We start from the raw sequence: 144179 nt of genomic DNA on the forward strand, positions 1-144179 counted from the left end.
GGGTCTTTTAGAGGTAAGTACTCTCTAGGACTGTATTTGAAACCTTGAATTGCTGATTGGCAGGAGAATCACAGGAGCCACTCCCTAGTCCAGCAAAAGTATTGGGTGCTTTTGCTAACACAGTACAAGGTAATCATCCCAATAACACCAACAGATATCTGCACACAAATCTTGAAGAGATGCGAGTGTAACCCAAATCTTGTTTGCAAGCTTTGCCTTTCTGGAGAACACCAAGTTTGCCTGTGCACCAGTACTGATCATGTACAACTGCCAAACCTATCCCAGACAGGTTCTGCTACAAGTGGCCTGTCTCCCATAGCTGCCATAGCACAGTGTGCTGCTGGGTTTGGCAGCTGGACTAGTGAAAAAAGGGACCTCTATGCCCTTTCTTATTGTCCAGTTGGAGTTACTTTCAGACTTTGCTACCTGCTTATTGGAGCATTTGCTTTTTCTGCCTAGTCCTCTGAGTCAGAACAGTGCCTTTTGTGCCTTTAGCTCATTTCCCCGCCTAGGTCTGTTCCAGAAAAACATGCATGGGCCCTTGTGTAATGCTGGCAGTACCTTCCAGAAACAGTTTCCACATGGCAGACAAATTCCTCCAAAGACATATATCATCCATTTTGCTGTGCGACAAGGTGAGAAAGTGACCCAGTCCTGCTCATCTCTCTACAGATAAGCTGAGTTTTGCAAAGAGGTTTCTCCCTCCCTCTGTGGACATACACTGCAGGTGAAGTGAGTAGTCACTACTGGGTTTGCATGGCTTCTGGACACCACAAACCCACCACAAACAACTGTAGTATTGTCAAGTCATCCTGTGTCAATAGCTACATATTTACTTGCATGGTGAGTTCCAGTTTTGCCATTTGAACAATAGTGAATTTGATAAATTCTTGGAAATATGTCAAAGCTATTCAGATATGTAAATTTCCATATAAACTCAGCTATCTCAAATAAAAGTATTAAAACCATTAGTTCCATAAAACAATTGCTTTACTGTTATGCATCTGAGACTGATTCTATGCAGGAGTAAAGGAAGAAGCTGTCCCAAAAGTAGAGTGAAAAATGACTACTGCAAAATAGAAGCAATAATCTGAAGCATATGAAAGATGTCATTAAAGGGGAGGTTTAACAGAAGGAGTGTCATGGTGTCATATATATGATATACATGTGTGATATATATACTTTCTATTATGCATGTATATATTTTAAAGTTTCTGTGTAATGCCTATAGTATATAGATATGCAGAATATACTGTGTTTCCAAATAGAATGCATAGACACACACATGATATAATACACTTTATTATAAACACAGCATGGTTCTCAAATGAAAATTGCTAGTGACTCACCTCTTCGCAGCGTATTGCTTGAACGTAGGCTGATTACAACTCAGTATATAACAGGAAGGAGAATTAAATCATCTGCAAATAGTGCATTGCAGTCAGCCAAAGAAGCCTTACGAGAAAACCAAAGCCAGCACACGTGGCCAGTTTATTCTCAAAAATCATAATCTTGCATCACCAGACTTTTCATTTTAGTCTGTCCCATGTCTGAAAAAAATATATGAAAAAAAGAGCCAGACAGTGGCTACTCTGGAGCCCATATCTTACAGCTTTTCACAGCTGAGAACTCTAATTCAGGTGCTATCTACCAACTGTTTTGTTATACAAAATTTCTAGCTAAGTCTTTCATAAGTCAAATTTTAGCTGTGTATGTTACTGTCAGTGGTGGGAACAAATGCTTTATTCTGTAGGAGTGTACAAAGACAAAGCTAAAAGAGGTAGGAATTTTTTCAGGGTGCCAGAGGGTTGTGAGGTCTATTTGTTGTAGCTGGGCTGCAACAGTATGTCATGATCACAGCCTAATCCATGAGCTGGACACATAAACATGTCTCAGAAAATCAATTCCTTTTAAGGAACAGTGTTCCATGACTCCAAAAGGATTCTAACATGTCATTAAAAAAAAAAAGTCAACAAAAAAGTGAATGCTAACTTTAAGAATATCTGCACTGTGCTGGAGAGGCTTTAGTTGGCCAAGGTGGCAGGTGCATGCCATGATGCAATACACCAGAAGGACAGAGAGCTTTAGAAAGATCAAGAACAATAAACTGCTATTACACCATATCATGAGGATTTTTCCTTGATTCAAAGTTTGGTTTGTGTTTGTAGAAACAGGTGAGTTAATAAGGCAAACAAAGACAATCCAGTATAGCCTATAGAAACTCTTTAGTGCTAGTAAAGACTTGGCTGTCTGTGTCATCACCACATTCCATGTGCTGCACAACATCTGCAAGGGTAAGAGTAAGATCTTAGGTACAGGCTTAAGTAGCTACTGATTTGCACTTTGAACACAAAAGGAACAGACTCTTTATCCAAGCAGCATGTGATGACACAAAGATGTATAAATAGCTGTATCGCTAATTTTCCTATTTCCTATAATTTTTCCACATAATTTTCCTATTTCCTCTGTAGTGAAAAACCCCAGTATGTGAGCGCATGGGCTGCCATGTTTCCATGAACAGAAGGACAGGGAGGCCTGTCAAAGAGTTTGCTCTGCTATGTTGAGTGTCCATGCAAAAGCTCCAACTAATTTTGCCAGATTCCAGATATTTTGCTGTGAAAATGCATTACAAGGATGTTACCCCTGGATTAAAGAATGAGAAGAGGCCTCCAAATATGAGCACTCAAATTGTTTCATTTGTTTCATATTCAGGCCACTAAGGCTCAGGAGATAACTTGTCAGGCAACTGAGTATCACTGTGAGAAACAGACAGCTACAAAATTTCTGAGAAAGCTATAGAAAGCTCTCCTCTCCCTGTTCAAAAGCCAACCAGCTACTTTTTTCTCCTGTCTCTTCTCATATGTCAACATTCATAATGACTCCCATGAAGGTTACTAAACTGCAGAATCTTGCTAACAGCAAAACAACACCTCTTCTCTTTCTCTGCCAATCTCTGAGATACAAACAAAACCAAAAAGCCAGAAAAGGGAGTTTTACCATTAAATATAACAAATCCACAGTCCATTCTGCCTTGACAGATATGACAGTACTCAAAGAGTGCAAAATTACAGTAAAATCATACCAAGAAGTTATTTTCTAAAATTGATTCTTGGTCATATTACATGTGCTTAACAATACATTGTGGAAACCTAAACCTTTAATGGATTTCCACTTATTTATTTATCTATTTTTATACAACATTCTGCAGATGGGGTTAGGAAGAAAAGCAGGGGGAAAAAAAAGTAAAGAAATGAATAATCAAGGCAAAGAGGTATTCAGCACCATTTATGTTATGCCTGGTTGGAGTTTCCATCTGATTTCAGACAAGTAAGGTTATATTTGTCCCCATTATCCCCATGACAGTTATGTCACCTGTGCTTGGTACACAGGCCAGAGATTAAAAGTAGCTTTGAAACTGATACTCATGCTCAAGGAAAGGTAAACCACGGAAAAAAAGCTGTGTGGCAGACATGCTGTTCAAGACATTCAGAAAGGGAGCCATGGGCAAGATATATTTCAAATGGATTAAAGTACTGCCTCTTTCTTTATAGGAGCTCCAATAAATTTAAAGCAACCAAATGATAAAGTGTAAGAACTTGGTAATTTAGATTAATTTTTAGATAAGATGCTAAGAAGAATAGGCTAGGAATTTCAACAAAATTTTGATTGTGTGGCATGATAGAGGAGTCTTTGTAGTTTGTACTGTATTGTCATAGCTAGGTGACACACATAAACAGTTGGTTTTGAAACTGAGACTCTTCATTGGCAATCTGCCTGTGAGACAACAATTCCTGAAAAAGAAATCCCATAAGCTAATTACTAATCAATCAAACACAAATCTGTATTACATTTCATAACCAGTTACAAATCTGTGGCCTCCCACATGTATAATACTACCACAGATCAGGTATTTTAAATTAGGATTTTGAAAATAAGGAAAAAGAACAAATGAAAAAAAAGAAAAACACACAAACAAACCAAAAGAATATTAAAAATGCTCCCAGACAAAGAAGAACAAAATTCTTCACTCATATATTTTTCTAGAAATATTTGCAAAAGGCATGAAGAAATTCTTCACTTATGATGCTTCTACATCTATACATGTGGATACCCAATGGCTTTCCTTCATGAAAGGATTCACTGTGCAGGTCTTCAGTTATGTCTGCAACCTATTAGAGTCACAAAAGCCCATCTCACTCACCATCCTGCAGTGCACGTTCAGATGGCACAAGCGTGTTGCAAAGTAGCAGTGGCAGTCATGAAGAAAATGCTGGAGGTGTTGCAGATTTGTTTTAATCTGGATAATGAGAGAGCATCATATGCCACCCTCCATAGAAAGGGCATTTATGCTTCTCTTTGGAGTGAGGTAGACACTGATTAGAACATTTAAGTCAACTAGATGTATGGCAAAATCTTACAAGGACTAACCTGCAGCATTCTAAAGACAGTTTTTCCTAGGACAGGCTGCAGTCTTCCATTCCCTACAAAAAACAAGCTAAAACTGTGCAGGAAAAATAGCAAGTAGGGCAAATGTGTACAACAAAACTTTTGGAGTAAGGTAAGAAACAATTTCTCATAGAAACACTATCCTTGCAGAAACCAGACTTTTATTCCTGAAGAAGTAGGCTGTCAGCTTGATCTGTTTTCCCTATTCTTTTGGGAAAACATAATTTTTAAGGAAACAGGATTCCACAGGACAATATACCAATCATCTCAAAAGTTTCTATCTAAAGAAACTCAAAATGTTCAAGATGCTATGTGCTGGGTATATGTTGCACCATGAAGAAGAAGGGAGGAAAGCAGCTGAACAAGCTTTAGTTTCTGCTTATTGACAGTATGGCAGATCTAGATCCACATATTAGTTACACCAGTGAGAATTTGGAACAAGTTTCATTGGTTCAGACAATTTTCATAAACTCTGTAATAATAGTCAGCAAAAATTTCCAAGAGTTGGAATTACTGTATAGTTTGATCCAGAAGGACAATGAAAATAATATTGATACACTAGCATCTTGCATATGTGTGAGAAAAGCAGTAAGAGTTAAATGAATAACTCATTCTGGTATTTCTTAATTTAATCACCTAACCCTGAACCTGCAGCAAATCACACTTTCCCAGTCCAGAAAGCAGCAGTTGATGAGCCTCTCATTCAGTTATCCATCTGTTCAGTGTAAAAGCCTGGGAAGTTCACAACTTTGCTGCACCAGGCTGGTTCTCTCAGCACTCTGGATGGAAGGAATGACAAAGATTTCACCTCACAGTGTTGTTACCCAAAAAGCTACCCTGAAACACTTTCATGTTCAGTTCTGCCCATAGTCTTCCCCTTCCTCTTGGGCAACAAGCTCATGCCATGGAAATAGGCATCAAGAATATACTCCTTTCTTGCATCTTCTTTCTCTCTGTGGTTCCTTTTACACACTCTCCAAAGGTAGCACAGAGTTTTAAGACTTCAACAAAACAAAGTGAAAATAAAATCACATGCTCAAACACCTCAGATGTGCTCAACATTGACTTACATGAAACTATTTCTAGTTCTTTCAAAAATTTCTGATCCTGTCTACACAGTCCTGATGAACCAGCACATTCACACATCTCACTAGTTTTGCCTCCATGAGGAAGAAGACAGAGAGTTTTCATAACAGAAACTTTTATTCAAAGCATTTCTTGTTGTATCCCTCTTTTCTTTAGCCTTTACAATCAAAACCTGACATTTTCACAGGAAAAAACTGAGCCACCACAATGCCCCAGCAAATCAACATATGCCTTCTCATTGTGATTAAAGTTCTCATTCTAGAGGATACACATTTACATTTTGCTATCACAGGAGTTCACAAAAACATACCTGAACTCCTTTTATTCTTCCCAGTTCAAGTGTCTGTAACTACAGCAACAGCAAACTCAGAGCATGGAACTAAAGCCTTCCTCAAGGGCTGAGTAAACACTCTTCAGTCTGCCTAGCCTGACAGAGCTGAGCTGTACATAATTAGCACCATGGCACGAGGAGAGGTGACAGGAGAGGAGTCAACCCCATGAGATTATCTAACAGTTGCTTGGGCTGTTATTTGTCTGGGCACCACCTCCCTTTGGGGATTTTGCCGGCCTGCCTTTGTTAGTGCCTCATGGAAAAAAACCCTGCACATCCCTTTGCAGGCCAATACAGATTCATTTGCATTGCCACATCATCCTTGATCTTTCAGACAGCCATGGTAATATCTTTTAAGCAGACACTACTAGCAAGCAACACTACTGCTGATACAGATGTGCAATGCTTTCAGAGATATTTTAAATCATCTGATTTTTTTACAAAGTGCCTCAAAATCCTTTATTCCATTCCACTCACCATAAACAGCACTTGCAACTGTTTAGAACAATGAGTATTGCACATAAAGATGTCTTATCTTTCTAAAGGAGGGCAGCAGATTTATTTCAGCGAGGCTGAAGGCTAGGCTTAAATATGTGAATAGTAACATGACTGGGAAAAATTATTTCATCTTGGAGAATCTGTTGGGAAATCTGAAGTCTTCCCTGAAGGATTCTAAGGCCAGTACTGAAGGAAGATGGGGAAAAAGCACCAAAGAAACTAGTGGAACATGTAGTCTGAACTCAGTGAACCAAAAGGTTTCTTCCAATAAAAAAAATCACTATCTGTCTATTCTAGCTGAGAAATTAGATTTGTCAGCAAGAGACTTTAAATGCAAAAGAGCATGTTTTTGACACAGGGTATATCCCCGGCCTATATTCATGCTGAGGACCTTTTCCCGGGTGGGCTTCTGTCATCTTCCATAGCTGCAACTGGGCAACAGCATGAGGCAACATTATGTCTTACAGTGCTCTTCAGAGTGGTGCTGTATTTCTTTCTCTCCTCCAACTCCTTCTTTAGTGTTCGGGCTGAGAATTTAAATAAATCTGGACGTGGAAGTGGGAATGTTGCTTCATATCAGATGGGAGAGCATTATTTCACTCTGAGGTGCAGGTGGAAGCTCAGAAAAAAATCATAGATTGGTTTGGGTTGGAAGGGACCTTAAAGGTTATCTAGTTCCAACCCCTCTGCCATGGGCAGGGAAACCTTCCACTAGACCAGGTTGTTCAAAGCTCTGTCCAACCTGGCCTTCAACAGTTCCAGGGAGGGGGCTTCCACAACTTCTCTGGGCAACCTGTTCCAGTGCCTCAGCCCCTTCACAGTAATGAATTTCTTCTGTAAAAGTCCTTTTAAGGGTGCTTGTTTTCATATCTCCACCCATTCTGACACGACTTTACACTCACTCTAGAGTAGCCACAGGCAAAGCAATAAGTGGTAAGAACAGTTCAGAGATTGGCTGAGTTTAATGCAGTACACTGAATTTTATTTTAAAACCTCCCTATCAAAAAAAAAGTGCACTTGATTATTGCCATTGAATTAATTGTTACCTCTGCATCAGTCTGCGGCCTGTTATTATGGAGTAATACATAATACATAGTCTGATGTATATTATGTTCATATGGACAAATTTTGAAGGCTAAATCTTCAAGAAAGTTTGCAAGACCTACATTCATAGACCAGTTCTGCACCTGAGGTACTGTTTTCTCTGTGCATGTGACACCCACAAACACATAAAATTATGATATCTAGAAAGAGTATAGGAAAAATTTTTTATTTTTAGAAGTCAAAAATTTCTCTTAAAATCTTAACCACTGAATAGGAGAAATCTAAAAACTGATGCTACTGGTCTTTTTCAGTGATTCTGACATGGTTTCTCAAGTATTTCTAAAGAATACTCTGCAGCTTTCTCCCTACTCTTTTCCTGTCCTGACAAATAATGTTACTGACACTTACCATGGCTGAGTTAAATCATTATTATATTTATCATGCTTAATTTTCTACTGAGATGTAGTAAGAGAACAAAATAGAAATTTGAAACGTAGGTAAAGGTTTTCAGAGACATTCTTGAATGCAGCTGAAAAGTCTCTTGGTAGATATAATGTAATTGTAACCAAAAAAGGACTACATTACTTGTTCTGGCTTACTATTCTCTCTTTCCATTTTTAAGGTAGCTTGTCTCTTTGTCATGTACTGAAGATGAGAAAAAGAAATAACCTCCAAGCCCCTTTGTTTTTTCTGGTGGCAGTACTTTCATATGTGAAGCCATACTGGAATTAGTGCTCTTTGTCAGGACATGCCCCCTAATCCTCTGGTATAAAAGTCTGCAGATAAAAGAGAATACTGAAAGAAATCATCCTGTCTACTGTGAATTAATCGAACAACAACCACAACATAAAACAAATTAAAAAAAATGAATTAGAAATACCAACATCATTTCCTTTCTCCCGTTCTCCTTTTGGTTGTCAGTTGAGTTAGTTCTTGTCCTAGGATGCTTGGTCTTTGCTCCTGCTAGAAGATCCCCATGCTTCCAGATCACAAATTAATATACAATAAAACTAATTACTTCTATTTATGTCAGAAATTGAATAGCCACTTGAAATTTCACTGAAATACCTAAAAACCTGAGACATTTCAGTCCAGTTTAATTCAATTTAAATGGTAAAATAGTTTCTACCATCATTTTATGATGATATATAAATAAATATTTCAATATCACTAAAAAGGGACTAAGCAAAATGCCGTATAGGAAATTTCTCACTGACATTTGAAACAGCTTCTCGTAACTTTGCATACAGGGAAGGTCAAAATCCTTCTTAAACCAGGTAAATCCAGGTAAAATTGTATAGTTCTGAATATCTGGACCATGTTTTGTCCAAATTCAACATGCATAGATATGTTTTGGAAAACTCCTATCAGTGCCAGGGCATTGAGTTTTCTTGTCTGAAGCAATGTTGTGTGATCTAAAATATTAATTTCAGAGCTTTGCTTTTTCAGCTGCACATGTTCGTAATTGTATTGGTTTTGAATGGCTTCTGTAAGAAGCTGCTGGAAGTTTCCCCCATATCTGATAGAGCCAATGACAACTGGCTCCAGGATGGACCTGCCACTGGCTAAGGCCAAGCCCATCAGCGATGGTAGTAGCACCTCTGTGGTAATATATTGAAGAGGGTAAAAAAAAGGTATTGTGCAGATGTAATTGCACTCAGAGAAGAGAGGAGTGAGAATATGTGAGAGGAACAGCTCTGCAGACATCAAAGTAAGTGAAGGAGGGGGAGGACATGCTCCAGGAGCCAGAGCTGAGGTTCCTGTGGTGCAGACATGGTGAGGCAAGTGTGCCCCTACAGCCTATGGAGGTCCACAGGTATGCAGAGATCCACTTGCGGCTCAGGAAGGAGACTCATGGCAGAGCAGGTGAGTGCCTGAAAGAGGGCTGTGAACCTGTGGGAAGCCCATACTGGAGTCATCTGTTCTTGAAGGACTGCACCCTGTGGAAAGGGACCCTGTTGGAGCAGTTTGTGAAGAACTGTAGGCTGTGGAAACGACTCATGCCAGAGAAGTTCATGGAGAACTGTCACCCGTGGGAGGAAACCCACACTGGAGAAGGAAAAGGACTCCTTTCTCTGAGAAGCAGCAGAAACAACCTGTGAAGAACTGACTGTAACTCCCATTCCCTGTCTCCCTCCACTGCCTGGGGGGAGGAGGTAGAGCCTGGGAAGAAGGGAGGAATGCAGGGAAGGTGTTTTTAAGATTTATTTTCTCATTATCCTGCTCTGATTTTATTGGTAATAAATTCAATTAATATCCCCCAGTCCAATCTGTTTTGTAATCAATGTAATCTCTTCTGGTCCTTATCTCAATCCACGAGACTTTTATTTTCTCTCCTCTGTCCTGCAGCTTTGGTAGGCATCCGGCATTCAGCCAGGGTTAAACAACCGCAATCACCCTTTCTAAAAAGCCCTTTTTCTTTTATGTCCCCCACCTGAACCTGATTTCCTGCATTCATCCCTTCTCCTCTGTACACAGGCATGCATGCAAGCTCTTCTCTTCCACTGTGAAAGTGCACAAGCCGCTCTCAGAAAACTCACTAGCAAGCTTCATCAAAATCAAAATCTCCAACAAATTGTGCCACTGAAAGACAGGTTCTTACACTGGAAGTTGGAGGCATTTGTGGTTCCCCACATTATGTGGCATGACATTAGCCTGTTTTTGTGCCTTCACATCCACCCGGTAAGTGTGAACAATTTATTGAATTGTTACAATAGCAGAGTTTCTGAATTTGCCAGGCTGGAGTCAAGCGTCAGGGAAGTGTGTGCTTTTTCATACATGGTTAGTCGTTAATATTTAAAAGGTTTTTAGATTAGAGTTTCTGTGGAAAAAAACCCCTTATTTTTCCAAACAGGCTGCAAAGAAAGGTGGGAAGGAGGAGAACAGTTTAAATAATATAAAAAAGGGAGATGGATGAAGCAGGGAAAGGAATGAAATAACCAGAGCAAAGTAGAAGACCTTCCCTATAAACTTCTTCCATTATGCTGGGTTAGTTTTAGACATTACCAAGACATAGGAGGATTTTCATGCATAGAGAGTTAAGAAGTAATCCAGTACTGCACCAGAGGTTGCTTCCTTTCCAGCTGAGGAGAGATTAGGCAAAGTAAATTTTAATAATTTTGAACTCTCCCACCCAATTGCCAAGGACATCCCTTTGCCTGAGTGATCTGTCTTTAAATTAACAGCCCTGAGGGCTTCAAAAACTTCAGACACTGGTGGCTGCTGTGGGGTAGCCAAGGCAGGCAGAGATGGTGGAGACATAAACGGGGCTGACTGTCCCTGATTTTGTCATCTCTGATAACATCTTTGTCTTCTTGAATAGGTAGCAGCTCTGAGTGTGATAACATTTGGTGGATTTGGAATAATATAGAACATCTACTTACTTGCAGATTTCTGCAGAATCTAATCAAAGAACTCTTCTCTGCTTTGTGCAGCATGAGCTCAAGTTTTATAAGATTTGGGAGAACTGTTATTTTCCTCAAAGCATTTTTGCCAATAGCTTTTAACAAAATCAAGTGTCTCTGTCAAAGCACTGTAATGCCATGTTACTTACAATTCCCCTGTATTTCTTGGCTAATTACCTTGTAGTAATTTAGTACATCTGTGGATGCAACAAAATGCTGTTTTGTATTTCTGCTAATGTCAGATGATATTAAATCACTCATACGTTTAATATACCTATTAATAGTATTGAGTGGTATGAAACATGACACAATGAAGGGGTTAAAGCTTTAGGACAGTAGAAAGGAAGGGGAGTGGATGGTGTGATCATGCAAAACAAGAAAGGTGTAATGTTTGTCAGCTAAGGTTAGTTGTTAATTTTCCTTGTTAAAAATGGCCTGCAGCTGAAAGCACAATGTGGAAACATAAAGTGACAAAATCTTAATTGCAAGGAGCAAGGCTTGCAGCTCTGAACCATGGAAACTTCTCTCAGACATGGTGACAGGAGACAAGGTAGTGAGAATATTTTAAGAGAACTTATTTCAGTTTGGACTGATGAAATGGCACTTAAGAAAGTGAAAGGCAGAAATGTTAATTTGGGTAAAGAAAGATCATGGAGAAGTAGCATCTACAAATGAGGATAAACAACTAAGGTGGCAGCTGGTTTACATTGCAAAAAATTATAAAACTGAGAAATACTTAAATATAGCAATTAGTAGTAGTGCTGATGATTCTCAAAGATTTCTGTAGTACTTAAGTTATACTTTAATTTAACTAAGTCTCTTTAGATAAACCAAACCTTGAACATTTATGTAATCACTTTTTTTAATGACTGTAAGATTTTAAGAAGCTGCTGCTGACTGGGAAAATAATGAACATAGATCAATTATAAAATGAAAATAATACTTAAATGCCAGGTTTTCAAGATAACACCTTTCTACTGACTTTATTGAAGAAATGCTTCAAATGTGAGAATTAATGAGCTGTTATTCCATAGAAAAATATTGCACTGGGTCCAAGCAATTTAACAAGCAGCCAATGTTATTCCAGAAACTGCATGTGTTGGTTGATATAGGGTTATAAAAAAGTCGATGAAACCTCCCTCCCATTTTCTGTACTCTGTGGGTACATTTCTGCTCAAACACCGTCAAATGGCTTTCAGATCAAAGATCTCATGTTCTTGTGCTCAAAGACTATTTGAACTAGTAAACCACTATATGCATGCAAGCACGTAGCCAAATGGAAATGGAGAAGAAAGGAGAGGACAGGCCCAAGGACTGCCAGAGAGGTTGGGTGATATTTCAAAAGCAAACAGAACTACCAATTCTAAGAAGAGCTTGATGAATAATATTGGATGAGTAAAGGGTTGAGGACTTTGGTATACAGACAGGCCAAGATTAAGTCCTCGTTTGGAGAGCTGTGTGGGCATGGCTGTGTGCAGCAGAGAAAGGAGATGCAAATTAACAGTAAAGATTATGAACAGCATGCTGGGGAGACATGGAGAGGAGGCAGAAGCTGCGGTCCATGAAGGACCTATACTTAGTTCCCCCTAGGTAAAGTAATGGAGATAGAGGGGAGATGGAGAAGTGTGAAAGGCACTGCTTTCACAGCGCCCACGACCTGGGCCACATGGAGCAGGGCTTTCACTTCGATGTTTGGAAGCTCAGGGCACTACTAAAGTGAGCACTGTCCTTGGTGATACATCAGTGTAGCATGGAGGATTGCTGAATTTGCACCTGTGTGTCTTGTGGCCCAAGCAGGGCTCTCTCTACTTTTCCACCTATAAACCAGAATGGCTCTTTTGTTTCCTTCCTCTGTGTGCTGGTTCTGCCTGGGGTAGAGCTCATTTTCTCCATAGCAGCTCGTATGGAGCTATGTTTTGGATTTGGACTGGAAACAGGGTTGATAATACAGGGAGGTTTTAGCTGTTGCTGAGCAGTGCTTATACAGGGTCAGGGCCTTTTCTGCTTCTCACCCCCTCCCACCAGCAAGGAGTCTGGGGGGCACAAGGAGTTGGGAGGGGACACAATGTGGACAGCTGACCCCAAGAGACCACAGGGATAATTCCCTTTCATATAAGCACTGTGCTCAACAATAAAAGTAGAGGGAAAGTGAGGGGAGGAAGGGGGAGCATTGGTCAGGTGGGGGTAAGCAGTTGTTTTTATTTGCAGCAATTATCTTTTTTGGATTTTATTTCTCCCTCTTTGTGGTTTGATAGGTTTTTGGTTGGTGTTTGTTTTGGTTTTTTTGGTATGTGTTATTTTTTCTTTTTCTTTTCCATTACAACTTAAAATTATATTTTATTTAAATTATTAAACCATTCTTACCTCAACCCACGAGTTTTCTCACTTTTACCCTTCTATTATCTTCCCCCTGTCATTCTCCTGGGGTGGGAGGGACTGAGTAAGCAGTGGTGTGATGCTTACTTGCTGGCTGGGATTAAGCCACAACACTCTTATTTTTCCTGTGCCTGTCAAGCTTAGCCCTTGAGCACTCTTTTCTGACTTGCATTATTTTTCCTCTTTCTGGCAGAGAAAAAGCTTTGCCAGCACAGTTTTCAAGGCCACTATATAATAAACTTCTTTACTGATATGAGATGTACCAGTATGACCTTATACCTATTTAGGGCACACAAAGCAAGCCTCCTAAAGTATTGAAACCTATAGCCCAACACAGGATTTCTGCTAATCAGAAATATAATTCTTATACCACAGAGCTCTGCACTTCTCACAGGTATCCACATTTAATATAGTAGCACATTGCTGAGTGTTATTTAAATTACTTTGATATACTTCATTAGTCAACCTAAACTTCAGTAGTTAGCCAGAGTGGTAGAACAGGATGAAGCAGTTGTTTCAAATATTCATTTAGGCCTTCAGGTATATTAGCTGTCTGCAAAACAATTAAGTGTTCTGAAAACTTTCTTTATAAACAATGATGAATACTGTTCAGATGGCAAAGTTCCATGCAACTCTAGAGTTTTTTTTTCATTGGGAAATAATTTATGTGCTAGCCTGAGAAGTGCAATACCTTCCAAGCACATACCAAATGTGACCATTTCCCACAGGAGATGTGCAGAACTGCTCAATCCAAGGCTCCTGTTACACTAGTGATACTGAAAAATTACAGAACAGCATCAGACCATTTGGATAGTTAACTTAGCTTCAACTCTAATAGACCATAATGCATGGTTCAGGTACAAAAATATATTCTCTGGGGCCATATACTCCACCTGGAAGAACTAGAGATGGGCAAAATCTAATATTTTATAAAGTCCCAAAACTTTTTTTTCATCTTTGCTAGCATGAGAATCATCATCAGCTGATTTCTTGTGGTGTTAGAGAACAGTGTAGGAGGTGATAGCAACTGCAATTAAGTGTTGAGCAACACAAGACACTCCCTCCTGACTGCCACAAAACATGAGAACTCGATATTCTTAACATACACCTACTCTCTGGTGTATCTTTTATCACAGCAAACATGGGCTCCCAAAATGGCTGTATTCATTGTGTCCTTTGACACAGTGTACCTACAGAAATAGGAAAGAAGCACATCAGCAAAGTTCCATCAAGGTGAATCAATACAGCATTCCCAGCCAGGTACATTGGCATGTGGTGGGGCCCTTACAGAAGCTGGAGTTAACAGCTCTGTACCACACTGCTGCCTGCAAAACAGATGCACCCTAAGTTCGACAAAAGGATTAACTTTTTTTCTCTCTTTTTGTTCTCTCTTTTCCCTTCTTCACAGGCTCTCCCCTTCCTTAAAATGGCAATGACATGTTCAAGATCCACTATACAGACCCAGATCTACTTGTGTGGATGAAATTAAAACACTGCAGGCAGGCATTAATAGCTACAGTTCCTTCAGAGGCCATCCTGAACTAATAACAGAGAGAAGAATCAGCTTTAAATTTTAAATACAAATGGAACTGGCTGGCTGCCAAATTTAAGTTTATTCTTGCTAATGATCTCCAGTAAAAACATATTTCTTTTTCTGTTATGAATATTTTTGAGCTAACTTTTCTAAAAATATGATTCCAAGTTTTATTAGAATATTTTATTAATTATTTTGGAGGCTAAGACATTTTACTAATATAAAGTATCCTGTTAAATAATTGCCTTGCGTCAATAGAAAAGGACAATGTAGCTCCTGATAACAGCAAAAAATATTTTAATAAACCCCTTTTCTCTGCCCTCTATGTTAATCTATTTTGTATTAAACAAAGGCATATAGCTATCATTTTTGTTGCTGAACACATTATCCTGTTCTTGCTTAAGCATGCTACTCTAGATTACAAACATATGGTTGTAAAAATAACTGGTTGGACTGATTAAAACTGCTGATTATTATCTCCAATCTGGCATGAGGAAATTTACTACAAAACCTGTTCAGGACTGCAGATACATCTCTGTCCCACAACTGTAAGAAAAGGGTGGATTTTCAGTCTTCCAAGTGTACAGACCTCAGTGACTGACTGAAAGACTCCTTCTTAGCACAAAGCTAAAATGTGTAGCTAAAAATATATTCATTTCTTTCTGCCTTAATTTGAAGGCAAATGGTGATAAAATGAAAAATTAGAACAAAGCTTTGTACCTATGCAAATAAAACATTTTTTCATGTGTAGATAGAAAGCTGCCTTCATAGTCCCAAATATTTTTTTCCAGTCTCCGGGGCTTGGTGGAATTTTGCAGGACTGGGTGTGGAGAAGGGTTCCCAGTGTGTTGGATGACATTGGTTAGTTGTCATCTGGGCAGAGCCCGTGGGCTGGTGGGTAAGGCTGACTACACACACACACAGATATGATTAGAAGGGATGAAGCTGCAGGGAGTAGTTATGCACCTGCCTGAATTCCTGGCCACTCGGTCATCCCTTTTTATCCATTCCCATTGTTTTTATAAAATATACTAAAAGAAAACAAAGACAGGGTAGGACGGAAGAAGGTATGTCCATTTCATAACTCAGCCTTACCCACACAGAAGTACTTTATTGGTATGTTTAACATACTTCTGTTTCTTGGGTATTACAAGCACTAACTCCTGACCACTGAAACTAATATACTTCCTTCAAGAAATCTCTCAAGTGTCAAAACCTTCAGTACATGTGTACTAAGCTAGCACTAGGCTTACCCATTCTCAGTGGCAGATCCCAGGTCAGTGAGCACTAAAGAGGGTATAATTCTCCCCTACATGCACCAGACTATTACCTGCATGTGAAAATGAGGTAGGAAGAAAACCAAGAACTATCCTCCAGTGGTGCCAAAGCAGTGGTGTTTTAAATGTTTTTATATCTTGTGTGCATAGATATACGTGTGTGTGTACGTTCAAGGTAGGATAAGGACTATAATACAAGGATAAATAAAAGGGGGAAAACCCCATAACTAATTCTATTGATGCTCCCAAATCTAAGATTTTTTAAGGTTTACAATGAGAGGGGTCTTAAATTCTGCACCTTAAGCTGACTGAGGAAATCATTCTTGATTCAAAAAAACAAGATGTCTTGTGCAGTGAGAAACCTGGACTGACTACAAACCCAAACAATGCAAAAAAAGGTGGCAAACAAATGCCTACGTTTTTAGACTTGTCAGGCTGTGTGTAAGAGTGAGTATACCAGGGACAGAAAAAAGGGCAAAGGGAGGTAAGCTTATGGTGTTAACTTGTTCTTCCCAGTACTTGAGAGTTAGCTATATTTAAACTCACATGTGCTAATGCTTCCTTCCAGATCTGTGTACAGGAGGAAAAAAAGAACAAGGCTTTTCTTGGCTGTCTCAGTATCAGATTCTTTCTGAGCATCATAACCTAGACATAAATAATCAGAGTCCTATCATACTATCTCCACAGAACTCAACTTCCACTTAAGCTGAGGGAGGCTTGTCTTAGGCTCTTCATATTTCTTCAGTTGGACTAGCTCAGTCTGACTCCACCTTCGTTGTTTCCTTAGGCTAGAAGGGAAAGGAAACTCTTTGATCTCTTGTAAGAACAAATAAATTCTTTTCCATCTTTTGCTACTTGCTGTATAAAGCTCAAATAAAAATCTCTGCCTTGGCAGACAAAGAAAGTCTCCTAAGCAATATTCAATTCCTGGAACAGCCTGAGAAGATTAAATTCTCTAGAATCTAAAAGATTAGATTCTCTGTGCTGTCTGACAGAGTATGACGACTAAATCCCAGTACCACTACCGCGATAAGAATGCAGTTCATTACAGCCTAAGCTCTCTCCTTAAACTCTTAACTTTCTTACTGTTTTTAAACAGTAAGAATACAGGTATCAGCTGGCTCTCAAGTGAATAACTTTATTCAGTATGAACACAGCACCCATTTCGATATCTGACTGGATTTTCAGATGTGGGGTTTTTTTCTGACTGACATAAGGATGGGAAATGCAATTAAAGTCTATTCTATTCTACTTGATCCATTTCTGGTTCTGAAAGAGCTCTGATACTACAAAAACACAAGCGATAAGAATTGAAACAGAATAAGTATAAACAAATGAGAAGACTCAGATTTAATTACCACATCTGACTTACACATAAACAAGAGCTTGCTCAGTTGCAACTGACACTGTTGGCTTAGTACTTAATTCTTGGCTGTGAAAAACAATATACAGGATACCTTCACTGTCCTTTAAAAATTTTCGTTTTGAATATACTAACACTTCAATTAGAAATTAACTACAGACATCATAAGATTGCATCAGACATAAAATACTTCTTTTTTACTAGAAAAACCTTGAATAATAAATTTACCACATCTACAGAAAACTAGAAATACTGAAGGAAATCATAATATAAATGCCATTCTTCAAAGTATAGTTTTCCCAGAAATTGGTGTTTGAGATGCTGGTTAGTACCAAGAGGTTTCAAGTCTTGCAAACTATACACCACTTATCAGCTACTGCCATTATATGGAAGGTTTGCAGGTGCTGGGTTGTAGAATAGGCCTGGATTATTGTTCAGATGAGACACAGATATTTCTCATTTCCCTATCCAGAAACACCTCCCTTTCCAGCATAGGAAAACAAGAGGGAGAATAATGCCATCAACACCTGATACGAGAAGAACATTTGGAAGGAGTCCTATGTACAAGATACTAGCTACTAGTAGGAACAAAAAGTCCATAAGGCAACCAATTTCTATTTTCAACTGTTTGGGACACTGAACCTAAAGGTATCTGGGTGGGCAGATGCCTGGGCTAATAATTCTCAGCCCACCTCTTCTTGAGCTGAATTCCACATTGCATTTGTGGTGCTACTTAGGCAAACCTGACATGTAAAAAGTTATTCAGCAACAGTATGAAAATGAGCCCCATAAAAGTTTAGAGGAAAACTTTCACATTTTCAGCTAGATCGCTGTTCAGGGTTCTGTCTGGAAAGGTTCCATGGGACATGGTCTTGATGAGAAGGAGTGTCCAGGAGAGGTGGTTAGTCCAGGGTAGTCCAAGCTCACATGGATGAGGAAATTAAGCAAAGGACGTCTGCATGCATGAAAAAGGAACCCCTGACAAAAATCAGTATGCAAAAATGAACCCATCTGGAGAACTGAATCCAACTTTGTGCTCCTCAGCACAGGAAAGAGGTGGACCTTTTGTAATGGGTCTAGGCGAGGACCACAAAAATGATTGGAGGGATAGAACAGCTCTTTTATGATGAAAGACTGAGCAAGTTGGGGCTATTCAGCCTGGAGAAGAGAAGGTTCCAGGGAGACCTTACAGCATCCTCCATTAAATAGAAGAGGCTTATAAGGAAGATGAGGACAAATCTGTTCCCTCATTTTTCCAATTTTAGAGGGGAGCTACCACTCTTGGTAATAAAAACTAACACTGGGGAAAAAAATAGAAAATGCTCTCCTCTATTCCTGTAAAGTGACAGTGTCAGGTGAGTCCTTAATTTCAGTATAAACTTCTGGAATTCTTCCACCCTACAGATATACAGTCAATGGTGGATCTGTCTCAGCAAATATGCAGTAAATACGAAGCTTGTTTAATTACAACATTCTCTTAATATGCCCAGTCAGCTGTTATCATTTTACAATGCTAGGCATATAGAAACTGACAGCTTCTATCTTGTACAGATATCACAGTGAATTATTCTATGATACAGAAACATCCACACACTATACAAAGATTAAATTATCACCTTTCACTTGTTTGTACAATGTTTTTTCCCTTTTTCTGAATTTGTGGTCTAAACCTCCGCTCTACTTGGGAAAGAATTTTTCCTCTGTAGAGCTGCATCTATATTTGACACTAACCTCTAACTCAGCTCTCAGCTTGGTGACTACATTATGTCTGAAGCACAAACTAGCGACTGAGACAAGTAACTCCACAAAATCCCTCCCTTTAAAATAGAGTGGGCATTAGGACCACAAAATGTTTTGGAACAGTTTTGAAGGATTACATTCAACATTTCTAACTTGAAATGTGATCCACTTTCTCTTAACTTGCTGGGGCAGATTTAGATACTACATGATGGTGTCACTATATAAATACTTGAACAGAGGATCCCTATATCTCTTTCTGAACTGAATACCGCCTTTATGGAAAAACATACAAAATGAAAATACTAAAGAACAGGCACAAAAACCTGTTGACTCTCACAGCACACAAGCACTTGAAAATGGATTCAATCTGCTCCAGCTAGACACTTAATAAAATAAGCCGGTCCCTGAGCTAGTCCTCCTTCAGGCAAAGTCGTCTGTATCATGAGTCTTGGAAATGAAGAGGTTATCTCCTCATGCACTAGTGATAATAAAAACAATGCAATATTGACCGGTCTGGAGGGATTTTATTTTTTCTTTATCAGCTGTTAAACACTGAATAAAGTACACCAATGTGTAAAGGTAAGTACAAAAGTCAATACGAAAAAGTAATCCTTTAGAATTAACTCCAACAGAGACAAAAAACCACAGAGAACAGTGGAAACTTATTTCTGGAAGACCTTGCTCTAACAGAACTGTACCAAAAATCCAGTCATGATAAATCCAACAATATCCAATTCTGTAGATAAAGTCTGTGAATGTGGTGCCTGAATGTCGATTTTATATCAGCATATAATTTAAATTCAGCCTTCATCGTCACTGCTGCTCCATGCATCTTCATATGCTGGATTTAAATGTTGTTGAGGCAGAGACTAAAGAAAATAAAAATTATCAGAGTTTTTCTTAACTAAAAATATGAAAATCTTAAAAGTGCAAAGCTAAAGGCATTTTTAAAAATTATTATATGTAGACAAACTATTCTGTCTCTCATGAGTACTGGTTTATTTTTAACTACTTCTTTGGCCATTCTGCTGATTAGAGACATGATAAATTATGAAAAGCAATAGTACTCTATTTAATTCCAATTTCGACAAAAAATAACTGGAGGACTGACTGGAAGTATTACAAATGTTTGGTATAAAACATAAACAAATGTTTCATATGTTTTACTATGTTTACTCTGTGCCATTGTTTTAATTTAGGTCTAAATTTCCTTGGCCCAGCATAACTGAGTTAATATTATGGTTTCAGGAAGCAGTCCTGGCCTTTATCCACATCCAAGACCTATTTCTTATATCCGCCCCACTAGGGTCCAAATAAATGGTTCGTGCAGCTATGCAGTACACTGAATCACAACGACTTAGGGTAATTTTTTTTAATTTACTTCTATTCTGGGTTCAGATTCTGGTTATGCAAGCACACAAGTGGCTGTTTTGGCACATGAGAGGGAGCAGGACCAGTCGATAGCAGAACTACTTCTTACAGAGGCAGTGCTCATCTACAACATTTGCAAACAGCAGCTGAAGCTTAAAAGATTTCAAAACAATGGCACATATTACATACTGCCACCATGTCAAATTTAAATGAGCAGTTCTAATTAGATCTAGGTAAATAATCCTGTTGCTGTGGGTTTGTTTTTATTTTTCAGACTAAGAAAAATACAGTTTACACACATATAAATTCTCATTTAGAGTAAAATGTTAATTTCAGGTCCAATGAACACATTTTGGGTTTAGGTACCTAACCTTTGAAACTATCTTTTTTTATTTTGCGTAATTGTAGGGTAGTTTTGAAGTAAGTTGTCTTATAAAGCAAAGCAAATGTTTCCCCATCCAAAATGGAACAATGCAGAAATTTTAAGAAGTGACATTTTGTATGCTATGGGGTAAAACATTAATTTATCCTCATTTGTCAACATTCGTAGAGTTTGCTAGACTCTGATTCTGTGAATGGTTTCAGTTCCTTAAATCTAGAATTTTTTCTGCTCAGACTGCTCACTGAAACTTTTACTGCCCAGCTTTAATACTGAGAGAAAGTACTCTCTTGGAAAGCAGTGTTACATACGATCTTCTTGCAACAGACCTGGATATCTTGCCTCAGACACGAAGATAACCTCACTTAGAATGTACTTTACTATATTTCCGCATCAAAAATATGATATGGTATGAAGTGTGATATCCCTAATATTACTGCTTAATGCACAGCATATTCTTAAACAATTTAAAATACAATTGTTGGTACCTTTACAATTCCAAAATAGCACAAGCTACAGAAAACAGTTTGGAAATGAAGGACACTAAAGCAAAAGTTGAAAGACCCATAGCCAAATTAACTACTTTTAACTAAGTAGGAAGGTAGAAGTCTGCAAGAGACTTTACTAGACTATGAAAGAAAATGTTCTCTCAAAACTGTATAACAATTAAAGGATTGCTCAGAAAAAATAGATGATTCTGCTTTCACAAATTTTGATGGTCTATCACATACTTCATATTTAAATTCCACACAACAAGCCATAAAAAATTACAGTTCAAACTCCAAAATTCATTACCTTTTCAGAAATATCATCAGGAACTGGCTCTCGTGGAGCTGGTATCCATGCAAGGATATTGCAGTCTTTGCTACCACTATAAAGTTCCTTTAAAAAAACAAGCAAAAATTACTTTTAAATAAATTTACAAAATAGTGATACAGGCACAACACCGGGGAGAAAAAAGATATGGAAAATTTATTTAAAAATGAATGCAAGTAGTCAATTTCTAATTTATATTATAATTCAGATAAACAGTATTTTAAATAATATACCAAAACAAAATTAATACTTTTTTTAATTTTCTTTCACAGACTGCTCACCAAAGCAGTACAATTCACATTTAAATGAGCTTTATTGCTTTTAAATACATTTTTCTTCTGCCCTCTCTCACACCTCCTGAAAATACACCTATTTTAACAGTTAATAAACTTAAAAGACTATTTATAGAGAAGTGAAAAAAAGGCAAAAAAGGAAAATACAGTATTAAATTTAAAAATAGGAACAAACTCAACAGAATCTAGCAATACATGTTAGAAAAGTGCATATGTATGGAACAAAGAAGTATTAAATAAATGTAGTTTCAGTATGCCTAGGGAAGGAAAAGAACAAATAAAGTAGAATTTGAAGCCTGTATCCTGTTGGATGGGCACAGATAAGGCGGACTAGTTTATTATTTTTAATATAAACAACTCTATTTATTATAGTGATGACTAAGGCCTGAGATTCCATTGTACAAGGCACCCTGCAAACACATGGAAGCAAACAGTCCCTACACCGAACAGCTGAAAGTCAGATATATCTTAGTTTTCTTAGCTCTGTATTAAAGGAAATAGATTTCTCTATCACTTTAATCTGAGGAAATTTGGTTAATGAGAGATACTACACCATCTTTGCCATAAATTTTGCTCTAATAACACTCACATTTTCCGAAGTGCTACTTAAATGAACAAACATAAAGATATTTTCATATGCCTTCAATCTTGAATCATCCTCTTGTATATTATAGGCAATGTCTGAAAACATTTGAGTACTGTCATACATCTAAACTGTCTGAGTGAAGCTTATAAAGTGTTTTCTTTGGTATTCAGGCTAACAGTATGAAACCCTTGCTTTAAGTACACTGGCTTTTACACTTAAACGAGCAATTCTCCGCATATGTGCTCATTATTAATACCTTGATTCAACATAAGTTCAAAATATTATAACAGGTCTATCTTTGCAGAAAGTCTCCTACATTATGTATAGTTAATTCCAAAACTGCATGAATTATGATGACATTTGGTGCAAAAACTTAATGCCCAATTCCTATAAATACTCATTTAGGTGGGTAATCTCACTCAGTAGAACTGACATACCATCTTTTCTAAAACTGGTCCTATGCATAAAGTTCTTCATGCATAAAACATATTCAAGATTAGAGTTTACAGTTTTAAGACAGAGAACAATCCTGCTTAATTTCCTTGAAAGAAGATATGTTACACCAAGGTATAGGTCAAATTCTACTAGGACAAAAATTCCATCAGCAGTACACTAGTCAGGCCTTCTGCCTTTGATAAAGAATATCACTAGAACTCCAAAAGATCTTTCCATGCCACAATATACCCTTGTGAGCAATGTCATAGTGACATCAGCATAAGTCCATTTAATCCTTTTCACCCCTTGGCTCACTTTCTGATCCTGGTATGGCAAGATATTCAGTTAATGTCCACTGCATTTAGCAATACTTATAATTAAATATTACAACCTGAAATGGTGACTCACACTCAAGTCAATCAAAAGAAGAGCTAGTCCCCTCCACGTAGGATTACGGTACAATACAAGATAGTCACAAACATTGCACTACAAACATGCTCCATGCATGTTTATGGCATATTATATGGAAAGACTGCAAATAAAACCTAATTTAACTTTCAATTAACTTCACTTAATAGTTTACTATTGGTTTTGCCAAATACCTTTGCGGATGTCATTAGCGTTTCTTAAACAGTATGAGAATCTATAATTTAAAGCAAAATTGCTTACTGTTGCATACCTAATATTTTATGACATGTTATTCCTGCCTAATGCTCTACTTGATTTCTTTTTCTGAAAGGGAAACATAGGTCTTGTTTGTTTACTTAAATTATTTTAAGCAGATAATATGGCACAATACTATCTAGCATATTACATCCAACAGTAAACATCATCTAAGATATTGCACAATGAAGATTCTCTTTCACACCACCCTTAAAATTACTGTCCTCCTATTACATTAATGCCTCTAATAAGAGGACCAAATTCTGCAGTTCTTATTACTCAAGCAGACTAACATCTTACTAACTTCACAGAGATATTTACATAAGAACAGTTTAGGCAAACAATAATATAGTGTATTTTATGGCTCTGTTCCCAAGATCAGAAAAGGCTAAACTCACAGCATTCTGTGCAGAGAGCTCCATACCATATCTCAAGCATAAGAGGTGTTACACGAACATGCTAATTAATTTGGATAAGAACAGATAAAGACTAGTATCTTTGGACTGCAAATAGCTAGCTGCTTGGGTATCAGTGATCATATTTGATTATATGATTCTGAGCAAACAGAAGACACTTCTCACCTCAAATACATAATGGGTGCAAAGTTTAAATTCTTCTTAGAGCCTATTCTGGTTATGAGGTGGAACAAAGATAGCAATTAAAATACAGTTAATGAACAGAAAAAATATCACGGACTGACAGCAATCAATATAAATAAGAAATTTTCAACATGGCAAAAAATAGTAAGAAAAAAAAGAAGGGTAGTTGTAGTAGGTGACTCCCTTTTGAGGGGAACTGAGGGCCCTATTTGTCGACCAGACCTGTCCCACAGGGAGGTTTGCTGCCTTCTTGGAGCCAGGGTGAGGGACATTGGTAAGAGACTTCCTGAGCTAATTTGAACCTCAGATTACTATCCACTGTTGGTAATCCAGGCTGGCAGTGATGATATTAATAGAAGAAGTGCCAGGGCAATCAAAAAGGATTTCAAGGCACTGGGTAGATCAGTTCATGGGACAGGCACACAGGTAGTATTTGCCTCAGTTCCTGTACTTGCTGGAATGATGAGAGATGAATTAGGAAAAGAGTAGGAAAGCCTACCTTATCAATAGGTGGCTAAAGGATTGGTGCCACTGTCAAAATTTTGGTTTTTTGACCATGGGGCAAATTCCACAGTACCCAGACTTCTTAAATCAGATGGGCTTTATGCATCTAGGAGGGGCAAAAGGACTGTAGCCCATAAGTTAGCGGGGCTCATCAGGAGCCTTTAAACTAGGTTTGAAGGGGGAAGGGGTTGAATCCAGGCTCTCCAAAGAGAAGCCCAGGGATGAAAAGCCTGAGTTAAGAGTAAAATCAGCAGCCCAGAAGAAGTGCATGTACACCAATGCACGCAGCATGGGCAACAAACAGGAGGAGCTGGAAGCCATCGTGCAGCAGGAAAGCTATGACGTAGTTGCCATCACAGAAACGTGGTGGGATGACTCGCATGACTGGAGTGCTGTCATGGATGGTTACAAGCTCTTCAGAAAGGATAGGAAAGGTAGGAGAGGTGGAGGTGTGGCTCTATATGTTAGAGAGTCCCTTGACTCTGTAGAACTTGAGGTCACCAACGATAAGGTTGAGTGCCTGTGGATCAGAATCAGGGGGAAGGACAACAAGGCTGACATCCTTCTCAGTACTGACAACAATACTAATGCACTTCACACTCTTTCTTACTGTGATTAGTTTTAGGTATCTCTGAGAAAGACAAATGCCTCCTCTTCAGTTTTACAGAAAACAGACAAAAGCCTTTATGCATATTTACTAGTATGCTGACAAATTACTAGAAGTATATTGAGAAGTTACATATGTGAGACAAATTGAATAGTGGAAGGAAGCTAAATCAGAAAAGGCCATACCAAGAATTTCAGCAACCTTTTCTTGCATGACATGCAAGCCACAGAACTCTCTCTTATGTCATGATCTTTGATTAAAGCACATTCCTGAAAAGTTAATGCTTTTATAGTGCAAATTGTACAGTAGCCTGCATAAATATTCCAGTTTGTCTACAATACTGGTTTTATTTTGCTTACCTGAAAATGAGGTTGAAATACACAGCAGTTGACAGTGCTATAATGCCCTCTAAGCATAGTTATCAATTCTCCTGTGAAAACTGTATAAACAGCAATGGTACTTCCATATGGTACAAAGGCAAATTCCAGATTACAGCCACAAGAGATGGCAAATTTGAGTCCTTTCCTACTTTCATTACAGACTTTCCCATAGTTCACCTGTAAAATGAAGGATTACACAGTTAGCCATTAAGTGAAATCACAGGAAATTATATTAAAAGGTCAATTTTATTTCATCCTTAATACTCAATAAAATTAATTTTGAGTTGTGTTAATATAACTCCTGATATTTCAAATTACAGATATCTATCAAGAGAATAATTTTTATGTTCACTCAAGATGACTTTTCTCAATATCAACTTTAAGAAAAGGAAAGAAAGTTACGTCTAAAAATCAACAGTTCCACGCTAAGAAATAGAATTTGCACGGGCTGTTGCAAGCCAAATCTACATCAAACACCTAAACTCTCACTGAAATTAGACATGGTTGAGGAATTACCACCTATCATCGTTTTGGAATGGTATTTTCCAATTTAGCAGTCCTGCTAAAACCATGCCATGGGTCGCTCCCCCTCACCCACTTCCAACTGAAAGCACAAAAGGCAGCCATCATGGTTTGAGATAAGAACACTTTACTGGAAACAGCAATAAGAAAACAAACAGTAACAGTAACAATATTAATAACACAAGGTATAGGACAAGGAAGCAATTTACCTGTAAAATAAAACAATACTGGACCGTTTCACCCTTCTTAGAAGACAGAAAGCTCCCTTCTCCTGTCTCTGCCAGTAATGTGAGGTGGTATTGAATAACATAGGGGTGTTGGCCACACCCCCTCCTACTGATCTGGGCTGAAACCAGGACTTTATCCACCCCTTATTCTATACCACCTATGATTCTATATATGCCTGGATTCTGTACTTTCCCACTACATACATATACTTTCATATATATATATATATATACACACATTCATATATAAATATACACAAACATAGGTATCATTTCTGTAGTCAATGGCCCTCCAACATGTCTGTTGAGTTCATTTAGACCACCACTGTGAGTTCCATCCATCCTAGCGGTCTTCCAGGGCAGGACGGCTGGTGTGCTGTCAACTGGTGGACTGGTGGAAAGTGGTATCAGGACCTCACAACTGGTGTATCTGGAGTAATCCATACTCATTGTCCATGGTAGTTTTGGCATACAGTGGCAGTATAATTCAGCAAAAAATATAAAATTCAACATTTCAGATCATTCTCACCCAAAAATCAAATCCTCTTGAGGTATACATCGTATTTTTCCAACTCTGTGAATTACCCACAAGTGCACGCCAGTCCTTGAGCAAAAACAAACCCATGCACAGGTCTGCCTTTGCTTGAGGCAGGACTAATCCAAACTGTCCTCCCTAACACATTTCTCATACGCAGCATGGGGACTTTATCTCCTTCTGCAGTATGTGGATATTTTGATTGGGCAGGGCTAGCTCAACTGATAGAGCCTCTAGTGTTAACTAACCACATGGCCTTTGCTAAATGCGGATCCCAATGCTTGAAGGTCCCCCACCCACTGCTTTCAACCTTTTTAACAATCCATTGTACTGTTCAACTTTGTCAGAGGTTGATGCATGATAGGGAATATGATATACCCACTCAATACTGTGCCCTCTGGCCCAGGTATCTAGAAGGCTATTTTTAATTGAGTCCAGTTGCCCAACTCAATTCTTTCTGGGGTGCCATGTCACACAGGACTTGCTTTTCAAAGCCCGGGATGGCATTCCAGGCAGTAGCAGGTGGCAATCAGGTTGGTCAAGTGTCACTTTTCCTTTGGTGAATCCATACTGACTACTCCTTATCACTTTCTTCCAAATGGCTGCCAGGATGATCTGTTCCATCACCTTTCCACAGACTGACATAAGGCTGACTGGCCTGTAGTTCCTGTCCTTTTTGAAGAGGAGGGTGACATTTGCTTTCTTCCAGTTCCTTCAAAAATGATTGAGACTGGTCTAGCAATGAACTTGGGGATGCCAAGTTTGAGTAATTGGTCTCTAACCCAATCTTCCTCAACCAACGAAAAGTCTTCCTTTCTCCGATCTTTCTTCCTGGTCTCCTGGGTCAGGAATTCTCAAGGGCTGGTAGTGAAGACTGAACCAAAGGTGTTCAGTATCTTGGCCTTCTCTGCAACGTCTGTTTGGAGGTACCCTGTTCCATCCAGTAGCCGGCCCACATATTGATGTATTTGAAGAAACCCTTCTTGTTATCCTTGACAACCTTGCCAGATTTTTTTCTAAATAGGCCTTGGCCTTCTTCATTGCACTTCTGCATACTCTGACAGCATCCCTTTATTCATTCCATGTTGCCTGCTCCTGATTCCATCTCATGTGCATCTCCTGCTTGTCTTGAGTTTTGACAGGATTTCCTTGTTCATCCATGAAGGCTACCTGCCCCTTTTACTCACTTTTTTGCCCACGGAGATAAACTGTTATTAACCTGGATGAAATGATCCTTGAGTATTATTGACTAGCTCTCTTGGTCTTCTCTCCCCTCTAGGGTACATTTCCATGGGGTTCTTCAGAGAAGTTCCCTGTGAAGGCCAAAGTTAGCTCTTCTAGGGTTCTTGCTCATTGGCCTGCTTCTTCCTCACAGGATACTGAACTCCATGATCTTGTGATTGCCCCCAACCTTCACATCTCCAAGAAGGCCTTGTTTGTTAGTTAGTGTAGGGTCCAACAGTACACCTTTCCTTGGTGGTTCCTCCACCACCCCTGTCAGAAAGTTATCATCAATGCTTTCCAACAGCCCCCTGGACTGTGCATGCCCTGCTGTGTTCTTTCAGCACTTCTTAGGGTGGCTAAACTCCCTCATGTGAACCAGCACCTGTGAACTTTGAGGCTGCTTCCAGCTGTCTGTAGAAGGTCTCATCCACTTCCTCCTCCTGATCAGGCAGCCTGTAGCAAAACACCCACAGCAGTCTCACCCTTGTTAGTGTGCCCTTTAAGCCTAACCTATAAATTCCCAACTTACTCATCGTTCTCCCTGAGACTGAGCTTCATACATTCCAGGTGTTCTCCTACATAAAGGGCAACTTTCCATCTCACCTTTCTGGCCTTCCTTTTCTAAAAAGTGTGTGGCCATTCACCATAAGATTCCAGTCATGTGAGCTATCCCACCACGTCTTTGTAATTACAGTGAGATCAAAGTCTGTGTGTGCAAACAGATCTCCAAATCTTCCTGTGTTTCCCAGGCTACATGCACTGGGATACAGGCACTTTGACAAGGTATTTGAGGTTGATATTTTTACATATTGAGAGAATATTTTCATGAGATGTGGTGCTTATGTCCTTTGCAGATAATACTGTTGGAGATGGCCATGATGGCCATTCTGGAAATTCATCATACAAACAATGGAAAGAAGAGTTTATTCCCAAACGGGCAACGGAATTACAGTGGTGTGAAAAGAATGTGTTATAAGTGACTTCTGGGCTAAAACCCATTGCTGGGTTGAGGCCCCATTTTAAAATGTTACAAGTGGTTGCTATGGGCTACGCTCCTAGGAGCAAGTGTCAGCTACCATTGGACAGTTCATGGGACTATATCTGTTCAACCAATCCCAGTTTTTACCCCGTTGCTATCCAACTCCCCAACGTTATTCATGTACCCTCCACCTATCCTATGCCCAAGTTTTGCATATCCCTCCTACCTTCTAGCACCTTCCCCAGCCAACCCTATAAAATCCCTCCATCTTGTTAATAAAGCAGATCAGCTTTGAGCACTGCTTGGGCAGGACCTGCAGCCCTGTTCAAGAACCTCGCTGGTCTTGTGTCTTTATTCCCTCATGTTCGTGACATAGTACTGCTCATTTTGTAAAGATATTGTTGGTAAATACTGACTGTGTTAAGTCTTGCTAATGCTAGCATTTTAGAGGTATTTCACTCTGCTGATAAAGAACAATTACAACTCCTTTACACAGCATATGAGCTGTAACATCAACAATTCCCAAGCCACAGCATTGCTCATAACAAAGGCATGTACAACAAAAAGGGGGAGCGAAGATGGGAAAAGTAAATTAAATGGAGATATATATTCAGTGTAAATATACCTGGTTGATAGAAGAACAACAGAAAGAAAAGGATGCTCCCCAAACAATAACTGAAGAAAAATCTTAAAAACTGGCTTTGTTTTTGAGCAGACAAAAAAAAATTTTTTTTCTTGTTTGATTCTTTCTATCCTTAGTGAATCAGGATTTTTTTTTTTTTTGCGATAAAAGATATACACAACATGTATACAACTTCAACATTCACTTCTCGTACTGAAACAATGCACTAGGCCCCGAATTTGGCTCATTGTTCAAAAAAAAAATCATATGCATGGCTTAATTTCTATATCTTTTGAAATATATAGAAAAAAATTAGGGAGACCAAAAAGACCAGCTAGCTGGGGAAATGAAAGGCCTATGCTGTGAACTTGTATTTATTTTTTTGCTGGTGCCTTTAAGTTATTTTAAGCAATACCTCTGGGTTTTGTTCTGTGAAAAGAGAGTACTCTGGACTTGAAAATGCAAGGGCAGGATCAAGCTATTCCATACCAAATCAGAAATGCGTAAAATAGCCTATGAAACAAGTCAGTGAACTAACAGTCACAGAAAAACGAAGACCAGTGATCCAGTTGGTGATAGGAACAAGCTGTATTATCTACTTTGGTGATGGTGACTTAAAGACAGAAACATGTCTGTATATGAGCTGCTGAGAACAAGCTGGCAAATATGGATAGCATGGAGAAAAGTCCTTTCATTTAAATATCTATAAGGAATTCTTCTTGCTGTGTTTTGAAGCTAAAGATTTCTGAGGTAGAGCAAAATTTCTTCCTTTCCTGATAGCAGTGACAGACCAAATTACAATTGCCTAAAATTCCATGGACACTGACTTAACGGAATATGTTCTTCTTTCAAAATAGACACAAACCCCAATTTTCTTTACTGAACAGAAAATCAAATAAGGAAGACAAGATCCTTCAGAACAAAACAAGCCATAGAAAGGACTGGAACAGCAGTAGAGACTTAAGATCTTTTCCATCCACAGTGCTCCATCCCTGATGCTGTTTGGTTAAAAATGTAATCTGGATGGATGGATGGATGGATAGATGCATGGATGCATAGCTGTTTTTAACACTGCCATACAACTCCACAGGACAGATTTCACAAAAACAGAGAGAAGGTTGCATTGATAACTAATAGTTAAAAATGCCCCCAAACTTTCTAACAACATTCACTGCATATTAAGGTTTTCATTACTGTACAAAGTGTTTTATAGCCTCCAAATTAATGAACTTCAGAGTTACCGTATTGAATTTTAAGCACATCCAAACTTCTTCATACTTTTTTTTTTAATAAGTAGAAGAAAAAAAATCTGGAAAAAGCATGTTCACTAAATCTTCTAATGATGAGATGAAGCAGTTACATCCTTTATGAAAATGAATAAATACCCAAAATTGTAATGACAGTTGCAGAAATTTTAAATCCCTAAAATTAAGTGCAAGTAAAAACATAACTGAGGTTCCTTGAAAACTTACTAACGTGTTTTCTCCAGTGGAGCTGTTCCAGAGTCTCATCCGATCATCTGTACCAATGGTTAACAGATGAAGACCATCACCGGTATAGCATAAACCATTAACTCTCCCATTGTGAGCAGTGTTTGCTGTCAGGAAAAAGAGATGGTTCAGATTTCTAGAGAAGAATTACTGCTTTGTATACATTTTTATTTCAATGCAGACCACTGGAATTGCTGTTTAAATGGTAACATTCAGTAAATTAATCATTTAACTTTTGGTTTATAAAAACATCTGGCTGGCAAACAGCCACCAGTGGTGTTCCTCCGGGTGCAATTCAAAACCAAGTTCTGTTCAATCTATCATCAAGTGGTTGAAGCTCCCAACCTGTCGCTCTTTAAAAAGCATTTGGACAATGCCCTTAACAACATGCTGTAGCTTTTTGTCAGCCCTAAAGCGGTCAGGCAGCTGATGATCATTGTAGGTCCTTTCCAACTGAATATCCTGTTCTATATTGTTCATAGAGTACTAGAAATTAATTTCATTGAGTTTACCCTGCAGTACTGCACATTAAGTATGCTAAAGGAGCTAAAATCCAACACTGCTATCACAGCAAATCTAAATATGGTGTCCATGAACTAACTCATTGAAAAAGAGAGGAAATATCTCTAAATTGTACTACACTACCTGATTTAGACATACTTCTTAGGTAAAAGGCTTTAAATTTTTTTTTAAAATACTATTAGCTGCATTTGGTTTAGTTCATACATATATGTTAATAAATCAGACATTCTAGTCTACGTGATTATTATTAGATGGCCAAAAATCATCTTGAATCTGTCAGACAGAAATAAAATTCGAAAGAAAGATGTTGTGTTTGAACAAGTCAACACATTATTCAAAGGAATGTATAAAATGGCACTCATTATTTTTGGAGCTACAAAGAATTTTGGTTTTCGTTAAACAAAATCTGTCCATTTTTAACAAAGTCTTAGCTTTCTTTAGACCATTTTCATCTCAGTAATTTCTTGAATTTCAACGAAATTTAAAATAGACAAAACCAGACATCTATATTACCATGCTACAAATGACATAATAGAGAGCATGGTTATTAAAACAGGTATTTATTGCTACTTCATATCCTTTAACCACACATTTTAGAAACTTAGTTTGACTTTACAGACATTTTCATGAATTTTTCTAAATGCAACTTAAGTTGCACACAAGTCAGACTGAGTGGTAGCTTTAATCACTGATTTATGCTACACAAATCCCTTTGTTCAGAAGTACAACACACAGTTTCTCCTTTGTGGTTCAATTCCAAATACTATGTATTTTTATGTCAGAGTAGCAACTGATTAAGTACTTTTTTGCACTGTCAAAATGAAATTTATTTTGTCCAGAACTGACCCACAATTCAGGAGATTTGGGGTTTTTTTTAGTTTCAGAAATGTGACTTAAAAATACATAAAAATGTTAATGCTGTGGTCAATTACAGCTAATACAAGGTATCATTATGCATTACTAAGATTTAATTCAACCTCTTGTAAAATGAAATATAATCATAACTTTACATTCTGCTGTAGTCTTTAGGTATAAAAGGAATAGAACTGATTTTACGACACCTCATATGAAAAAATATTCTAAAGACTTATACAGGAAGCAAGACTAATTTAAACAGGAAAAGGAATGCACTTTTGTGGGTTTGTTTGTCTTGTCTTTGTTTTCAAAGGAACTAACTACCGGAACAGCTTATGAAGTATGAAGTGATTGTTGTTTATATAAAACCTAATCTACAGCATGAATAAATTCTTTCACTGACAATACAGATAACAAAATTTCCCATTTTAGGGGAGAAACCGTTTAGAACAGATACACTGTTATTGTCAAGGAGATCCCTCTAAAACCGATCCCAGGCACAAACACTGTCTCTGTAACAGAAGTAACTGAATGGCCTATGTTATGTAGAAGGTAACAAATGGATTATCACTACTCACATTGCTTGTCTTAGTATCAATATATTTATGAAATATAAGAATGATTCTAGTTACATATGCACTGCCACCAGTTATATTCTGCATTACCTGCCTCAGAAGACGCCTTGGACTTTTCCCCATTGTGTTGATCAAGTGTACTCAGACATCCAGAAGCTCTCCTGACATCCCACAGTTTTACTCTACCATCAGCACTAAGAAAAACAGATTTGCAAACATAATGGTAATTAAGTGCACCCTGGTTCAATAACCGTCTTCCGTCAACTCACCTGGCCCAGCATGTGGGCACATTCAAGTCAAAAGAATTTCATTAAAATTTTTTTAAGATAAATTTCAGACATATATTTACATGTATTGATAAGTATAGCTGTTACACTGTCAGCACCTAAGAGTGAATGTTCAGCTGTAATACATTTGCCTCTTTGTCTACAACATAACATCCTTGCATATATACACAGACGAGGAATAAACTTGCTAATAATTCTTCTGTTGATTAAACTGCAGCTACAGACTCCAGCATTATCTGTAACGGTTGTCTGACAACTCAGAGCTCCTGCTATCACAGATCTATTGTGTGACTGGTACAGAAATTGTCTACAAGCAAATAATTTTTCATCTGCTAAAATAAAACAAACAACCAAACAAAAACTCCAAAGCCACAACATTCTGTTAAAACATTTTCCAACTTGTTGAGCCTTTCAGAAGCTTGGCTTTAGAAAAGGAAGGTTTGCAACTCTGGTATCAGCTTATCCAAATTTCACTCTAAACTTACAAAACAGTCACTTCTCTCTGCAATTCAAAAGAAAAAAGCATGGCAACTAAAAAAGTGAGAACTGTCACATTATAATCAAAAGATGACATTCACAAAAGCTATAGGAAAGTCAAGAGGATTTTTCACATTAAAAATAAAATTTTTAAGGGACAGACAATAAAAAAGGAAAATAAAAAAGGTCCAGGAATATCAATATACAATCCATATTCACTGAATTACTGCAGCTTGGAAAGTTACTACCCATCAGCTACGATACCCAAGTTAGGCCCTTTCACATGATTGAGCATGACTAACCAGGATTTTAATTTGAGCTAAACATGTTTTACTTTGTTATAAAACAGCTTAGCAATGCACACACTACTAAACAGTAAGAAGTGAGTATCTCAGTAATGCTCTATCATTTTCCTGTACCTTTAAATACAATTAGTGTTTCAAAATTTTGTACAAACTTCCTATAAAATAAGCTTAACTTATACAGCACTTCAGGTTTTGTGTTTCTATGGAAGAGCTACACAGGTAAAAGTCAGCAATGAAGATTAACTCCAAAAGGGCATTAGAATTCTAAAAAAATATTCATTAAGAATATATAAAATTTTACTGACAAACATTTCAGTTCTTTTAAGGGTTCAGCAACATCCCTACCTGCCTGTTGCCAAAACATATTCATGACGTGGGGACCAAGACACTGCCAATACTTCTTGCCTGTGACCTAAAAATTATATGACAAAGGTTATACATATCATTTTTTGTAAATAACTAAAAGTAAAAGTAAGTATTTAGTTCAATGTGACACACCAAGTCAGAACGGTAATTGAAGCAACACAAATTTGAACTTTGTGAAACTATATCATTTTGGGATAGAAGTTACTTCTCTTTGCTCTTCTTGCTTGAAGTAGAAGAATGCAGTGAGTTGAAAGTGACAGAGTCTTGAATTTATGGTGTGAAATATTAAGATACCCCTGAAGCTGGGGAAGGGTGTGGAGCACAGGTCTTATGAGGAGCAGCTGGGGGTGTTTATCCTGAAGAAAGGGAGGCTATGGGGAGATCTTATCACTCTCTACACTACCTGAAAGGAGGTTGTAGCCAGGTGGGGGTCAGTCTCCCAGGTAACATGCAACAGGCCAAGACAAAATGGCCCTACGTTGCACCAGTGGAGCTTTAGATTGGATAATAAAATTCCAGTAAAAGCACGTTTCCCAGGGCAGTGATTGAGTCATTACCCCAGGGATATGTAAAAGATGTGTAGATGTGGCACTTACAGACATGATCTAGGGGTGGATTTGACAGTGCTGGGTTAACGGTTGGACTCAATGATCTGAAAGGTTCTTTCCTATATATGTGTGTGTATATAGGTATATATATATATACACACACACACACATAACTTCAAAACTTGGAAAGGTTCAAAAGTGTTAAATAAATACAGACAACAGGAGGTGTAAATTGTGCTAAATGGAGAGACTGCAATCAGGCTTCATGTAGTAATAGAAACACATTTTTGAAAAATAAACTAATTCATACAAATACATTTCTGCTAGTGCAGTTCAGAGCTAAGTGAACCACCTTGCCCCTCCTACATCTTCTAGTAGGTGGTTTTCCGTTACCTAAATTAATCAAAGGGCTATGGTGACCAGGATCATACAAAAAATCTCCATGATACAGGTACTACAGGATACACTTGAAAGGGTCAAGGCAGACACATTTACTTGGATCCATTATTACAATACAGTCATGCATTTAGCTCCATTTCAGCTGCTAGGGTTAGCCTATGTGAAAATTCATACCTATCTTCAAGACAATACTGACTGCTTCAGGTTCTGTAAAGAATTATTAGATCATGCTAATAGGAGGACATATTCTCCCTCCACTTATTCATCCAATATTGCACTTGAGCTAACTGTACCAGGCTGTGTACAATGACACAGAGCTTGTGCCTAGAAAGCACTAACTTTTGTGTTAAATTATGAAGTCCTGATGAAACCCAACCGAAAGTCTAGAGAACTGTTTTTGTTGTTGCACTCTCTTGTGCTCTTGGTTCTAGAAACAGAACATGAGATGCCTATTGTGGCCAACCCAGTCCATAAGGGCTTAATGGCTTAAGCTCCACATCACATGAAACCACCTAGGCTGCTTTTAGACTTGAGCTAGCCAGTGAAGAAATAAAGCTGCACTGAAGAAATAAAGCTGCACTGAAGAAATAAAGCTGCATTTGCACATTGCTGTGTCTGACCTAATGTTTCCCTACAGCTTCTAGATCAGGTCTGGCTCTTACCTGGCTGGTTTGAAGCATGAAGATTTACCTTGTAATTGCCCTCATTTGAGCACACGTATACATACTCACACTCCAAAAAGTACACATTCGAAAAGAGACACGAAAGGCACATTCTCTTTAAGTGCCCAAAGTAAAGGATTATGGAACAATAAACCTCTATATTTAAATGAATTAGGAAAGTGCAAAGGAACATCCTTCTACAGAAAGTAGTATCTTGTCTCTTCTACAGAAACCAGAAACTTCTAAATAAATCCATTCAAGCGCCTCCATAGGATTTTTTTTGAGAGTTTTGTTGTTTTATTTGTTATTTGGGTCTCTTGTAAACAGCCCCCCATAAACCCCCAAACCAATGAATACACTTAACCACATAATAAATAATAATCACTATTAATTAGATTAGGAAAATGCCCAAACATCTGCAGTAACTGCTCATTGGTTAGTATTTGTATTGTCCAACTTGTTAGCATTAGAAAACACCCAGAAGAACCTTTTGCTACTGTGTAACTTTCAAAACTGGCTAGAAATAAATTAGTCACTCTACTGACAAAGAATACTTTGTATACAGTGTTTCTTTGCAGGACTTGTTTTACTCAAAGTAGTTATTGTTTAACATTTATGTTTCAGACTAAGAAGTACCCTGCAGTATGTGAGAACTGGATCCAGACTTCAAGTCACAGAGCTGTACTTTGGGGCTTTTGGTACCAACTGTAACAAGAGAAACAAAGACAGTTAAAAACCCCCCAGCATTTGAGAGAACAATAACAACAACAACAAAATCTTAGCAATGACAAAGAAATAGAAGAAAAATGCTAACTGCGTAAAAGTTCATTCAGTCAGAGTCAATGCATTCTATTAATACATTTACATTTTTAGTCCAAGTACATTTGCCATGTAACAAACAAAATTTAGAAACTGGAGGTAAACAGGGCACTATTTAGGAAACTTGAAAATGTGTCCTCAAACATTTTTTGTTGCTAAATATAGTTAAACTTTGTAAGTAATACACATCTATTTACACAATTTACTATGTTTGGATCTAAGAAACCTCAAATGCTAGCTTATGTAGCAAAAGGTAATCTAATTATAGCTAAGAGTTTTTATCAGGTAGGAAAATTGACTGATGCATTATTTCAGAAGAACAAACATGATATTCTCATTGACATCATCCAATTAATGGACAGCATTTTATTTTACCAATGAACCTACGTCTTATGAAGACTCAATTTATGTAAAAATAAAATAGGGCAGGTAAAAACCACTACTAAATGTTACTGGCTTGTTACTATAAACCCAAAATATGTAAGACAGTTCTTACAAACAGATACATACCTGCTATTAAACAATGCTTTGTAGCAACTGGAGACATGTGATGGCTATACACTGTTCCCTCAAAGTGAAATACATCTGCAGGCTGATAATAAAAAGATTAAACTAATGACAGTGCAAGTATGTTATCAGAATGTAAATGCTCATCATTATTTTTCAAGTAAAAATAAGCAACAAATAAGACTAATATAAATACTACTATTTACATAGTCATAATAATTCTCCAAGTTAGAAGCCAGATCACGTAAACATTGCAAGGCACGTGTTATGCAATGTTTGGAAATGTTTTCCAAAACTAAGATAACACCAGAACTCAGAGATGACCAAAAATAAAGACCAAGAAAATTAGCTAATGAGAAGCATGAACGAAAAACATTACAATTATTAAAAATTAAAGTTAGCAAGAAAACAAGAAGGTTATAACGTGGAGATGAGAGTCAACAGGAAGGAAGCACTTAAGACTTTCAGAAATATCACATACTGGGTCCAATTCCTAAAAAAATTAAAACATTATCATATAAAATTATTAGCTACCTTACAAGTGTTTAAAATTAATGAAATATAATATTTACTTCAATAAACTTTAATATTTACTTCAATAAGTACAATTGCTTTCAGGTAAACTGCTTTTGTTGTCTCATTCTAAAATACTGTATATGAAAAATCTCTTGAAACTAAGTTCTCTGTATTTTCAAAAACATCATTTGGTGGCAAAACAGGTCATTCAATAACCTTCACATGAACGTGGAGATGAGAGTCAACAGGAAGGAAGCACTTAAGACTTCCACAAATATCATATTCTGGGTTGCTCATACATTGCTCACAGAACTCTCTGGAAAGCAAATTGTTTATAAGAAGATTAAGCAACTGCAAATGTAGCTTCATATCTCACAAAAAAACCCCAAACAAACAAACAAAACCCCCAAAACAGGTAAAAATTTGTTTCCTATTGTGTCAGTAGGATGAGAAACCTCTAATTTTCTAAAAATTCTTTCATCATGTGTGAAACAACAGTCAAATAGTATCAGCGTAAATTCATTAATACATTCACACAGGAAACAGGAGCAGTCATGAATCCACAATTCAAAAAGAGATGAGAGGCAAAGTACCATAAATTCCTACATAATCTGTTTACTTTAATAATACCGGTTACATTGGTTAGCATTTTCTTAATGGCTTCTCTCATTCCCCAACAATATCTAGAAATGCTGTCTATACTGCTTACAGAAGCAGAATTCTGGACCTAGTGATCCTGAATGCCAAAACCACTACTCCTTCAAAACAAGTATTTAGATGCTGGTTATTAAAAACTCACCCTGCTGTACATTACCATTACACTTAACTAACAATCCCCAAGAGTGAACTTCAGACTATACCTTGGTGGACAAGTTTACATAGCAAAAATTCAACTAGCTGTATTCCTTATCACAACAAAAGCAGAAAGGATTGTCCCAAGGGTTCCAAGCTCTCATACAGTTTAGACATTCAGGTCTTCAGACAGGGAGAGGCACACACCAGGGTATATATGAATGCTGCTGCTGTACCCACAGTTCTAACAATAGGCTGGTTTTCATCCTTCTGGATACTTGCTCCTGCTCAACTCTGGGAAAACTGCAGATGTGGAATGAATAACACATACACAAAGAAGCTTGCAAGCCGCAGAAACTCTCTTACTTGCAAAGTGTTTGTATCCCATATTTTTAAGGTTTTATCAAATGAGCTGGATGTAAACATGCCAGTGTCATGAGGATACCACTGGACTGTCTCCACACTGAATTTATGTACATCAGGATGGCTCCTAAAATCAAAGAAAATATTCCAATTGGTCAGTCTTAATAAGCATCTTGGAATTGTCTTGGTATTCAATGGCAAGTAGAAAACATAGTTTAAATATGGGGTTTTTTTAATTTGTCCTGAAGTTTTCAAGAAGAACTAGTTTTTTGTTGGCTTGATTTTCAATCAACTAATACTAATTTCCTTGAAGAGTCCTGATTTCAAGAAACTAGAGATCATTATCTTTTGTAGCATATCTCAAGTTAAGACACTCAGAGTGCACAGTTAGAAGCACATAAGGCACTAACATCTTTTGAAATGTTTTAAGTTGCAATGTTTACCGTTCTAATGTTAAATATGATAGCCTAACACTACAAATCATTTATACTTCTGGAATTTCCCCGAGAAATGGATCTGAGAAATGGATCCAAGAAATGGATCCACTGAAAAATACAACCACAAATACAGTTCAAAAATTTCATTATTATTAGTGAATAATTATAGCTACATAGTTATTGGCAATTCATGTATGCTGATGTTACCAGATATCAGTAGACTAAATTACTGAGAATCACTTACGCTTGCATTCAGAAATGACAGAGAAAGAACAATAGGAAACTTTGAGCTAAACTCTGGATAGTTACAGAATGCAATATAGTTAATAATACATTAACTGTGGCAGAAAGAAAGGACAGCAGAGCAAATCTTGACAGCTCCAGGATACAGACAGAACTGATCAGGCTCTGAATAATATATGTAATTTCTATACCTGGTAGACCACTAATATCCAAGGTGGATTCACATGTATCCAGCTTCATGGCCCAAAATCATGCTTCCAGACCCAGAATTACCATTGCTGTGGGTTAACCCTAGGCACCTACACATCACCACAGCCCTGTTGCTGTGGGTTAACCCTAGGCACCTACACACCACTCTACCCCCCTGCAGCAGGATGAGGGAAAACATCCAAATGGTGAAGGTGACAAAAGTTGTGGATTGAGATAATCACATTTTAATACAGAACAGGAAACAAATAAAAACAAATGCCATCCCCCCAAAAAACAAAAGACCTCCACAAACCCCCAAACAAACAAGCGATGCAAGAGCAATCCCTCATCATAGGCTGACTGATGACCCTTCAAAGTCAGAGCAATGGCAACCCCTGGAAACGGAACCCCTTTTTCCCCACACAGTTTTATTACTGCACATGTTATAGTACAGTATGGAATGCCAATATCTCTCTGGTCAAGTTGGGTCAGGTGTCTCAGCTGTGTTTCCTCACAGACTCCTGTCCACCCCCAGTCTCCTCACTGAAGGGGTAGAGTGAAGAATGTTGAATGCCTTGACACTAGCAAGCGCTGTTTAGCAGTAGCTGAACCTCAGTGTGTTCTCAAGACTGGTTATAAGTCTGAAACATGGTAACGTACAAACTACTATGAAGAAAAAACCTCCATCCCAGCTAAATGCAGTACAATATGAGAAAACAGTTTAGCCAGCTCCAAGTGCAGCTAGTGAAGGGCTCACAAGATTTCCTCATTTCTGCTCTTATCTTTGCATTTTTCTCTCAAGTGTCCTGGCCTCCAAAGCAGTAACTATGGCAGGGGTATCATTGTGTAAACAGAGATGTGGATCTTTTGTATTTTGGAAAGATGGTTGGGATAAAATTATAATAAATAATGGCCAGTCTTCGCAAGCGAAGATCCGGGGAAGGTCTTTACACCTTCCAGCCTGCGCATTGGATTTTTTAGGTGAGACACAGTGTGCGCGGAACTGAGCCCACCCTTTAATCCTAAGGTTCATCTGCCGGGGCCAAGCGAGCTTGGACGGTGGCAGCGAGGTCCTTAGGACGTAGATGGATTGCCTATTAAGGGTTAACGAGCTCCACCTGCCCGGGAGTGGCCCTGACCGGGAATCGAACCCGGGTCTCCGCGGTGACAGCGCAGCGCCTTTACCACTAGACCACCAGGGGCTCCTATGATAAAATTAGAGGAATGTTATATTCACATCCTAACAGGAGTTATAACGGTACATGAATTCTAGGGTGAAATGCAGTTGCTCCTTTCTGTATGGAATGAGGCAAGCAGGCTCAAAACCTATTCCACGATGATTCTCATACTTGAAATATACAACCTCAAGCACCTGCTAAGAGGGGTGAAACAGAGAGTGGAGCAGAGTGAAGACATTGTGAATAGGGTCTGTTGAAATCCTAGAAGGGAGGGGAACGTGATGGTACTTTTTACCTGATAAAATGCATTGCACCTTTCAACCTCTCAAGGGAGACAAATGTCCTGCTGCTGAGTCAGCAACTGTGGAAACATAGCTCTTCTTGGATGAACTTGGTTCATTGTAATCTAATTGTAAAGCTAATGCACATCTACATCCCAAACTTGCCTATCTCCAACCACCCCTCACCGACTAGGCACTTATATTTTATTGGCTGCATCTTTAAAAGTGAGAGAATTTTACACCATTCAGTAACAAAGATATGTCAAGCTCTACCTAAACATAAAGAAATAGTATAAAAGTAGGTCAAGAATGGGGAAAAGTTAGGGAAGACTCCATTGTAGCTTCTGGAATCAGTGAACAGGTTGAACCTGTCTTCACCCTCAGAGGGACACCTGTTGGGTAAAAACTGTGCTCTATGTGCAGTGAGTATTTTTATTGGGATTAGAGCTTGTCTGTGTATTGCTTTGAATATGATTTTGCAGTCAGATACGATCACCGGCAATCCTTGAACCTTAATCTGTCGTCATTTTATATTATTAAGGGTGTTATTCCATCAACTGCTCATGAGTCCCTCACAGGCGCTAGCAGTTGTTGGCTGTGGATAACTTGGACAAAGTGGTCACTGCCCTTGGTATGTGACCTTGAACAAGTCAGTTGAACTCCCTTCAATCCAACAGGACTCTTCAGTGAAGGGTCCCCATAACAGGACACTGACAAACTGATCGGGCACAAGGGTCTCTATTTTCCTGGGACAATGACAGACTAATCAAATGCTGGGGTCAAGGAAATATCCCCTTTTCACATGACATTTATAGATTTGACTTCACCTCAACTAATAAACCTTCCTGCTCTCTTGGGTTGCATCTTAAAGTTAGACTGAAGCCAGAACTGACAATACTAAACAAGAGCTACTGAGTAACTGTTGAGCTTAGTTTCATGACATTGTTTATTTTTGAGGCATATCCTAGAATGGCCCATTGTCCTGGCACAGTGCTATAAATTTTGGGCATTTATTCTTCAGGGAAGTATACTGATTTTGGCTGGGGTAGAGGTAATTTTCTTCACAGTGGTTAGTTTGGGATATGTTTTGGATTTGTGTTGAACATAGTCCTGATATTATAGAGATGTTTTTGATTGCTGAGCAGGGATTACACAGAGCCAAGGCCTTTTCTGCTTTTCATACTGCCACGCTGGTGAGGGGGCTAAGAGTGCATGGGAGGTTGGAAAGGGATACAGCCAGGAAAGTGACCCAAACTGACCAAAGGGATATTCCAGACCATATAACATCATGCTCTGTATAGAAAGCTGGGGGGAAGAAGAGAATACCTTTAGAATGCTGGTATTTGTCTTCCTGAGTAACATGTGATGGGGCCCTGCTCTCCTGGAGACAGCTGAACACCTGCCAGCCCACAGGAAGTGGGGATTTAATTCCTTGTTTTGCTTTGCTGCATGTGCAGCTTTCACTTATCCTATTAAACTGTCTTCATTTCAACCCATGGGTCTTCTACCTACCTTCTACCCTTCCAATTCTCTTCCTGATCCCACCTGTTAGGGAAGCATGCAAGAAGCTGAGTGGTTCTTGGTTGCTGACTGGGATTGACATGACAGAGTCAAGCTAAATATCTTCAATATCTGCAGAGCCAGGAAACCAAGCATGATTCAGAGTGAACTTACTCCTAGAGAGGCATTTGTATGCACCATGCAGAAAAACCTAAACCCATGGAACTATTTATCCTGGTACAATAACTGGTAAGTGTACAACACTGGACTGTGTTCAACACCACACCTGAACAATCAATTTTTCCACAATCCACAGGACTGAGGAATGAACTAAAAAACTCTTGAGTAGCTCTGCAGGAATCTCCTTTGATCTGGCTAAGCTTAGTAGCGGCTACATGCCATTCAGCCTAGTTTCATGTGTCAGGGCTGTACGATATTCCCAGTTCATTCCACATGCAGTATTTTCACCCATTACTCAGAATATCCTTTTCTACCAAAGACAAATACAGAATTAATTTTATGTATAGTAAGGTCATTCCCATTCATTCTTCCTACTCAGGTTTTGAGTAGAAGAGACTACCTTAAAGATAGGCATTATCTTTATATCATCTAGAAGCTAGTACTGTTTGGGTATTCTCAAATGCCAGTTTTTGTCACAGGACAGCATGGATTACATGAAACCAGGTGAAGCTCTCAGTGCTGACTCCCAGAAGAGCAAGGAAAGCTCTATTTTTTATGGCTTTTTTTTAATAGTGGTCTTATAGTCTAGATGAGAAACACTGGGTAAGTTCCAGCCTACCACCAGGCATTATTACTTCTGATGTTCTGAACTATGGGACCCTCATCAAGCCCAGTTTGGAGACTATTCAGAAACAGCTTCAAAGAACCTCTAGCAAGCGCTTATTCTTTAAGTAGCTTTGAGACCAGAGTTGTGTTGTGCCCTGCAAACCATGTTTCTTACCAGTAATTAGAAATTCATTTATGATGTCAAGAACTCTGCTTCAACAACATTCCAAATATCTGAAGGTATATATAAACTGTAGCTATTTTAGTTAAAATAAGTATTTTCAAAACATATTAGGAAGCTATACAAATACTAGGAATCGATTAGGCAAGAAACCTACTAAGGTTATTTAAGCAATAATAATCATAAGTCTGTCATTTAGAACAGTGTCACACAAATCTGACTGTAAGTCATTAGTAAGATATATGCCTCAACTAATAGCAAATAAAAGATGCACCTATGCAAATTAACACCTACTCAGGAAACAGACTACCAACTAACCACGCTCATAAACAGAATATTCAAGAACAGAATATTTCTAGTGACCTAACTGAAGTCAGTGTTGGCACGATTTTAGCACAGATTTGACAGCTTTTACGTTGTGTCCTCTTAGCATGAATTTCTTTTGGTTTGCTGCATTTGTTCCAGAATTTGTTTCAGCTGTGAGATTTGGGGATGTATAGTCATTACATGTTCTTAATTACAATTTAAAATAATTTTGTGCAAGAAGTCCCAGCCACAAACACCACATTCAGCTGACTTGTGGTAGATTCTGTCCCTACTGATTTGTTTTGATGGACGCTTTATTGGCTTTTTTCCTTCTTATGGTCCAAAATACCATTACGGACTTTTGTTGTAACAAATCTATTCTTGTATACTGGGCTCATGAAGCTCTCAGAGCTCAAATAATTTGTAGACTGGGAAAAATAAGGGGAAAATGTAGCTACTAATCTTTAACACAGTAGGACATATCTTATTGTCTCAAATGAAGTTCCAACTTACTAGATAACCCTAAAATCCAAATACAAGGAAAAATGAGCTTTTGCTAAAAGACTTAATGGCCATAATGGAAAAATTTATACTGCCTGCAGAGAAAATCTGACAAATCAATAAAGGCTTTGACTCTTTACAAAGATTACACACAGTATGGCAGTTCTTTAGAAAATATGTCCCATTTTTTTAGTAACACATCTGCCTTCATTTGAATATGCTCTTAAGAAGTTCTGTATAAATTACTGCTGCACCTGGTGAACACCAAACTTAAAATAGCTGGAACCAGGGAGAGAGGAAATAAAACCAACAGCAGTAAATAGGTGTTTTTTCCAATAGATCTTTTTTCCAATCAGATGAACAGACTTATGCAGATAATTTTCCTTCTGCTCAAAAACATATTTATTCAAATATAAATATTATATATATTTGTGGGATAAAAAGAACATTTCTACAACAGTACCAAAACTTTTTTCGTCATGGTTACTGGCATAAAGTCACCGAATTTCAACATGAAATAACAATAAAACTCACAGGTGAGGAACTGTGAGTTAGAAGAGAGTTTGGCTGTGGTTTTTTTCCTCTCCTATCTTCTTCTACTATTAAAATGTGATTAGAGTACTAGCTCTGACTTCTTTTTGTGGGGTCTACAGAAATATAAAACTCTTACTTTAGTTTCCATGTTAGAACAATTGATATCCTCTATTTTAACTTTTGAACTGCTCTAGATGTGTTCAAACAATACCACAGAGTCATTGTACATATATTGTAACTATTAGAGTAGACAAATCAAGAAGAAACAATTAGTTCCTGCTACTTAGTAAATCACATAAATCACCACAAAGTTTCTTCTTTTTTTGCCTGTCAGAAAACATAAGGCATCACACTAGCCTTCAAAAATTTCTGGCACCATTTTCTATAGTCTTTTTATCCTAGAAATAATTTGAAAGTTCATTAATTTGAAAGTTCAATCCTAGCCACACAAAAGCTATCCTATGAACTTTTAATATAATTTTGGAGTACTTACCTTCCCACAGAGAAAAGTGCTTTACAGGTGTAACTTGGTTTTCTGCTATAGTTTTCAAGGTCATAAAGTACAATAACACCATCCGATCCACCAGATAACATGCTGAAAAGTGTTAATAAAGCACAAAATTACAACATTCATGATCTCAATATCTTCAGTATAACTGAGTGTTCAACAAGAAAATAAATCCTTAGTACCAAAACACAATGAAGTATTCATATACGTTTTTACCAACTAAAGAATATACTTACTATCTTCCCTCAATAGGCTCAATATCAAGTGTGTTGATACCACTCCCATGTATTCTTTCCACATCTCTATCTTTATTTAATTCCAAACTTAGAACCCTAAAACCAACAAAACAACAACAAAAAAGAAAAACAGAGACATGAACAAGAACAGAATTATTGAATGTAACTGTGCAGCTCTGAACAGCTAAAACCCTAATTCTGTGCTTCTTCAATGCATTTAAATCATCCTTGTAATATTTTTGCAGAACTACATGACACAGGGATGGAAGTAAGTCTTGTGAAGTTGGTAGAAAAAAATATTTTGTTGTTTGGAAGGTCATCATCATCATCATCATCATCATCATCATCATCATGCCTAGGCTTTGCAAACGAAGATTTGAGAAGGGCTCTACCCATGCTGTTTGGAAGGTAATAGAGAAATAAATATGTAAAATAAAAACTGCATTTGGGGTCAACATAGGAAACAAAACCGGATTGCAATTTGAAAACATTGGGCAACAGAAACATTCAGATGCCTTGTAGTCACACCAGATATTAGTTACTTTGAAGCTTCATTATGTAACATTCTTTCAAGCTTCATCCTACTTGGAACTACGGACACCTAGCGGACAAACTCATTTAGTTTATCAAGTTTATCAAGTTTTCCTTTAATGAACAAAGTTTGTGTGTTACATTTTCTAGAACACAATAAATAAAAACTAGGCTACCCACATGATGAAGCTTCTAAGACAAACTTTTCTGACCTGCAGTAACTTGTATTTTTAAATATGCTAATATGTCACATGGTCAAAAAAAGAGAGATTCTGCTTCCTTAAACCATACTATTTGATATAAAATTTAGCCTTATAAGATGATCAGAGCGTCATACAGCACCATTTTGTCAAAACCACTAATAAGAACAAAATAACTAAGTAGGTAACTGAAAAGCTGAGAGGCAGAGTCACCCTACTTAAGATCAAGTGGCAAAAATCCTGATGTGAGAACCTTAGGCTGTTATAGGCAGGTCCCCAAACAACACCTCTGTAAATATGCTTTAAAAGCAGCAAGTTATTTAAGTTCTTTTAACAGATGTGAAATATAATTACGGAAGAATTCACTTAGAATATACAAGATACCTAGTTTAAAACCTTTGAGCTCCAGATTGAATTTTAGTGAAGCACGAAAAGCCCCTGCAGAACTGTTTTAAAATATATAACTTTAAAATGCAGCTATAAATAAAATCCACTGAAGATTATAGATTTTTTTTTTAAGTCAAACATTCTTAATACTGAATGCTACATGAGAGCTGGAGGCATACAAAGGATGTAACCGTGTTGTCACAATGCTCACTGAAAGGAGTTTCCTGAACACCAAAATTAATTTCAATTTAAAACATTCTTTTTACAATGATACAGCTCCCAAAACCATAAATCACGACCACAAATCCTCACAGTGGACTCCCATGAGCGACTGAACCGAGGCAGGTCTTATTGGATTTACCTTGAAATACAGCTGCAAAACTTGAATAAATATGATCATCTTTTAGCACGAATATTAACAAGCCTGTCTACGCAGCCGCCACTTCCCACAGAAGCTGCTGGGAACCTAATAAAAGCCCTCCATCTGATTCTCCCGCAATGAACCAGCAGGCCGGGTTTCGGAAGAGGGCGGACGAGCCGGTGCGGGCACAGAGCAGCACAAACACCTCGTCTCTCCACAGGCGGAGCACAGCCGGGAGCGGACCGAGCCTCCGGTTCAGCTGTGCAGGAGGCGAACCGCGGTGCGGGGATGAGGCACCGGGCACCGCAGCGCTCACACGCCAGGACACCGCAAACCCACACCGAAACGCGACCGGCGGGGCGCGGGGAGCCTCTGCCGGAGCCGCTGCCGAGCCGAGGTGGCCCCCCGCGCAGCCTCGGCTGGGTCCGGGCGAGGCTTCCCGGCAAGGAGAATCCAGGCGCTGCCGCTCCGTAGCCCCCTCGGGCAGCGCTGCCCGCCCCGCCCCGCCGCGGTACCTGCGGGTGTGCTCGGCCCGGCGCAAACGCGCAGGATCCTCCAACCCGGCCTGGCGAGCGGACAGCAGCCCCAACATGGCGGAAGCACCGCCCCGCCCCCCGCCATCTTGGGCCGGGCTGCGCCAATGGCGAGCAGCGTTGCTGGAGCGCCCAGCGCCCGTAGGCGGGAGCCAGGGCAGGGCTGGAGGTGGAAGTACCGGGCAGGGACGGGGTGCGTGTCCCTGTGCTCCTGGCCGTGTATCCGACGCCGCAGCCTCGGCCGGAGGTATCCTGGCATGAGCCTCGCCTGGCGGGCACTCCGCGCCTTGCGGCTCCGGCTCTTGGGCCCCGCCAAGGAGCTGGTGGGCACCGACCAGTTCGGCAACAAGTACTACCGGGTGCCGAAGCACGAGACCCGCGCAGGTAAACACTGGCCCCGCGCCCGTGTCCCTCTCGCGCTGTGCGCAGCGGCCTCGCGGCGGCTGACGGGAAAAAAGGTGCTGAATGAAGGGAAGGAAAGTGAGGGAAGGAAAGTGAGGGAAGGGCGCACCCGTTCCGTGCTTCGGAAAACAGGTGCGGTTTCACAGTCTGGTGCCTTAAGATCAGAGAAACCCCTGAAGTCGGTCGTCTGAGGGTTTTAGAGCGCAGCCAGCGCTCTGTAGGAGTTAGGTAGGCAGCAATGATTTGTGGTAATTCGGGAGCGCTTTTGCATGTGCCTTGAAGGATAGGGTCCAAAGAAGGGCATTGAGGCTGGTGAAGAGTCTGAAGCACAAATCCTGTGAAGAGAAGCTGAGGGAGCTGGAGTTATTTAGCCTGTAGAAGAGGAGGCTCAGGGGAGAAATCGATCTCTACAACTACCTGAAAAGAGGTGGTAACCAGGTGGGGTTCGGTCTCTTCTCCCAGGCAACCAGCAGCAGGACGAGAAGGAATAGCCTTAAGGTTCTCCAGGGGAGGTTCAAGTTGGACATCGAGAAGAATTTATTCACTTAAAGGGTGATTAGAGATTGGAATGGGCTGCCCAGGGAGGTGGTGGAGTCACCGTCCATTCTGGTGCTAAAGGAAAGACTGGATGTGGCACTTAGTGGTGGTGGTGTAGTTCACATTGTTGTATTGAGTTGTAGGTTGGACTTGATGATCTCAGACGTGTTTTCCAGCCTAACTGATTCTGTGATTCTGTGAAATAAATTTTTAAATGTACATTCATCCCACTCCTGTTGAAAAATACTTTACTAGGTTTCTGCATGTGTTCCAGGAGTCCAGACGCACTTACAGATCACATCGGTCTCTATGGATACCCTCTTGTGTTCTGCGCTATGTACAATTTATGGAAGGCAGGTTTCCTAAGTTGTCCAGGTGCACATGCTCTAATGTTTTACAGTCCTCTTTTCTCTCCCTGCGAGACTTGTTTATCTGCTTGTTGTACTCCATATCTTTTGCATCAGCAAGTGTTCTGAGACTGTGGAGGCTTTTTACATTTTTCAGAATACAAGGAGAAGCAGAAAGTCTGAGATTGTGCAGCCACTTAAGTCGGTATCCTTCCATAAACGGAGAAAGGGAATGTGTGCACACCTTCCCTCCAGAAACGTGTAACATCTGCCGGAGTTATTTTGCCTTCAGAGCAGTTCCCCTGACATATTATGCTGTGCAACTTCATGAACAACTGGCAGTGATTTAGAGCAAGTCTACTCAAACAAGTGTCTGGGAAGATATTGTGAACACCATTTTGTCAGCAGTGTGTTTTTCCTCAGGGTTAATGCAGTACTGTGATGCTTACAGGTTTTCTTTATCTTGCTTTTAGATTTTGATCTTATCACTTCTGGAGTTTGTAGTGACTTTGAGGGAATGTACAAAAGCCTTTGTCTTTTGCATACAGGAAGCAGTAAAAACTACAGTCAGATTTCTTCTGCATGATTACTGCAGTGCTAGTCCTTATTAACAGTAAAAATTACTTCTTTTATCAGAAATCCTGGTAGTCTTTTTCTTGATAATTGAATTTATGGTGGTATACCTTTCACAGTGAAAGCTCAATGCTGCAACTTTAGGGTTTATCTCTGTGTTTGGAATGGTAATTGTGGTGCCATAGGAGGACAGGGCAGGTGGGACATAGCTACTGAACTATACAGGAGCACAGTATAAGAGGCTTTTAATTTAATTTAATAGTTGTATCTAAGACCACATTATGGCAGCCTTTGTGTTTCCCAGTTTTTCTTCAGTAATAATACTGGGTAGAATACACTCCAGAAGTTGCTCTGATTTTGCTTTGAGCAGGAGGGGATGGCTCTGAAATACTCTGCAGTTGCACCTCTGACTGAAGTCAGTGAGAGTAGCACTTACGTGAATCTTAAGGTTCTCACACATTGTATCTATCTTAGTGATACAAATGACATAATGCAGATCTGCTGAATTATCTGTTCTCCTCTGTTATTAGATGTTTCTCTCTCATTCTTCTGCTTGTTTAACTTTCTTTCACTTGATACATGGAAAGTTCTGCAACACCAGCTCACACTGGCAGTGTTTTACTGTCACCAAAAAGGAGAGATCTTCTCTTTCCTCTATTTTCTTTCTCACTGCCACTAACTTTTCATGGTCATTTATTTGATCTTGAAAATAGTTTTCTACTTCCTGTAGAAGACTTAATTAAAACAATAGCATAAAGTGACTTGAAGAATAAATTGCAAGCTAAAACTGGCACAAAAGTAGGAATGAAGAGGATGAGCTCTTAGATAGCATAAGGTATGCAAGATGTCTTGAAACATAGTGAAGAGCTAGAACTTTTGCAGAGTCTGTAATAATGCCTAGCCGTAGTTAGCTTTGTTTCTCTAACAGTTTACTGTAAAGATTTTTAATTCCTTTGATCGGACCCAGTCAAATACATATTATCTGGAGAAAACTGTATATTAAAAAAATATTAAAAAGCAGAATAAGAAATCTGGCAAAGAGCTAATGTTTGGTTCACTCTTCCCATGCTTTCTCTTCCAACTTTGGAATCAAACTAAGGGAAAAGTTTCTATAATTTAGCTTTACAAATTGAAATTTCAGATACTAGAAATTTCAGCACATCTTCCATAAATCTTTTCATTGACAGTTAATTGGTGTGGGGTTTTTTTTGTGTAACTAGAGAACAGGAGAATACATATGGAAAATACTACTGTGATTATGTGTGAAAATACTGCTTGTGAAAATTCTGCTTGTTTTCTGTATATTTGTCATTGTGCTCTAGCTTTGGCTTTAGATGATCTAAAAAAACCTTAACCCCTCAGCATCAGCAGAATGAAAAACTCTAAAAAGAGTAAGCAAGACTTCCTCTCACTAAGAAAAAAATGATGGTGGTCTTTTTTTTGTGAAAGTGTTCAAACTTTGCTTTTGATTCTGTTGATTTGTTCTGTGTTATAATAATTAATGGAACTCATTGTTAGATACTCTTGACCATGGGATGTGGGTTGTAACAGTCTTTAAAGAGGGATGAAAATAACTAACATGAGAACAGCATCAGGGGAATGGGCTTCAATAAATTCAGAAAACAGATAGGAAATATCCTGTGAATATCTTAAGAAGAATAAGTGCAAACTTATCTAGGACAACTCATAAATGTACCTTCTCCGGCTGTTAAAGGAACAAGTACAAATTACCCTCATGTGGATGAAGACAGGAAACATAGCAGTAAATTAACTGGGCTAAATAATGAGTTTTTAATAATGACAAAACAAAAAAAAAATGCTTCATGAATCAGGTTAACTGGTATGGCTGCTGGAAAAATAGAGAAACAACTAATAATTTTTAAGTATATTCACGAGAGAGTGAGTGAAAACTGATGTGAAATTACTGTTTTGAGAAGATAGGTTCTTGTAACATTTTTTTCTGAGTAGAGAGTACTGCAATGTTTAGACCTTTTGGTGTGCAAAATTTAAGAATATGGATTATGAATTTACTATGTGGGTGCATAACAGGTTGGCAACTGTTCTTGGAATAGCCTGAAATGTTACCCTGCCAGATGCAGGGCATCTACCAGCTGTCTGTCAAAGTTCAGAATTACTCAAAGTCTTTATGAGGCATTTGGATGAAGAACATTAAAGTATTTTTATTACATTTGCAGGTCAAACTGTGCAGGAGGAAAGTGGGAGTAGCTAGGAGCATGTCATGGCAGGTCACTGTCAAATTGTCATACTGTTCAACTAGGGGAGCTACTGGAATCAAGACATATTTATACTGGCTGTGGAATCAAGACATACACAGAGCATGGATCTACACAACTGACAGCATGTAGTACAGCATGTATTATATTAGTACTCTTATAAATTTTATTTTTGTGACCTCTTAATTTGGATACCCATTTTCTTCACCCATTACCAACTGACAGACCTTTATCTACTTTCTTTACAAAATGGATTGTCTTGTGAATGCTTATTATTAATACTATTTTAAGATACAGTTTTTTCTGAACCTAGCCAGCTTCTTGCTGCAGTTCCTTGTTATGTGGGGTTACTTGGATGTGGGAGATTCTATGTCCCCACCCACTGGAATCTCCACTGTAATTTATGCTTTTACTTTTGTGGATGGCAATCCCTGCAGTGTCAGTATAGAAAAGGTTCTAGGTTTCGCCTGTTCCAGAGCAGGGAAGTATGCCAGTCTTCCCTCAGGTTTGTATGATCTTGTCGCTGAGGAGAAATTAGTTCATTCTGACGCTAGGGAAGTGATTACAGATGGTAGCACCCACTGCCTTGCGTTTTGGTAACTAACTGGCTCTCACAACATTTTTGAACAGCATCCTGTGTTGGTCACAATTCTGTACAGCAGGGTCACACCGGCATTTGTGGGCTTTTATAACTTGTGAGGAAGTTTAAGGATATGGATGGGGAAGGTAATAGAAATTGAGGAAGATCTATAGAAAATAAAATGCAGAAAATTCTGAAGCTCAATTTTTAAAGAAACTAAGAATTTAAAAGTGCTGAGAGAGCAATGCTCTCTTTTTAAGTGTTGGAGAGTTTTATTTGTTGTACATTAGGAAAATCTGCAGATGTATCATTTGTATCTTACCCAGTGCCCTGATATATAGAGACCAGTTCAGGATGGAAATAGCACTGGAAAGAAAACTCACTTAGAAAGAAAATGAGATGTAGAGGAAGCCCTGTAGAGACAGTCAGCTGTTGTGTTCAAGTTCCACCGCAATGTCACTGCAGTGTGTCTGCAGCATGATTGCTGTCTGTCCTGTGGATTTGGGGAGGATTGAGTATCTCTAGTGTGGTGGTGGACCAAATGTGCTTGATCCCTTTGTAATGTATTTGATCAAATATTGCAGAAAGAGCATGCAGAAGAGACAGGTCCTGCTTTTTGTCCCTTGACTTAGGCGTGGTAGGTGTATAAGGACACGCTGGGCTTTGTTTCAGACCAGCAGGGAAATCCACCTTCAGCAGGAGGTGAGAGTGGATGGTACAAGTAGTGCCTACACTACCTTTTCCTTCAAGCAAAAGCTGTCTCACACCTGCCCTAGTCTTCAGTGTGGGTTTGGAATAGAAATACGTTAAGTGTATAATGCAAAGAATGTTTCTTTTCTGTCCATTGTGAATTGTGCTCTCCTACACTCAGTCCAGAGTACAGGACACTCTTGGAACCTGAGGCCTTTTCTGCAGGGAGTAGTAGATACAAGTGTTGATGTTGAGTTTCCTCACACCTCCATCACTTGTGATTCAGAGAGCTTTCTTCAGGTTAAATTTAGTGTGTTTTGCAGGGCTAAGTCTCCGAAATACTGAGTTTAGAGATCTCAAAAAAAGTAAAGAAGTGTTAGGTATGTGCTTCAGGTGTGGCTTTCACATTGCCTTGGCACCTAATATCCTGTTACTTTTTGAAATGTTTTATAAATGAGGATTTTTTTTTTTAAAAAGGGAAGTTTGCAAATAGAAAATGCTTTGAGATCTAAGTCATCCCGTGGTAAATAGAGGCATCACAGGATTCACTACAAAGCCTCACCTGTTTTGATTCAAGTCACTACAGAAGATGTAGTCTCACCAATATCCTAAGCTCTTGAATGCCCAAACTCAAGATAATAGCAACTGTACCCTGAGGCCACCTTTTATGTGTTTATTGTCAAACGACTTGTGTTCCTGGTTCTGACTGTCTCTAAGTAATTAAGTTATTAGGAGAAGAGCTAGCAATTTAAATAAGTGTTATATGAAATCACTGCAAGGATTAAAGAAGTGGTATCCATTGTCAATGGTATGCAAGTGCTGGTTTTAACATGTGTTTTACCTTAATTTCAAAAGTTCTAATGAGTAATGGCAAAAAGATACGAGTTTGCAAGAGTATTGTATTCTCCTGGGTGAATATAGAAAGGATTGGCATTTTGGAGAGGAAGGGAAGACAGATGTAAGACTGTGCTGTTTCAGTCTGGTTATTTCTCTTGAAAGAAAGTGAATGTTTTAAATCCCTAGACTGTAAGAATAAGAAGTCAGTAGATTCAGTAGAAGAAGTAATGGCTGGAAATAGAAAAGCAGTTGAGAAAAATTTTAGTGTCAATATGGAGGGAAAAGATCCTTAAAAATTAGCAGTTCTGGCCACAGGAATACAGGAGAATTCAAAACCAGAGTAGTTAATTTCCTGAAATCATGTTTAATGTTGATCAGAGACTTTTATTTTCAAGTGGGGAAAAAATTATCATCTTCTAACTCAGGTCAGACATTCAGTGCTAACTATAGTGAGATAGGCTTATTTGGAAGTAAAGATGATCCTGTACTTAATGACATTCTGTAAGGTAGATTTTTTTACAAGATTACCTTAAAGCGATGACAGTGATTAAATAGTACAACTACACTATGCTTGTCATTAGAGGAACATCCCGCATACCTCATTAACACTGAGATGACTATTCAGTTGCCAGTCTTAAACTGGATGTGATAAAAGATGGGAATAGACAATTGGGTAGTAGTAACTGATGACTCATTTCAGTATTTCGGACAAGTATTTCACTAAACAGACTAGATTTATCAGTATAATTAATTTGTATTTTCTTATTATATAACATACTGTCAGGGCACTGCCATGACTTTGGTAAATGATTAATTTTCTTCCTGCAGAACATGGAATGATACTTAGAGTGTTCATATTTTTTTAATTGCAAAACAAATTCCTCATACAGTTTATTACAACCAAATATATCTTGCTGGAAATAGCTGGTTCCATTTTCCATTGAAAATAATTTATAAAAACTTTTAGTAACTGGTTTATTTAAAAAATGCAGGAAGATGAGGCACTAAATGCTTAAGATGTGGTATATCATTTGTTTTTGAAAGGCTGATTAATGAGCAGCTTTTACTTAAACTTTTTCAATTTCTTCATTTGTTCTCTGATCTATTATAATGATTAAGAGTTAAAATGAGTACTGTGAAATACCAGCATATGCAAGGTTTTATAAGAACAATAGGTCATCATAAAGAGGGTAGTTTTGTGAGAAAAATCTCATTTATTAAATTTAGAAAAACGGCAAAAGTTTGCAAAACAAAAGGAATATAACAAGAAGGAAGAATTAATTACAACACGTGTCAGGTGTCCTAGTCACGCAGGATTTCTAGGAACACCCCTTCCAAATCAAAAGTCCCACTCTTTAAACATTCTTAACGTCCAACAACATGGCCGCCCCCAGGACCCACCATGTGGTATGAGGGGTTTCTTTACCATTATTCATTTTACAGTTTTCTTATTCCCATCCACGTGGTTCCCTGATATGAGCTCCAGACAGGATTAGCTCCACAATACACCTTATAGGTTCTTAAGTTAGTGACCTGTTTAACTCATTTGCTTGTAATAAAACCGGTTAACTTATTTCTCACAGTTTGTTTCAAAGATTATGTGTCAGTGTTAAAAACATTGTTCAAGTTTTAAGGTTCCCTTTGGGAGAACACAGACTCAGGTTTGACTTGATTTGGACCTGCAGCTTACCAGGAACAGCTGGGAAAAGCCCATAGCATTCTGTATTCCATAGGTCTTTACATGTTGCATACGGTCTGCCTTAGGGGGGCATACATGGCCTAAGCTTCTGATTCTGTGAGCTTTAACAAGGAGTCTGGTAAGCCAAAATTTCTCGGTACTCTTATAAATACCTTATAAGTATCTAGAAATGCAAGTGGCATTACCAAGTTTCAGGTGTACATTTTGTTGCTAATAATTGAATGCAAGCACTGAATGCAAGCACTGACTACTGTGGGAAACATTTTGTTCATGTGAAATGCCCACTCGCATTTGCATAAAAGGCTTGTATCTTGTGAATGAAATTCTCAACAAACTAGAAATGTACAAATAAAGAAGAATCTGTATGAGGAAAAAGTACTAAGCATTCAGTTGCATGATACATGTAAGATATCCTAAATCTGATTAAATGCAGACTTAAATAGAAGAGTATACACCTTTTTATGAAAGTTGGAAAGATTTATGGTTCTGTTGAGATTAAAGGAATCCTCTGTGATAGTTTTAGTAACTCCTAATTTTCTGTTTTAGGTAGTGGCCTGTTGCTTTCCTGTGCATCAGAAGTGTAGAGAATTTCTACTTTTCCTAAAAATTTGCTATAAAATGTAGTTTTGCATTGAAGACTAGACTAAAACATTCCTGTAATGTGATGATGTAATTTATCCCTGTAATTTATGATGATTAAGAGAGTGGAAGGAGTGACATCTCTCCAAAGCATATCTTCTGAGGTTAAAGCTATGGTTTTCTTTTGACTGTGAATGATAGCTCTCTGGATAACAGGAGTGACATCTGAGGAAGAGGCAGAAATTTATTATGATTTTGTATTAAGCATTTGTAAGCTGATTATTGGGTGTTGCAGGTAATTGTACAGAATATTATGGAACATAAAAAGTAGTTTTGCAAGCTATTGTCAAATATTGCTGGAAAGCTGATACATTTGTTTTAGTTTTACATGTCTAATGTTAAGATACTAATGAAACATATACTGTGGGGGAGCCCAGCTGGTTCTGGGCTCTCAGTTCTGAGATACCGAAGATGGAACTTCTTACACCTGGCAGAGGGTTAACCAGGGACAGTAGGACTGTGACACAGTGGGTTTCCTGTTAGGAATGCTAACCTATTGTGTTAAGACATGTGGCTATGTGTCCAATCATGAGTTGTTATGAAGTGGCAAACCAATGCTGTGTGTACAGGTGTCACCCAGAACTGTATAAAGGTAGCTGCACTGTTGCAATAAAAGAAGCTGGTATCCTGAAACCCATGTCGCCTCCCGTCTCGACCGCGACAATATACTTTTAATTTTGATCAACAAATAGAAAGCAAAATTTTAGAAGATTTAATTATCTTAGTTATCAGTGGCACTGAGTGCCATGACTAGTAATCACAGTGGGGTTGTATCAAGGGTTGGACTTGATGATCTCAGAGGTCTCTTCCAACTCAGTTAATTCTATGATTCTTTTCTATGATATCTTGGATATGAAAATAAGCCTATGGAAAAAGTGTTTGGTGGTTTGTTTTTTTTTTTCACATAAAAAGGTTTTTTCCAGATACACACGCTCACAGTCCAGCAATACCTGGCATTTAGAGGCTTGTCCAGGTGGTGGCAGTGTTGTTTCAGGAACAAATATTGACAGCTGAGTATTACTTTCTGGAGCAATTATGGAATAAAAAAACTCTAGCTCTAAAATAATTGTGTGTATCTGTGTTTGTACAGAAATAAAACTTGCCTGCAGATTGCTGGCTTCTAGGACGGTAATTGTGAAATGACAAAATAGCTTTTCAATCTGGGTGATGCATTATGCAGCAGAAGCAATTGCACTTTGAAGAGCTCACTGCAGATTACAAAAGCATTAACATATGAAGAATCAGTGTTTGTTTGCAGTGCTATAGAATCATGGGATCCCTAAGGTTGAAAAACACCTCAGAGTTCCTCAAGTCCAACCTTTGATCAACGAAATTTGACTGTGTCAGCTAAACCATAGCACTAAGTGCCATGTCCAGTTGTTTCTTGAACAATTCCAGGGATGGTGACTCCACCACCTCCCTGGGCAGCCAGTTCCCATGCTTAAGAACTCTTTCTGTGAAGAAACTCTTCCTGATGTCCACCCTGAATGTCCTCTGGTGCAGCTTAAGACTATGTCCTCTCATCCTGTCTCCAGCTGCCTGGGAGAAGAAACTGACCCCCACCTGGCCACGGCCTCACTTCACATAGTTGTGGAGTGATAATGTCACTCTTGAGCCTCGTTTTCTCCAATCTGAACAACTCCAGCTCACTCAGCTCCTTCTCATAAGACTGTGACTCTTACTCGGCTTCTTGCCTTTCTCTGGACATACTCGAGCACCTCGTTGTCTTTCTTGTCGTGAGAGGCCCAGAGCTTAACACAGTCAGTGAGGTTAAACCTCACCGGTGCCCAATACAGGAGCACAATGACCTCCCTGGTCCTGCTGGCCACACTGTTGCTGATAGAGGCCAGGATGGCATTGGCCTTCTTGACCACCTGAGCACATGCTGATTTATGTTCAGCTGTTGTCAATCAGCACCCCCAGGTCCTTTTCCACCAGGCAGATTTCCAGCCACTCTGCCCCAGCCTGTGGCATGTTGTTGTGGCCCAAGGGTAGGACCTGGCACTTGGCCTTGTTGAACCTCATACCACTGGATTTCAGCCCATCCAGCCAGTCTGTCCAGATCTATCTTCAGAACCCTCCTACCCTCCAGCAGATCAACACTCCCAACCAACTTAGTGTCATCTGTGAACTTACTGAGGGTCCCCTCATCCAGATTATCAGTAACAATATTGAACAGGACTAGGCCCAATACTGAGCCCGGGGGACCAGCACTTGTGACTGGCTGCCAACTGGGTGTAATTCCATTCATCACCACACTCTCGGCCTGGGCATCGTGACAGTTTTTAACCCAGTGAAGGATGTACCTGATCAAGCCATGGACTAATAGCTTTTCCAGTAGAATGCCATGGGAGACAGTATCAAAGGCTTTACTGAAGTCTGGGTAGAAAACATCCACAGCCTTTCTCTCATCCACCAGGTAGGTCACCTGGTCATAGAAGGAGATCAGGTTGATCAAGCAAGACCTGTCCCTCCTAAACTCTGCTGGCTGGGCCTGATCCCCTGGTTGTCCTGTACATGCTACGTGATGGCACTCATTATAATCTCTTCCATGTGTTTTTCCTTTAGCTACCAGAAGTGAACTGACAAGAGGCATGGTATGTTAATCTCTCTGACTTGCAAAACCAGGAATAGCAATAGGTAGTCATACAGACAGGCAGTAACTTGCATATTATCTGTTACTACAGCCAGGTTTGCTCTCCAGTGTGTATATTGGTATTAAACTGAGATGCTGATCTTGTTAAATTCTGCCTGCTGGTATTAAGGTTTATATGCTGTACATTTGTAACTTTTAATTATTGTGGTTTTGGCTTGAAAACCTGTTTTGATTCTTTCAGCAGAGGCGTGTGGAGACAGGATGGTTTGGTGAGGGTTTCTTTTTTTTTTTTGGTAGGTCTCTGATGGCCAGAAAATAGATAGTAAAAGAATACTTCTTAAAAAATTTCCTCATGCTAATAACTTTTTTCTGTATAGAAAAAGAAGCAATACAGTATTAGAAAGAGAGGTGTTTTTAATAGATGGAATAATCTTAGCAGAGTTTGTTAATCATGCTTATTTGAACAGCTGCCACCTGTAGAGCTGAGAGTAACAGAGCTGAGTGTGTTGCAAACACAGTCATTATATCTATCAGGATTGTTGGCATTATACCTGCTTTATGACTAAATTCTATGCCTTTTAGTGTCATTATTTTGAAATACAAGGAAAATTCAACTTACTTTTTTGGTACCAAAGGAGGAGAAAAATCTATCATTAATATGCATAGGAAAAACAAAACACCCGCTCTGTGTAAAGTTTTAGGGTTTGAAATTGTATTGAGAAATGAAAGAACAGATTTAACCTGGAAGAGAGTGTGTGTCAGTAGCCGGTACAGGAAACATTTTTTTTTCTAATATATCTGTATCATTAATTTCAGTGCATTACTTACATGAGTTAGGGTTAACAAGATTATAAATACTACCTACATACTTTGTGAATTGTGATCCTCATGTAAAAAATTTGAGTCCACTTTTGCTTGTACATAATTTGGTATATCTTTTTTTAGAAACTGTTATTGTAAAATAAGACTATTAAGAAAATTAAAACATTTAAATAAAAGTAGTGGGGATACACTCTCATTTTAAAAGGGAAGATAGAATAGAATAACAAAGAGCTGAACAAAAGAATGCATTTGAGAAACCATAGTAAAAGAGATTTAAACAGAGGAAGGTTGGCATGCTACCCTGTGGGCCACTGTAACCTTTTCAGTTTCTCCTAAAGAACAGAGAAGGTGGTAAAGAATTAGGTCTGACTTCTGCTTTGTACAATAACTTTCTTATGTTCTTTATAGATCTTTAGAATACCAAATAAAGTTTCTATCATCAGAGGCTTGATAGCTTTTAAGGTCAGATTTGCAAAGATAAGAACTGCTTTGCTTGGAGGAGAGTGAAGAATCAGTTTCATGCTCAGCCTCTGGGTACAGGGATAGCATAAAAAGGAAGAACACCAAGAAATGAGTGTGACAGGTTGAGGGAAAGGAAATTGTGAAATAGGGAGATTGATTTGTAAATGTCCCTTCTTTATGGCCATGTGCATATGAAATGCAACATGTTATCATTTAATCGTCCTTAAATGAAGGACTGATTTGACTATCCTCATTCATCTAGATGATCTGGAAGCACCATCGAGGGGAACTGGAGTCAGTATGAAATTTGCTTCTGATGAGAAGAGGTCAAAGAAAGGGTGGATTCTGGCAGACTTGTGCAGGCAGTGGTCAGCATCATGTGGTCAGAAATTGAAAATGTCAAGCTTTGGAAGTTACTAAGCTCACGTGGTGATTGACATTTTGTGTCTGTAAGAGAAATATCAAACTCAAGGATGAAGAAAAGTTGATCCAGAGAACTACAACCAGAAAGATGGATTGAAAAAATATATAGCACTATTCAATGGGATGTCCACTGCAAAGCCTGAGGAGCTGAACATAGTAGCCACAACAGACTTCAAGGGAACTGAAGTTCTTGAAATAGGGTTACATCCAATCACTGATATCCAGAGAGAAAGCACCACGGGCTGCAGGGGAATCTCCATTCTGGCACCTGGAACACCTCATCCTTCTTCTTCACTTCGCCTTGGTGTCTGCTGAGCTGTTCCTCTCACATATTCTCAAATTGAAATGAGACGCTGTGTAAGCAGCTTCTATACCAGAGCTGGAAGATGGGCAGCTTCTCGATTTGGGTGACCCAGATATGTAATAGCATGGGATAATGTCTTAAAAACCTGGAGCCAGAATCTCTTATGAACTTAAAGGTGAAATGAGGTTGACTCTCTTGATTAACAGAAGTTTGTCATTGATGAAAGGGAGAGATCTTGTTCTTCCTTTACCTTCTGTCCTTCCAGCTGGCAGTAGCATTCACGAGACCTGTTGCTGTGCCAGTTTAACTCAGCTGGAAAAGTTGAACATGTGGTCCCATAAGGTATGAAGCTGGGACAAAGGAAGAAGGTGGAACCTTTGAGCTAAAAGTGAGGTGGGAGATTGATGACTCTGGGTGGGGGAACCTAGGAGCACATCCCTTCTTGTGTAGCTTTATCTTTAGTGTTCCTATAGGATTACAGATGAGATTCTAATTTTTGTTTTGTGTTAGAACAAAACATGGATCTTTTATATTCTGAAATAAAAACTTTAGTATGATTTGTTACTATGATCACAGGTTTTTGGCAGGTATATTAAATACTTTAACCCTGTCACCAAAAGAGAGTATCAAATTGAGCATTTTAATAGACTTTATAGAAAGTTTCTACCAGTGGAATCTCTGCTAATCAGTCTATGTGAACTGTGCAGATGCAGTATGATGGTAAGGAGCTCTTTGTCCATTTTAGACCAAGACTTTCCTCTGAGAGCAGGAAGGAGTTTGGAAGCCCTGTCATATTAATTTTTAGACGTTTGCAACAGCCACAATATTCCCAAGAGTGATTAACTCTGTCCTCTGAAGTAGGAACATAGACGGACTCTAAAAGAGGATTAATTAACTTGTTTCTGGAGTAGTTAATTGGTTAACTGATTTCTGCTGTTCAGTGTGCACCAAGGCAGTTCCATACAGTTTGTAACTCTGATCTAGTCTCTTCCATGTCCTTTGGTTGTTCACATCTTCCCCTCAGTAAAAGGTGGCTGTCCAAATCAGAGAAGAGGCCTTGAAGGCCTAACCATGCAGCCTTCCAAAATAGTTTCGCTGTACCAGGAAACTGACAAGAAATGTGCTAGTTCTGTAAGTCACAAGTTAGTTGTTGTGTATTAGATTTGCTTTAATTATATAGAGGCTGCTGGTGAGCAGACAGTTGAAGTAAGGAATAAGTGTATGTCACCCAAGCACCTTGCAGCCAATTATAGTCGTATCTTAAAAACAAAGGGGGATTCAAGCAGTAACACACCCTAACCTCCCTCCTGAGTGACAGCTTGGCACTCTCTGGCTGTCTGTTTTTAACAATTTGTGGCCCAAAAAATAGTGCATTGAATTTTATCACATGGTTTAGTTTGCCATGGGAGGGAGTCATCACAACCAGTGAGATTCTGGGGGAGAGAGGGAGAAGAGGCAAACACTCATGTTTTACCACCCAAGGAGAGACAGAGATGTCTAAGATTCTGTGTGCTGGTTGTCCATACCTGAAGGATGATCTAAGTTTTCACCCTGGAGGCCTACTGCTATGAAAATCTTTTGTGGATTTTCAATGGATCGTAGACTTAACCATGAAGAACAGTAGGAAAACAGTGGTGCACTTTCCTGAATTTGCCATCTTACCTCCCTCTTGAATAAGAATTATTCCGATGATGGGTGAAGATGTAAACTGAGCATCAAGCATTTGTATTAGTTATTCCTTGCTAAAATGTATCTGTTCTGATGGAAAAAATGTTGTCCTGAATGGTTGGTGGTTTTTTGCCTCAAAAGGTTTTGTGCAGAAGTCTTCTGCAGCTTGAAAGAGTTGATTTGAATTGTCCTCAAAGATCTGAAATAGCAAGAAGTTAATACATAAACAGATTGTTTCAGACTGCTTACCAACATCCTCATACTTAGCATGCAAGTTGAATGCATTCAGTAATCTGGCTTGTGGCAAATTTTTACAGCATGGTTGCTACTCTTTAAAAGGGGTTGTAATGGAAATGCTAGTACAAAGCTACATTACCTCTGGTCACCAAGACAAAGGAAATGGTGGTTAAAATACATTAGCTTGCAGACTCTGGCCTCTTTTGAGTTGAAAGTGATTCTGTTCTCTTCCTCAAGTGTCTTTGGATCCCTGTAGATGTATTATCATTCTGCAGAGCCCATGAAGGAAATCTTTCTGTAGCAGGATGGTATGGCATAACATAAAGCAGGACTACAACTACCTAAATGTAAATGGGCAATTAAGTGGAAATAAATAGAAGAGACTGTAGTGGTTTTGAGTTCAGGCCTTCTTTGGTAACCAGGTTGTAACCAAGGAACCAAGGCCATGTTCCCAGTATTCCATGCGATTTTTACGTATGCAAGGGTATAAACAAGAAGGTAGAGGAAGCTCTCGCTCTCTTTCTGCTGGTGGACTGAAAGCAAAGGTTCTTTGCTGTCACTCTGCCTGGGTGAAGGAGTGAGGCCTAGTGCACCTGGTTGGCCTTGAGAAGCGGACAGTGCCAGTTGCTGTTGCAGTTCTTTGTTATCTCGAGAAAAGTATTGGGGTTTTGTCCCTTTTTCCTTTTTTTCCCCTTTTTCTTTCCCTTTGGAGGGGTTCCCTGTGGGCGATATAATCTTGTATATAATTCTAAATATATATATAAATATGTGTTACTTGGCATTCAGTTTGGTTTGGGTTCTTTTGATTTTGTATAGCCTTTTCGGTCTGTCCGAAGAGAGAGAGAGAGAGAGGGAAGGGGGAAGGTTTCTTCACTGTGGTCCAGGCACTTGGCTGGGAGCCAAGTCCAGCCTGGGACAGAGATTATTAATCTGTGTTAGTAGCACAGTGGAAACCAAAGACAGATTTGATGTGATGCTGTACTCTGTTCAGATGTGTCAAGTATAAATGCCAGCCTTCTTTACAGATGGGTGAGGGAAGGAAATACGTTTTACCTGCTGCTATGTGAAAATGCTCGTTTGTTTTGCTTCTGTTGGAAACATGTCCTGAGACCAGGGTTGGCTTCAATGTCTGGGTTCCTGGCTTGCTACGTGGAATAGTTGTATTAAACAGTCTAGATAAAATATGATAAGGCATTACTTAATGCTAAAATCCTGATTATAGAGGCAAGAGAGATTCAGTTCTAAATCAACACCAGAAAGAAAGGAGGATATTGATGGTATTCTTCATCATGATTGTGTGGAAAGGAAGGATAACAAGACCTAGTTTAGACATGCTGATTTTAATATCAAGATCATACATGTATTTAGAGGTGTCAGAGAGACACATTTAAGATAGAAGGAGGCAAATCTTTAAATTCTTAGAAGAGAAGAATGTGGTTTTGTGTATGAAATGGGTGAACCCTGATAGTAAGCTCCGAAGAACTGGGGACAATGGTAAGCAGTAACTTGTATCAAAAAGAAATAGTAAAAGTGATTGGCATTATGTTGTGGTATCTGTACAACAAATATTTGTCTGAAGGGTGTTTGTATTGCAAAGATTGCAGTGTCTCCAGAGGTGAAACACAGAAAGACAATAGAGGATGAAGGACAGCCAGTGCCATGAGGCACTTGCCTTGTAAGTACTGCAAGATAATTATTAGTTACATATTTCTGACAGCAGCTGTTAGAACAGTTGCTGCAAATGCTGTAGTGCAGTGGAGCTTTCTAGCTCATTTGATGGTACAACAGAAAAAGGTGGAAGTCAATGAAGTAATGTAGGGGCATAATATAACTATAGAAAAAAATGGTATGATAGAGTTTTTTTTGAAAGCAGTATTGTTCGCAGACAGAGAAAATGTTATGAAAGGCCAAATAAGTATGCCTTGGCAATAAGGTGAGAGGGGTAAAGGCTTGGATCAAATCAGAAATTTTCCTCATAATGAATATGGTTAGAAAGAAATGAAATTAGAGGGACTGAAAAGTTTAGAAAAGTGCTTTTCAGTGGGAGCTTTAATGTTGAACGATGATTGGTATTTAGAATTTGGTCCATATGTAACTGCTCTTGGAATCAGCAAAGCAATTCAGAGATGGGAAGAGAACAGAAATGCACAGGCATTTGATATTTAGGAGAGTCTTATGCTGCAGTGGTTTTTATTTTTTTTTCCCTCTACCAAGTAGGGAATGTGCATTTTTTTTTCTCAAATTAACCCACTGTTCATTAATGCCTATTTTTTATTTAACATTTGGTTTGAAGTGTGGTGGTTCTCCCCCAGCTGGCCTGGGGGATTTGGGAAGAGTTAAAGTTAGCAGGAACCTTTGTCCAGGGGAGAATTACTCCCTGACCCGGAAGTTGTAACAATATGGTTTTCCGGTAAAATGTGCTGAACACAGCAAAATGTGTTTTGTGACATGCGCAGGAAGCAGAGTTATATAACACCGTTAGTGGCCAATGGAAGAATATTTATGTATGTGGGAACCAGTGGAGAGTTGACATGTGTAGCCTAAAAAGTGTATAAAAGTAGCAGACATTGTGCAATAAAGTGTTCCAGCCTCTGGATCCACGAGGGTTTTGTGTCGTGTCCCACCTCAACCCACGACATTGAAGTATTGCATAAATGTATAATGTGATATAAAAATTTTAGCTTAATCTCTGCAGCACCTAATTAATTGGCTTTCGGATGTTGCACTTGCTCCTTAGAAGGCATAATATATAATAATTATAATATATAATATATAATATACTTAAGTATTGGTCCAATTAATATACAATGAGAAATTCAATTGTTCTGTACAAGCATGTTTTATCTCTGAAGTGTAATTTCTAAAATTTACAACATAATCTATTTTATAAATTGGAAACTTCTGCACTTTAATGTGTTAGATGGAAAATTTGATGGGCTCCGTTTGGAAGTGCTTCAACACTGCACATTAATAAAATGTCACGGCCTAGAACTTGGAGGATATGGATAAAATAGAAGTAATTGTTTTTGAGAAATAGTGGGGAGGTTTTGAAATAATGCAAAACAAAATTAAACCCTAAAACTGGTTAGAAACAAGAGGCCAATAATAGTGAATTAATACAATTAGGGTGGATTCTTGGTTCCTGCACTTTGCATATATTGCAGCAAGCTCTATCAGTGGTACTCTGGATATTTTGAGGAATAGAACCAGATTGTGTTGTTATGCCTACCTTCCTTTCTGGTATGCTCCACAGATAAAAATAACTAAATAATATTCAAGAATCTGTTACAATGAAAGCTGTTAAATACATTCAGTAATTACCATTGTTACATATACCCTAGCAGAAGCTGTAGCTAAAACTTTCGTGTGGAAACCATGTGTGTTACAGAACATCTGCCTCGCATGAAACAAAAGCAGAGTTCTGTTGAAATAACATTTTCAGAAAAGTTGAGGGGCATTTTTGTCATGATAAGCAGACAACATTCTAATAATAGCAAATTTATAAGGATCAGCTCAATAAGCACAGTTTAAAAGGGAGCCCGGTAATTTTTCTCTGAGTGACTTGACCTCCTTGTTTGCCAGAGCATAGGACTTCACCTAAGTAGTGCTAGTCCCTCTGCAGCTGCATGCCAGCATTCTTTCCATGGGCATTTTTTTGAGACTAACATGATTTTTGATATTGACTGGTGCTCCCACATAGTTACTGCCTTTTAAATCAGTAAGTTAAGTTTAAGAAAGAGGTCAGGGAAATAGTGTAGATCAGTTTTGAGAGTTTAGAATTATGATGAACTCTTTGGTCATTCCAGTTCCCATAAAACAGAAGGCAGGGCAGGTAACTGAGGGAGGTGCAGGCAAACAGGGGACAACTTGACCAAAGAAATAATATAGTGATATTAAGTGATAAAAGCTCAGCACACTGAAAGTCTTCTGCAAGGCAATTATTCTGTAGCTCACTTTGAGGTTTCTTCCCTCATTCTGACAATTAACTGAAAGATTGGTGTATACAAAAAGAAGATTCCCCTTTGAATTTTCTTTGAACTGAAAGACAGTTTTGTGTTTTGGAATGTGGTTTGTACTGAAACATCCAAAAGAGTGTCATTCTTTTCAGGGATGATAAAGTGCAGGTCAGTAAGCTCCCCACCCACCGCACTTACTGCTTTAATGTATTCAGAAAACAGCAAACTGTTCAAAACTCTACTAAAGTTTTGATTTTGGTAACTTATGTATCTATTTTCTATTTCCATCAACATTTAATATCAGTTGAAATTTAGAAAGAACTGTCCCTGTGAACCATTTTGACACTATAGAAAATTCTTTAAGTTGTATTGCAACTAATTTCTGAGGGTTTATCACTGCAAAATACTGTAAAACCAATAGTGTGTTTAAATGACTGATTTGAGAGCATTTGGAATGTTTTGAAGGCCTTTCTGTTATCTTCTGAAAAGAACATAAAATTATATCTAATTTTTTATGTAAAATAAAAAAGAAACAGGTAATTTTTTATGGATTATTTTTAACCCTTTCCATGGTAGAGTGAGATAATGAGAGAAAAGTTACTTGTCTCAAGCTGGCAGGCACTGCACTATTTTAGTGCAGCTCAAATTCTAACATGAGAAAATTGCAGAAATTTACAATTCAAAGTTGTTTCATCAGGGAGAAATCCACAGATTTTTTTGACACTGAGTTAGAATTTCAGCATGAAGATGGACTAGAATTTCAGCATGAAGATGGACATCTCATGACATTTGCAGCTGTTGATTGAATTTATATTTCCATAAAGACCATCAACAGTAGCAGGGGAAGTGGGGGGGAAAATGACAAAAATTGTGAGGCTAGCATTTTTTCCTCAGCCTTATAGTAGCAAATATATCTCAACCAAAGAGCAGGAGCTGGTAACCATCTTTTGCATCCTGATATTTTACTCATGTTTTTTATAAAACAGTTCTGAAGTTTCTATTTGAACATATTGATCTTTGTCATGGATTGAGCTTTAACCAATCCCAAAGAATTAATCTGGCCAACTGGCAATATAACCATAGGCCTGGCATACACATATACACCTTTTCTTATGTTCTTAAAATTTGCTATGTTGTGGTATAAGTGCAGCTTCAAAGACTGATTTTGTAATTCATATAATAAAATGAGTGGCATGTAAATTTTAGGATAAAGAGCAATTTTTTTAAGGATGTTCAAATGTCTGTAGGATATGCATATAGATGAAATAGGTAATACATCTCATGGACTTTAGCTGACTTTTCTGCAGAAGTTGCACTTTTGTGTTGACTGTGGATGAAATACATGAGCATTCTTCCCTAACCTCTGCAAAGGAAAGGAAACACAGTAAAATAACACTACCAGTATTCTTTAATCTTTCAAGTGCTATGCACATTATTAGCTGTAATTGTCTTAAGACCTTGTGTAAGACTGAATTTCCTTTGCAAATCTAACACCTGAAATCCTTTTGTAAAATTCTTTAAAATGTACTTAAGAACAAAAATAGCATTAGTAGTTTGAGAATATATGTGCAGTTAGTTGTAATGATTCCTTTTATTCTGAAAAGTGGAAATGGAAAAATGGTAAATGAGCATTTGCAGATGATTTATAATTAAAATATAATTAATCATCCAGACCAGTCTGTAACACTGCTGTGTTGGGTCATATTGCTTAATGAATGTTCTCCACAGCTGTGACTTTCTTTTAATTTTATTTACCATTCATACCGTTGCTGTCATTTGCTCATTTCTCTTCCCTGTGTGACTGCCTTTTTGTTCATCTTCCTGCAGTATGTTTTATTTATAAGAGTACAAGTTATAGTGCACTATCTGCTTGCTAAATTGTCTTTATATGGTCTAAGTTCCCATTTTAAGCTGGTTTTCATACATTTTAAAAAAAGTATTCATTACTTCATTCTTGGATTTATTCACATTTTGACAGTAATTGGTAGAAAACTGTGTCTTGAATCAGATAGACTAAAAGAAATTAAAAAAAAGCAGTTGGGAGAAAGCTTCTGGATGCCAGAGCACTGAGCATCCATCAGCTCTCCAAGGAACTGTCATTTGTACTAGTATCCTTTGCATTTTCATTCTGAAAAAAATGTAATGTTGCATAATTCTAGTAAGCTTATTGTAGATTCATTTACCAAACAGTGGTTCATTTTAAAGACATAGTATCTGTTTGGCTTCATAGATGAGGTAGAAGGCATAAGGCTTTCCAGTAAGCAAGGACAGGGAACTGGTGGTGATGAATCCTGCTGCCAGATTAAGAGAGTTTAGGGACTAGAATCACAATGGACATTTAGCAGAGGGATTTTGTCTGTCCATTGACGGAAATTGCTTCTTAGTAAAATAGTATTTAATTGAGTTAACAACCACAGTCACAGATGCAGCAGGTTTTCAAAACATAAGGTTTGTGTGAACATATATAAACACCATGGGCACTGATCTCTGGTCCTTACAGATTTTTGGGAATTGCTAATTCAACACTTAACAAATTTAATACTGCTTGATCCTACCTCACTGTAAAAGTGGAAATCACTGATCCTTATTATTCTGAGGTTAGTAATCAGAACCATTAAACAAAGCAGTCTGTGGCCTTGCTTGCTGGTCTTAAAAGTTGAAATGAGTTTTTGCTATGATTTTACAAAGCTTAAAGCATTTTAGATAACGTCGTGTATGAAATATTGGAGAAAATATAACTATGTCTGTGAGTGATAGATGTTAGGTGCAAATATTCAGCTTTTTCAATTTTTCGATACTGTATTGATTTATTGTATTGAATAAATATAATTAACTAATGGAAGTTATTAATTTGTCACTCAGTAAAAGCTAATTAACCTGATAGAAATCTAAATTTGGAAAAATAAAATCATAATTTTGAGGGGAAAATATATTATTTTAAAATATTTACAAATTTTCTAAGGTGAAAATAATTATTACAGAAACATTGGAATTCTGACCACAAGGTAATATGAAGACAGACTCCCTTCAACTGAAAGTCTATGCAAAGGAAGGATATCAGCTTTCACAAATTAATGTTCACCTTTAAAAGGGTAGTTTTTTCAGTTTCTTCACAGCTAACCTTTTTTCCTGCTCCTCCAAGGGAGGTGAGAACTTTATATCTTGCTCTGAAGATGATGGCTTCTCCTGCAGCTTATAGAAAACTAATTTTAAGTTTATTACCTTTAGAGAAATAGTTTTTCTCTTCTTTGCATGAAGAACTGCTCATAGTCCAGATGCTGTGCTAACTTAAGTACTGCTTCACATTTAGCAAAAAATAATTTGTTTGGTCGTTACTAAACAGGAAAGAAATGGGGGATCTGTTCCATGAGTGTTGTAAGATACAGCTGAAAAAAAACTTTAGAAACCTTTGTTTTGAGTAGGTGATGTTTATATTGTGTTGCTGACAATTGCTGTTAGTAAGTGAAGTACAATATAATCTCTTCAAAGTGTATACACTTCACTAAATAGGTATACTTTGAAAGTACTTGTTTCATTTTGAAGTTTACAGCAGTGCTGTGCAACTGAAATTTAGGCCATTTGTCTTAAACTCACAAAGGCTGCATATTCAATCTATGCATTTAACAAAACAAAATCTTTAATTAATAAAGTGTTTCTTCCATGGACTCTTACCATGCACACATTGCAAATCAGCAAGCTAAAGACTTCTCATGAACATCTGATATTCAGTTTAAGGTAGCTCCGTGCACACGTATGTGAGAGGAGAATCCTGTTTCCATTTTGCTGACTGCAAAACATGCTGATATTTTCTAGTCAGCGTGGGCTCTTGCTCAGTTTAGGTACCAAAAATATCCCATTCCCTGTTGATGCTCCCGTTTCTCCTTTCACTGATCATGTGTGCCACAGTCTTTTCTAGCTGTAGAACAGCTGTTAAACAAACTTGTTTGAAGATTAACAGGTTATTTTTCAAATAACAGTTTTGTAAGCAGTGAAAATCAATCTGGGGCTCCTGGAGATCTTTAAAATAGTATGTATATATATTTTTTATTTTTTTAAGAAGTCGATATCAGAACAATAATGATTTTGTTGTACAACAAAACAATTTTAGACTCATTATTTATTTTCATCTGGAAGGTTCTTAAATGGGTTCTTCTAAATGTAAATATGTATATATCAGATTTAGTGACTGCATAGGGAATACCCTGAATTTTTGTTTGTAGAAGAGAGGCTCTTCCTTAGAAGAGAGTGAAAAATAAAATATTAATTTTATAATACCTGTGCATATCTTTGATTAACCATGCTTTTTATTGTGAAAATATAACCTAGTTTCTAATCTTCTTAGGTTATAGATAAGGCCATAGAAATTTAGAAACGAATGCTACCCATTCACATTTCAATTAGTATTTCCTGGCTGGCTTTGACTACCCCTTTGTCATGCCAGCAGGCTGTGTAACTTCTCCTAAATGCTTTTATTTCCGGGCTTTTATACAAATTCACTTAAGTCATGACACATTGATTTTCAGATAGATTGTGACAGAAAGGTTTAGAGAAAATATGTGCAGTAAGAAAGTATATAAATCTAACATATGTAAATACTGTCTCCCTTGCTGAAAGATCTGTCAGTTACTTAAGACTTCTTGGCCATTTTGCCTGCTTGTAACTCCTGCAAAGGTGCAATTGGCTAGTTCAGTGTTTTGTGTAAATGATTTTGTATCTGAGTATTCTATGTGAAAATTCTGTACATCTGATAAATTATTTCTGAAGTAATCTGTTTGTTTTAGGAGTTACTGGCTGTTAGTCTTTGAATATATTGTGTTATATTTATAATCCCAATTTGAAGTATTAATGGTTCTTCAATGTTTCTAAGATCCAATGATCACATGAAAATGAGGTTAAACTGTTCTTACTTGTAACTGCTTCATATGTATGCTCTTAAAGTGATGTTTCTTGTGTTGCTGTAGCAAAGATCTCAGCACTTATCTGAAAACATGGGAACAAATTATTATGAAGCAAACCAATCAATATAGTCAATCTTTAGTAGGAAAAAACACTTCCTAAATAATAAGAGGTTTTAATTACATCTGGAGAGGCCTCAGTGTGATCTTCTGTAAGAAAAGTCTATGTAAATTATTTGACAGTGGTGGTCTGCCAAAAAAAAAACAACCTAGGGGACAAGGCAAATCAGACAGTTGAAGTTAATTAGTGTCATGTGTTCACCCAAATACAGGGGGGCTTAAAAGCTACCAGCACTATTCAAAATAACATTTTGGGAAATATTTTCTGAGTTTGGCTCTACTGTGTGATTTGACTGTTGGATCTGGAGAATGATTTTTTACATGTTTTATGAAAGCTTGCAGCACAATAAGAAGTGGAGTACTTTTGTTAAATAACATATTCAGACTCAAGTTATAGACAGTTTTTTAAAAGGTGCTGTTCTAACAGTAAAATCTAGTAACTTTCCAACATGGAGAAGTGTGATAATTCTGAGACTTGTATTGAATCAGACCTAATTAGATAGCTCTTCAGCTTTTCTAAAGATCTTCTGTATGAGAAGAAAGTAATTTTGTAGTTTGGTTTGGCTTTGTAGATAAATAGTTTATGAATGATAATATGATATTGTTGGAAAAATTATATTAAAGTATATATATGAAGCATAGTACCATCAGCATATAGGAGTTGTATACTTATAAAACAAGTAAGTATCAATCATATATCACTCAACACTGATTAAAAATATCTTATCTTGGGGATGTAGGTATGCTACACTATATTCTTTGCCTGATGGCATATCTTGAAGGAATAAAAATGTTGCATTGCTTAAAAATAAAATATAAAGGTAAAGAAGGTACTTAGAAAAGTATATAAGTTCTTATTTTACTGCATTAAATACTTAGTAATGAACAATAGTGTGAAGTTTAGCTATTAACCAGAGATGAGTGAGATCTAAGTCCTGACTGGTATCAGTTTTAAAATAACTTCAGTTGAAGTACTTATTGAAAGCATGTTGAAGGAATGAACTGTATTAATCACTTCATTATGAAATAAAATGTTTTATGCAGATATTTTGTGTTTCCTCAAAATTTCAAATTTCTCCGTATCAACTTCCCAGGAAGGGAAAAAGCTGGTAGAAAAAGCCTGGGGAATGTTGTAAGTTTTTTTTTCCCTATGAGGGGGATATCTTTCCAGTACCTACTAATTTAAAAAGCAAATTAAAATACTCTTCTTCTCCCCAGTAGCTTGATATCTGACAATTAGTCTGTTCTGTACTACCTTACAGTTTGAACTTTTTATTGTTTTTAACAGTAGTAGAACCAGAATGTGGGATGTAGATTCAGATTCCCCACAGTGGCTCCCCTTTCAATATACTGAGTATTCGTTATCAGACTGCTACCTACTGGTTTTTGGGTTTTAGCAGAGGAAATATTTAGTTTGCAGGCATATGTGGAAAAGCTCACATGCACAAGGCAGTTAGCAGTGCTTGGAGACAATGTGGCCTGACTATTTGCAAAGCTAAACTTTCAGTACTGTGTTTTTCATTAATAATCCAAGTCAACTGTAGAACTTTGGAAGCTTTTCTTAACATTACTGAAATAAAACATTTCATATTGACATCTAAATGGGAATAATTTTCTCATTTTTATTATTCATTTTTATCATTCATTTATCTTTCATTTTTATCCTGTATATATCATTGCACTAATTTAAATAAATACAGTCCTTTCAAAACTGTAATATGATCAGCAATTATAAATTTATATGGAAATTTATGTGGAAATATGTAACTGACTTTTTCTTTCTTTTTTTTACTATAGGGCAGATTATACCAGAAAGAAGATTTGTAGAAGCAGTAAATCGTGAAGCATATCAGTATCAAACGGGTGACTTTCCAACAGAATGGGAAGGTAAATCCTGAATATTTTGGGTTTATATCAAGATAATTTTGCCATTGAATATAGACAGTATTTTTAGTGGAATGCCTGACTATGTGAATAGGCTGGTTGTTATCCTTCATTTTAAGTAATGCAGGCTTTTATATAACTGCGTAAAATTTCGAATTCTTAAAGTAACCTCTTTATAAGCAGGATAAAATTTGTTTAGGAGGTCAGTACTTAGTAAAAGTAAAGCCTGTATGGTCATGATTTACTCCTATTAAATAGAAGATATTTGTGCCTGAGAGGGGTGTGATTGAATAATCATACAAAATGTGTTAAACTTCTGTATTATACCTTCACTGTAGTGTTTATTGTAGGACAGTTGAATTATTGGTGGCACAGTGATGGGGCTTGCTTTTTTTATGATGATTTTTGGTTTCCTATAGTTTTCCTTGCACAGTCTAGTAGGCACTTGTAGAAGCTGTTAATAATTAATCATTTTATCCCCCTGCTACTGATTAAAATCTGGTCTGAAAATTTGGGACATAATAAAAAAATCAAGGAAGTTCGAGGATTTCCTTAGGATTAGCTGATCAGTCTTACAAGAAATATGGAAAGGAAAGAGGGAGTATATTTTGGCTTTTGAGGTTTGTAAGAACTTGAGCCAAGTGTGAGGTTAAGTGTGGCTTGAAGGCCAGGACTCTGCAGCATAAGCAAGGAAGCCCTGAAATAGTTCATAGAGGCTACACATCAATAAACATGCTTTTTGGGGAGAAAAATATCTAAGCATCCCTCGGAATTTGGTAGTTTTAAAACAAACAAATTTTAAGCAGTATGTATTTAAACTATTGAATTCTGCTTCTGTAACTTTGCATGAATTCAAAAATTGGTTAAAAGTATTTGTGGAAGAAAAAATTGTTCTGATACACAGATGTTACTGTGGTTTAATTTGTTGGTGAGCTGCAAACCAATGGAGTCTACAACTAATTTTGAGGAAATATCTTGATATACTACTTGCTTTACCTCTTGGTAAAAATTCTCTTTCCTTTATGCTTAATTATTATCTCTGAAGGAGATGCTTCTGAGCTTAGAGAAAACTTCAGTCCCATTATATCCCTTCATGGAGTCAGTAGGGAAACATAAAATATTCTCATCTTGAATTTCATTGTCATTACATTGTCAATTCCTAGGATTTTTGTTGTGATCAGCTGTATGAACAGCTTGTATGAACAGCTGAAAGCTTCTCAAATGTGTTTCAACCCTATTAGCAGCATTTGCCAACTATGGTAAAAACACTGTATCAACAGTTTGTCTTCTACTTCTGCAGTACCTGGAGTTGGTTGGCAAGTCTTAGTCTAAATGCTCCTGGTTCTTAGTCAGTCCAAGATAGCCATCTTCTGAAGGAGAGCAGCAACCTGGTAGGCTTGTCCTTATTAAATCATCTGATACTGGAATGAGTATCTGCCTAATCCAACTTTCTGAAGGTTGTCTTCTTCCTCGTCCAAAAGTTCTTCAACCACCACTGCTCATCTTAGTTCTGTGTCACTGTCATGCAAACACTCTGCACCACAGACACCAGGAAGCATATTTAAAGTAACTGTTCTACTGTGAATCAACTCTGATCCAAGGCCTGCTGCTGCCTTTTAAAGTCAAAAAATGTCTGCATTTGGCTGGTATTAATAGGAAACAACATGGACAATCACACTGTCTCGGATGGGTGTGGGCTAGACCTCCTTTCACAAAGGGTCTGTGACTGTATCAACCAACTTGCTATGAAAACCTGTTGCTTCGAACTGCTGTGCTTTGTCTCTCTTCAGAAACTTAGCAAAAATCCTTATGATTTGACAGTGTGGTGCCTGGGAGAGTACAGCTTTTTGGAAGGTTGTTTGTGACAAGACAGGGACCTTAGAGTCAAATGTCAGGTACTCTACATATGGACTTGCCTAAACAACTGCAGCTGCCAGACCTGAAATACACTTTTCAAATCAAGGCATCCTGTTCTGGTTTGCTTTAGAGAAGGGAAGATGAACATTTACAGTTCTAATGCTAAACTTCCTCATCTTTATACCTTTGGGTTTTTTTAATTTGTGATTTTGTCATCAAATAGGATTCACAGGGGAAATAAAAATTTGCACTGTGCAGATTGGGTAATAGTCTTTTCCTCTTAAGTGCTTATCCTGGTTTCAGCCAAGGATGGGGTTAATTTTTTACAATAGCCAGGAGGGGATGTGGCTAAGGGGACATGGGCAGACCTTAGGTTATTCTCTACCACCTCACCTCGTTGCTGGGGCAGGGAAGAAGTGACTCTGGCTTCTGAGAAGAAGGGCATGGCTTCTGGTTGGGAAAAAAACTGGGCACATCTGTTGGGTTATTGAGCATTTTGCATGTAAATCACCCTCTATTTTGTACACTTTTGTTACTGATATTGTTACTGTTACTGTTCATTTTCTTGTCTCATTGCGGTTTCTAGTAAATCGTTATTTCAATCCATGATCTTTACTTTCTGGGCCTCCAGTTCATCTCTCTGGCCACCGAAGGGGCAAGGAGGAGGGCAGAGAGAGATGGGGAGAGGGAGCGAGCAGCAGTGTGATTTGGATAGTTTATCTGCGAGAACTAAATTGGAGAGTGCCATTCCTAAACCACCACAGTACTGCATTTCTCTAGGAAGAAGAGATATATGCACCTTTTTTTACCCTGTGCATTCATTAAGCACAGTGGGTGTGTACTGCACGCTTCAGACATATAAAGTATGGGAACTCCAGAAAGGTTAACCTATATTTTTTTTGTCCAGTGTCAATTTAAACATCACAAAGTTTTATGGACATATAATTTTAAAAAGCCAAAACTGGTACTTCTGCTGTGGGTATAGAAACTGCTCGAAGAACTGTTATGCCTTTGCTTCCTATTGGGGTGTGAGTTGGGGATGTAGAATGCTCTGAATTTCAGTTCATCACTACTTCTTTTCTGCCTCCTGTAAAAAGAAAAATTCTCAATGAGTAAAAAATGAGAAAAAAACAGAAAGTGTAAATAGTTCAAATAATGCTATGGAGGCTACTTATCTGAGCAGGAACAATTTAATTCAAGATTTTTAGACATGCTTTGCTGAAAGGCTCATACATTTCTATCCCTCTTTTTCCCTCTTTAAGACTGATCTAGGACTTTCCCAAGCCAATAGCACCTGTGCTGAACTTTCACTCTGTATCTTCTGTCAAGACTCTTGAAAATATCCCAGTGTATTCTTTCTGTGGGTGTTCACTTTATAATCCATCCAAGTCCTGGATGCTGATCATTCCAGCAAATAGCCTGAGACTTTGCAGAAGTTCTAAAATGCTTGATGTTTCCTCTGAACAGTAGAAGATGAATATAAGGTTAGGAGGTTGTATAATATTACTTACTTTTGTTTTCTGTTTACTCTTGGACTCTCTGCTGGGCATGTGCTTACATCTCCAGGGGCCTCCTCTCCAAACTGTGTGTATGTACTTTGACATCCATGGCCTCTCCACCTCACTTTTGGCTGGCCCAGCAACAGTAGTCTCTTTTCCTGTTCTTCTCAGGCTTTTCCTTTAAGGACTGTGCCGAAGTTTCTGTTGCTTTATCTTCTCTCCATTTTCTTGAGATCTGTGGGGTCACTTGTGATAATTCTTAATGGCCACCTGATTTAAAAGCACCCTTTCCCTCTCCTTGTTACCCTACATCACACAGTATGACTAGAAAAAGAAACCTCTTATGACCAAATTATTAAAATAACATCCTTGGAAATACTTAGAGGCATGAGTTGTCTGAGGAGAACTTGCACAGAACCAGGGAAAAGGGATAGTGTAAGGAGTGGGAACCAGCTGTAGTGACATTTGAAGAAGGTCTTATTAAATCTCATTGTATACCTAAGATATTCAACTTGGACAGCTGGTAAGCTAAGGGACTGATTTTGGTGGTGCATTTATAAAGTTATAAGCACATAATACAGTCAGAGAGATCAAGTAGAAAGCAATAAAACAAGTGGATAAACCAATCATCCAGATTACAGGATGTTTGTGTATTGTTTACTCCTGAAGAACTTGTCTAGAATTTTTCTCCTAAAGCTGTTAGTTTTAAGTGCTCTGCAGGATTAAATTTCCTGCATTCTCACCTGTGAATTTTACAGAAATTTTGAAATGTCCATTAAGGCTTTCATAAAACTGAAACACAATCCCTTGTGCTATCCTTAGTGTTAGCTCTTTGTACACATAAAATTCAGTTAATTTTAAAAATCTAAAAGTGTATTTCCCTTTGTACTATTATAGTTTTGAATTTAGAAAGCAATCCATATGTATGTAATACAAATACTGCCTGTTTTCATTCGGGTGAAGGCTCATACGTTTTACTACAAAGTGGGAGTGCCTCCTCTTCCCTAGGCAATATGGATGCACACAACAGATAACCATTCTGTATGCTAGTTCTGAATGTTCACCTATGGTAGTGTGGGTAATTTGCCTCCTCAGGACATGTCAGTAGTGCTTCTGAGAGGAGAGTTTCACATACCATTGAGATTCATAAGATTGCATGCTTCATGCAGCATTTTTTGCCCTCTAGTCCTAGTCACGTTTTTATTTTTTTTTATTTTTTATTTTCCTGGTAATATTTAGTGATTAATGGGCATCTTAATTTGCATGCTTACTTTTATGGTCATTACAGTGTGTTATCTGCCAGTAGGAGTCTTAAAGTTCAATGACAATCTCATACATACTAATAGGAATGCAAATTGCTGATGAAAGAATGCCAAGGTGTTGAGGTAGGAAATGTCCTGCAAAATTCCTGTCTTGCAAAATTCCTTTTAGACAAAGGTAGCATTAAAATGAGTACAGAATGCAGGAAGTGCCATCCAGATAAAATTAGAAGCAGCAGTTCTAAATGGAGTCAGTGATTCATTTTGCCAAAGCTTTGCAGTGCAGGGAAGCAGGTTTTGGTTGCACTCATACTTGTTACCTTCTCTACCAGGTTTAAAACATCTTGACTGCCAATGGTGAAGGCATTTTGTTTTGTTAGCTTGGGGAATGGGAGTGTTCATGTGGAAATTTTTTTGAGCTATAACTGTCACTGGACACTTGTCTATTAAGTATATGCATGTATGCATATTTTGTCCAAATAATACATAATAAAGCACCTACCTACCTACCTTGTTTCCATCAACAAATATTTGACTGTGATATAAATCGGTTCAGTAATTTAAACCTGCGTGGCCAAAAATGTAATGAAAGTTGTAAAAAAGGATGAGAGCTTTTTCATTACTCAAGTGCATACACTGACTATGGTTTCCAAAGAGAATGCAAAATGTCTTAATTTCAGTGTATCATTTACTTGAATTTTGTTAAAGCTAGTACAACCTCAGTAGTAAATGACTGCTTATATTTTTGTATACATTCATTCCTCCTTTGTTATCATGAATTTCTCTTATGGCTGAGCTGTGTGGTGTTGGTGAACCATGTGTTGAGTGCTCAAAATTTTATTGCTAACTTAAAAATTAAAAATTTGAATGGCTTTTTAAATTTCTTCTGTCTGAAAGAGAACCACCTGAAAACTGGTGGAGATTGAATATATTAAAGTCCTCCTATTCTGCTTCCCAAAGATCAAGGAATGGTCAGGTGAGTAGTAAAATGTGTTGCTTTTGAGAGACTGATAAAACTGTTAGATGCTAAAGTTCAGTACACTAAAATGTACTGAATTCAGATGATGTTTTCTTTGCTTTTAATCTTGTATCTTGAGCTGTGCTTTATGTAGAATATTTGTGTGATGGATTTGCACAAAGGAATATGATATATTAAAGCTAACTGGCTTGATTTTATGGATATAAAAAGATTTTAATAAGTTTTCTTACTGTATTTCTCCCTCAGCTATGTCACAGTGAAGAAATCTTTCATTAAATAATGACTTCTTAATGCAGTTCATTAAAGATGTTAAAATTAACTTACATGTAGTAATTTTGGGAATGGTATCAATGTTTGTGCCATCAAGTTTTATTTACACTTAGACTGAAAAAGATTTGTACTCCTGTCATTTATTAGAAAAAAGGAAGGTTGATAGCTTCTATAAAACTATGCATTCAAGTGTTTGTTATAACTGGAGGGAAAAAATAGCACAATGTTAAACTGTGTGTATTATTTATGTATTTAAATAGATATAGTCTGATTATGGAATGTTTGATACATTCCTAAATTGATAAATTCCTAAATTTAAGGTTTGTTTTGTTGCTTTTGAGTGTTGGTACTAACTGAGAACTATTAATGAATTAAGATGTGTTGTGTAATGCTCCTTGCTTCACAGGATGTGTCATTGTGTTACCCTTCACTGTTCTGTTTGCATCTTGTTTAACTGAGGTAGATGAGCAAATGATAAAATCTTTCGCTAGAGGTATTCCATTCATCTGAAAATCATTAGTCAAATAACTACTAAAAGTCACAGCTTCTATTGAAAGAAAATCTATTGTAATGGTTATATTTAGGCAATAGTTTCTAACTGCAGCTTAATTTTTGTAGGATTTTAAATTTTTTCTTTAACGATCAGTAATTGTAAGTGAAGTTAAAATGCAGCTGGTGTTTTAAGTAAATATTGTCAATTAAAAAAAAATTATGTTTCACAGCTGAGAGCTGTGGAACTGAAAACAGTGGTATTATCCTTCTGTAGGTCTTAGAATGGAAGCAAGGCATGGTAAGTTAGAAGATGATACTTGGTTAAAAGTAATCTGTTACATTTTGATGGTTTAAAACTTAATTTTTTATGAAACATTTTAAACTACAACTTTTCCTTTTTTTTCTTCCAGCTCTCTCTTTTCTTGATTGGTATCTGGTATACATATTTCATTATACTTGAAATCTCTATAACTTTCTTGCTTTTCTGGATGATCTTGTAACTATTGCTTAGTATGGACAAAGTGAAGTTCTGCCAGGAGGAAAGTCTTATGTGATAAGATTTTCTCCAATAGCATTGTTTGTTATTTTTACAAAGAGTGTCTGCAAGAGAATCTACTGAGAAGTGGCAGTCTCAGTTTAGTCTCTGATCTTGCCAGATTTTGCATTTTGAAATCCTTGAAGAATATAAATGTTTGAAAGTGCTACACATATGTGCAAAATGTCCTCTAATTCTATAGATTTAATAGAAGGGCACCTAGTTTTATTTTGGATTACCTTAATGGACTGTTTTTCATTCCTTGAACATAGAACTTTTGCAGAAAGGGTGATGTAGTCTGTTCAGAGCTGAGTCACTTCCTCACAATGGCAAATTTAGGTCTCTTTTTGTTAGGACCTCTGAGAGGAGCTGGCAGGGACTGCTTTAAAGGAAAGTTGTTTGAGAATGTTATTTACAAGTACACATCTTCAGAAAGTGTCAACTAATAGACAAGAACAAGAAATAGTACCTTGCTTCATATCATTACAGATATTTTAACATTAACCTTCACCATTAATCAAAGGTGTTGGCCTTGCCATCATGGCTAAATTCCAAGCTCTGTTATGCCATTTTGTCTCTCTTAATTTGTTCTTATGTTAATTGGAAGCTATTCCTCCCAAAACCAGTTTCATGCTGCTGCTGAAGCAAAGTAGTGTTAGTGTTTCGCCTTTTATGTAATTGCATTTTCAGTAGTGAGGTGATGTTATGGCTCTGTGCAAGTTTTAATGTTTTGGACTTGTTGTCTGACTCACTTACTGGTTCCCCTCAAAGTACAGCACAGCTGGTATTAGAAAATTAAAATTTGGAATAGTTCCCTCTTAAAGTGTTTCTGAAACTTTATAGGTGGCTACAGGTAAGGCCAGGAATTTGACTGGGTGATAACGAAGTGTCATTTTTGCTCTAATTTTCAAGCACAGTAACAAAAATCTTAATTATCCAAACAAACACATGAAATAACATTTTGCCGTATCTCAGCACTTGGAACTGGTTTTCCTTATGTTTATCATTCCGTTCATTACTGGCCACTTGCATTCTGCTACTCATTAATCTGAAAAATATGACCAGAAAAGACAAATGTCACTGAAATATCCCACCTAGAACCTACCAGTTGTGTAGATTGAAAAGGCATGAAAAAATGTGACGGCAGTGATACTTCTTAGGAGTGATGAATATTACCTTGTTCAAGTCAGATAATTTCTCTAAATAATGCCAGTAATAGTTGGAGCTATTTCTTATAGTCATGGACTTAATAAAGTGAGGCCTGACAGAGCCTGCAAGGGGGTGTCTGGTTTGCTGCCTACCATCAGTCTCAGCTGACATCAATGGTAACAGTGAGCATATGTCTATTGGTTTTGCTTCAGAAAGCCTGAGCCACAGGACAATTGTCATTGCCACTGATTCCATTCCTCTTCTGTTTTTGCCAGCATTAATTAAATGAGATGGAGAGATCCTTCCCTCAGTGACAGTACCTGCCCCTCTGTGCAGTGGGTAATCCCACAGCTGCAGGATGTACTGCAGTCCAGGTTCCGCAGACTCTCAGTCAGGGTTGGGGCTGTGCCTTTCATGCCTGTAAAGGGGTTATAGTTGGCACTAATATAAAAAAGTTTTTGGCTTTAAGAATGCCAGAAGCATATACAGGAGTCCATTTTCTCCAGAGTGGTTTAAGGCTGTTCATACTTCTCAGCAGTCAGCTTGTCATTTTGTTAGGGTGAAGCTCAACTCTGTATAGCAAGCTCAACAACAGGCCTGTGCCATGAGCCTTGCTTTTTAAGCCTTGTTTTGACAGCCAAGGTGATATGTAAACTGTGTCAAAGCTCTCCACACAGAGGTGACACCATTCCCCACACCCTCCTTCTCTGAATACTGAGAGTGTTGACACAGGAAATAACATCTTCTGTCTACATTTTGGGAAATGACATGGTTTGCCAGGTTGTGTCAAATTCTGTTGTAATTTTTTCATAACTGTTTACTTTTTGCTACAAATTTGTCATAAGTTTGAGTTTTAATATTCTGTGGTCTCTGAAATAATCCATTTGATTTTTTTTTTCAGCATGGATAAGAAGAAAAAGAAATGATCCACCCACCATTGAGGTGAGAAGAAATGTCTTTAAATTTTCAATTGCTATAATGACACTAAAATAATTAATTTATAGTGGACTCTTCTCTGCAGTAATTTGTCCCTTTTGGGGAAGAACTTAGTATGTTCCTTGCCTAATTGATGAAAGTATGCACAGACTAGATATCTAACACTTAGAAAAAATTAAAACAAATGGAAATACAAACTCCACTGTTCTTTAGTTGTCATCTGTGTGAATTCTTTTAAGATGGTCTGCATAGGTTCTTTTAAGATGATCATGGCAATTCAAGAGTCTCTTTAATTAAACATTCTGAAATTACTGCCATAAATTCTTAAATTCAGGTCCTCTATGCATTAATGGAAGAGTTTTTTCTTGATATTTGAAAATTAATTATTTTAATATTTATTTATTTAATGACATTAAAATGTAGATTCAAAATCCAGTGGATTCATCAAAACAGGAAAATTAATTTTACAATGCTAATGAGATGGGGGAGTTGCAACTATGTCTTTTTCTATAAGAGGAAACAGGGAAATGTCTCACAGTCTTTCATGCTGGTAAGTTTGTTAAGGGAGGAACAAGTTTGACTGCTGATCTATGTTATACAGATGCACACACACACATACACAACTTGCAAGGATTTCTATTACAAGTTGCTAAGCATCAGTTAGCATCTAGGAATGAGAAAGTAGGTGAGGGCATGTTTTGCTATGGAAGGTTCAAACTGATACCCACTGAGGAAGATACTTGACTTGCATCGGGAATAACTGTATCAAGTTCAGTGAAGCTATGTTGGCATCTCTAGCCAAAGATTTGGCCACTGAAATCTGGAATGTACTGGTTTGTGAAAAGTTGCCCTGACTGCCTGTGTGTTGAGATAACCTGGGGAAGGTTGTCAGCTGATGTTTACAAGATGTATGGCATTGAAATGCACTCCCACATAACATACAACTTTTCAACTAAATTTTTCTTCCCGTTTCACACTTGCCACTGAGGCTGTAGAGACAAAAATGGTTATGATACACCCATGAATGAAAGAAGTTTAATTTATCCTTAATGCTATTTGGGGAAGTACTGAGTGTGAGTTTGGTTTTTTTTAATTTTTTTTCTTTCCCTCCTCACCATAGTTACCTGTGCAGAATCATAGAACTGATCCTACAACAGTTGTTCCATCTAAGTGTGGACTGAACTCTTGAGCTTTGGCTCATACTAACTGCATGCATACAACTTTTATTGTTGAAATTACCACTTAATGTGATACTTGAAGATGAGAGGTGTTGTGAGTCTTTTTTTTTATTATTTCTGTGAGCCAGACTGTTGTGATAGTTGCACTGAGATAAACCTCTTCCAGTCCTGGGTCTGGAATTGGTGCAATAAAGCTCCTTCTGGCACTAGAGATGTTGGTTCATTTTTGAAATAGGGAGCAAAGAGTCTCCACAGGTGAGAGAACTATGGAACAATGGTGTTCAAAATATTTTGCCTTCCAGAAAAAGCAGTTTATGGGGAATGAAAGATTACTGGAGCTAATGGTGGATTCAAAGTTACAGGACTGCTTATACTTTCAGTTTCATGAGGTAAATAGATCTGAAAAATAATTTAGAAGCTAATTACTTCTCCTGCAGGGCTGTTCATAACTGAGCAGAAGTGATAGACTAGGAATTTAAAAATAGTTATCTTTTCAAGTAATCTCTAAATTGTTTTTTTCCTGTAGAAGAAAAAATAGTTCAAATATATGTACATTAAAAATTCTTGCTAATACTTTGAAAATAATGCTGCAGTCATATTTTAAATGCTAGTGCAGCCTAATTTTTTTCTCTGTATTACTGTAGAGCAATATGTATGATCTGCTTTTCTCCTAAATGGAAACTGCTATATTACAAACCCTTACACCACAATATCAATTATAAATATAGTTACAGTAGTAAACTGCATATAGAATATTGTTTGATCGCTATTTGTAGGACTGATTGGCTTTTGTGTTTTAGCCACATAAACCTTACTGGCTGCTATTCTGGATTATGTACCCTTTTCTGACTGTAAAGATGATACAGTAAACAGCTGTTTGACAGCTATGGAACAAGGGAATATTTTTGACCGTATTTCATGTTGAAACCCTATATAACAAATTTCCTTGTTCTTTCATGTATTTTTCATGAGACTAAACAATTTCTCAAAAAGGATGGAAGGCCAAAAATTTTGTATTGTTGCTTTAATGACATTTTGCTGTCATACTCTAACATCACAAAACATCATTATAGTTTCTAAAACATAAGTTCCTGGACCTGTGCCCATGTTCCTGCCTTTGCAGTCTGTAATACCACTTTTTTGGATAAGTTTCCTTTTTTTTTCCTGTCCTCTGCCCTTCTTTATTAAAATTTCTGTTCCACTTTTGTTAGCCTACCATCCCCCTTTTATATTGTATGTTTACTTTTTTTATATTTGCCAAATTTGTCTTTTATTCAATTCTTAGCTATTAATGTTAGAGATTGCCAAACAGCTTAGGCTATCAGGTCTCATAATGAGCTCTGTGATCAATTTTTAAATGAAAATATTGCAGCAATACGGCTTCACAAATCAGATGGATCTTACTGATCATACTGATGACCATATTTTGGGAACTAATAATTTGGTAAATACTTTAGGCTAACAAAATGTCATTCATTATCATCATTACATGTCAGTGATTTGAATGAGAATGAATGTGAGTTGTCCTTCCTTACCAATGGTCAGAGTAGTTGGGTCGTGACACCTGCTAAGGCTGTTGACAGTGTTCTTGAGACTTGATCATGTTTTATATTCAGGCCATTCTGTCTTCCACAAACACCTAACTGATCTTTTTTTGATTAGTTTGTTTCCATTATAAAGTTTTCATTTTCTATCAAAAGAAATTGCTTTACGTCTCTTTCTTTAATTTCTCTCTTTTTTATTAATGGAAGAATACTCCAGTGACTTCACAAGTCAACTTGTTCAGTGTTAAGTGTGCAACATCCCTAATGGTTTATTTCTGCCATGTGCCCCCATCCCTTTTTCCCAATTTTGGAAGAAGTCACTTGGACTTCTGTGACTGGCTAGACATAACCCAAGAATGATGCTTATCACCTTGGTTATTTCTAACCTGAACAGTTACATCATGCATGTTAGTACTGGAAGCCTTGGGCTTTAAAGCCAGCTTCTGGAATACTGGTTAGGAGTTGGTTGCCTTTTGATTCAATTATAGCTTGAAATACACCAGTCTCAACTCAGTTATGGTAAGGGTGATAACTTCACAAATTAACACAGATCAGGTTGTTTCTTATCTTCTGCTTTAAACATATTCTGTTCCTATGGTAATCAGGGAATCCATCTTGATATAGAATTTTGGATCATGCCCGCACCAAATGTAAATGTGTGTATGTATACACATACACATACTGCTTCATAACAGGTGAGAATCTAAGCTTGAATATGTATATTTTTGCATTACTGTAACATGTTGTCATCGATGCCTTTAAATATATTTTGAGTATGGGCATACATGATTGGCTGAGGAACACTGGTCACTACCTTTATTCCTTTGAAGCTGTAAATTATATTTTAACCAGGTTAACAAGGAATGAATAATGAAGTAGGCTAATGCATTTCTTTATTATGTGTATAGGAAACTAAATGTATGTAGCAAGATTTTTGGCAAATAGGAAGTGTAATATCTACTGGACCACTGTGGCTATGCCTCATATTTAGCACTATCACAGATAGCATTATGTAAATATAATTAAAAATAGTAATGAAAGAAATTCTTATTTTCTGTTGGTTGTGGCTGGATGCATAGGATACTTCTAAGTTCTGGTTATGGTACCCCCTTCAACAGTGTAGATACATCTCTGCCTGTCTCTCAACACACAGCCAGGTTTTGCCCACACAGATAGTAAGAGTCATGTCAAAATTGGTTTAGTTTAGGTGTCTTGTATCTAAGACTGAGTCTTCAGTTTCTAAACCTAGAAGGAACTAAGAGACACATTTTTAAGGAAGTAGCAAACATTAAAAATATTAGGTATATAATGAGTTTTTAAGACTTTCTCTGCCTAAACTCAATTTGATTTTTTTAGTATTTTCTGGTTTCAGAGGGCATCAGATTTGCAGCAGCTTTTAAAGAATCCTGCTGTCTGTAACACTAGGTACCTGACTGTATTTAGAAATATAACCCTTATTTTTATCTCTAAGAGAGCTTGTAACTACACACTACTTCTGATAATGTCCTGAGGTTCAAGGGTGTCCGAGTAACTTGGAATTGTTTAAGGCCTTGTCTGTAGAATAGAGATAGAGGTGAAATCATAGACTGTCTTGGGATGCGAGAAAAATAATGAGGAGACTTGCAGTTATGACAGTGCCAAGAGGAACTGGTATGGAGAGAAATGTGGTTTATCTCTGAACCCAACGTGGTATCCTGCAAGTGGTATATGTGAGCACAGGGCTGCACAGCCATGAAGCTTCTCATTTTGAATTGAAACCTTTCTGTTGCTTTGTATGCATGTGTATGTTATGCTAATATTTAGTGGGAAGTAAAATAGAATTGCATGTTCCTTTAATTAGTGTCAAGATCCTGAAAACAGTTAAGAAATAGAAAACCACAGTAAATGACTTTTTCTCATGCATTATGTACTTGTTACTCAGTTAATAAGTCTCAGTGGCTTCTGAATTGCAAAGTTGGGTAGAAGGTGAAATGTTAAAAAAAGAAACTTTTTGTGACAACGCCTGTCTTCTTTCAAACTATTTCTAGCATTTCCATAATTATCTCTTTTGACAAACTGCTTATCAAGGAAGGAAAAAACATACTTCAGTGAGTTGTGATAAACCTAAAGTTTCAGTGATTGTTTCTTCCTGTCATCCCACTGAATAATTACAGTGAAATTACATTCTGTTTGGTTCCCACAATGCATATACATTTTTCCCATTTGTTTGATCTTAAATATTATTTATTTGAGAGGTGGTATGATCAAAACTAGCTTCGATCATAGAGATCAGTTTACACATAATTCACATTCCTTTAAGGAGAATGAAATTCAGTTTAGAAAAATGCTTTGTTTGGCATTGTTGGGATTGCATGTTATAGTTTTGCCTCTGTCTGCTTTCAGATGCTTTAGTTGAGAAGTTTTAAAATGAGAACTCTGACATGGAGATTGTACATTCTTACATAAAGAATAGGACTTAGCAAGTGAGTATTTTATTCCTGAACTCACTAAAAGCTCCACAATGTGATTTACAGTTCTGGATAATATTTTAAAAACACAGGGATAAACATGTCTCTGAGCAAAATATTTCCCACCATTGTTGTCCAGGATCACAATCAGGATTTGGGCCTATTCAAATAACTTAGGTTGCACTAAATAGCATTTTATGTAGTAAATTGGACATGATTCCAGGACAGTAAAATTTGACAATATAAAGAGCTGAGCTACTAAGGTCTTAAATAGAAAGAAGTGGCCAGAGGTTTTTTACCTTTTGTTCCTTTTCAAGTTTGAAACACAGGTGCTTGTCAACCTCCACAGAGGAGTATTGAGGCACCAATTATTCCTGTTCCTTCCACTTTGCCTGTGCTGCAGATCCCAAGGCTGCAGAGGAGAGAACTGCTGCTGTTCTGCTGCTCCTATCCATGTGGGAGGGAGTGCATGGAGCATTGGCTCCATCTCCTAATTCACTGTCAGCATAACTGAATGGAGGTGGAGGGTGAAGTAAAGCATACCAGGAAAAGGGCTGGTAAAAACTATATCATAAGTAGACTAAGGGGAATGCAAGGACCAAACTGCAGCTGAGTCACAGCAACAGTTCCTTGTTTGCTTGTTAGCAAATCCAGATACGCCTTTCTAATCCAAACTGCTCCTCTGTTTCTGCCATGCACTGACAAGCCCTTCAGTGTGGTAGTTGTTTCTCATTCCCAACTTGGTACTGCTGAGCTCATGTTCAGTGGCTGAGTTATCAAGATCTGCCCTGGATTGGAACATTCCGTGCTTCCCAGAAATGAGGTCCTCTCTCTGCCTCCTACTCTTGAAATATGATGTAATAGCCAGTTATTTCATCTTGCCTATTTAACTTGTCAAACTGGAAAATGGAGTTTAGGTAACTAGTTTGGCGATACTGTAAAAAATGGTGATTCAGCTTAACTTTTAGCACTTTGCCATATTTTGTTGATTTGTTAATGAAGATAGTTAATTTGATAATGAAAAAAAGTTGTGTTAAACTGTCTTATAACAGTTCATTTTTTTAATACTGTGCCAAAGCAATTTTTCAATTCCATTTGTTATTTTTTATATTTTTACCAACTTCTATGTATGAGTTTTTAACAGGTAGAGTTCAAAGTTCAAGTTTATTAATGATTAAACCCTCTTTTGAATTTGTGACATTCTTCTACTAGGAGGAACTAATTTTATTTATTCTGTAAATCTCCTAGTTTATTCAGAAAAGTGGAAGAAGCGACAATATGAGATCCTTTAAGAGTGAAAGAACACTTAATTCCAAATGTTCACCCTACAAAGCAGGTTTTCCAGTACAGCCTGGTAGGCAGTGAAAATCCTTTTCACTAGAGACAAACTTCTAGATTTTTCTCTGTCTATGGAGTGAAGGTAAATACAGTTTCCAGGCAGCAGGGGATACTTGGTGATACATCTCAGCTGCCGTAATTAAACGAGAGTGCTAAATGAAAATCAAATTTTCAAGAAAAGTGGAAATTTCATCCCAGTGGCAGGAAATACAGCCTGATGCCTTTTGCAGCAATGCATTTGGAAGACAGCAATATGTCTTGGCCTATGTTGCCCCTATGAACAGACCATACTTCCTTCTTTTTTCATACAGCTGTTGTCAATGCTAACATGTCAGAATATGCAGAAGTTGTCAGTTTCTGGATGAAAAGCAGCTGCTTTGAACTCCACATAGTGCCACTTAGGTATCTCCTTAATTATAATGTACTTCAAGAAAACCTTAGACATCACTTTCTTACACTCTGCCTTCCTAAGGAGAGAAGACATGCAGCTCCAAACATTAGAAGGATTAAAAACCTCACCAGGTTAGTTACCTGCAGTGAGTCTTCTTTTACTTTCCATCTAAAATTAAATCTTAGAAGATGTAGTTGGACCCAACTGTTGGCACATGATGGCTGGATGTCTTAAGGCATTTTTCATTTTTTAGTTTTCAGTTTTCTCTTTTCATAAAAATTATGAAGGACATTTCTGATACTCTTTTTGATGCTGAGTGCTTCCTGAGAACTACTGGTTCAAAGGGCTTACATCGTTTATTTGTACAAAAAGAGAGTGTCAGAAGAAGAAGTAATCCTTAGAAAATTGCAGCTATCTGATAGATACTATGTTTTCTGGGGTGGATAGACTAATTCTGTATTTCCCATGAAGGTCAGAGCACATTATATGTTCATGTGCTTACATTTCAGAAGAAAATAAATTGCTATGTTTTGGGGAGCAGTTTTTAGTGAAACTAGCCATCTTATGAAATACTGTGATTCATCTTGGAGGAGAAGATAAATGTTCTGAACCTGATAGTATAACTTCAAAGAAAAAATTTTAAAAAACCCAACCAAACAGAAAATGCACAAACATTTAGCTGTTACTTTCCATAGTATATCAAACAGTAAAGGATTGGGTAGCAATGGAGGCTCAAAGTGAGTGTGTGGTGGTGTGCAGGTGAGTTGGAGGAACCTGTGGTGCCAAACATCTCTAGACTGCTTGTCATGGGGAGAAGAGCACCACAGATGTCAGTTCCTCTTCCACTGTCCAGGTAATAGGAGCGTGTCTGGGGAGGAACCTTTCTACCTCTCACTGTATTTAATTGCCATGCAGATAAACTGAAGGCAAATCTGGAAGATTAGTTATAAAGATCCTGCACATTTCTAGTGTGTTTTAAGGATAATTCCTTCTACAAATATGCATGCAATAGTTTCATTGAAATTTGCATTTTGAACAAAGTTAATTATCCTGTTCAGATCTGGAACTACTTTGATCTTTTATTTAAATACCTGTCTTGGCAGGTCATAACTGCTTCAGACTGCAGCAGATATGGTAACTGAACCAATAGTATTTAGAAACACAATCACAACATTTAAAAAAAAAAAAATATGTTCTAGTGAGAATTGAAAATTATATATCTTCTGGCGATAATTTTAGGAAAAGGAAAGGCTCAGTGTCTGTGAGAGAAGTCCACAAAATGAACTTGCCAGCATCAAAGGACAATGTGTTTATGATAAGAAAACTCATCTATTTGACTTGATTTTTCTAACATGCCTAATGACTCGATTTCCAATTCACATTTTCTTTATATTGAACCCAGGAACCCACTGAATTCAATGTACATATTAGTGGCATGAATTTAATGCCCAAAAAGGAGGTCTGCAGATACTTAAAACTTGAAAATTTTTTGTACTGGTATGGATTGTATAGAAAATTCTGAACAAGTCACCTCAGGGATTTTTTTTCCTACGTTTGCTAATAAGGATAATTTCTCATGCTTTTTTCAAGATTCACATGGTTATTTTCCTAGATCACAACTACACTTTGTCCAGTGAAAGCTGATTAAAAGAGCCTTACTGAAATTGGAAAACCAGAAGACAATTATATATCAACATTTAAAATGGACTTAGAGCATTTATAATTTAGTTACAACTCCTCTTACCTAAGATAACTTTATGTTAAAGTAATCAGTTGAAAATATTTTAAATGAGAAAGTAGCTGCTCAAAGAAAGGAAATTACATTTGTATTTTAGTAAGTAATTTCATGTTGTTTTAGCAGAGACTGTGATGCAGTCTTCAGATACCACAAAGGTATTTTGACCTTCTTTCTTGGTAGTGGGTTAATACAAGCATGACAGGAGTAATCCCCTTGAAATCAGTCAGGGGGAGGTAGATTTATATAGGCATGAGGTAAACAAGGATAGAACTGAGAGACATTACAATGAGCTTTTGCCATATTGACTGTTGAAAATTTGATCTTTCTATTTTTATTGGAGTATAGGAGAATTTTCTCCCCCCCTTCAGTTTGCAAAGTCGTTTGTGTGCTTGTATATTTCCATGCAGTATGGGTATGTGAGAGTTCTGCATCTGCTCTGTGCATGTATGAATTTATGTACAGAGGCAATTAAGAACTAATAAAAAGGGTTGCTTTCCATGATATCTCCAGGGTAAGTGTTTTTTAAATACTGCCTTTTAAAACATTCATAGGTGTTCAAAGTTGCTATGTCAACTCTTGGCAATATCACGTGTAATTTTCTAACACCATTCTTGAAATAATGTCATGGTCTTCTGCTCAGAGAGAAATGGTCTATTTTATATACTGGTCTATTTTGTCCTTAACTCTTCCATGTGCTTGTGATCTGAAGAAAGCATTCAGCCTTCTTCTTCATTCTGGAGGTCATCTCTATCCACATGGATGACAAAAAGGTGATCAGGAGTAGTCTGCATGGATTATGCTTGACCAACCCAATTGCCTTCTATGATGAAACAACTACCTGGGTGGATGAGGAAGAACAGTAGGTATTGTCTACCTCTTCAGCAAGGCTTTCAAAACTGACTGTCACAGCATCCTCATAGGCAAACTCAGGAATGCGGACTGGATGAGTGGACAGTGAGGTGGATTGAGAACTGGCTGAATGGCAGATCCCAGAGGGTTGTGATCAGTTGTACAGGATCTACCTTGGAGGCCTGTCACTAGTGATGTCCCCCAAGGTTCAATACTGGGCCCAGTATTTTTTAATTTGTTCATCTATGACTTGGATGAAGGGGCAGATGCCTCCACCGCAAGTTCACTGATGACACAAAGGTGGGAGGAGTGGCCGATATCCCAGAGAGCTGTGCAGCCCTTCAGAAAGACCTCGATAAGTTGGAGAGATGGGCAGAGAAGAAATGACTGAAATTCAACAAAGGCAAGTGCAGGGTCCTGCACCTGGGGAAGAATAATCCCAGGCACCAGTACAGGCTGGGAGCTGACCTGCTGGAAAACAGCTCTTTAGAGAAGGATTTGGGGGTCATGGTGGACCACAAGCTGTCCATGAGCCAGAAGTGTGTACTTGTGGCCAGGAAGGTCAATGGTATCCTGCCCCTCAACTCAGCTCTGGTGAGTCCTCACCAGTAGTGCTATGCCCAGTTCTGGGCTTCTCAGTGCAAGAGAGACATAGGGCTCCTGAACCCTGGAGTGGGTTCAGCAGAGAATGAAAAAGATGATTAAAGGACTGGAACTTCTCACAAGGAAAGGCTGAGGGAGCTGGGCCTGTTCAGCCTGCAGTAGAGACAACTCAGAAAAGACCTCCTTAGTGTATACAAGTAATCTGAAGGGAGGGTGCCAAGAGGATGGATCCAGGCTCTTCTTGGTGTTGCTGAGCTGTAGGGCCAGAGCCAATGGGCAGAAACTGATGCACAGGAAGTTCTACCTGAAGACAAGGAAGAAATTCTTTACTGTGCAAGTGACCATGCACGGAAGAGATTGCCCAGAGTGAGTGGGGAGTCTCCCTCACTGGAGATATTGAAGAACTGTCTGGATGCAATGCTGTGCAATGTGCTCTAGGATGACCCTGCATGGGCAGGGAGGTGGAACTGGATGATCCAGTGTGGTCCCTTCCAACTTGAGCCATTGTGTGATTCTGCGATTTTAGGTATTTATTTATTAATCTTGCGTGTGTTCCAGCTTATGCACTAGCAGAGTCAAGGTTGCATATTTGCTTCTCCCAAAGCTATGCCCTGTGGCACAGATAACTAATACCACAGGCATAGTGAATTACAGGAAGAGATGCAAGTGATAAATAGCTATAATAACAAGTCCTACATAGAAAACAATGCAAGAGGTAGCCTTATTTTATTTGTTGATGACTGTACCTAATTTCCTAATTTATTCTTTTTTCTTCAATAGAACAGTGAAATGGATACCACAATGCAGTTTTGCTTCAGCAGTATGATCAAAACATTAAGAACATTCTAAAAAAGGGTTGAATTTGCAGTTGGGGAAAACCAATTAATTTTGCCACATTTTATCTAAATACCTGAAAATGTGGATTATAAAATTAAGAAAAGCAACAACTGTTTAAATGTTTTATTACAACATTTAGTATTGGATTGGCTTCTGATTCATCCAGTTATCTTTCTATTCTGTTCTTAGGAGATTCTTAGGAATGAAAATTATAGAGAAGAAATGAAACAGAAAATAAAAGATGTATCTGAAAAGGATAAGCTGCTTCAGGCCAAGGAATACAAGGAGGGACTTGTTGCTGAACCAGGTCATACTCAGGTTAAAGGTCATGCATCTGCCCCTTACTATGGAAAGAAAGAGCCTTCGGAGGATCCCACAAGCACTGCAAATACCTTCCAGCCTGGTGCCTGGATGCCACCAGGCAGTGGTAGTAGTCAAAATAAATGAACAATTGTATTGTACAGATATTGCTCATGGATAAAATGCTTAAACAGATGATATAAAGAGCTTTACATACAAGTGTGCAATGAAGTGGTATTAAAGCAGTTTCATTTACTTTTGCAGAACTATTCAAATGGGCTTAATCATGACAAACTAATGTAAAATGTTTGGGTTTAGTGAAAAACAAGATGTGTTACTAAGTTAAGTTTGGTTTTGACATTTGCTGTTAATCAGTTACTCTCGAATTCAGTTAGAATGTTGTCTAACTTAATTTTCCTAAATAAGTCTAAATTGTTTTTTCCTTGAACACTAATTTATTTTTAAAATTGTTTTCAATGTAATAGTTGGTATGCTTACATTTTCCCAAACCTTGGCCAAGATATCTGTTCAGAATAACTCCCTTGTTGATGCCAGTCTGCTTTCCACTGGCAAGCAGATGGAAAAGTTGATTTCATTGAGAGGACTCACTATGACACTACACTGATTACACATCATAGAGATGTTCTTGTAACTTAAAACAGTCGCCATATCTGAATGTTTGATTTTCAGCCAGCAATTTGCAAGGATAAAATCAGTTAAACTACATAAAACTGCTATAATAGAGGCTAGAAGTACTTGATAAAGCTGCTGCAAAATAATACGAGGTTTGGGACAAGGGATTGTCATGAATATTTAAAGCAAAAAATTTAAAATTAGTTTTTATTTCTGGTGTATCCATGGACTTCCCTGAATGATTAGATCATTTTGGCCACAGTTTGGATACACAAAATGTATGGATTATGTGGTTAGAGAGGATGTTTGAGAACTTCAAATAAAAATAAAGACCACATAATTTTTTTTCAAAAAGTATCAAATTTATTTATGGAGTTTATCCCTCATCAGTTCTCCTCCATGTGTTTCAAGCCATGTAGGTATCAAAGGTGGAACACATACATATTTGACAACACTTCATACAAAACATGGAGACATATCTCACATATTTATAAAATGCCCAATAATGCATTGCTTTCTAATGCTAATAATGCTTGCTTTCACCAACAAAATTAAAAGGGGATCAACTTCACACTTAAAACTTTAAGTAAGTTCAGTTAGACTCCCCTCTTCTGATCCCCCTTGGTGTCAAGCTAGCTCTATAGGTGTCTTCATTTAAACAATGGTATTATTTTAAGGTTTTATTTTTAAACATAATCAAAGGTTATCTCCTAAAATGCACAACTCTGTGCTGGTGTTTAGAAATACGCAGAATAAAAAAACTTAATGACTGCCACAAGCTCTTTTGAACTAGATTGTGTAGAGGCCTTTGAAAATTTAATCTGTTTTGTTAGGAAACATAAATTGGAAATAAGGTGAAATAATTTTGGCGTATTTCCAAAACAAACCTTTTTTTTTTTTCTTCCAGTATACCAGCAATTTGCAACCCGTAAGGCAGTAGAGTATCAAGGGCCATGAGAAAAAAAATTCCACCTAAACTCAGAAGGTCCTAGATCACAGGTAGCCAGATTAGAAAGTAAAAAGAACTACTATCACCAGCATCTGCATTGACCTCGCACAGCGGTCTGCTATAGGTCACTAGGACACAGAACACTAGGCCAGCTGGGTCTTTGGTCTCACCCCATTTATGGCTATTCTTTGAGGCATAAAGACTTTATGAAGGCAGAAACAAATTAGTTACAGGTGGAGAGTTCAGCTGATCGTTAGGAAAGACCACACAACATAGTACTGTATTTTGTAGAACACGATGAGTGCCTTAAGACAAATGAAGCTAACAAGAACAAGCAATCAGTTTCCTAGAGTTTGAGCTGAATTTAAAGGCTGTTCATGGCTGGTAGTTCAGGAAATAGGAAGAGTTAAGGTAGATTATTTCTGCAGGGAAGCCCCACCATCAAAGACACTGCACCAGCCACTACGGGCACACACAGCCATATGCAGCATCCTTAAAGGAAATCAGTCATATCTGCTACCTAATTAAGCTACAGTTAGCTTATCTCTACAGCTCTGCTGAAGGTATGCCAAAACTTGGATTTCTGTAATCCAGTTCATTATTCACATTTTTCCCTAAATTTGACACTTTTAAGACACTTGTTAAGTCATAGCTAAGCTAAGGGGAAAAACAAATTACCTCCAGTCACGCAACAGGTTAATTTTTTAATATAACATGCAAATTTAGAAAAGCAACTTGCACTAGAAAACACAAGTAGTATATTTAATTACTCTAATAAAGTGTCACTTGGGAAATTTGAACATAAATCAGCAGGAAAAAAATACAAAGTATTAAATGTTATACTTCAAGAAGTAACAGGATCAAGTATCAAAGGACAGTTACAACACAAAATGTACAAGTGTTTCATTTAAAAAGTGGATTCTTTGCGCAAGGCAGGTGATTTTTTTTTTCCCATTTAATCCTTCTTTGTTCGTTTGGCTTTTGCGATGTTCTCTTGGCGTTTCTGTTTCTTCTTTTGCTCTCGTTCCCTGGCCTCAATCATTTTTGCAAGCTTCCATGAAAGTGCTGCACTGATCACGAACAATGGCGTAAGGGCCAAGATCACCGTGGTAAGAAAGCCATAGGGGTCCTTTGCAGCCCACTCCACGATGTACTCAGCCCAAGCCTTAATATCAAACATCTTTTCTGTTCTTCTATTGGGAAAACCCCGTGGAATAAAAAAAAAAAAAAAAATTCTGAGTACTCAGAAAAATAAAAGCACACGTACACAAAAACAAAACACAAGAAGTTCTACATGAGGAACAATTTTTCTGCATTGAGGGTGGCAGAGCACTGAACAGGCTGCCCAGGGAGGTCGAGTCCCCCTCACTGGAGACATTCAAAACCCACCTGGACATGGTCCAGGTGGCTCTGCCTTGCAGGGTCGTTAGACTGGATGATTCCAGAGGTCCCTTCCAACCTTAACAATTCTGTGATAGCAACTACCGTTTTAATATAAGTTGTCATACAGAACAATCCCATTTTTGCAAGAAGTGAAAAGTAGTGCGTGGTGTGTGAAAGAGTAATACAAAGCACTAACCGCACCTTAAATTTCAGCGTTTATAAAACAATTAGTTATTTCATCCAGCAGGGTTGCAGATACTACTAAGAATAAACTGCTCAATGGAAAAAAAGGACTACGGTCTGTGGTTCTCTGGAACAGAAGGAAAGCCAGCCCGGTTGGTTTCTCTCTCCATAGGTTTCACTAGGGAGGGGAGGGAGCCCGGGCCGCGCTTCAGACACTGAGCTGGCGGTAGCCGGTTAAAGAAGAACCTGGCGGCGGTGTCGGCTCCGCCGCGTCTCCCCCGCGAACGACTCGACCGATCCCTCCGTCCCTCCCGCCGCTCCTCTCGTCCCACCTCACCTGGGCCCCGGGAACGCTCCAGGCCTGCCGAGCGGCGCAAGGGCGGCGCCGAGCTCCCTGCGGAGAGAACACACGGGCCGTGAGGGGGAGGCGACGCCCCACCCTCCCTCCTCCGGCCCCAGCTAATACCGCGGCCCTGAACGCCTCCGGGCTTCCGAGCGGAAACAGGAAGGAGGCACCGGGGCCGCCCCGCCCAGGCCGGCCGGGAATGGGATGGCAGAGCCCGCCCGCCGCGGGGGTGGGGCGGTCCCGCCGCGCTCCGCCCTTCCAAGATCCGCCGGGGCTGCCTCGCGGTCACCGCCCATGGGGAGCGACAGAGTGCGGCGTGCAGGGGCTCGTCACTGCTTTGTACAGGCTGCACGCTGGGAAAAGGGCGTTCCCCAGGTACCCAGATGGGCAGTCACGGTGTATGCCGCCTGCCCGCAGGGCAGCTTGGCAGCGGCCGGTGGGGAACGACTGCCCTCCGAGAACGGCGGTGTCCCTCCCCTCTCCCAGAGTGCTGCCGCTCGGGTGCGCGGCACGATCGGGATCAGACCGGAGGGAACTTGTGCCAGTACCTCGGCGGTATATCCCCCGCATGTCGTGCGTCTTTTGGGAGCCCTGACTTCCCCGCGGGCGCATCGTGCCGCCCCCGGGGGTACCAGCCGTGCAGGAGCTGCTGTCGCGCTGCTCCCCACCGAACTGACCTCAGCGAAAATAACTCGGCTGAACTCCAAATATTCTGAGCCTTTAATATGCTCATACTGAAAATTCAGGCAAATTCAAAAATCTCGTATTTGCCTTTGTGCGTTGCACCAAGTCTTCTCCCTTTCACACATACACTCGTGAATAAAAACTTCATGTTTTCGAAGCAAGACAAAGGAGCTTATTAGCTTCGTACACGAGAGGATCTTGCAGTCACTGAAACTGTATTGATCAGTTCTAAAGTTCTTTTCTCTGTAACGTACTAACAAATGCCACTGGGGCATTCTGGTCTTGTAAATTTTTTCTTTACATGAATATATTATTTAAAGGGCAGTTTAAATATATAAATACTCAGTTAAATATAATATTACACATATTATATATAATTTAATATTAAACATAAAATATATAAAATATACAGTTAAATATATATTTTGTCAATGAGTCATTGACATCTATACATGTGTCTCTGTACCTGTGTTACTCAGCCATTTAGGTGAGCATTAAAACCCTTAAAAGAAGTTATGGGTCCCTCTTTGGTCTGCATTTTGTAAATCTTAACAAAACATAACAATCCCAATTTATTTGACTTTTTTTGGAGGTATATCATTGTAAGAAGTTTCGCATTCTGTGTAGCTAAGTTAAAAGTACGTGGGCTATTACATAAGTATATCCTGTTTCTGGTGAATTTACGTATTGGGCTGAAGGAGACACAGTTACATTTTTGATGCTTGAATGTCAAATTCAGACACGCATTCCAAAATAAACATGGAATTAGTCAACAACTATATACAAACTGTTTAATATTACCACCTTTAGATCTGCTGCAAAGTTAATTTCCAGTTCCAGTTTTTCACATAATAGTAACTGTCTCATCTGTCTGTCTTTCAATGTCTTCTCTGCCTTAGCCTTAGTAATTTAAAGACAAAAGCACCTGATTCATTGCAGTAGGGATTTTTAATTCACTTTTCCTAGGAAACAGATCTTATATAATTACTTTTTTTGCTGTCCTTCTCCAGCTAATATCTTGTGAAGCTGCTGACTGGTTATATTGGCAAAGTAGTAGAAGTCTCATACATAACGATTCTGGTTCTGTACAATCTGTGAAAACAGGGGGCTAGGTAGACAAGACAGGCCCAGGCTACCACCTTGACTGAAAGCTGCAGTGCATCTTTATTAGGAATTAAGAGAAGTTATGGAAATACTACCTGGTGGGGAGGGTTCCTTTATGGATTACCCTCTACCAAACTCAGAATAATTCAACCACAAGGGCATGGGAGATGAGGATATTTGTTTTGGTTTTCTGAGTTACTCATTTGTACCTTAAGTAGTCAAAGAGAGAACAGAAATTCCAGAATTCCCTACAGCTTGCACAAAGCAGCACAACCCTTAGCATACCATCAGAGTACTTTAGAAGACCACACTAGGCATGTATTTGTGTTAACCATAATTTTGTCACTGAGCTGTTACTTTGCCAATCTGCACTTTCTTTTACATCTCATCTAGAATTCCTTTAAATGGCACTGTTCTGCTATTTATAGCAATGTGTGTGCCTGTGCATATTTTAAGAGTCATTAATTTTGTATATATCAGGGAAGGATCTACTGATGAAAGATCAGAAATAGGAAGATAAATGGAAACAACACTCCAAAAATTAAGCAATAATAAAGATACAATGCAGAGAAATCCGCTGAGAATGTAATACAGGCATAGAAAATAGGAGAGTTGCATGAAAGCAAAGTCTTTTTCGTGCCAACAGAGACTGAAGGGTCTGTAAGTGTTTGTGTGTGGTGAAGAGAAGCTTCAAGGAAATGTATTCATTTCACTCAGATATGTTGACATGTATCAGTAGTCCAGAATAAACCTGTATAAGGGAGCTGCTAAATATTTCAGTCAGTGTAATCTCCAGCTACCCTTTTATCACTTGTAAATTCTGAGGATATACTGGTTCCTTGAAGCTCATTTTTTTTCTACATACAGCATGAATTTGTCAGCAATCTTTATGTATACTTATTAATGTCCTGGGCATGTTCTACTCCACTTGCTGAGTATCCCTGTTTCTTTAGGGGCTAGGTGGAATTCTTTGCCATTGCAAAATGGAGGTTTTTTTAAGAGATTTGAAAGGTAAAAAGACTATTTTTTTTTCTCCAGCCTGTGAAAGCTTTATTGGCCCTTTTTTTGACCATGTATGATATCTTCACAGAATGTGGCAGAACATGTGGTAAAACATTCTGGGTTTTACAGTTGTACTTGAGCCAACAAAATTCCTTTGCAGCACTGGGGATTAAGGATTTTTTTCTGCCACAAATCTTAATTTAAGAACATTGGTATTTCGTGTTGAAGTGGATGTGGAGTACATCTTTATTCTGTAGATTGGAAGATCAACCCCAAATATTTGTAGTTTGGCTACCATTCACCACAGTTAGGTCTGAAGGAAAAAGTAGTCAAAATCATGATTGATATTGCTGCTGTACTTAAATTCACTTCAAACCACCCTTTATAAATTGTTCTGCTCCTATATGTTTTCAAAGACAGAGCACGTGTTGGGACAGTGCATGACCCATAGGCTGAGTAATGTGCTACATGCTTCCGTATCTTGACAATGTGGTAGAACACAGAAGTACATTTGTCCAATATTTAATTAAATCAAATACTTCTGTGCTCTAGGTGGATTCATTTAAGTAATAGCATTTTTTTTAGTACTTTTATAATGAATTATATAATTGAAGAACTTAAGTGTGTCAGGCCTTACTCTAGCCTTCATTTGTTCCTATTTTTGATCTTATTACAGTTTAAAATATATTAGGTTGCCTGTCTTTGCCAATGCCAGGTCAGCTCCTAAGTTTCAAACATTTGGAGTATTAGAGCAGGCATCGTTAAGAAAAAATAACCAACTAAATTGTGTAACTTGGGTTGGCACTGCATACAGTGGTATACGTCTGATTTGTTTAGAAGCAGCTCGGTAGTCTAGCTTACAAATCTCAGACAACTGAAAGCTGCCGTCAAGATATTTTACCCCTGCAACAAAATCAGGTGTTATTTCCTTAATTGTGTCTCCATTCTGAGGCATACAGGAGCAGTAGACTCAAATGTTCATCTGACTTTTCTTTCGCTTGGTAGCAGAAATTCTGTAGAAGAGATCAGGTATGCTTTTAAAGCACAAGTATTCCTTGATCTGTTAAATGATTTTTAAGAGCTGTGCCCACAGGATTGCCATGGGAATTTATTCGGTACTCTCCAAAGGATCATAGCCATACCTAGCAGGAAGCAGCAAGGACAGCCACTCTGTATAGGAAGGTGAGCCAGGGGCTAAGGCAGGCAGGATTGTGGCCTCATTGACAAGGGCACAGTCCCACAATACTGAAGCACAAAGAGCAAAGAGCAAAGCAAGTCTGGTGATGGTAACAAGGCTCAGCCAACAGTCCAGACAACCAGGCAAGCCTGTAGTGATGAGACAGGTCCAAGAACAAGCCTAAACTAGATGTCCCAGTTTAAAAAAAAAAAAAACATTTCTAAAGAAAATTAAAGCCACTACTTCAGAAATAATAGATATCAGGAAAGGCAAAACTAAATATTAATTCTTATTCTAAAGCGGAAGATAAGAATTGCAGAAGGGTGATAAGAGAAGGAAGAGGACAAACTTATAGCCAGCAGAGTTAAGGATAACTAGGAGTTTTGATTATGTTTTCTTCAAATAAAAGAATTGGTCCAAGAAGAGTTGAAACGTTTAATTAATATTTATGAGCTATGTGTGGTGGAGAGTCTTGTTTATGGCCTAATATGTGTGTGCACTTACTTATAAAAGGATAGGACAGGTTTATATATTTCAAAAGGACCCTTTTACAGGGAAAAAATTATTCTATAAAGAACCTGGTTCAGATTAATCTCACAGCCAGAATCAAACAGCATGTAGCCTCAGTGGTCACAGGGGATTTCTTATGTTACATATTTAGTAATTCAATGGAATATTGAATTGAAACCAGTGCTTCTAGTGACAACGATGCCAGCTTGATGGTGGCACCTAAAGAAAATTTTCCTTCAAAATAAAGTACAGGATTTTTTTTTTTCCCAACAATACTATTTTTCGTCTAGCTTGGCTGATGAAGTAGGGGTTCATTCTTTCTGTCACACCTCCCTAAGTTGTTGGGTCTGTTATGTTACACGTTATATAATGTTTGCTGGAGAAGGCCAATGGCTGTGATATTCTTTTTGAATTGAAGTGTTTCATAATGTTGTCGAGGACTATGTATCAGCTTAGCCTCTTATATCATGTGTGTACTGAATTATCTGCTCTCACATTTTAGAACTGTTTCAGCCTACTATGACAAAATGTTCTTGATTCTGAGTTTTGCCTGTAAACTGTGATTAACAAACACCTGCATGACTAGAACTACTTCTTCCACTCCAAGTTTTGCTTCATTTCCCTCTTGAATTTTATGCCTTTTCCTCCAATTTGCTTCTGAAAGGGAAGCCTTTTCAAAAGCATTTTTCACATTAGTCACAGTCCTTTGCAAGGCAGGGAAAGGTGAGGCCCCTGGTTTTCATTCTTAAAACATTTTGAACCAATCAAGTATGTTTATACTTGGCCCTGAAGTTTAACTACTCCATGCTTGTTGTGTTTATTAATTGCTCAAACATTTCCACGGGGAATTGTGCCCTCCCCATTTTGAAACAAAGAACAGAAAGCACAAACTGCCTCAATAAGGAGCATTGCCTGCTCTGGCAGTGGAAAAAACAGCCCTCCTTGGTTAGATGAAGTGTGTTCATGACTCCTAGTCCAATTCATTCTAGCTAATGTTGGTATTGAATTTCCTATTGACTTGATTAGAAGGAGAGTCAAACTGACAAAAATGACATTGAGGAGCACAGTGCAAATTTTATACTCACAAAATCATTGCCTACATCATTGTACGAGAGGCATGCATTTAATTGTTTGGCTTTTTGGAAGCTGCTGCTTCATTTTACACCACTGGAGAATCTGCAGAAAAAAAAGTTGAAGGCAGAGGAGAGGGTTGTGTGAATTGCTTAGAGATGATTGCTGAACTTACATGTTGGGTGAGTGCTTTTCAAAATGCCTATGCCTTGGGAGGTAATAAATTAAAACAGATGCACTCAACCAAGACAGGTAAAATATGGAGGAGGATTTCATCCTTACACTCCACTTCCCTCAAAAAGCACAGAGTAGTTGTGTCCTAATCCCCTGTATCAGGGATTCAAACTATATCCGTTTATGCTACCAGTGTCTGATTAGTTAGGAGATATTCTCAGATGTTCTTTTCTCTCTTTAACATTCTGGTAGTGCCAGAGAAGTATAAAGCAGATTTAGTGGAACTGAGGATCAGAATGCCACAATGGTAGGTGTGTTAATTCTTTAATAGAAAATCCCAATATGAACAGTCCCATAAATCACAGCTGGAAAAAACTCTGTAAGTTAAATATCCTCATTTTGCTGCCATGTGGAAGAAGGTGGGCCCTTACTTGCTATTTGCCCTTTGGAGAGAAATCAGTAATCCACCCTAAGAGGTGCTGATAACCCACACACAAACAATTCTGGGTTTTTTTCCGAAATCTTTTCCTGATTCCAGTTTGTTCCATGGAAACAACTTTTAAAAGACTATTACTTTCTACCTATTACAGGCAGTGCAAAAGTTCCCCACAAAGAATCTGTATCATAAGTAAGCCCTATGTGACCCATTGTGCTACATGTTTGTCTCATGCTGTGTTTAGCATCTTTCGCCCTAAGCTGAGAATGCATTAAAAAAGTCTATTGAAAAAATCTATTGAAAACAAAAGATCTATTGAACACAACATAGTAAATGCAAGTGTAAAAAGGTAGTGATTTTATTAAATGGTTTAAGTTAAAACTAATTCTTTATTATCTGTCATTTGGTTCTTTCCAAAGTTAGCTAGTTCACTAATGTGGTCAGTAAGTATGGAGAAGAACATGAGATTCTGACATTTACCTTCTTTAGAGTGCATCACTTCATTCACCACCTCTGAAAAGTTTTCTTCTAGGTGGTTGCGCTTTCATCTTGGTTGCACTTCTCGTATATTTGGTGTTCAATACTGTTCAACTTTAACTGTTGCTTAGTCAGGAGTTCTCCCATGACCCGACCTCTCTTCTAAGTGAGGGAGTTTATAGTGAGAATGCTATAAAATGGTGGCAGCTGATGTGTTATTAAAGCTTTAATTTTAATAATGTACAAAGTAGGAAAATTCAAACTTATTTTATAGGTGTCTCTTCTGTCATTTTTCACTTTTACACCCTGATGGGGGATTGAGTTGCTTAATCCCAAAACAACAGATATCAGGATGTATTATGCTACAATCTAAACTGAACAGCAGTGTTGTCTGTAATGAGTCTTGCAAATATAAATCTACATGCACATAAATACGGATATGTCTGTCTTGGTAGTTAGTAATATTGCACCTATGTTAAAGGTTTTTATTGTTTTGATTTTGAGGAAAAATTATATATAATTATTTATTACATTTTTGGTTAACGACTATAAGTACAACATAAATACAGTGCACTAAATTACCTCACAGGCTGCTGAAATCTGATACAGCTTCAGACCATTTCAGCTTACTGACCACTTCACTATTACTTTAGCATTATTGTCTGAATCTTTCTCAGTTATGATTTGTGGTGTTTAAGAATGTTATTCTAATTGATCAAAATTCCTTCAAGCATTACATTCAACTTTTCCTTAAAAAAAAAAAAAAAAGAGCAACATAGTGGGATACTTTCTCTTTACAGTCTACATTTATCTTTATTTATTGATTTGATTTCTGCAGCACCAATTTGATTTCATAGTGTATAAGGATACTCTAGTGTCTCTTTAAATCACTTGTGAACCTTTCAATAGCACCCGCTGTACTCACAGAAGCTGCCAGAAACCAGTTAGAGCAGCACTATGCCCCTAGCTGTATCTTGCATGTTTGTGTATTATTTAGTGTGTTTATTTGGGACTCAGTTAACACTGTGTGATTTCTTCACACAGTTTTTGTTGTGGAACAAGTAAAAGACGTGCAACAACCCACAGCTCCAAGTATCTTTCAGCATGTAGCATGGTGAAAACCTACAAGGTTTCAGTACATACTTCAGTTCATCAGGATTTCTTGTTGTTAATATTTCTGTTTACATATTCTCTCCACAAAAAAACCAAAACCTCTCTAGGGACCAGTGCATTTCCAGCCCTTCCATCTCTCAAGCCTCATCCTCTTTGAATGCCTGCAAGACAAAAGGGACATGTAGAATGCTTGGAATATTTCTAAATCCAGGAACTAGTAGACCAAAGATTCCAGAGCCTAGGACCTCACATGGAGAGGGCTCTGTTATTCCCAAATAGTTTGGAAAGTGTCAAATTTGGGGCTTGGCATTTGGGCCACATCTATCTAACACATATCTAGTGATCACATACAAGAAATATAAAGAAGAAAATAAGATATATGTAATTATTTTTTCTCAGTATTGGTTAGCAGCCCTAACTCTGAAGGCCAGAAGATTTTGCTCTTCAAACATGACTACATCTTCCAAGAGAATATGTATTTAATAAAATAGTGATTTCTGCCTATTAAATACAGCTAATTAAACTCTTACCTATTGAAAGAGGAGGATTCTAAATTAAATAGGAGTCAGTGTAAGAGCAGGAAGTGTCCATCTCAGAGGGACCATGGTTTTCTCCTATTATTTGACCAAGATTTACTCTTTCTAGAACACATAATGCAGTAGTAAGAGCCAATTGTTTGCCCTGTACTTTGGTCCAACACTGCAGATGTGTGCAAAGATTGTGGAAGACACAGCCTTCTTTGTGGACTTGATTGTAGTATCACATTTCTTACACCTTATACCCTATAGCCTTTCCTAGGAGTTATAGCTAGAACCTAGAATTTCCATTGTTTTCAGAAAAGTTTTATGGAAATAAACAGTTAGAGGAGTTCAGGGCAACTACATTTTTCATAAAGAAGGAATTATGAGGAGTATGTTCTGAGATAGTTTTTATTTAGGTTAATTTTAAGAAAGTATACAGAATTTTATTTTCCATGTTTTTATTAGCTGTGCATTCTTCCATATGAAAGACCATGTACCACAGCTACCAAAGAGTCAAAGTATATTTTTTCATTTGTAAAATCCTTAGTGCAAGCTAAAAGAACCCCTTTCCTAGACCAGATTTTTACCAGCAAAACCCCTGGATACTTGGAAATCATCTATTTGTGACTGTTAGTATAAAAAAAAGTAGAATAATCATTACAGAATAAGTCTGGAGACACTCATGTTATGTAAATTCCTATTTACATTATCTGTTTCTGAAGTGAATTAAAGGCAGCAAAACTCAGCTTTACCTTGGATTATTGAGGAAATTTGAAGCTGTCATGCCTTTTCAGTCCTTTGACAAGTTTGTCAAACAAACTGTTATCTTTTATGACAGGTTAGCTTTCTAACCCATTTTGTTGCTACATCAGCAAATGCCAGCCCAGGTAATGAGGGGCTATATGCTGGCATTCCCTCATGCACACACCGCTCCATCTCCTTCCTTGAGTCAGAGAAGTTCCTCCAGCAGATAAATTTCCACCTGCCAGGGCATTAAGAGCAAATAGCGAGGGGGAAGAATTGCCACTGTTAGCAGCTGGTTGTTAAATTTTCTTGGCTGTATCATCAGCAACCCAGCTACAGATTTCATCTGTCATACAACAGAATCACATCAGGTCTTCTGTATCGAGGTCCTGTAGGGGATGAGATAGGATATGAATCTCTTAGATAGCAAGAATAATACAGGGCAATTGTACTGTAAAGCAAGATTTTCAAATTGTGGCCTGTGAGACATCTCTAGGGCACAACAACAAGATCTGATTCCAGCAGGTGGATAGACCTAGGTTGTAGCATCACCCACCAAGTCTTCCATGCTCTGCTAGGCATCACAATGTCTAACACCTGCATTTGCAGCTCTTCCAAGCAAATGGGTAGCACTGTCAATACTATTGTGGAGGTCAGAGAAGGCTACTTAAGTGGAAGTCCACAACATCTTCTGTACAGCATTATAGGCTGAAGAAAAATCATTTGCACGTGCTAGGCCAGAAAACAGCTGTCCCCTGAGAGATTAAACATTCACTAATTTACAATGTGCACAGTGTCTTTCATGCATTTTGTCTGCATGGACTCCCTTCTCAAGTTGCTGTCACTGTGTCCTTTCAATTAAGGGTGGGCCTCCTTCTAGAAACAGAGAAAGGTTCTGTCCCTAATTCTATTCCATCCCATCTGCATCCTAAATCAGATCCCATTCTTACAGATGCCCCTTTTCCTGCTTCATGCACTGATTTTTTTCTTCTGTGCTTCTAATTCAGCTCTGTCTCTAACAAGTACTGGTGTAAGGATTCATCTTGCCTACCTGCTACTAATGAGCCCTTGACCTCATTAGGGGTCAGGAAGAAATTGCAGTTTAAGGATGGAATTATCTGACTCAAATACTCAGTTTGGGAAAAGATGAACTGTAATCCTGGAAATAGCTTCTTGTATCTGCACTAGTGTTAAAGGAACATCATATGAGTAGATCATCCATAAACTTATTATGAATTTACAGTAAATCCCTAATGTATGAAGTGCTCCTCTTCTCCTTGTTTTCATGCTGTAATGTAACAGCCCTCCCACACAAAATTACGTGACCCCCCCTCATTACTCAAAGAGTACATGTGGGTGCTTCAGGTATGTGCTTCATACTCTTCAAACTGGACGCCTTAAAAATCTAGTATAGTAGTACTCACAGCCAAAAGAATGGCATTTAGATGATGTTTTTCCTCTAATGTAAAATGAATTTGCACTGTATAGTTTTCATTATTAGACTAGGCTTTCTTTTCACACTACATAAACATTCAGTAAAAAAAGATTCTCTCCCCTGGCCTTCAGAAATAAACAAAATTTTATGTTTCTAGGTTTTGTGCTTCAGTATAGACTGTTATATTTTCTTTGCCTGCCCCTTTGCAGAAGGACACTGTGCTTGCTGGATTTTATCATGAACTACTTGGTATCACCTAAGCAGCTTTGAAAGCAATTTATAAACCAGAAAGAAATATCCATGAGAGCCTTTATGAATACACAAGAGAATCTGTTCATTACATCCGAAAATTAAAAGTGTTTGTATTGAGATCAAACTAGGGAACTGTGCATACGTGGTTAACATGTTTGTCCACAGGAAAAGAAAATACCAATTAGGAAAGAAAAATCTATGATACACATTAAAAATCCTACTTATCTTACAATAAACCCAGTTTTATTAATGGCAACATAGTATGTATAAATGTCTATATGAATATGAGTTATTGCACCTCACATAAATGAGAATAGTCAGGTCTCTCAAGTCAGTGCTGTACCACATAACAATAAAATTAGGTAAAAAATGCTGCAGCATCCTGGCAACAGAATCTTCTTGATGTTCTGTGATGAGGAGATGGGATTTTGTGCTCTCATGCAAACACACGGAAAGACCTTCAACAGCTAAAGGAACATCAGGGTGCCTGTCAAATTGCTTTTCTTATTATTCTTTCTCTGTCACCTTCCTGAGTCCCACTCCATTACTTAGGCCTCTCACAGGCCTCCCTTGGCAGGGCAGGGCATGAGTGCTGCTGTGAGCTACAGAAGAGAATTGTAACAGTGCTGAATGACCCTTTACTGCGACCTGAGATGCACAGTGTTATTTTGCTGGGGGTTGCTCTCAATCTTCCCATATTTATTTCACAGAAAGCATGTGTGTGTTGTTTGTGAAACACTTTGGGCTAGCTGTAAGCACTGTACAGTTCATAAGACACTAATTTTTGTGTAAGCTGGCAATGTTTTTGAGAATCCTTCTGGGAGTCTCTGTATCTTTTCACTCAATCATGGAAACCCATGGAAACACAGAGGTCTGAAACTGGTCCACATATGAAGAAACTATTTCTGTACATAATGTAATACTTTTTAAGTATTTCTGCAGGTGCTTAAATTGCCTTCTTTTTGTTAGTCAGCAGCTTGCCTTGAGGTAACTAGGGAGATGTTGCTATAAGTAATTCTGTTTTCCAGTGTGTATAATGCTTATATAACAAAAGCACATATTGTCTTTAGCTTTTAGAAATAATTGTTTTCTTTTTCACTTTGTTTAGTACTTGCATGGATAAATATCTAAAATACTGTGAATATCCCCTGGAGATGGATACCCTTGGATTGCAAGGGATAGCCCTCACATTTGTTAGTAAACCATGATCAATTTCTGTTCTATTGTTCCATTTATTTGACTATTCTTAGGAAAATAAAAAAGAAACTGTCTTTCTTCTGTTGTTCTATACCAGAATGAAATTAACTCTTCGTTGCAGCCATTAAACTTGATTGCAATCCTCTTTCCTAACAGGGAAGAAGAAAGTTAAGAAGTAGGTCAAAACTATTCTCTTCTTTATGAATGCAGAAACTTTTCTAATTTAGCTAGTTTGGGGCATGAAAAATGTTTGCTTCTAAAAACTGAATCCCTGTTTTCTTTTGAGCATGACTAAAGATTTGTGAAAGGACTCCAGTGAATAAAATATCAGCATATATGAGGAGAAACTACCCATCTATAGGTAGTTTTAAACTCATGTGGTGGTGACTAACTGCGTGATTCAGTGCTCTTAGAAGTCAGTGGAAGGACTTCTCTTAATTTCTGTGGGTACTGGATGAATTGGCTATATAAACCTCCATTTTGGGACCTAGTCTGGTTTAAGCTTGGGTATATTAATGGATATAGATTCTTCCTGCATTCACAAGTGTATTACTTCAGCATTTTAAAGAAAATAAAGCAATGCAAATAGATATCCACTCCTGCATTAAATGAGATTCTGTCAATATTTGCTTTGAATGGCTGTTTGCTTGGGGCAGCTAACTTGGAGCACAGTCTTCTTTGTCCAAAGAATGTAATTTCCAAGTGTTGAGTAAATGGCTAAGGAATTATAAAAGTAATTCTTCAAAATTTAGCCAAAGGGATGCCAGTTTCTACAGTATGTGTGTGTATTCCAGCTATTATTTCATTGCTGAAGTATAACAAATGAGCTGCACACGGAAGTGTCACAAGACTTCCTTCCAATTTTTAGAAGAAGTATTGTATTATCCCTTCTTTCTGTTGCTTTTTTTTATTATTATTCATATTGAACAGGAAGTACTAAAAAGATATCTTGCAGAAATTGTTTATACAGTATTTGCTATGCACAAAAATATAACTGTGAATCCAGCAGTAAGCACACAAAGAAAACAACCTGTTAGGGTCTTTTTCTTTTTTTCTCCATGTTTATTTTATAACATACTGCACTTCTATTTACAGGATAATATTTCACAGCACAAGCTGTCCTGTTTCTATGCGGGTTCCTCACCTATAGAAAACTGGTTCTTCTTCTTCCCACAGTCTTACTACTTTATCAGTTTAATTTTTCAGGTTCTTTTTTGGATGAAGAATAATTCTATATGTGTGTGACTGATGCAGTCCACTTTCAGGTGATGAAGGTCATTCTTAGTGAATGCACTGTATTCAGTATACATAAATAAATTCTGTGATTTCAGCTAGATAGTCCTAATGAAGCCTTAATGTGGTTGTATATCACAGTATCAAACTTCAGAATAATATTTAGATATTAATCTTTAATAATAGCCATGTACCATCAGTTATAAGTAAAGCATAAATTTGTGGATAATGGTATATATTTTGGAGTATGGACTATTGGAGTAAGGATCATATTTTGTCCATACTGTCAGGTTATAGGAAGGTTATGGAAGTATAACTATTGGTCATACTTTGTCTTTCAGTCAATATATCTGGTTATAAAATAGTTGTATTTGGAAGAAAAGCTAACATGACTGAATTGGTTGCTGTTATTGTTATCACTGAACTGCGTAATGAAACTACCTACTCATGTGAAAGATAAAAACTAAGCTCATGTGGATTTTTTTAAGATTAGTTGCTGATAAATGTAACTTGAGGCTTCGTGTGCTCTTCTCCAGGTACACTTTCAGCCTGAAATTTTTGGGAAAAAAAACCTCACCTTCCAGCAGCTGTTAGCTCTAAGTATGATTTAATGTTCAACATCTACTCCTCCTTTTCTCTTAGCCATGCTGACATATCTGTGGGGGCTGTAATGGTAAAATAATGGGTGGTCTATAACTGCAACAACTCATGGGTTAACTCAGAAGCAGGGAATAACCTTTTATGGGTGAGCTTGAAAATCCTGAGCCTCAGTGTACTGCAACTGCATACAGAGAGAGGATAAAATCTTGGCTTCACTGCACATAAGTGGCAAAGATCCCACTGCCTTCTTCAGCAGAGCCAAGATTTCACTAATTATTTGAAATAGTAATCCTTCTCAAAGGCTGACTTGTTCAGTGGTATTGGTAGACTAGCAGTTATCCTATTGCAAGCCTTTTCCTCCCCACTGATGAACTGGAAGCAGCACCTCCTGCCAGCCTCTGATAAGAGGCACTGATTGAGGGGTGTTGTTTCAGGGTACAAGAAACAGCAGCACAGCTAAAGTGAAACTAAACTAAAAGCAGTAGGACCACTTTCAACATACAGGCTGATTAAAAGTACTATAGAGTGGGCAAGTTTCAATTAAATTTATTTGAAACAAATCTGTGTTGTTCAACAGCATTAGTAAGGAGAGAGATGAGTGATGCAACAATCTTAAAGGTCTTTTCTAATCTAAATGATTCTATGATGAGAAAGGAATGCAGCAGATAGAGTTTGAAGAAACATGAGAATAAGAACATTCTACTTAAGATTTATATTTACATGGAATCACTCTTAGTCTTTGTACTTCCTCATTCTTATTCCCATTAGTGGTCTTACAATAACCTAGATCCATCTCCATTTTACAAATGGTGATACTGAAAGAAAGCATTGGTGAGGATAAGACATATGGGTTCAAATTAGCCTTGAAATGCAACTGCCTCAGAGGGAAGTCTTACTCCTCCTTACTGCTTCTATGCTTCTCTGCACCCCTCTAGTGCTTGTGAGGCCACAGAGGAGGATGCCTCAAGGAACTAATCCAGAAGGTATATAAACCCCCCACAAATAAGTACTTCTGCCAGTTTAGTCCCTGGCTCTGTGAGGTCAGACCTATCCCAAGAAAAGCAAAAACAGCTCATGGGAGGTTAAGGTGGGAGCAGGGCAGCTCTTGTATTAGCAGTTTGTTGGCCAATCACTTTTGCTATAACATGAAACCTCACTCTGTGTTATTCAGAATTTGGCTTCAGATAGTCATGACTTTATCCACAGAATAACCCATCTGATTGCAGAGAGAACTGCAGGTGTCCAGCACTTTTGAAAAGAGACACAGTGTCTGAAGCAAAACATCTGGAATTAGAAGCTGCTCTTGAATATTTGAATCTTTGTGATTCACTCAGAAACAAGCCAGTGGCACAGTCTGCAATAAATCTGCTGCCTCCTGCCTCTCAGCCACACTCCCTGTGCAGTAATGCTCCTGCCAGACCCTGCCATCTTACACATACTTTGTGACTCATCCTGGCCCTAAAATTATTTGCACCTGGTGTTTTATTAACAGTGTAATTGTTAAAATACGGCCTTGAGAAGAGTCTGTTTAAACCACAATAATATTCTTATCACAAATCTCCAAGCTTTTATCCTTTATATGTTCCCAAGTAACTGTAGCCTTCCACAACATTTTGCCCTTGACTCTGTTTAGCAGCAGCTGGGCTCAGATGCATACATATCGGGGGGATGTAACTTTCATCTTCCTTACCTCTGGTTTCTACTTGGTATTGCCCAATGTATTCTTCTTTATCACCATTAAATCCAATTTTAAAATTTCATCCTTCCACAAAGCTCTCCTCTTGTGCTCCTCAGGAAAGATTCCTCACTGGTTTTATTTTTAGTTTCTGTTCTGTGTTGCTAAGTCTGAGCAAATATCTTTAGATTTGGCACATTTTCTGTGTGCTTTCCCAGAAGAACAAAGGCACCCGCAGCCCTCATTAATATTATTAATATTACTATTGCCATGGTTTTAACTCATACTCCCTTTTACAACATAGTCGATTCCCTGTCAATGGGTTTTGTGTATCTTTTGGCATGAAATTAGGCAGCGTTGTGTTTGTGAATGTGACACACACATCTCGGAAACTGAATGACAGAAATAAGCTGATCAGCTAGCCAGCTAGAAATGTCTCTGACAGAGTAGCCATTTAGGATACTTTGGAGATAAAAGCGTAAAATTTTCAAAGAAGCATGCCTGCACTGTGAAAATATTGTCAGTAGTGTGGGCCCTAAAATAAACACAGCATGTATGATTGTTTCACTCCTTCCCCTCCAAATATGTTTGGAGTTAGTAGTTGGAGGTCACAAGGTCAATTCCAACTTTTTTTCCACAGAAGGCCTGAGAGCCACCAAGCACTGCAGAATAATATCCTTTGCTTGCTATTCTGCTGTCCAGTAAAACTTACTTCTTTTCTTCATGGCCTCTGTCCTGGGCATTTGTATTGTCTTCTATGAAGGGAGATTTGTGGACTTGAATTTATTGTGGCTGAAGAATCTGAACTTTCTCAGTTCATAAGATCTCTAGGCCTAAGAATGAATGCATAAGTTACCTATGCCACCAGGAACAGGGTCTGAAAAGGATAAAATATGCAATTGCATTTTGTGAAGGATCTCATCCTATCAACTTCAGTTTAGTGTTCCTGGAGAACATTTACTGAGCGGGGCTTACACATCACTCTCCCAGTTTCTAGGTCTTGTGGTGACTGTGCAATGCTTGCCTGATCTGATGGGAGCAGTCACAAATGAGGTAGTATTTATGGGACTCCAGAGCCCAAAGACTACTTTTTAACACATGGACACCCTGTGGATGAAGGTTGGCACATAGACAGGGACTTAAACCTCAAGCATTCCTAAATCTGATTCTGATTGCTCAAGTTCATCTAACTAAGGATGCAAAAGACAGCAGGCAGAATAGATGAGAGCAGAATCCAGGATGTTCTCTGGACCAAACTTTTCCTCAAAACCCCGCTCCAGCAAATCTTGTGTATGTAGGTCATAAGTTCTCTCAGTTACTTCAAAAGGCTGTTTGGCTAACGTAGGGATTTGTTGCTTTATATAAGTATCAAATCAGATTCTTTCTGTTTCTGATTTTGGTTCCCAAGGACAAAAACATCATAAAGTTCTTTATCGTTCTTTATCGTAAGGAAAGATAAAAACATCAGTAGGTCCAGGCTGTCCACTGAGCTGAGCCAATGAGGGAAAACTCAGGGTATCATCCAGATGGGACACAATTTATTCTTAGCATTTCAACCTTTAGCACTTCAAAGAGGTAATGAAAGAAATTTTTGGAAGGAGGTATTTGCCTTCCTTCTTTAGTTATGAAGTAGGACATTATATGATTTCATTGAAAATAACTGATTAATTTTCAACTGGAGTAATAATGATAACCAACCTCAGGTGGAAAGTTTTTGGAGTGACATTTCATATACTGGAGTGCCATACTTTTATAATATGCTAAGAAGCCTTTGTTAGGTGATCTAAAAATAGCTTCTAGGATAAGGATTAGTTTTTAAATGAGGCCTCAGAGACAAAAAATTTGTATATATTTGATTAAATTATACTTTATGGGACAACATTTTTTTAAAGTGAAGTCAAATTTGATGCTCTTCTATCTTCTGTAGCTGAAGTCAGTGAAGTCAGATCCTTTCTGTCAATCGTAAGTGATGGAGTGGTTCATTCTTTTCACAGTTTTGTGGACCACAGCTGGTGAGTGTATCCACAGCTCTGGGGAGCCTTGACTCTTACCACCAAACAAATAGTTCCTTTCTATGAAAATGCCTGACCTAAACCCGCAGAAGTAGATGGAAATGGAGATGAAATCAGCTTTGCTGATCATGGATGAACAGGAAGCCCATCTTTATTCTAAGAATTGTAGTTACCTCCTATTTTTTATTGTGGGTTTGGGTTTTGTTTAATTTTTAATTTTGTGGAAAATACACAGTACACTGTAATGAAGAACAAGAAATGTTCTGGATTCCTAAATAATTACACCACTCCTGGTAATGGCAAACATCAAAATTATCAGGGAATGTTGAAAGAGGAGAGCCATCAAATGTTCTTTCCCTTGCATTTCTTGGGTTACTATCTGTGTGTCCATTTCCCTAGGACAAAGGCATTCTTTATTTTATAAGTTCAAAATGAATTATTATAATATGTGATTTTACTGGTCTTGGGACAATGATTAACATGTGATAAGCTCTGCTGAGAGCAAAAATACTGAGTTGTTAACAAGTTGTAAACTGTGTGCCTCTAGAATTTACAGTGAGATATTGGATGTCTGCCATGAAGTGTTTAAGAGTGGCTGAGCAAAATCCTGCCAGTTAAAGTCAATGTGACTTTGTCACTTACTGCTGCAGGTTGGGTTTTTGTGCACTGGAGAGGGCTACTGGGAAGAATTTTTATATTTTTAATTTATTATTTTAATCTATTATTTTTAATAATGAAAGACCTGGTTTTCTCTCATTCAAGATCTTAACCTGAAAGTCATCTTGGTAGTGACCTCATGATAAATCTTGTTTACAAATCTTGTGAACATGAAAAAGTGTAAAGACATTTAAACTTAATAAAAAGTCTGCATTAAAAATGTAGGAAAGTGAGAAAAGATTATCACTCATTATCTTCTCTCTGGGGGACAAGACTGGCCACCACCCTGCATTCCAGTCCAGTTACTAGTTTTGGAGAATCTCACTCCCCTGACTCTCCCCCCTGCATGGAAAGTATGAAACAAAAAATCCAAACTCAAACAAAATAACCACACCAAAAAAATGGAAAAGAAACCCAAAAACCTTCAACAGAAAGTTTCTAAGATACTTCATGTTTTCAGTAAGCAATCAGATGTGTCCAACCAGTGTGCTATGCAGTGCATGCGACACACATGCCTAGCTGCAGAACTATTTGTCTTTGACTTCCTTAGTTTTTAGCTTTCACAGTTTTTCTCTGTTCTCATTTCAGTCTTAGTGATTTTATATTTTTATATTTTAAGTTTTTATATTTTTGTATATTTAACTGTCTTTGGTGATTTAAATCCACTTGGGTCAGATTTTTCTCTTTAATACCAGTTTTCTCTATCAATAGAAAAAGAAATATCTACATCAGGTGCTGACAAATTCTCTCCTTTGCGTAGTTGCCATTGCCCATGAAATGGCAGAGTGCTTGTCTACTCCAGTTCCTGACACACTTGTATTTCTGTATCAGAAGCCACTGTCACTTGTTGACCAGCTATGCAGAACAGCTTCTGAGAATGAGAATGCTGCATTTGAGATAGGCCAGTCTTCTCATCTTTACATACAGTTCATGGTAGACCCTTGTGCTCTGAAAATGCTTTTAAAATTGAGGAAAAGGTGCATTCTGAAAGCTACAGACTCTAAATTGTCAAGTCTTTCCCTTCTAAATCAAAAAGTCTCGGAAAGTGCTGGTAGAACAGTGCAACTCTAAAGAAAGCAGTATTCCTTTAATTTAAGTGAAGTACTAGAGAGAAATTCACTTTGCTGATCAAATAGTTTTGCAAGCAGCAGTTCGAGATCACGCAGTACTTTTCAACTGGGGTGGATCCTTGATGTTTTTCATAGCTCTCTCTGTCCTTGTTGAGCTGAAGTTGTTGCCGGGAGATTTAAACTGCTCCAGGGAGAGCAAGCTCCCAGGAGTGGGCAAACAGGAGCAGGCAAATGGGCGTGGCACGGCAGTGAGGTCGTGGCATGGCAGTTCACACATGTAGGGTGAGCAGGAAAGGCACAGCCACCCTCCCAGCTCTCTCTGTTGGGTTGTGAGGTAGGTGTGTGTCTGTGGTTTTCTATTGTCTTGTTTGGGCGTTTTTTTGTTTGTTTGTTTGTTTATCTTGCAGCTCAACTCAACCCAGCAATGGTTTCCAAACCAGCCAAAGCTGTTGCTGCTGCTCTCAGGGGCAGTGTGCTAACCCAGACAGAACGCCCCAGGAAGGACACAGCTGTTAGGTCAGTGGCTGCACAGAGTGTCTGAGCCTCAGTACCAGAGGACAGTGCCAGAGATGCCTGCATGCGATGAGAGCAGGTGAATGGTTTGCTGTGCTTAGTGGCAGAGCTCAAGGAGGAAGTGGAGAGGCTAAGAAGTATTAGGAAGAGTGAAAGAGAAATAGACTAGTGGAGTCTGTTTCTTCTTTTGATCCCAAAAGAAGTCCAGCAGGGGACGGTGAAGCCCTGCCCCTCCTGCCATCAGGCAGATGGAGCAAACCAAGTAGATGGGGGGGAATGGAAACAGGTCCCTGACTGGAGAGGTAAAGGAATCACCTCCTGACCCCCATCAGCTCCCACGGTGCCATTAGAGAACAGGTAGGTAGGAGGCCCTGGACCCAGAGAGTCAGGCAGAGAGCAGTCAAGAGGATCTGTCTGGAGGGTCTCCCAGTTGCACCCCATCTAATAGATGGATTACAACCACAGCTATAAAAAAAAGAAGGGTAACTGTAGCAGGTAACTCCCTTCTGAGGGGAACTGAAGGCCCTATGTGATGACCGATCCCATCCCACAGGGAAGTCTGCTGCATTCCTGGGGACCCGGCCCTCTGATTATTATCCACTACTGGTGGTCCAGCCTAGCAGTGATGACATTAATGAAGGAGGTACTAGACTAATTAAGAAGGACTTCAAGGTGCTGGGTTGATTATGTAATGGGACAGGAGAACAGATGGTGTTCACCTCAGTTCCTGCAATAGGAGGGATGAATGAGGAGAGGAGAAGGAAAAGCCATCTTATCAATAGGTGGCTAAAAGATTGGTGCCACCAGCGGAATTTTGGTTTTTTCGACCATGGGGCAAATTCTATGTACCTAGCCCGCTAGACTCAGATGGGCTTCATCTATCTAGCAAGGGCAAAAGGACTCTAGGCCATAAGTTTTTGGGGCTGATCAGGAAGGCGTTAAACTAGGTTTGAAGGGGGAAGGGATTGAAACCAGGCTCTCCAGAGATGAGCCTCAGGGTGGAAAGCCAGATTTAGAAGTGAAATCAGCAGCCCAGCTGAAGTGCATGTACACCAATGCACACAGTGTGGGTAACAAACAGGAGGAGCTGGAAGCCATCGTGCAGCAGGAAAGCTGTGATGGAGTCACCATCACAGAAACGTGGTGGGACGACTCGCATGACTGGAGTGCTGCCATGGATGGTTACAAGCTCTTCAGAAGGGACAGGCAAGGCAGGAGAGGTGGAGGAGTCTCTGTATGTTAGAGACTCTCTTGACTCTGCAGAACCTGAAGTCAGTAACGATAAGGTGGAGTGCCTGTGGATCAGAATCAGGGGGAAGGCCAACAAGGCTGACATCCTGGTGGGAGTCTGTTACAGACCACCCAACCAGGACGATGAGGATGATGAATTATTCTACAAGGAGCTGACGGATGGCTCAAGATCTCCAGCCCTTGTTCTTGTGGGTGACTTTAACCTGCCAGGTGTCTGCTGGAAACTCAACACAGCAAAGAAGAGGCAGTCTAGGAGATTCCTAGAGTGTATAGAGGATAATTTCCTGCTCCAGGTGGTAAATGAATTTACCAGGGGTGGGGCCATGCTAGATCTTCTGTTCACAAATGGAGAGGGGCTGATGGGAAATGTGGTGGTTGGAGGCTGTCTGGGGCACAGTCACCATGAAATAATGGAGTTTTCAATACTCAGGGATGCAAGAAAGGCCATCTACCCTGGACTTCCAGAGTGCAGATTTTGGCCTACTCAGAAGACTAGTTCAGAGGGCACCTTGGGAAACAGCTCTTGAAAACAAAAGGGTCTAGGAGGGATGGTCATGCTTCAAGGAGGAAGTCTTGAATGCACAGGAGCAGCATGTCCCAGTCTGCTGAAAGGCGAGCTGGCAGGGAAGATGTCCAGCATGGCTGAATGGGGAGATTTTGAAGGAAATTAGGGAGAAAAAAGAGCTGGCTACTCATGAGGAGTTTAAGAATATAGTTAGGTCATATAGAACCCATGTCTTCCCTTATATGGGGAATTTGCATGCTCCCCTCCCCTTACACACTGTGTTCTAGAAAGCTCTGCCCCTGCACTATAAAAGGTGGAAGCCATTTTAATAAACAGCCTTTTCGCACCCACTCCCTGGAGAGGCAGTCCTGTTTTCCCTTGGGACCGTCAAATGGAGCCTAAATGTGGGGCAGGCTAGAAGGTCTCTAACATTTAGGGAACTCACCTGCCCACTTGGGAGAACGGCCACAGGTTAGAAGACTGCGGAGTCCGGCGGTCACCACAGCTGAACTACAGAAGCGAGTGAAAAGCTGGCAAGCCTGGACACCCGCAGAAGAGGTGAACAACTGCAAAGGCAATTCTGTTCCTAAAAATCCCCATACCTGTCCCTAATCTAATACTAACATCATGGGAGCCTGAATGTCAAAAAGTGAGGAAAATGTATACAGGTGAATTAAAACCTTAATACAACAGCTTGGGCATTCTTATGTTAAGGACTTGTTAAAAGCTCTAGCGAAATGGATTGGCAAGAGAAAAGAAACAGTCCCAGAAAAACTGACATATCAAGAGTGGAACAAGATTGGCAATACTCTGTGGACAGCCAGTAATAAGGGAGATGCAGAAGCCTCAAAGTCATTAATAGCATGGAGATTAATTTTAAATATCTTGCAACCAAAGGCAAGAAAAACAAAATGGCATGATTTTCATGTAGAACAAAAGAAAATGAAGATTTAAGGCAATGCAATTCTACTGGGAATCGCATTACACTTAAAAATCAAAATGGAGTCACCTGCAGCCCCTTACAAAAAGGCAGGGCTCTTCACTAACCCACAAAATGGTGGTTTGGTCACTAATACTCAAAACGCCATAGTAACACCTACTTTCAGTAACACCATACCAACACCCACTTCAGGTACCCTTTCAATGACATCACCTTGCAGTCCACATAATGTAAACACCCTACAAAATGGTGGCACCCATGAAACTCCTGAGAAATCAATACACAATACTGACTCTACTAACTCTAGTAATGATAAATAGAAAATTTGGAGACCACAAGTAGAGGAAGCCAGAGACCTCAAACGGATCAAAGCTTTCCCAGTTTATGTAGAAGAGGGAAAGCCTCCTAAATGGCATCCTATCCAATCTTAAAACACATAAAGAAGGCAATAGTAGAATATGGTCTAAATGCACCATTCGCGATTGGATTGGTAGTATCAATGTTTTCAGCATATATATTAACTTAATGACATTATTTATATTAATTTACATTTAATTTAATTTAATGTTTTATTTATATTATCTTAATATTTAATTAATTATTATTTATTAATTGTAGTAATATATATTAACTTAATGACATTATAACTATTACTAAAACTCTCTTGACTAACATGCAGTATACAGTATTTGAATCAGAATGGAAATAATTAGTAAAAAAATATGCAGAAGAAGCATTAAACAGTAGAAAAGTTCCAGTTTTAGACACTGTGAATTGTTTGGGGAGGGTTCTTTCACTTCAAACAACTCCTAGGCAAGAATTCAAGAAGATTTTAGACCGCTCTAAAGGTTTTGCTCTTACAGTGATAAAATCTATTTCTACCCCTTCTTTTACCAGGATTCAACAAGGTCCAAAAGAACCATTTTTTGATTTTGCCTCTAGATTAAAAAAAGCTATATCTCGCCAAGTATTGCATAAAGAGGCACAAGATGCTCTGTTTATAAAATTAGCTATAGAAAAAGCAAATGACGACTGTAAAAAAATATAAAAAAATTTAAAAATCCCATTCCTATTGAAATGGTAGATGCTTGCAAATACATGGGATCATATAACTATAAATCTAAGTTATTGGGAGTTACCATTTCAAATGCCAATAAGGCAGAAAGAAAATGTTTCAAGTGTGGTGAGAATGTTCATTATAAAAGAACTTGTCCTAATAACCGACCACATAGTTTCCTTAAGGAATGCACCAGATGTGGCAAGGGTCCTCACTGGGCACGAGATTGTAGGTTGAAGTTTACAGCAGATAGAAGGCCTCTGTCTCCTTGTGTAAAAACCAGAGGAACAAATAAAGTGATTCAGGGAAATGGAACACTGAGTGCGAGGGGAAGCACAACGATAAAAAAGACCCCTGTGCAACATCAGTTTCATGTACTCCCCACTTTCCCTGAGGAGATGACTGAATAGATTTTGAGTGGATTGATTGAACTCCATCAATCCTAATAACGTGAAAAACATTATGTTATTCCCGTTACAGCATCAAAAACCATTTCTCCAGATGATATCTACCTTTTAACAAATGCTACAATAGCAGCAAATAAAGGCATAGTAATAATTGCACAGATTATTAAGGACATAGAAGACTCCTCAATATACAACTTAATGTTTCATCTCCTGCAGTTAACTTTTCTAATGAATTCCCTATAGCACGACTATTGTCTATGACATAGCTTTTGAAATATTCAGCATCAAACATTCCCATGGTCAATTGGACCCAATCTACATTAGATAAAAGACCTACATTAACGTGTTCTGTTTACTCTTCTCAGACCAAAGAGCCGTGATCGCACAGAGGGATTGGCCTCCACGTTGGTATGTGACAAAATCAGTTATTAATGGAGTAGGGGGAACCCAAACTCCAACTCAAAGCACTGACTTATTGATGATAACAGGACCAGAAAATAAAACAGCTTCCATTAAACCATTCATATTAGACATATCTCTCACCCTTTGGGGTAGAGATGTTCTGGGCCAGTAGGGAATTCTACTGCTCTCAAATTTGTCCTAAAGGCCACTGGTAGGCAGCAGTTACCTCCCTTAGATTTCAAACATTCCAATTTGGATAGACCAGTGACTAATTCAGGGGGAAAAGCTGCCAGCACTCAATGAATTGGTAAAAGAACAACTTAAAAAAAAAGGCCACATAGAAGCATCCTTAAGCCCATGGAATTCTCCTGGTTTTGTTATCAAAAAAGCTTCTGGTAATTGGAGACTGTTATATGATCTTAGAAAAATTAATGAGATAATTGAACCAATGGGATCATTGCAACCTGGAATGCCATCCCCTACTATGTTGCCCAGTGACTGGTCAATGATTATAATTGATATCCAAGACTGTTTTTTCCATATATTACTCAGTCCTAAAAACTCTGTAAGATTTGACTTTCCAGTTCGCTCCGTTAACACTGCTGAACCATATCGTCGTTATCATTGGACAGTCTTACCACAAGCTATGAAGAATTCACCAGCATTGTATCAAAAATATGTTGCTGACATTTTATCACCAATTCAACAACAATATCCAGAGACTCTTATCTATCATTATATTGATGATATCTTGATTTGTGCCTCTTCATCTAACATCATTCAGCAAGTGCTACAAGATATCAAAAAACAATTAAACGTTCATGGTTTTCAGATATCACCTGAAAAAAATTCAAAATGAAGCACCATGGCATTATTTAGGATGGAGAATCACACAGTCTTCCATCACTCCACAACCTATCTCCACCTCAACATCCATTTTTAACCTAAACAATCTGCAAAAATTATTAGGTTCAATTATCTGGTTAAGACCAGTATTAGGGATTTCTACGGATGATCTACAACCTTTATACTGTTTACTGAAAGGGAACCCAGATTTAACATCTCCCAGAACTTTAACAGCTGAAGCAGAAAAGGCTCTACAAAAATGGAACAAAAAATAAACTCATAGCAAGGACATCAGTGACTTTTAGATGAACCACCTGTTTTGGTCATTTTGAAAGTTCTCATGCAGCCTTTTGGACTGTTAGGTCAGTTTTTTCATGGGAAAACACAGTTATGTCTATGCGAGTGGATTTTCCTTCCACTTCAGTTTTCAAAAACAATTGTAACCTTTCCAGAAATGATTAGTAAACCATGTTACAAAGGCAGAACAAGGTGCTGGGAGCTCTCAGGAGCTGACCCACAAACAGTGTATCTTCCCCTAACCTCTGAGCACCTTAAACAAATGTAGATAATGAGCTCAGACTTTCAGATTGCATTTTTAGACTATTTAGGCCAAATAAAAATTCATTTGCCAGCTTGTAAACATTTGCCAGTGTTTACAGATGGATCTGGAAAGACTGGAAATGCAGTTATTGTTTGGCAAGAAGATAACAATTGGCAACAAGATATTCTGTAAGTAGCCAGATCCCCTCAAGTTGTAGAATTATCTGCATTGTTTGTGCCCTCTCTTTATTCTCAGAAAGTATTAACATTGTCTCTGATTCCAGTAGTTAGTGGGTATTGTTCTACAGGCTGAATGTTCTTATCTATGATAATTAAAACATTAACAATGAAACCTTATTTTATTTAAACAGTTATTATTTGTTATTCATAACCAAAACTTTCCCCTCTTTATAGTCCATGTATGTTCCCATACTTCATCACCAGGGCTGATCTGTGAAGGAAACCATCATGTGGATGCCCTAGCAGGTACCGAACAAAGCATAAACCCTAGAGGTTTAGAGCCACTTCAACTCTGGCAACAGATGTTACTCATATCCCATTATTCGGAAAATTAAAATTTGTACATGTATCCATTGATACATTTTCTGGCTTTATATCAGCAACAGCACACTCTGGGGAAAAAACAGAGATGTGCGTAAACATCTAATGACAGCTTGTGCATCTGGGAGTTCCAAAACAAATTAAAACTGATAATGGTCCCTCATATGTGTCAAAAGAAACAAAAGATTTCCTTGTGTTGTGGGGCATCGAACACAAAACAGGAATTCTGCACTCACCAACAGGACAGGCCATCATAGAAAGAGCCCACAGAACAATCAAATCAATGCTGAAAAACAGAAAGGGGAGTGTGCTGGGTTAACCCCAAATGAACAACAACAAAAAGTAATATGTGTTTTAAATTTTTTGAGCAGGATGGAAGGCGGAGTCCTGCCTATTCAAAGACATTTTAATTCATCAAGTGCTCCAAAAATTACTTAGACAAAGATTATTTTCAAGGATTTAATAACAGGAAAATGAGGGGGTCCCTTCCCTTTTATAACTTGGGAGAAGGGGCATGCTTGTATTTCAGCAGATGAAGGACCAAAATGGGTACCAGTAAAATGGACCAGACCATACACGGAGTCACCATGGTTGTCACGTTTCACCGTGATCATCCAGACAGCACCAATGCCGTCGTGGGCTTACCAGTCAAGTGACAGTATGTGGGTACAGCTGACTAACACCACAAACACAGATACGTTATGTTTATCCATTTCCAATTTAAACAATCCATTTAGAACATGTTTAGTAGGTATGCCCTCTCTAATTACCAAGAGTGGGCAAAGTTCACTGGCGACAACCCAGGAATTGCTAAACGGAAATTAAGTGTATCATCTCTAGCCCAAATTGTAGCCATTCAAACATTCATGAACGAAGAACCACAAGAATTGGATCTCTTGTGATCAGTCAAAGCCAAATTATGTTTCACTTTTAGGCAATACACCACCATCAAAGTTAAAATTCATAACACCACCCCAAGTAAAAATATATATAGAAACATTTCTGCATGGTGCCAAGATAAAAAAACAGGCACAATAAGCACTGGGAAAATCACCAAACCAATGAAATTACCAAAAACACAATTCCTACTTTGTGGAGATAGGACATGGGCGGGGATCCCCTCATATCCAGAGGGAGGTCCCTGCACCGTGGGCAGATTGGCATTGTTTAATCCAGCAATGACATTGTTACCTGGCCAAATTCCATCTACTTTAATTCGTAGTAAATGATCTTGCATTGCCTACAAAGTAAAACCAATTTATCCTGGACAGCCCAAACCAAACACCAACTCCTGCAAAATGAGTCACAATAGACACTAAAAAATTTTGCTTGACTACCCCAATTCCAACTGTGCCAACAAATTCCCAAAGGATTTTAACTCAGAAGTCCATTTTTGGTCTAAAACTCAAAACATTTGGAATAGTGCTCTAATGCCAGCTATAGAAACAACACACACTTTAGACATTTTGACAAAATTGGGTTGCTGGTTAGCTAAGGAAGCAAATGCCACCAGAGAAGCATTAGAAGCATTATTGGCGGACACCATCAAATTATGTGAAACTACTCTTCAAAACAGAGCAGCCATTGACTTTTTACTACTAACACACATTAATAATCCATTTCAGACAACATACACACTTTAAAGAAATTAGTAAACCAGCTGACAATATCCCAAGAATCCAAATTTGACAACTTATTTGACTAGCTATATCTTGCAAATACTCCAAGCTGTGCTAAGAAATCATTTGAATCAGCATTCTAACACTGTTCATATTGTTCAATATCCTATTAGTCGTTCCATGTATCATATCTTGCATTCGAAAATAAAATCTAAAGAATGTCTCTCAAGTATTTTCCTAGAAAAAAAAAGGGGGAGATGTAGAAAGTGAAAATGAAGAAGAGTATGAAAGATTGAGAGACCATCTGAAGATGGAAAGTCTGCAGGATGAAGACACTCCTGAAACCCCTGTGTGAAGATTGTGGAAAAGATCAAAAGTTTATGAACTTATTAAGTTATTGATAATATTAAATATTTGTTGTCTTTTTCTCTGTTTTATGTACCCTGATGGTTGTATGAAAAATCCTTTATTACTTATATTCCTATATCCTTTTCCCTATCAGTTGAAATTTGCTGTAACACAGTGTTTTCCTTTTAAGTCCCATACTCCTTTATATGGAAATATCCTTCCCATGTCTTCCCTTATATGGTCTTAATTTGCATGCTTCTCCCCTGTTACACACTGTGTTCTAGAAAGCTCTGCCCCCACATTATAAAAGGCAGGAGCCATTTTAATAAATGGCCTTTTTGCACCCACTCCCTGGAGAGGCAGTCCTTTTTTCCCTTGGGACCATCAGTTAGCGACCTGCTGAGTCATTTGGATCCTCACAAGTCTATGGGACCAGATGGGATCCATCCTAGGGTAGTAAGGGAGGTGGTGGAAGAGCTTGCCAAGCCGCTCTCCATCATTTACCAACAGTTCTGGCTCTCTGGGAGGTCCCAGATGATTGGAAGTTGGCGAATGTCCCACTGATCCCCAAAAAGGGCTGCAAGGAGGAACCAGAAAACTCCAGGCCTGTCAGCCTGACCTCAGTGCCTGGCAAGGTTGTGGAGCAGATCATCCTGAGTGCAATCACACAGCACCTACAGGATGGACAAGGGATCAGAGCCAGCCAGCACGGGTTTAGGAGGGGCAGGTCCTGTCTGACCAGCCTGATCTCCTTTTATGATCAGGTGACCCACCTGGTGGATGAGGGGAAGGCTGTGGATGTGTCTATCTGGACTTCAGCAAAGCCTTTGACACTGTCTCCCACAGCATTCTCCAGGAAAAGCTGCAACCCATGGCTTGGACAAGTGCACTCTGTGCTGGGTTAGGAACTGGCTGGAGGGCCGGGCCCAGAGAGTGCTGGTGAACGGGGCTGCATCCAGCTGGCAGCCGGTCACCAGTGGTGTCCCCCAGGGATCAGTGCTGGGCCCAGTTCTGTCTAATTTCTTTACTGAAGATCTGGATGAGGGGATCGAGTCCACCATTAGCAAATTTGCAGATGACACCAAGCTTGGGGGGGAGTGCCAATGAGCTGGAAGGCAGGAGGGCTCTACAGAGGGACCTGGACAGACTGGAGAGTTGAGCTGATTCCAATGGGATGAGGTTCAACAAGGCCAAGTGCCGGGTCCTGCACTTTGGCCACAACAACCCCTGCAGTGCTACAGGCTGGGCACAGAGTGGCTGGGGAGCAGCCAGGTGGAAAGGGATCTGGGAGTTTGGATTGACAGGAAGCTGAACATGAGCCAGCAGTGTGCCCAGGTGGCCAAGAAGGCCAATGGCATCCTGGCCTGCATCAAGAACAGTGTGGCCAGCAGGAGCAGGGAAGTGATCCTTCCCCTGTACTCAGCACTGGTGAGGCCACACCTTGAATATTGTGTTCAGTTCTGGGCCCCTCAGTTCAGGAAGGACATTGAGGTGCTGGAGCAGGTCCAGAGAAGAGCAACCAGGCTGGTGAAGCAACTCGAGCACAAGTCTTGTGAGGAGAGGCTGAGGGAGCTGGGGTTGTTTAGCCTGGAGAAGGGGAGGCTCAGGGGAGACCTCATCACTTTCTACAACTACCTTAAAGGAGGTTGTAGTCAGGTGTGTGTCAGTCTCTTCTCCCAGGCAACCAGCAGCAGGACAAGAGGGCACGGTCAAGCTGTGCCAGGGGAGCTTTAGATTGGATATTAGGAAGAAATTTTTTACAGAGAGAGTAATCAGACATTGGGATCAGCTGCCCAGGGCAGTGGTGGATTCACCTCTTGGAGCTTTTTAAGATGAGACTGGATGGGGCACTTAGTGCCATGGTCTAGTAACTACAGCAGTGTTGGATCAAAGGTTGGACTTGATGAGGTCGTTTCTAACCTGGTTGATTCTATGATTCTATGATAAATACTTTATGGGAGGGGATGAAGAGGGAGACAGACTCTTCTCTCTGGTGCCCAATGACAGCACAACAGGGAGTGGGCACAAACTGAAACACATGAAAATCACTTTGAACACAAGAAAACACTTTTTACTGTCAAACACAGAAATAGGTTTTCCAGAAAGGGTGTGAAGTTTCCATCTCTGTAGAGCTCAAAACGCAACCGGACATGGTCCTGGACAACCTGTTGCAGGCAACCCTGCCTGAGCAGGGGACATGGATTAGTTATTTCAGGGGGTCCCTTCCTGCCTTTGATTTTTCCAACAGTGGCAGAGACTCAGAGCAGACTTTTTTCAAATGTATAATTCAAAAAAAAGTACAAAAGAAATACTGGAATACACTTAATTTCACCAGCACTGACAAATACTGGCTGCTATAAAATTCAGGTTGTTTTCTTTGTCCATAATTGAGTTCCATGTTATTGTGAATTCTGTACTTCGGTACCAATGTTACTTTAGATCCATGGTAACATGGCTTGAGGGATTTTTTTTTAGTTGGGTGTTAGCAAGCGAGATTACTTTTGTGAATTGGCCCTTAAAGATATTTCAGAAATTATAGGCGAAAGACTCAGTTGCATTACTGATTCAGTCTTTAACTACATAGTTTGGACCCTTAAAGACACCATATAAGACTAGACTCATTTACACTGTTAATACTTGCTCCAACCACATGCATATATTGCCTCACTGTTCAAATGTTAAGACCATAACAACTTTTGTTCTTTGTGGTACTTGTGAGTAGATTCAAGGCAATGGAACAGAACAGTCTGAGCTAATAAAATTCTGCTGCACGTTTCCTTTTACTGGTGTGATTGTGACTAACCATAAACCGGGACAGAAACTGCACACAGGCTCAAACCTCAGTGCTATTAGACTGAAAAAAACCCAAATCTTTTAAACATTTGGATCCTGAGGTTTTTTCATCAAGTCTGAGAGTTGGTGTTTTTTTAAGCATTCAAGTATTAGGCCTGATTCTGATGCTTACACCTCTTTGGAGTTAAATTCTGTTTATCCTGTTTTTGTAGGTTCCCACACATTCTAACAATTTCAGGAACATTTGAATCAAAACTACATCCACCACCTTCCCTTTGCCCACTAGGTAAGTGACCTTGTCATATAAGGCTATCAAATCAGTTAAACAGGACTTTTCTTTCGTGAACCTGTGTTGACTCTGTCTTATGATTGCATTATTCTTTAAGTGCCTTTCAACAGCACCCAGTGTAATTTTCTCCATAATTTTTCCTGGTATTAACAGCTCTATAGTTTCCTGGGTCTTCCCTCCCACCCTTCTTATGAAATGGAATAACATCTTCCAGTTAGTGGGACCTCCAAAGACTCCCAGAACCTTTGGTAGGTGACCAAGAGGAGTTCTGACATAACATCCCATATCTCCTCCAATACTGTGGGGTGAATCCCCCTTGGGTCCCACGGACTTGTGAACATGCAACTGATCCAACTGGTCCCCTACAGCATAAGTGTCCGCAAACCGAAAATCACTGTCCCCACACTCATGGTCCTCCAAATCAGGATACCAGGTAGCCCAAGGTGTATCAGTATTATTAAAGACTACGATAAAAAATGAAATTACTGTATCTGCCATTCTCTCATCCCTTTTAGTCAGATGACCATCTTCAACAAATATCAGTCCAATGTTTTCTTTAGATCTGCTTTTGATATTAATGTACTTAAAAGCAAGCTTTTTATTGCCTGACACAACAACGGCCAGTTTCAACTCCAACTGAGCTTTGAGCTTTCATGTCATCTGCATGCATATACAAAGCACAGCTCTGTGACCTTCCTACAAAGCCTGATCTTGCTTCCAGAGATCATGTTTTCTTTCCCTCTTGAGCTCCATGAGGAATTCCCTGTTCAACCAAGCTGGTCTTCTGCCACACTTGCTTGAGTTATCACACAGTGAATTGCCTACTCTTCTGTCTGAAAAGTGTTTTCTTAAAGACAACACCACTCAGGAACTCCAAAGCTCTCAAAAGCAGATTCCCAGGGTACTGAGTAGCTTAAAGTTTTCTCTTCTGAATTTCAGGGTGGCAACCATGCTGTCCTTTTTTTCATTACTGTGAAAATTTTAAACTCAGCCATTTCATGATCACTGTGGCCAAGACAGCCTGCTACCATCACATTTCCCGTAAGTCCTTCTCTGTTCACAAATACCAGAATACCAGAGTAATTGAAATAACTGCATGATGAAATGTGTATGAACAAAGTTGTCCTGGTAGATTAACAAAAAGTCCTGAGTTAGTTGCAATGGATTTAGTAGTTGTTCTGATTTCAAAGTGATCACAAAATCTCATGCTGTTGGCCTGTACAGACACCTATGGCCAAGAGTAGCAGCAGCAAATAGAGATGGAAAAGGTGTGTGTGGTTAAGGGAACGGCAAGAAACATTCCCATCTAAAAATATCTTCCTTCATTTTATGGAAGAAGAATCACACACACCTACAAAACACAGGCAAAGTTTAGAAAAATCATAACAAGCAGAGAGGATGGATGTGAGCACAGAAGAACGTGGTGGCAGTGGGAGCACAAGCTGTGAAACAACTATTGCTTTGACACTCCTTCTATTTGATTGAAGGGTCCTTATCAGCTGAATCCTCTTTGAAGGGTCACAGCCTCCTGCCTGTGCTATCTTCTTTCTGAACTAAGGCTCATATTCAATGGTTCCCCACAAAGGCCATGTATGCATTCTCACCAGTGAAAGGTTTCACCTGAGTAGACATAAACAACTCTGACACAGGCTCAGTTTAGTGACTGGGCCCTCTCAGGCACATAGCAACCCACAGTGGGGGGTCTTGGATAAACTAGGACTAAACATTGTGTCTCTGTGCTTTCCTTTCCTACTATGTTGGGGCAGGGTAGGGTGGAACACAGCCATGCCGGAGCTCCAAAAACACTAGTTTAAGTCTGAAGCCCTGAAATTATTGTTATTTGAGTTTTTTTTTTTTTTTTTTTTTTTTGTTATTGTTATTATTAATGTCACTCTGATTCAGGAAAACCATTGAATTCCATCACTACTGATGAACTGATTGTGTGCACACATATTTCATACAGGTATGTGTTCATGAACATATAGAAATTGCACTTTGCAACTAGATTTAATGCAAATTTGACAGTTTTTTCATTAATATTTCTTACGAACACTCATAGAAAATACTTCCAAAATATCTCAAAATGTATACAGTGTTTGTTTATAAAAAGAGTATATATTTTAAATGTACACATCCTAGTGTGATTGTTACTTATAGTTGTATTTTTAAAAGCTTGTTTTTTGTTTCAGTGCAATATGCTCTTTTCTTTCCTTTAAATTGAACTGTTATCAACATTGTAATTTTCTATTAAATAGTAGAAAAAATAACTGTAGATAGGTTTCTAATGTAAATAAACTGCAATTGGATGTGTAGCATATATAAAAATACCTAATTTTTGATTGGTTGGTTTGTTGGTTGGTTGGTTGGTTGGTTGCTATTAAAGAAAATAAGGCAACACCTTTCTTTGTTTTGCAGTTCTACAGCAAACTTATCCCTGGATATTTTTTTCCTGTATACTTCTTTGGTGTGTATATATATAAATATATGCACACATACACACACACACATACATACACACGTATATGGTAGATTAAAGCTGACTCCCAAACATGTCACCTCTTAAAAAATTATTTTTGCCTTGAAATAGCATGGATAGTGAGGAATTCCCCTGGAGCATTCCAAAAGGAAATCTGTTGGGGTTTTTTCTGCTTGGGAAAATGGCTGCTAATTCTAAATTACCATTTTCATTTTTTTACAGCAAGAATGCACATTTTCCTCAACCATAAAATTTTCTCATTATAGAAATGAGCCAGTCCCCAAGGGTGTGGTTATAAAAAGATAATCTCACCCCAATCTGATTAGAAGCATAAGGCTCATGCCTCAAAATGCTCCAGGATATGATTATCTTATGATAACCACACCCTGTATCATATCTTATTGATTAATTAATAAAGCTTCAGCATTATTATTCAGTGCAGGACATAAGGTATCAGCAAGAGGTCTGATTCTGGAATGGCAAAGATTCTTTGAAGCTCTCCAGATAGCCCCTCTTGCTCTGATTATAGCATTTCTGAAATTATGGAGTCACCAGATGCCAGTTTTTGTTTCCTATTGATGATTATACCAATGGTATATTAAAGCTCAGCCATTGCCAGATATATACTTATGTAAAGACGCAGTTGCACTAAACTGCAGCTTTGCATTTATATTGTAGATTTAGGTTACACAGCAGAACAGATTTACATTCTCTGGAGATGATTTTGTAGACCAGACAGTAACTGTGCTCTTCATTCAGGGCAGCTCTGAGTTTTATGAATGGTTACATAGTGGAGGGATCTCTGTTCTGCCAAGGAATTGCTCCCTCCTTGCCCACATACTTTGTAAAAATAGGGACAATAAAGCCAACCCTTGGGCTCCTAAACCTCCCAGTCCAAGTCATCCAGAGTTGCAGACTTTGTATACCTGTTTTAAACAGTAGTGCAAAGAAGCCCCAGATAAACGCTGGAGCTCTAACTGCAAAGCCACCTCTAACCTCTCTGTAGTGTACTTTGTTCTGTACAAAAAAAAAACCTGCTTAATGATGTGGGACTTGCTTGAACAGGCAATCTGAAGGCTAATGTCACAGCAGATGCTGATCTTCTCTGCATCAGTGAAAAGCTGGAATTATTTCACTGACTTCAGCGGAGTAAAGCCAGGTTAGTAGATATATCTAAGAAGAAAATATTGCTGATGTATGCAAAAAGAACCTCACTAGGAACTCCCTTGCAGTGCAACTTCTACATACTGCTATCAGAGAAGGCAAAATGACCCCTCTGTTAAGAGTTAGATGCTTTTTCAGAAACAGGAGGCAATATTTACATCTGTATTGCAATCTCATTTTTAGATGAAAATTTAAAACAATAAAACATTTCATCAAACCTGTCATGTAGGGGTGTGCAGCTTTCACGTAACAAATGGATCTTTATATGGCAGTGCAATCTACACCGCAGTAATCTACTACAATTTCTTCTTTGGCAAATTTGCTGTGTCTGTTGTATTGCCATCCACTCAATTAATGGAGAATGTTAATTTCTGGAACTAGCGGGAATAAGCTAGAGAGGTGTCATCCCACCCTTTCATGCTGTGTGGCAAAAATAACTGGCTGTTCCTACTACCCCCCTACACCAATTCCTTTTGGCTAGTCACAGAGGCTCTGGAAAAAAATGGCATTCTCACTATCATAAGCCAGCAGCCAGGAGTGTCTTGGGGTTCATCAGGCACAGTATCGCTAACTGTTCGAGGGAGGGGATTGTCCCACTCTGCTCTGCACTGAGGTGGCCTCACATCATGTACTGTGTGCAGTTTTGGTCACCACAATATAATATAAAGCTATTAGAAAGTGTCCAAAGGAGGGCTATGGAGATGATGAAGGGCCTAGAAGCCGTATGCAGAGCAGCTGAGGTCACTTGCTTTGTTCAGTCTGGAGAAGAGGAGCCTGAGCGGAGACCTCATTGCAGTCTACAACTTTCTCATGAGTGGAAGCAGAGGGGCAGGTGCTGAGTTTTTCTCTCTAGTGACCAGTGACAGGACCCAAGGTTTGTCATGGAGGGTTTAGGTTGGAAGTGACCACAGCACCAAGCCAACCAGAGTTCAAGAAATGTTTGGCCAGTGCTGTCAGACACATGGTGTGATTCTTGGATTGGTCCCGTGCAGGGCCAGCAGCTGGACTTGGATGATCCTGATGGGTGCCTTCTGACTCAGGGTATTCTATGAGTCTATGATCATATTACCTACCACATCCTGAAGCAGGTTCACATGACTAATAGTCAAAAATGTTGTGTTCCATTCTCACAGATGCTTCCGCCACTGTGGCAGTGCTGCCATTTTTAATTGGGTACTGCTAAAATCTCTGAAAGAGGCAAGGTGTTAAGACTGTAACCTGATCTCTATTGAAGATTTCTCAAGGTGAGTGATGTTATCCTAGGACATGCACCCATAAAAGAAAGGATAAATCACTTTTTGGACTATCTGTCTTTCATCTTTGACAACAGGGAAAGATGACTAGTTTGGAAGGGATGCCATTTTTATAGAGCCAGGGGAGATGAAGGGATTTCTGCCTTTATTATAGCAGAGTCTTAACTGGAACTTGGGTTATTAGCATACAGCCTTCACTATTGTGATCTTTTCCTGACCTTACTAGTAAATATGTCTTTGCCGGGCTGCATGCTGTGGAGCTTTGTGCAGCAGATCTGTCTGTCTTCTGCACTGAAGAATTAGTGCCAGATACTAAGCTTGCTCTCTAATCTTATCTTTCTCTGTGCAATGGGTTCTCCTGAAAAGAAATGTACAGTTCCTACTAAAGACACATCCTACAAAGGAACTCTCTCTCTTCAATGGTACCTTTCTGTTTCATTGTTAAATACAATGAATAGAGTTCATTCTAAGTCATAATAAGTCAATATTTTTTTTGTCTTGAATAGGCTATAGTCCAGGTGACAGAAGAAGAAGAGACAGGGCAGATTTAAAAGTCTAGAAAGCAAAATGCACACATAAAATGCTCTTTTTTTAAATGCTGAGATATTTAGTCACTCTCTTTCCACTCCCTATGGCAATTACAGCTTTGTTTTACTGTGATGTCTGTAAAGTATTTTTGCAAAAATGTTTCTTGTTTTGTCTGCAATTTTGTAGTGGAAAATGTTATGTTCTCAACTGATGTACAATAAACTTAATCTAGTTCCAAGGGTTTATTTTATTTTATTTTATTTTACTTTCAGACAGAATAAAATCCAAGTGGTCATCCTGACCATGAAACATCTGTTTCATGAAACATCTTTGAATGAAGTACTCCTTCAGGAAAGGATAAATGGTTGGCTACTAAAGCAATTGTACATCACACTTTCTTCTCATCTTAACAAAAAGTCCATTGGGTGAAGTATGGGATGTAATAAGCAGTTCTGCTCCCTTCTATTGAAGATGGACAAGGAACCTGACTTGCACTTGAAGAAAAACTTTGTAATTGTTGAAAGCCCTTTTGAGATCTAAGAGTTGATCATCTGTTTTATACAGAATTATTTTACATGCAGAAAAATTTTACTGGAATGTAAAATCTTCTTCAAAATCTGAGGTATATCATTATGAATGAAAAAAAGGCTTTGGACATCCCCTATCAAATTCAGGTTTATGTTCAATGATTGGGCTGGTTTTTTCCATGCTGGTTACAGATATACAGGGCAACAGCAGATGCTGTGAGAATGTCCATTTGCCTTCCTTTCTTTCCATGTGACTTCCCTCCCTCTGCTCTTGTTGCTTAATTGCCCTATCCTGCACTGTGGAGTGAGCAGGGAAGAGTTCAGAGCCCTGTGCAGCCTGTGCAGTGTTTCTAGTAGGTACATGATATTCCAACACTCTTTGTTGCCAGCGCAGGTCATCAGCAACAAAATTGTTGTTTCAATGAAACATAGATAATATATCTGAACCTTGATGATACCCTAGAACAAGATATTCTACATAATCATGAGCCTAAATATGGGTGTGTATGTGTGTACACAATGTGTGATGCCTTAGAACAAAATATTCTACATTATCATAAGCCTAAATGTGTGTGTGTGTATGTATGTGTGCCATCTTCAGAAACTGGTAATATCTCAGTTTAATTACTTCTTGGCCCATTTTCCCCAAAAGTTAGCAATATTTTAAGCATTTTGAAAGGGTGGAGCATATAAATGGACTTTCATTTTCTGCATAATATTTTAAATTAAGTATTTAATTAAGTATTTGTACAGAATTGAGACATAAAAGATGTTGTCCCTGGTATCTGGAAAATACTAATCCAAGAATTTATATATAGTTTGTTACCCATTTAAATGTAAGAGCATGCAGATAACCATGATGGAGGGTTTATTGTTTGTTTGCTACTTTGTTTAGGTTTTCTTGTTGTCGCGATCCAAAGCAATGCATTGAGTTTGGTACATGGCCTCAGTTACAGAGAAACTACTGTAATGAAGGGAAAAATGTAAGGATATTCCTAAATGGTGCCTCATTCCACTGATGGTTTTACTGATTCTGTAGGCATAGTTTTATCCACTGGAAGTTGCAGAGTATTTTTTGGAAAATATATGTTTATTTTCATTGCAATAGGAAAGGCAACTACCTAAGTCAACACATAAAAAGGCATCCTGTGGAGTTGAGCATGATGCCTAGTAGTAATGCAAGAGAAATGACACTTTAAATGCTCTAGAGTGCTATTTTAAGCAGAGGCTTTTGAAAGATATTAATTTTTCGTAAAGACCACTGAAGTGTTGGTTTTGCTGGATAAAATAACAGCTGCAAGGGAGGATGAAATTCTTTTCTGAGATAACAAAGGAAAGACTTTGCATCGGGATTTGTGTCACCTTTAACAGCTAAATTGTGCTCTCAGCTCAGTGGGCAGGATTGCCACTGAAAGCATGGTGTGATCAAGTTAGACCATGCCCAAAGGGAGAATTTGGCCCAAATGGATGATCAAATCCAGGGCTGAGAGCCAGCAGACAGTAAATGAATTGTCCTTTCATTGAAGTCCTCCACAAAGTGAAGAGGCTCATCCCTAAATCTGTGCTCTGATAGAAACAGGAGCAAGAGGGATTTAAACCATGTCAGTCCTCATGGCTGACAGTGCAGCCCAGCAAACTCCAGTACAGCACAAATGAGTAGGGAGTACTTTGCAGTACAAGACTGAGTAGCTACACTTCTGTAGAGGTGGAATAAACCTAAATGCCATTTTTAGAGTGTAGATTGTTTTTGCTACTGCTCAGAAAATGAATAATATCCCTAACTGAAATCTTTTGTTTTCAGGCCTCAGATCAAACAAAAGGCAATTCAGTCCCTAGTTCCCTAAGCCAGAAATAGGTGTTTGTGTTATGATGTGTATTAGTCTGGAAGATTTATTCTGGGCAAACCAAAGAACAACAGGACAGAGTTTGCTCATTCCTTAATAAGTTAGTACATATGCCCTGATGAGGTTTTCATCTTGCAGACTTTGGTCCACTGTCTCTTTGGTCAGTGGCTTCAAGTGATTATAAGCTTTTTAAGTTCTTTAATGCCCCTTTTAAACAGATAGGGCTGGCTCTACATATTTTACCACTGCAGTATAGAATGAAAAATGTAAATGCTTTAAGAATGTATTTTTTTAAATACTAGAGTATGTGTTTCACTTCAGTGCAAAGACAAAAAGGCAGAAGGGACTAGAAATGTAGATGTCCCTCAGGGTTGGAGGTTAAGATGGTTCTGGCCATGAATGGGTCTGGGTCACAGTGTCATAGAGGCAGTGGCCAATCGAGCACCACCTTTATGGGGTGGTAGGTTGAAACAGAAAGATGAAACTCCCATTGGGAAGAGTCAGTGCCAGCAGCCACTCACAGGTCACCAAAGCTTCAATACCAAACTCTTTGGGTGACTTACATTTTAGGCACAACATCAGGTTTTCCTCACTTTTGCCTTGAGCTGGGCAACATGGACCCCTGTGAGATGTAAATCCAAGCACGTAAATAAATAATCCAGCATAGAGAGATGTTCCTGCTGAGAAATACTTGCCTAAAGACAGGGTAGAGGGAATGAGGAGATGTTTATGGCCTTTCTGCTTGCTTCTAACAAATATTCCCATGCTCTCTGATTACTACAAAGATTTAATATTAAGCAATATGTCAGCCAAATAAACCCTAGCACTGAGTCTGTAAAAATTAAATGAGCCCTTCCTGAGCCCCTAGCACCTTGCTCCCACTCCTCTAGTCTAAGACACCATGAGAGGGGACATGAAAGACAGGAAGTGAGCAGGTAGGGCTAATGAGGTAGGGAAATGAGCTAGAGTTTCCTCCCACCATGCAAGTAGGGGACAATGAAAAGCAGCCAGGGTAATCCTTGCGCCTTTCCTCTACAAAGCTAAGCTGCCCTGTTTAGCAGTGATCTCCTGTAACAGAGCCCTCCAGGGTCAATTGCACTCAGCAGTTTGGCTTGTTTGAATTCTGAACGCCCAGGTCTTTAAGGTAGCACGTGTGCCCTATGGATATTTTTGTAAAACTGGAGTCTTTTTTACTTGCCTTAGAAAGGACTCAACTGAGCCACTATTTCAGTGCAGATTGTAAACTGACAGAATAGAAAGAGATGTCCTGTTGCTGGCTAAAACATACGTGGACAGCCTCTCTGTTTCTCTTTCTATGGGGCCCTTCAGTGTCTTTGGCCTATAGCCAAAGAGACTTGGACGTTATAATGCGGGAGGTCATAGTTTCTGAGTTGTAGACACCCAGTGGTATTTCTAACATCTAAATCTGATTCATGGGTATACTGGAAATTTAGCATCTTGAAGTGGGATTTGTACAAGGCACCTGACTAGGGAGCTGCCAAAGCTGGGCAATAATGCTGCCAAGGGGAGAAGGATACATTTTAAATTGCATCCTTTGCTGAGAATTGACACTGTTACTCTGGGCAAAAGATGCCATTTTTTAATCACTCTACTGAACCTTCCCCTTTCTCTGAAGGAGTAGAAAACTTCATGTTTGGGTTTGAGAAAGGCCATACTGCCCTGGTAGTCTGGAGCCCACTGCAAACCTCTGTAGAATGCCAGCTTGTCTCCATCAAGCTCTTTTCTTCCATAATGTTTGCAGAGGCCTGAATAAACCAGGCTGCAGATACAAGTTATCTATTACTGACACTGTTCCTGTACTCTTCTCTTATTGTGTCTTTCTTTTAATAGTAGGACTGTGAGTCCTTTAGGGAAGGACATGTCATTTTGCTCTTTGTTTTTGTTCTTCATCTTTGAATGACATTAATTCCTTGTGGTGCTAGACCAGGAAAGAAATGCAGTTTTTACTCTCTGCATGTGCTTGCATCTGTTCAGTGTCACCTGATGTGTAACCAGGAAAACAGAAATTAGGACTATTGGTGCTGAGCTTTTTAAAATAGTTTTTTTTTAGTAGTGCCTTACTACTTGGTGACTACCATCACAGATAAGTAATTTGGAGATCTGGAGTGGCATGTAAGTTCAAAGGGTCTAAATACTTCTATTTATACTACTGTATACTGTATATTTATGCGTGGCCAGCCACCTTTATGTTTGAGCAATTCTTTTTGTCCAGCAGAGAGTGGAAGAGAGAAATCTGTGACTGTCTTCCCTGGGGTATCATGGGCTGTATATCTGGAACAGGCTTTGATTAAGAGGCTACCTTGGCACAGGATGAGAATGATGCATTAGTTATCTTATGTGGTAACAAAAAGTGCTGCTAATCAAGAGGCAGATCTATAATATCTGGTTTTACTTGTTTCACTACTAAATACATATTTGGCTTCAGATAACATTAAAAAATAAAAAAATCAACACTAGAAGAAGTTCTGGGGAATAGTATGACCATATATATTTTTATCTATATTGTATTGAGCTCATCTCAATTTTTGCTACCTGAAGGTTAGACAGCCAGTTGTCCAGACTCCCTTGCTAGTCTGTGGAGAAAGCTCTGGATGGGATGAATCACCTACCAGGGGTGCTCTCTTTAGACATCTGTCTCAGATGGCATGAATGTTTCTCTGGAGTGCCTGCTTCTCTCCTATGTTTATAGGTGGAGGTTTGTTACTACCCCACCTAAAAGCCTAACTTTTAAACACACACAGCTGAGCAGCCCCACCCTTCCATGTGGGCACTCCTCATCTTTCCATCTTTTCTCTTTCACAGGAAGTGGAAAAGCTTATTAGGTAAGGAATTGTCTTCTGTGCTATAGTGTGCACTATATTATCCCTCACTTGCTAGCTCAGTGTAATAGTCAAGTCTGGCCAGGGAAGGGAAGTCCTGGGCTCGTAAGACACCTCATCTCCCATGAGTCAGTGGGATGTGCCAGGGCTCCCAGTTGTGCTGGGTGAACCAGCATTTACCCGTTTCCCAGGGCTCATGGTGGGATCACCAGGGCTTTCACACATTGCTTGTGGCTATTGTGGCAAATACATATGCATGTACCACAAGAGCTGCCTGAGCCAGAGAAACATGTGCCAGATTTGCCTAGTGAGTAGGAAATAGATTTTTGCATGTAAATAGTGACATGGCAATGGAACAGACATGGGTTTTTCATGGGAAAGACTGACAGAACTGCATCTACATTGCCTCCTGGAGAGCTCCTTCTTTACACTGAGTAGTTCCATCTGCAGTGGACTCCTGACTTGGGTCCCTTTCAGGAGGTGTGGAAAGAAATCAGGCTGTGAGTCTCACTCTCTCACTGTCTCACTTCCGCCAATAAAGCAAGAGTCATTCAAATCCCTAATTCTTGTGTTCAGTGAAGGAACAACCAGTTGTGGACAACAGACATGATTGCCAAATTTCAATTTTCTTAGCAAATAATTGAATAAACAGCATTGTGAAGCTCATATAGAGCTAGCCAGCTTAACCAGCTGCCAAACCTTGTATAATCAAAGAAAGAAGATAAAATTCAAAAATATTATCACTCCACCTTAGCTAGCCCATACTGCAAACTTCTTTGTCTCCACTTGTCTGCCACTCAGACATTTAGACAGGCTGTCATTATCAGCCATCCACTGCCCCAGCTTTGCCCCAATTTTTTTAAGCCCTACAGCACTGTCTTTTGATGTGTCTGGTGAGAAAATTAAAGTAGATGAAGACTGAGGATACCCCTCCCTTAGGTAATGATAAATTCTTATTCCCTCCAGCTATCTTCCTGACAATGCAGTCCTCCTCATTCTGGCCTTACTTCCTACTTCCACAGACTGAAGAATAATTAAAACTCCTCTACATAAGGTATGGCTTCATTCAACAGTCAGCTTAGACTCTGTTAAAAAATGCTTGTGACAGACGAGGTATATTCTGTGCTATAGCAATAAGTCAGTTGACATGCAGTAGCCAGTAGGAAAAGAAGACAAAAGAAGCTGGCATGCAAAAGCCAGGAAGGAAGGAGACAAAACCACTGAAGTGTATATATGCTTGAAATAAGGCCTCATCAATTTAAACAAAAGTGCTAGACCTTGGAACTATTATGCAGGTACATCCTGAATGCATTCAGCAGAGATAAAACCACTGAAATATATCTCTTCATCCATCAGACACTTTAGGATGAAATGGAATATACAGTTACTTTGGAAATCCATCAGTACTGCAATTCGGCAAGGAGAATTACACTTTGGGGGTCAGTACACGTGGATCAAATTTCCTTGTTCCAGATTGTGCTGGAAAGCAAACAGGAGATATTTAATCAAATGAAACACAGTCATGTCAAGTCACCTAATGAGGAACTTTGGGAATAAAGTTTCTAGAATAAGCAGTTTAAACACCATCAGACTGTCACAATGTGAATGCTGGGTTGATCCTGGAATTGTTTTCATAACTTTTTCTTGTCAGAGACATGCTTGTCTCTGGTCTTATTAGTCACATATTTAGATGCAGCATTTGCTGCTAGGAAACTTCCTTTCTATCTTAAAAACGCAGTCAAGGGAGTGAAAAGCTGTGCCCAAAACCCCAACAAAACTAATTGTTAACCCAAAGGCACCCACACCCAGTCATTCTGGCAAAATCATACTCTCTCAAAAAAGCAAAGCTCTCATGACTTGTGATATTATCACAGCCTTGGAATGTGTGCAGTCTTGCTTACTTGCAGTGTTCTTCTTTTTCTTAATTGTTTGAAATAGTTGGTGTATCACATGTTATTGTAACAAGAAAAAACAGGTTTAGTAAAACAAATAAACAAATGTACCAGTGAATAAACCGCGTAGTCATAATTATTTTTAAGAGATAAAACAGGTAAACATGAGATGTAGGGGCAGAATAAGACTGAGTGTGTCATGGTTTCCCTAATTATGTAGACACAGCTTCATGTTTCTCAAAGGTGATACAAAGAATGGCCACCAGATGATTATTCTACAAGAAGTTTTTCTTTGTTGCATATTTGTCAAGGCAACACACGTGGCTCTAAGCCAGGCTGCAAAGGAAACCAGGGCTGTGGTGACCCAGGGAAGCCTGCAATGTGCATTTATTCCACTCTACAAACTCCCCATCACTTTCAGCACAACCTGAATTGTCTAATTTATATCAGCAAAGGGACACTGAAAAACTGAGATATTCCCTTGACAGTAATAACTAATAAAGTTGTCTTGTCTGGGTAATGACAGCTGAAAGCTACTAACAAGTATTGGTGAGCAAGTTTAAAAGGGGAAAGAGACTGTCAATACTCAGTAAAGGGAAGAAATTCTCCACTGCATCCAGACTGGAGTGAGCACAGATTTTGGAGAAGCAGAAAGAGCTGTACTGCCCAGAGGTACTGAGAATCCCCCCAGAAACCCCACTCATAATTTTTTGGTCTCAGCTCTCTTGTTGTTTTTTCTTTTGTTGTTGTTTGTTTCATGCTGACTGCAAAAAATTTTGTTTGTGAATGCCATAAATGCTCTACCCATCATGTTGTTCCCAGATAGTTAAACTGGGAACTGGAGCTATGTTATTAATTGCATAATCCCCAGAAAGAGCACTTGTGCCTGAGTAAGATCCATGAGGCAATGAAGTCTTAGACACTGTTGGTACAACTCCAGCTGAGCTGGCTTGAAAGAAGGTAAGATCCAAAAGGTAGATCCTATACATAAGTTCTGTGCCTACTCACAAAGAGGAACTCAGCCAGGACTATAACAAGAGTTCTTGTGGGCTAGAGACTGTAGCTGAAAGTGTGAGATGCTTCCAAAGGTAAGCCAGTACAAGTTTTGTGAGTTTTCCTTCTGGTTTCATAACCTTCATAGATTAAGTTTTCAGGATGTGTAGTTTAGGTGTCAGAGGCAATTATACACTATATTAAGGTTTATTTGCATGTAAAATCTCATTGCTCTCTCACCACATAGTTTAATGAACTATCAGGTACTGTTAAAAACAGTTTGATTGTTGCTTGATTGTTTGATTGTTGCTGGTAACTGTAACTTTGGGCTTTTCATGGTGCGCTCCAACATATTGGTGGCTGGGTAGAAGTCTTGTTATCACTATGTGTGAGGTATTCACTCCGCACACAGAGTTATATCTGTAACGAGGCAGTTGCAGAAGAAAACAGACTGTTCCTGGCCTTGCTTTAGTGGCTAATCCGAGAGCTTTTCTATCAAACTCAAGAGGAAAACATATTTAACTCTCACCTGGGAAAGAAGGTGGATTCCAAGAATGAGATCTGCTCAGGATTTGTAAGGAAGGTGGTCTGAGCTTGTGGATTTACCTCCTAAAGATAACTGAGCCGGCTGAATTCGGAATTTCTTTTATGTAGGGATTTTGCTTTGATATTTTCTGATCCACAACTGACCTTCTTGTCTGAGGCTCAGAGGAGGTTTTAAGGAAACAACTCTGCTGAAGGTATAGGCTTTAATATAGAAGATTCTGGGTTTCCTTGCCTACATCTGTAACTAATAAAGGAAGAGGAGTCACTTTGCAAGCTATGCATTTTACACTTTGTTGCCTATTATTCACGGAGAGATGAGGGATAACAAATGATGCTGAGGAGAGCGAGACTAACTCTTTGGAAGAATGTTCCCAGCAGGAAAATCATGGGGAGTGTGAGATAGCATGGAATGGGGAGAGCAGCTTTAATCCTCAAAACTGCTTTTTTAAAAAACCCTGCTAGACATGGGTGGCCCTAAAGTTTTTGTTTTTCCTTAGGAAAAACAAGCTATGGTATAGCACATTGCCTATCAATGATTGCTAACTATGCCAATTGAAAAGATAAAATAAACAATTTAAGTTCTATTTGAGCTTTGTCCTTTATGAAAGGAATACCATATCTAATTGTCTCAATGCATTTTTTTCACATTTCTAGTTTTCTTGGCACTGATGACAACTTGAGAATATAACTTCTTAATAAGTTGTAGTGGTTTTGCTTAACTTCCTTTACACATATTTGAACATATAGTGCATGAAGTAAAAGTAATGTTGGGATTGACAGACCAAATACGACAAGTTGGAAAATTCTAAAAATTCAGGGTGCAATTAATTTGTTGGTGTGCATCTTGTATATTTTGCATGAGCAAGCTAATAACGAAATGCACTAGGCTTTCATTAGGACTCATACACCATATGGTGAGAATACCTTGAGTGTTTTAAGCATATCATCAACCATGTGAACCATTCTGCTTATCTTAGCAAGGGTGTCAGAGCATATTTGAGACCAAATGATTTCTAGATCTGCTTTCTTGATGTTACCTCTCTTCTTCCACTTCATTGCTCCCCACCCATCACCCTGGCTGACCA

At 38.5% G+C, this 144179-nt stretch overlaps 3 protein-coding genes across 5 annotated transcripts; 1 reads left to right on the forward strand and 2 right to left on the reverse strand.

Moving 5' to 3' along the window:
- Nucleotides 1-19599: 19599 nt before the first annotated feature.
- On the reverse strand, nucleotides 19600-48299 carry ERCC8 (ERCC excision repair 8, CSA ubiquitin ligase complex subunit). 3 transcript variants are annotated; one of them, XM_050330102.1, is made up of 12 exons: nucleotides 48199-48299; nucleotides 46205-46300; nucleotides 45954-46055; nucleotides 39328-39451; nucleotides 37657-37738; nucleotides 36964-37032; nucleotides 34698-34764; nucleotides 33374-33477; nucleotides 31314-31438; nucleotides 25712-25909; nucleotides 21645-21731; nucleotides 19600-19968 (listed from the first exon to the last, which is right to left on the reverse strand). In XM_050330102.1, the coding sequence occupies exons 1-12, from the start codon at nucleotides 48273-48275 to the stop codon at nucleotides 19900-19902; spliced, it is 1200 nt and encodes a 399-aa protein (XP_050186059.1). In that variant the 5' UTR covers nucleotides 48276-48299; the 3' UTR covers nucleotides 19600-19899. The 3 variants fall into 3 exon arrangements, with proteins under 3 accessions (XP_050186059.1, XP_050186060.1, XP_050186061.1); XM_050330103.1 differs by lacking the exon at nucleotides 48199-48299 and adding an exon at nucleotides 47684-47937; XM_050330104.1 differs by lacking the exons at nucleotides 39328-39451; nucleotides 46205-46300; nucleotides 48199-48299.
- A 74-nt stretch (nucleotides 48300-48373) lies between these two features.
- Nucleotides 48374-95275, forward strand: NDUFAF2 (NADH:ubiquinone oxidoreductase complex assembly factor 2). The gene is made up of 4 exons (XM_050330126.1): nucleotides 48374-48600; nucleotides 74035-74124; nucleotides 83063-83103; nucleotides 94212-95275. Exons 1-4 carry the CDS (start codon nucleotides 48474-48476, stop codon nucleotides 94467-94469), a joined length of 516 nt encoding a protein of 171 aa, XP_050186083.1. The 5' UTR covers nucleotides 48374-48473; the 3' UTR covers nucleotides 94470-95275.
- Nucleotides 95276-95295: 20 nt separating this feature from the next.
- On the reverse strand, nucleotides 95296-97955 carry SMIM15 (small integral membrane protein 15). The gene is made up of 3 exons (XM_050330133.1): nucleotides 97937-97955; nucleotides 97808-97864; nucleotides 95296-97097 (listed from the first exon to the last, which is right to left on the reverse strand). The coding sequence occupies exon 3, from the start codon at nucleotides 97082-97084 to the stop codon at nucleotides 96860-96862; it is 225 nt and encodes a 74-aa protein (XP_050186090.1). The 5' UTR covers nucleotides 97085-97097; nucleotides 97808-97864; nucleotides 97937-97955; the 3' UTR covers nucleotides 95296-96859.
- Nucleotides 97956-144179: the final 46224 nt, after the last annotated feature.

This window comes from Myiozetetes cayanensis, unplaced genomic scaffold, assembly GCF_022539395.1.
Source record: "Myiozetetes cayanensis isolate MyiCay16 unplaced genomic scaffold, myiCay2020 scf4, whole genome shotgun sequence".
NCBI classification, from domain to species: Eukaryota; Metazoa; Chordata; class Aves; order Passeriformes; family Tyrannidae; genus Myiozetetes; species Myiozetetes cayanensis.

What these genes read in the sequence shown, in the direction of transcription:
- ERCC8 (XM_050330102.1), bottom strand. Translation starts at nt 48,275, where the DNA reads ATGTTGGGGCTGCTGTCCGCTCGCCAGGCCGGGTTGGAGGATCCTGCG. An exon ending in GCACTTTTCTCTGTGGGAAG is followed by an intron (nt 39,452 to 45,953) that starts GTAAGTACTCCA and finishes CTTTGATTTTAG; the next exon opens with GAGCCATCCTGATGTACATA. An exon ending in TATGTTTTGGCAACAGGCAG is followed by an intron (nt 33,478 to 34,697) that starts GTAGGGATGTTG and finishes TGTTTTTCTTAG; the next exon opens with TGCTGATGGTAGAGTAAAAC.
- NDUFAF2 (XM_050330126.1), top strand. Translation starts at nt 48,474, where the DNA reads ATGAGCCTCGCCTGGCGGGCACTCCGCGCCTTGCGGCTCCGGCTCTTG. An exon ending in GAAGCACGAGACCCGCGCAG is followed by an intron (nt 48,601 to 74,034) that starts GTAAACACTGGC and finishes TTTTTACTATAG; the next exon opens with GGCAGATTATACCAGAAAGA. An exon ending in ATGATCCACCCACCATTGAG is followed by an intron (nt 83,104 to 94,211) that starts GTGAGAAGAAAT and finishes TTCTGTTCTTAG; the next exon opens with GAGATTCTTAGGAATGAAAA.
- SMIM15 (XM_050330133.1), bottom strand. Translation starts at nt 97,084, where the DNA reads ATGTTTGATATTAAGGCTTGGGCTGAGTACATCGTGGAGTGGGCTGCA.